At 40.2% G+C, this 143,438-nt stretch overlaps 5 protein-coding genes across 7 annotated transcripts in view; all 5 read left to right on the forward strand.

Moving 5' to 3' along the window:
* The first annotated feature begins 15,083 nt into the window (after positions 1 to 15,083).
* On the forward strand, positions 15,084 to 20,471 carry MPZL2 (myelin protein zero like 2). 2 transcript variants are annotated; one of them, XM_007494711.3, is made up of 5 exons: positions 15,084 to 15,449; positions 16,661 to 16,827; positions 17,123 to 17,333; positions 18,245 to 18,395; positions 19,106 to 20,471. In XM_007494711.3, exons 1-5 carry the CDS (start codon positions 15,395 to 15,397, stop codon positions 19,107 to 19,109), a joined length of 588 nt encoding a protein of 195 aa, XP_007494773.1. In that variant the 5' UTR covers positions 15,084 to 15,394; the 3' UTR covers positions 19,110 to 20,471. The 2 variants fall into 2 exon arrangements, with proteins under 2 accessions (XP_007494773.1, XP_003341348.1); XM_003341300.4 differs by having other exon boundaries at positions 15,086 to 15,449; positions 18,245 to 18,405.
* A 1,166-nt stretch (positions 20,472 to 21,637) lies between these two features.
* Positions 21,638 to 53,437, forward strand: MPZL3 (myelin protein zero like 3). Its single transcript, XM_007494712.3, has 6 exons — positions 21,638 to 21,821; positions 30,549 to 30,715; positions 36,913 to 37,123; positions 39,031 to 39,196; positions 48,446 to 48,509; positions 50,138 to 53,437. Exons 1-6 carry the CDS (start codon positions 21,749 to 21,751, stop codon positions 50,162 to 50,164), a joined length of 708 nt encoding a protein of 235 aa, XP_007494774.2. The 5' UTR covers positions 21,638 to 21,748; the 3' UTR covers positions 50,165 to 53,437.
* Positions 53,438 to 53,576: 139 nt separating this feature from the next.
* Positions 53,577 to 89,035, forward strand: JAML (junction adhesion molecule like). Of its 2 annotated transcripts, XM_007494713.3 has the most exons (8): positions 53,577 to 54,608; positions 61,378 to 61,439; positions 69,137 to 69,291; positions 72,333 to 72,558; positions 74,065 to 74,203; positions 83,299 to 83,347; positions 84,580 to 84,660; positions 86,547 to 89,035. In XM_007494713.3, the coding sequence occupies exons 2-8, from the start codon at positions 61,397 to 61,399 to the stop codon at positions 86,676 to 86,678; spliced, it is 825 nt and encodes a 274-aa protein (XP_007494775.1). In that variant the 5' UTR covers positions 53,577 to 54,608; positions 61,378 to 61,396; the 3' UTR covers positions 86,679 to 89,035. The 2 variants fall into 2 exon arrangements, with proteins under 2 accessions (XP_007494775.1, XP_056650299.1); XM_056794321.1 differs by lacking the exons at positions 53,577 to 54,608; positions 61,378 to 61,439 and having other exon boundaries at positions 68,059 to 69,291.
* Positions 89,036 to 104,725: 15,690 nt separating this feature from the next.
* On the forward strand, positions 104,726 to 120,226 carry SCN2B (sodium voltage-gated channel beta subunit 2). Its single transcript, XM_001370688.4, has 4 exons — positions 104,726 to 105,010; positions 112,143 to 112,309; positions 112,658 to 112,868; positions 113,245 to 120,226. The coding sequence occupies exons 1-4, from the start codon at positions 104,941 to 104,943 to the stop codon at positions 113,442 to 113,444; spliced, it is 648 nt and encodes a 215-aa protein (XP_001370725.1). The 5' UTR covers positions 104,726 to 104,940; the 3' UTR covers positions 113,445 to 120,226.
* Positions 120,227 to 132,050: 11,824 nt separating this feature from the next.
* The window catches only part of SCN4B (sodium voltage-gated channel beta subunit 4), a 38,320-nt gene continuing 26,932 nt past the window's right edge, over positions 132,051 to 143,438 (forward strand). The window contains exon 1 of the mRNA XM_007494715.3: positions 132,051 to 132,710. Coding sequence (XP_007494777.1) covers positions 132,650 to 132,710 — 61 coding nt within the window. The 5' untranslated portion in view covers positions 132,051 to 132,649. The remainder of the gene's footprint in view (positions 132,711 to 143,438) is intronic.

The following is a 143,438-nucleotide window of genomic DNA, read 5'->3' on the forward strand; positions in this document are numbered from 1 at the left end:
GACTTGTCACATAGCTAGTAAGTGTCTGAGATCAAATTTGAACTCAGGTTTTCTTGACCCAGTCACTAATCTTGCTCTGCTGAGCCTTAGGTTACCCCCACCAACTGCTGCTTTTACTTGAACTCACATGCTACTGAATGAAACTAGAGAAAATCATAAGACTATGCTAACTAGATCCACCATAAATTTGTTAGATAATCTGGACTAGATCCCCATTGTGGCAAGGCCATCCTTTTATATCTCCCTGATTAACTCACTATTTCATTCATGACGGTAGCTCTTCCAAACTGTTTTTGTCCCTCTTCAAATTTTCCGTAGCTCCTTGCCTTTACTTCACTGAGGCCATTTGCTGAGAGCTCTTTTCTTCCCTCCTCTTCATATCACACTATTCAGATGCCTTTTGTAACCATAGTCCTTTCCTCCTGTATCATGTGGCTCTCCTCTTTGCCAATGCAAACCTCTCTGCATTCACAAATGATTCCATTCCTTCCCAGATTTTTTCAGCAAGTTGCTCCCATTATCATCTGATTCTCTCACTTATCTTGACTCTCTATTGACTGCTTCTCTATTGCCTATAAACATGCTCATGTCTCTCTCATCCTCAAAAAACTCTTATTTGATCCTTCTGGATAGTTATCATTTCATATCTCACCTTCCTTTTGTGGCTAAACTCCATGAGAAGACCATCTATAATTAACGCCTCCATTTTCTTTCTTCTCACTGTCTTTATAATTCTGACTACTTATAGCTATTTGCACGTTGTCTTCCTTATTAGACCATGACCTTGAGAACAGGGACTTTATATTTTCTGTACTCAGTATAGTACCTAGAAGATAGCAGGCACTTAATACTTGTTTTTAAAGCCTTACCTTCCTTTTAGAGTTAATACTATGTATTGGTTCCAAGGCAGAAGAGTGGCAAGGGCTAGGCAAGGGGGATTAAGTGACTTGCCTAGGGTCACACAGCTGGGAAATGTCTGAGGCCAGATTTGAACCCAGGACCTCTCATCTCTGGCTCTCAATCCACTGAGCCACCCAGCTGCCCCTGGCACTTAATATTTTTTAACTGTCTTCTTCTCAAATACTTCCTAGCACATTGCTTGTGCCTTTCATTTACACTTAGTACTACCTGAATACTATTTGAATCATAGCTATCTATGTTGTCCCAGCCTTAGATTTAGAAATTCCTTTGGAATATAATCTGTATCACATCTATTCTTGCATTCCCAGTCCCTAGCACAGTCCCTAGCACAAAGAAGATTCTTAATAAATAACTCCTGAACTGAATTGAGTTATCATTAAAAACCTTTGGATGCCACTGTACTTCAGATTTCATTTTTTTTTCACAATCTGCTGCAGGTTGGTAGCTTCCTGCCAGGGCTCAGAGAGGAGAACTAGAATTCTTTCAGGGTCATTTTTGTAAATTGGGAGGAACTGGGTGTTGTTGGGTGCGGAGCCAGGAGTATGAACCCTGCTGAGGAATGGAAAAGAGCTGGCAGGAAGCCCATGGACAGCAGGCTACCTAGGGAGATGATCCTGGACTCAGTTTTTAACAACAGGCAGTTTGTTCTCTTTCCCCTGCCTGGTTTCCTTCCCTGCTGGCTTTCATTCTAGCTTCCCTGTGTTCTTTGGTAATTCTACCTCTTTCAACAAATTTTTCAACTTACAACAGAAATCAAAATTCCTGTATATACTGTTTTCTATAAAACTGCATTTTAGTATGGTTTAGAAAGCCAAGATACAATTTCTTAAGCCCCTCCCTTCCTAACCCTTTGGAGTGAAATTCTCCTGACCTACATACTAAAATGGCTATTTTATCTTCAATTCACTTTTTATCAAGGTCTTCCCCTAAAAGGATGGCCTCTGACCTAGGATCTAAGAACAACCTTTATGGAAAGAGGATAGCAACCTTTCTCCAGAAATACCTACATTGAGGCAAAGAAAATATACCTGGGGAAGTAAGAATTTTCTTGTGAGTTATTCCTCTATTTACCTTGATCCTAATAGCTTTCTGGAAGGTTTTTGGGGAAAAAAGTATTCTTCTTTTGAAATGTCATTCCCAAGTTTTCAGATTTCCTTTCTTTACCATTCCTCTTCTTCCTTTTCTTCTCCCTTGTAGTTTCTTTGTCTCTTCCTGGATCATTTCTCATTCGTTTCTCTTTCATCTGTTTCAAATTCTTGACTTGCTTCTTTCTCATTTCCCTAAATAATCGTCTGTTTCATTGTTCAGGCAGGAGATATTATGAAACACTACAGAGTTTCTAGTTTATTAGTCACCAGGAGATTTGATAATCTCAGGATTTGGAGATTACTGTTTTTGATATCAGAGGTGGATCTCTAATCGAATTTACCTCTTAGCAACCCAGTGATCTCTTTGGTCTTCCTCCCATTGTTGTTCTTATGTTCACTCATTTACTTATTATAAAGTTTCAGACTCATTTCCTTCTTTTAAAGAAATTATTTATGTTTTCTGTTTCTCACATCACCATATTATCCCATGTATTCTCTCCCCCCATCTCTGAAGGCCATTGCATATGACAAATAATGAGTGTTTTTTTAGAGAGGAAATAAGAAATCTGCATAACAATGATACACTGAGACCAAGTTCAAAAACATGTGCAATGTGTAACATTTGTGGACTTCCCACTTCTATGAAGAGGTAGGTTGGGGGTTGTCTTCTTACATCTCTTCATTTGAGTTTATTTTATCTTAGTGATTTTGTTACATTTACTCTTGATTTTTGATGTGTCTTTCCATTTACATTGTAGTAGTTACCCTACAAAACTTAACTCCCTTAACTTCCATCTTAGAATCATTACTGTGTATTGATTTCGAAGTAGAAGAGGTGAAAGGGGTAGACAATGGGGGTTAAATGATTTGCTTAGGGTCATACAGCTAAGAAGGGTCTAAGGCCAAATTCAAATCCAGGATCTCTTCTCTCTAGTCCTGGTTCGAGATCCACTGAGTCACCTATTTCCCCCCTTCTTGGATTTGCTTACTTCACTGTGTAACAGGCTTTGGATTCATCATACACATAATTTCTTACAGTGCAGTAGTATTTCATTACATTAATGTACTACAATTTACTTAGCCAATCAATGGGCATCTATTTTGTTTCCAATTCTTAGTTATCACAAAAAGTGCTTATGTAAATACTTAAATATGTAAATATATAGGGATTTTTTTATCAATTGTTTTTTTGGGGGGTGTAAGTCCAGTAATAGAATCTCCAGTTCAAAGGGTGTAGATATTTTAGTCATTTTATTTGAATAATTCCAAATTGCTTTTTAAAATTATTGTACCATTTTAGAGCTCCATAAACAATGTATTAATGTGCCTATTTTGCCATAACCCTTCCAACATTGTTGACACTTTTTGTCATTTTTGACAATTAGTTGCATATGAGGTGAAACCTCAGAGTTGTTTTGATATAATGATTACCTAATTATATAATACAATTATATATTAATTAATACATATTTTTATTTGTCTTCTTATTAGTAATTTGGAGTATTTTTTCATGTGGCTGTGAATATTTTGTAGTTCTTTTGAGAACATTTGTTCCTATTCTTTGACCATTCTCTATTGAGGAGTAGCTATTAGTCTTATATTTATTAATCTTGGATACCAAACCCTTATCTGAGAAATTTGATAAAAAGATTTTTTTCTCATTTGACTACTTCCTTTCTTATCCCAGATGCATTAAAGCTGTCTGTATAGAAACTTTTCAGTTGTGAGCAATTGAAGTTCTCTATTTTCTTTTGCAATTACTTCTATCTTTTGTTTGGTTAAGAATATTGTGTCAAGGGAACCCTTTCCTCCCAGGGTCATGAACTTTCTGCTCATCCAAGCCAGTCCATTAGAGTGGCTGGAACACTCCAAGCAGGGGCCACAGATTAACAACCCTAGGATCATGACCTGGAACTAAGGGTTATGGGTTCAAGTGAGAGAGACTTTGATTGGTTTCTGAGATGTGATAGACCAGTGTACAGGGAAAGTAAGTGATAGGGATAAAGAGGACTATTAAAAAAATGAGACCATAGAGGAGATCAGGTTCTTTTCTGGAGGTCTTTGGCTGGAGGTCTTTCTGTGATTTGGGGTTGGTAGCTTGGGTGTCTCATGGGCTGGTAAGATTCGGGTGGAAGGCTAGGAAATATTTTTCTATTTTCTTTCCTCATTTCTTTCTTAGATTATATTAATATTAAAATTAAATTGTTAAAAGCTACTAACATCCTTATGACTTAAGGTTTAATTATTTTACAAATGGCGACCACAACAATCTTTTTTTTTTAACTAATATTATATTTCCAAACCAATTTCAAAATATTACATTTGGCATAATATTAATTTTCAATATTACATCTCTTACCCATATCTGTGAGTATATATTTTTCTTTTTTTAATAATATGAACTTTAGTATTAAGGTATATTGGTGAATATCCATTTAGAATGTATTGCAAAGCGTGATATGTGTTGGTCTAACTTTAATTTCTGCTGGACTGCTTCTCAGTTTTCCTAGCACTTTTTATCAAATAGGGAGTTTTTCCCTGGGTAATTTATGTTTTCCACTTTATCAAATATTGGATTATTGAGTTCTATTGTTTCTGGAATCTCCTTTGTCTAGTCTGCTCCATTGATCTATTTTTTTAACCATTACCAAATGTTTTTAATGAATGCTGCTTTATGCTATAGTTTCAAGTCTGGAAGTGCTTCTTTTAGTCATTTCTCTTGATATTCTAGATTTTTTGTTTTTTCCAAAATTTACTATTATTATGTTAAGCTCTGTAATATCCTCTTGGTAATTTGACTGGAATAGTGTCAAAAATGTAAATTAATTTTGGTAGCATAATGATTTTTATTATATTGGTATGACCTTGCCACAAGTACTGACTATACTTCTAGCTATTTAGATTGTTTAAAAATTTTTTTTCAAGGAGTGCTTTGTAATTGAATCTATAAAAGTCTTTTGTGTGCTTTGGGAAGCTGATCCCCAGATATATATGTACATTTTAAACCCTTATCTTCTGTCTTGGAATCAATACTGTGTATTGGTTCTAAGATAGAAGAGTGGAAAGGGGTAGGCAATGGGAGTTAATTGACTTGTCCAGGGTCACACAGCTAGGATATGTCTGAGGCTTGGCTTTCAATCCACAAGGCTGCCCACCTGCCCCCAGAAATGCTATTGATTTTTGAGAATTTATTTCGTAGGCTTCATCTTTGCTGAAGCTATTATCTGAATTATTATCCTTGCTGATTCCCTGGGTATTTCTTAGATAGTTTCTATATCATCAGAAGTCAGAGATAGTTTTATTTCCTTGTTGCCTATCTTTATTCCTTTAATTCCTTTCTCTTGTCTCATTCTTATTACTAACATTTCTAGTACTGTATCAGATAATTGTGAGGAGAATGATCATTTTTGCTTTATTCTTGTGTTTACTGGTAAAAGTTCTAGTATATTCCCATTGTATTAGATTCTTGCTTTGAGTTTTAGATAGATGGCTTTCATATTTTAGAAAGGTTTTCTTTGCTCTTATTTTATCAGTGAATTTTTAGCATAAAATAGTGTTGTACTTTGTCAAAGGCCTTTTCTGCATTTATTGAGATGATCTGATCATGTGGTTTGGGGTATTTTGAAATTTTGATGTAATTATATTGATTACATTCCTAATGTTGAACTGTCTTTGAATCTTTGGTATAAATCCCACTTGATCAGTTGCTGAAATCTATTTGATGGGATCATGTTTTTAAAAACTGAGTTAATATTCATTAATTATAATGCCCTATAGTTTTCTTTTTACATTTGATCTTTTCTTGGTTTTAGTATAAGGACTACATTTGTCTCATAAAAGGAATATAGTGGCATTCTTTCTCAGTTTTTGAGAATAACTTGCAAAATATAAACAATAACTTTTCTTTAAAAGTCTGTCACATCCAGGGTACCATCCCTCCAACCCCCCTTCCCTTTGGTAGTTCCTTTATAAATAGATCTTTTTCCTTTTCTGAGATTGGGTTGTTTAAACTCTCTATCTGGTCTTCTGATAGTTTGGATATATTTTGAAGATATTCTTAGTTTTGTTAACAGATGATTGTGCAGAACATATTCTAAATATTCTTTTTTATTCTGGTTTTGCTGTGATTTCACCTTATTCATTTGTTATTTTATTGATTTTCTGTTCCCTTCTTTTTAATAAGATTAGCTAATGGTTTATCAATTTTATTAGTCTTTTAAAAAACTTTTAGTTTTACTTATCATTTCAATGGTTTCTTGTTTCCAATCTATCTATTTCTGTTCCAATTTTCACTATGTCCTTTTTTTGTGTTTATTTTGCACTTACTTATCCTTTAGGGGTGTATGGGGTGCTCAGGGAGGGGTAGTATCTCTGGTATGGAGGGCTTGTCATGCCCTCCTAGGGCAGCTCTTCCAGCCTCTGACCCCCACCTGACACCCAGCTCTCACTTGTGGCTCCCAGTAGCTGCTAGCATGTGGCAGCGGCCACACCCCGGGCAACGGCTTCGACAGGCCGGCCAAACCTTGTGAGGGTAGCCATCGGGTCATCGACCCATGGTGAACCAGGGCTTTGCTCACCCAGCATGTGAAGACTGCTTCAGCTGAACAGACGGAAGAAACCAATAAGAAGGTTCAACGGCTGAGAGGGCGATGCAGCAAAGCACTGTGGAGTGCTTAGGGCGTGTTGGAGCACAAAGGACAACATGGCCATCCAATGCAGCTGAGGAAGTCTCCAGACATAACAATTTTTTGTAACACTGGACCCAGGCTTCCAACGCCAAGAGAGTGGGACTGTCTCTGTGCATCGTCTTTTCCACTTAAATCTCTTTCACGCACAAGTATCTTTGTGCATACTCATCTATCCTAACCCTGTCCACCCTCTTCAAGACCTGTGGCGATGGGGGAGTGGCGACGCAACAGGTGGAGGTGACCACTGGCAGTTGTAGTCACGATCCTGCACGTAGGCGGCCCACGGACCAGTGGTCGCTTGGCCCTGTGGGCAGCAGGGACATTCGGCAGCATCCTGGGCGACTGAGCAGCCCTCTCTAGGACAGCACTGCTCACCCTCCTGCCCTACAAACACCCGGTCAGCACACCGCGGCTGGCGGGTCATCCCTTTAAGCGGTTGAAATCAAAGAAAAAATACAAAGAAACTCCTACTAGGAGGATGGAACATGAGGACATTACTTGATAGAGAGAATACCCCAAGACCTGAGAGAAGAACAGCTCTAATCGGTAAAGAACTGGCGCGATATAACATTGACATCGCAGCCCTTAAGCAAAACACGTTTACCAGAAGAGGGATCACTCAGTGAACCCACCACTGGATACACCTTCTTCTGGAAAGGTAGAGCCTCAAATGAAGGCAGAATTCATGGTGTTGGCCTGGCCATCGAGACCAGTTTGCTCAAACAGCTGCCAGACTTGCCTGTGGGCATCAGCGAGGGGCTCATGAAGATCTGTTTGCCTCTCAGCAAAGACCGGTACACCACAATCATCAGCACATATGCCCCAACACTGACCAGCACAGAAGAGACCATCGAGCAGTTCTACTCTGACCTGAGTGCCTTCCTGCACTCAGTGCCCACAAATGACAAGCTGATACTACTGGGAGACTCCAACGCCTGCGTTGGACAGGACCATGAAAGATGGAAAGGAGTACTTGGCAAACACGGCGTGGGCAAAATGAACAACAACAGCCTACTGCTACTCAGCAAATGCTCAGAGTTCGAACTCACCATCACGAACACTGTGTTCAGAATGGCAAACAAATATAAAACAACGTGGATGCACCCAAGATCAAAACCGTGGCATCTCATTAACTACATCATTGTACGCCGGCGAGACATCAAGGATGTAAAGATCACCAGAGCCATGAGAGGAGCTGAATGCTGGACAGACCACCGATTGGTTAGAGCGACTCTTCAAATGCGCATTGTGCCTCGCCATCCAAAATGCGCCCAGACAGTTCGCGCATTTTACAACGTGAGTCGTCTTAGAGATCCATCTTATTTGCAAACATTCCAGTCCTGCCTGGACGACAAGCTGTCTGCCAAGGAACCACTCACTGGAAGCTCAACCGAGAAATGGAACCAGTTCAGAGACGCAGTGAAGGAAACATCAAAGGCAGTCCTAGGCCCAAAACAACGCAACCACCAGGACTGGTTCGATGAGAACAACACTGCTATTGAAGACCTATTGAGCAAGAAGAACAAAGCCTTTATGGAGTGGCAAAATAACCCAAACTTTGCTCCTAAAAAGGACAGATTCAAGTCTCTCCAAGCCACAGCACAGCGTGAGATCAGGAAGATGCAAGACCGATGGTGGGAAAAAAGGCAGAAGAAATCCAGTGGTTTGCTGATATAAAAAACTACAAACAATTTTTCAGTGCCCTCAAGACTGTCTATGGGCCATTAAAACCCACCACCACTCCCTTGCTATCCTCTGACGGTGACACTCTCATAAAAGATAAAAAAGGCATCAGCAACAGGTGGAAAGAACACTTCAGTCAACTTCTCAACCGACCCTCTTCAGTCGACCATAGTGCCCTTGACCAGATCCCCCAAAACCACACCATTGAACAACTTGATGTCCCTCCTTCAATAGAGGAAGTCCAAAAAGCCATTAAACAAATGAGTGCAGGCAAGCACCCGGTAAAGACGGGATCCCAACCGAGGTGTACAAGGCCTTAAATGGAAAGGCGCTCCAGGCATTCCACATAGTGCTGACCAGCATATGGGAAGAGGAAGACATGCCCCCAGAACTCAGAGATGCCTCCATCGTAGCCCTATACAAGAACAAAGGCTCACAAGCAGCCTGTGACAACTACAGAGGCATCTCACTACTCTCCACTGCTGGAAAGATCCTCGCCCGTGTTATACTCAACAGACTCCTGTCATCTGTTTCAGAGCAGAACCTGCCTGAATCACAATGTGGCTTCCGACCAGATCGCAGCACCATCGACATGGTCTTCACGGTGAGGCAAATGCAGGAAAAATGCCTTGAGCAGAACCTGAGTCTCTACATTGTCTTCATAGACCTGACAAAGGCGTTCGACACAGTGAACAGGGACGCATTGTGGGTGATCCTCAGCAAGCTCAGCTGCCCAGAAAAATTTGTCAAACTGATCCAGCTCTTTCATGTCGACATGACAGGGGAAGTCCTATCTGGTGGAGAGACTTCCAATCACTTCAATATCTCCAATGGCAAGAAACAAGGCTGTGTCCTCGCTCCGGTACTATTCAACCTATTTTTCACCCAAGTATTATGACATGCTGTGATGGATCTAGACCTGGGTGTCTACATCAAATACCGACTGGATGGCTCACTATTTGACCTTCGCCGCCTGACTGCAAAAACAAAGACAACAGAGAGACTCATCCTGGAAGCTCTCTTCGCAGATGACTGTGCTCTCATGGCCCACCAAGAAAATCATCTCCAAACCATTGTGGATAGGTTCTCCACTGCAACAAAACTGTTTGGCCTGACAATCAGCCTCAGCAAAACAGAGGTGCTGTTCCAACCTGCACCAGGGAGGCCAATGAACCAGCTGTGCATTACAATCAGTGGCACGCAGCTCTCTAACGTCAACACTTTCAAGAACCTGGGCAGCACCATCGCCAACGACGGGTCCCTAGACCACGAGATTAATGCCAGGATCCAAAAGGCCAGCCAGGCACTTGGGCGGCTGCGCTGCAAAGTCCTTCAACACAGAGGTGTAAGCACTGCGACGAAGCTCAAAGTGTATAACGCAGTGGTCCTCAGCTCGCTCCTGTACGGTTGTGAGACATGGACACTGTACTGGAAGCACATGAAACAGCTGGAGCAATTCCACCAACGCTCTCTCCGGTCAATCATGAGGATCCGATGGCAGGACCGAGTCACCAGCCAGGAAGTCCTCGACAGAGCTAACTCCACCAGCATTGAAGTCCTGGTCCTCAAAACCCAGCTACAATGGTCTGGACACGTCATCCACATGGACCCACAGCGAATACCAAGGCAGGTATTCTATGGTGAACTGTCAGCTGGACTCAGGAAACAAGGCCGACCAAAGAAAAGATTCAAGGATCAGCTAAAGTCCAACTTGAAGTGGGCTGGCATGACACCAAAGCACCTAGAACTCGCTGCCTCTGACAGAAGCAGCTGGTGAACCCACATTAACCATGTCGCCACCACCTTTGAAGATGAGCGACGTTGACGTCTTGCCACTGTGCATGAACGCCGCACCTCCTGTAACAACTGGAGTCCCATGCCCCATGTGCCACAAGCTGTGCGCCTCAGCCTTTGGACTCCAAAGCCACATGAGGCTACACCATAGATGAAACTGCACAAAGACAATAGTCATACTCAATCACCGAGAGACTACCACTAATTATCCTTTAATTTTAAAAAATGCATATTCAGTTTATTTTTTCTTGTTTAAAATGTATGATTTCAAGGATATGATTTTTCCCTAAGGATTGTTTTAGCTGCATCTCAGAAATTTTGATATGTTACTTCATCATTGTTATTTTTCTTTACCATAGGTATTGTTTATGTGATTTGATTTTTAGCCCATTCATTTTTTAAGATCTCATTGTTAAATTCTGTGTAGGTCTATATCATTTGATTGTGGACCCTGAACCAATTTCTATTTTCATTGCATTATTGTCTATTAAGGATGTATTGATTAGCTCTGATCTTTTATCTCTGTGTCCTAGATCATGGTCAATCTTTATAAAATTTCCATATGGTATAGAGAAAGATGTATATTCTTTGTTGTTGTTCAGTCATGTCCAACTCTTAGTGATTCTATTTGAAGTTTTCTTGGCAAAGATACTGGAGTGGTTTGCCATTTTCTTATTCAGTCCATTTTTTATAGATGAGGAACTGAGGCAAATAGGGTTAAGTGACTTGCCCAGAATCACATATCTAGTAAATGTCTGAGGCCAGATTTGAAATCATGAAGATGGGTCTTCTTGACACTAGCCTCAACCCTCTATTCATTGTGCTACCTAGTTGCCTGCATTCTTTAGTTGCCCCATTTAGAAGAAACTATAAGTTTTTAAACTTGTTTTTTTCTGTTAAGACTTTTCTCAAGCTGATAGACTGATATTGAGGTCTCCTTTCACTAGTTTGTTACTATTTATGACTTCTTGGAGCTCAGATATTTTCTTTATGAATTTGGATGTTAAGACATTTGGAGTAGTACTGATATTGATTTGTTGTCTAGGAATTCTTTCAGCATAATATAGTTTCCTTGTTTATCCTTTAAAATTTTTGAATGTTTGTTTTTGTTTTTGATTTGTCTGATAGGATGATGGCAACTCCTGCTTTTTTTTTTTATTTACTTGATGCAGAGTAAATTTGTTTCCATCCCCTTGAGTTTATTTTGTGTCTTAAAAAAATTTTTTTTGGGTAAGCAACAGATTATAAGGTTTTATTTTCTTATTCAGTTTGTCATTCTAATCTACCCATTCACATTCAAAGTTATAATAGTTAAGTTTATGGTTCCCTCTATGTATCTCTAAAATATTTTTCCCCAAGTTATGATTTCCCTCCCTTCAGCCTTAAACACAGTTACTTTCATTTTTTTTTAAAGGTGTCCCTATTCCCACTGGTTCTTTTCTCCTTACTCCTGATACTTTCTTCTCATTACTCGCTTTCCCATTAGGGCTTTTTTATTCCTCTTTTCTGCTTTTATGTGGTTATATATTTCTACCCACTCCTTTTTCCTTTCTTTTAGTTAAGTAGGTCCCCCTTTTCTCTTTCCCTCAGTCAGTCTTGTTCATTAATTTCATTTTTTGCACCCCTTTTGAAAAATGATTTTATTCCCTTCATTATCCATCTTCTTTGTTCTAAACTCATTCTCTGATTCATGAACCCTGTATCACCGGATCTCTTTCTTTTCTCTATGTTCTTCATATAACCAAAGATTCCAAGGAATTTATTCTAGGCTCTGCCTTCCAGGTGCTTTCTAACACAGACTTGTAGATCTTGTCCTATGGATTCTTCTTTTCTAGTGCTTCACTTTCAAAACAATGCCAATTATTGTAGTGTTGCAGGTGTTAAAGAAGACATTGCCCCATGGTAAGACACCTCCTCCTCTATTCTTGTCTTTAGATTTGGCTGGAAATCTCTCTGGGATCATGCTTTCTTTGTACCTTAGAAGCTTCTCCCATTGTGCCTCGTCCCCCTTTCAAGGATAGAACTCAGGACCTTCAGCTTATGAGACTGATGGGCTGCCTATGAAGTGGGGCACTTTGTAAAGTGAGTCTGGACACTCAGAAGTTCAATTAATGGAACCAATATTATTTATTAGTAATATATACCTAACTGGCCAGGGCAACCTTCCTAGTGAAAGTTGCACCGGTCTGAAATTACAATGTAGTTTTTATAGGGTGTAAAATACAAAGCAAACAATGTTCATTATGAGATATAACCTTGTTGGAGCAAGCAGCCTTATCATCTAGAAGCTATATTGGTCAGTGGCATGGGGTGCAAGTCATTCCATACATATCTCATCCCAGCTGCCTGCACTAAGGGAGTTATTTTCTCATGGATTCTAACTATTCTGAGCTGGCTGACCTTCACAGGAAAGCTCAGTTCTGATTTCTACTTTCCCAGGGGAAAATGAGATTCTTCTGGTCAATGACTTAGTTTATCTCACTTCTCCTACTGTGCTAAGAAGGCACTCAGCTTTTGCTTAGCCCCACCTAACTAGGATTGTCATTTACCTTAGGGTCCATTATTCAGTCTGAAACTGCTAGCTTGAGATTCCCTTCAGGGTAGATTCTCATGGGAACAGGGAACCAGTAAATGCTTTGGGGTCTCCAGCTTATCAGCTAGTCCTAAAACTTGGGGTTCATCAAATCTTTCTAGACTACAAGTTTGGGGTTTCTAGATTCCATGTTGACAATGTCATGTCCCTGGGTCTGCTTATTCAGACTCCCATTAGTGTGAGAAGTTGGGGAGGGTGGTAAGTGAAGTTAGTATCAGTTGCTAGTTTTTTTTTAACCTTCTTTTGGATTCTTGGTGTCCTAGACCAGTGATGGCAAATCTTTTAGAGAAAGAGTGCCTGTCCCCCTGCCCCCCCCCCCCACACAGGGGAGGGAGGAAGTGCTCCCATTGGACTTCTGGGCAGAGGGGTGGGTGAAGTCAGGAATGTCCTATTCCATTACCCAAGGGGATACCGTTTAGAATTTCTGGGGTTCAAGGTACCTACTTTTCTAGTGCACTGTTCTTTCTTCCACCTTCACCCCTATTCCCAATCTCAACTGAATTCCCCTAACTGCCATTATTCCTAGTTGGAATCCTGTTTACATCTATAACCCTCCTAGAGCCCTAGAAGTGGGCAGATGATAATCAAGTGGCTAAAATGACAGTATTATTAACCTCTTAAGATTCTAGTGTCTATTTGTGATTATAAAAGGAAATGAACAGGAAACATTCTGCTTTTATGTTTCATATAGAGATAAGGAAGACTTGGCTCAAAAGCAGTTCATGTGAAGAATTGGGGCTTTTAGCAAACTGCAAGCTCTAAGTAAGGCAGTTAAAGCTAATGTGGTCTCAGGCTGAATAGTGGAAAAAGTGACAAATTTGGAAATCAGAAGTTTAGCACTTACTGTGTGACATTAGACAAGTCACTTTATATTTCTGGGTCTCAATTTCTTCGTCTGTAAAATGAGGATCTTGGACTAAATAACTTCCAATATTCCTTCCAGCTCAGCTCAAGCACAACCTTTTATGTGAACACTTTCTTGATCTCTACTAGCTTCTAGTGTTCATTCCTTTCCTTCCACAAATATACTTAAATAGGTATATGTTGCATCCTTTATTAGAATGTAGGCTTCTGAGGGCAAGCACTTTTCATTTTTTATATCAAATACTTAATATCCCTTGGCAGACAGTAGATACTTCATAAATGTTTGTTTATGGGTTGATTATATCTTATGACCTTAGGAAAAAGTACTAGAAACCATCCATAAAAAGATCATTGAAGGAAATGGAACTGTTGTTTTGGAGAAAAGAAGACTCAGGGGCACATGATAGCGGTCTTTAAATATTTTAGGTATCAAAGTATAAGATTGTTAAAGGTCTTCCTAACCATTAGAAGCTCTTAAAAAATGGAATGATCTTCCCTGGGATCAGTAGGAGGTAGCTACTTGGGAATGTAACAGATATACTTTAGTATTGGTTCTAAGGCTTTTAGAGAAGTAGCAAAGGCTTGACAACTGGGGTCAAGTGCCTTGCCCAGTCACACATCTAGTAGGTGTCTGAGGTCAGATTTCAACCTAGAACCTCCTATATAAAGCCCTTTTTCTCTACCTGCTGAACCACCTACCTTAGATAATTTAATTGTGTGCTTTTTGGTTCTGCTACCAGTGAGAATTTAAATCTTTTCTTGTGAATCTAATTTGCTATGTCCAAGATGCAATTGAAGTGGAACTAGAGATCAGGAAAAGAGAATAAATGTGGAAAGATCTGGGAATCATTTGTATTGAGATACTAATTGAATTTGTAGGAACTGATAAGATTACCAAATAAGGTAATATAGTTGCAAAAGAGAAGAGCACTCAGGACCAAGTCTTGGGGAAAAGGACAGTTAGTGGGCCTGACCCAGATGATTGAACACTGGAAACTGAAGTAATTTGACAGATCTGAGAACTGGAAGTGAGGAATGTTATGAAAATCAGCAAATAAAGCTAAGGGACAATCTCATTTTAAACCATGCAGTCAATATTGGATTGGGGCTTATGTCCAAGCAGGAAATATTTTGGGCCTGAGGAACTCTTAAACTATCTGAAATAATAGTCCGATTTTTTTTTTTTGGAGGGGGATGCAGTGGGGGTGGATTTGAACCCATTCCCAAAGTGTATTTGGCTTTAGGCAGTATATGCTGTTTTGTGCTTTAGGAAGCGGAATAACTGCAAGGTAGCGTTCAGGAATTATTTCAACATTTGCTTCCCAGGCACACCCAAAACCTGTTTTAAATAGTATGATGTGCATTAAATACGAGAAAGGTTGGGACATATTTCCCTTTACTTGACTCCACCTCTATTTCTGAGGCTATCCAGGGGCCAGAGCTGGGCTAGATTATGTGAAAAGCTAAGAGAGGATCAGCACAGCTTGGGTCCTTTAAGCAGGCTGGGAGGGAGGAAAAGAGGGAAGTGTTTCAGAGGCCCCACCTTTCATTCCAGCAGAGTGGACAGCCAGAACTAGCATGAGTCAGAGGCACCAAAGCTTGGATTCCCAGAGGTGAAGAGGATCATAAAGAATTTTCTCTGCAGTCAGAATCTACTCTTTTTGGACACACTGCTCCTCTCATACTTTTGGTGCAACCTCTGAAGGGTCTGGGCTCCCTCAGTCTGCCCTTTTTGGTATCGGGGTGAGGGCTGGGTTTCCCTGATGTATGGTAAGAGCCCGACATGTGCTGTACTTCTTTTTTGCATACAACTCGCAGGTAAGGAGCTTTTATTCTGGCTGTGCCTTTCTCTCATGCCGTCTTCCGGCCATTTAGTTGGTGAGTTTAAGAATCCCTAGGAATTTATGTCAGTGAGGCTGAACCAGAGTTTTCTTTGGTTTGTCTCCACTGAAACCCAAATTAGTGGGTTGCTTTTTGGGAACTGCCTTTGGACAAACGGGTTTAGGTGTGTTCTGGTTGCCAGTGATTCAGATACACTGAGTGCTTTCTGATCTCAGGTTACACATTATTTTCTTCTTGACTATTATCAGACTATAGCCCCAGAAAAGATTTGATTCAGTGGGTTGCAGGTAAATGTGTCCTCGGTTTTGCTGTTACAGACACATGAAGCGCTGTGGTTTTGAAACTATCTGGTTTTGAACAAGCACACAGCCATTTGTGAATACATATTCCTGAGAAGCACATGAGAAGCAGTAGGGTATAGTAGAAAGGAAGTGGATTTGAAGTTAGAGGAAATGAGTTTGAATATTTGCTTCCTATGTGATTGTGGGCAAGTTACTTTAACCTTCTGGGCTTTGATTTCCTTAACTGAAAAAAGGAGGGCACTAGATTAGATGATATCGAAAATGCCTTCCAGCTCTAGATCTTTTGATGGCAAAAAATATTAGTGGTATAGTAGCTCCAAGTAAATATATTCCAGAATACTTTAGTGTTTATTTTTGGAACTCCTGTAGTATTAGGAACTACATAGAATATGTAAGAAAATTTCTCTCTTGTGAAGGCAATATTAATGACTTGTAAAACAAATACAATATCCATAACCAAATATCACAAAACTTAGGTTTTTTTTCGGTCTTGTTTTCACTCTCCAATATTTCTAATTTGATAAAAAAAATTTCTACCTGGGAAGTGAGTGTACAGCATGCCAGGCTGCTTTATAATAATGTATGACTGGCATTTTTTTTTTAACCTTTAACTTATCATAGGGCATAGAAGTGTTCTGAATTCCAGGAATGTAAATTTGGTCAAAGGGACATCCCAGTTTTGACTGCTTAACCTATCTGGCCTGTTATGTTGGGAGCACTTCAGAATTCCATGAAGACCCACTTACAGAATTGGGAGGAAAGTGCTTTATTGAGCACCATATCAATATATTCTATTACTATTAGCAGAACAATGTGGTTAGGAAGGTTTTTTTTTTTCCATAATGCATCTTTTTTCTTGAATCTTCTCCATTCCATTCTTTGCAGTTGTTTGGCACATAGCAGCTGTGGAAGTTTATACCTCCCGAGTAGTAGAGGCTGTTAATGGGACAGACCTTCGGCTAAAATGCACTTTCTCCAGTTTCTCCCCTGTGGGTAATGCCCTAACGGTAACCTGGAATTTCCGTCCCCGAGATGGGGGTGCTGAGGAGTTTGTAAGTAGATAATCATTTTCCAAGGAGTTCTGGGTGGAATAATTTATGGCAAGTTCCTCTTGTTCTTTTTGTAATTACTCTTGGGGACCAGAGAGTGAAAATTCCCAAGAGGACAGCCTGAGAAGAATTAAAGGCAGGTAAACAAGAATTTAATAGCTTCTTAAGGAACAGTACACTTAGCAGAAAAGATGAAGCATTGACTAGGCTTAGTGGCATTCTCTTCGAATTCCTACTATCCAGCCATGTAGGACCAAATAGAAAATGAAAAAGCTTCTCTGCAATTCCCTCGTTCTAGGTGTTTTACTTCCATGAACAGCCCTACCCACCAACTGCTGGACGTTTTAAAAATAGGGTGGTCTGGGACGGAAATGTAAACCGGAATGATGTCTCCATCATCATCTGGAAACTACAATTTAACGACAATGGGACATTTACCTGTCAGGTGAAGAATCCACCAGATGTTGATGGGGTGATAGGGGAGACTCGACTCAGTGTTGTACAGACAGGTAAGTGAACTGAGGGATTAAAGTGGGAGATTTTTTGGAAGAGAGGATTCCATGATGGCTGCTAGAAAGACTGGAGGGAAGGGAGGGGGGAAAAGACCTTATTCTATAGAATTAAGTGATAGAGAGGTAGAATGAAGAACTCTGAGGCAAAAATAAACATTTGAGCTCAGATTTGAAAAGAAATAAAAGTAGATGAGTCAAAGGGATTTAGGAAAATTATTACAAAACTGTTTAGGTGGGGGGCAGCTGGGTAGCTCAGTGGATTGAGAGCCAGGCCTAGAGATGGGAGTTTCTGGGCCTCACATACTTCCTAGTTATGTGACCCTGGACAAGTCACTTAACCCCCATTGCTTAGCCCTTACCACTCTTCTGTCTTGGAACCAATAAACATTATTGATTCTAAGGTGGAAGATAAGGGTTTAAAAAACAGCATCAACAACAAAAAAACCTGTTTAGGTAGAGGGGGAGAATATATGGAAAGAAGAGAAAAGAAATATAAAATTTATAATATTACCTTATGGGGGGGATAGACCAGAAGATAGTAATGAATAAAAAAAGTGAATAGAAAGCAATGAGATTTGTGAAAAGGTATATTTCCTCTTTTCACACAAAACCTAGTTTAAAATGTGCCCTTAAAATAAATTGGATAGGAAAGTGAGATAGGTTATGGGAAGAGAGAAAAACTAAAGGAAAGAAGGGGTACATGTTGATCTGAAGTAGTTTTCTTGCAGTTTTGGGCACTAATCTAGCCCATGCCTCTTTTGAATCATTCTGGAAAGGCTTAACCCTTGGTAGTAAAAGCATTTTGCATGTAAATTGGGGAAGATTTATGATGCTGAAAATTCAGCTCTCTGTATCTTGGAGAATTTCCATGATCTGTATTCTTAATATATCCTTTTTCCTTTGTGCAGTACGTTTCTCTGAGATCTATTTCCTGGCTCTGGCCATTGGCTCTGCCTGTGCACTGATGGTATTAATAGTAATTGTGGTGGTCCTCTTCCAGCACTCCCGTAAAAGACGGTGGGCCCATAGAGGCCATGTGGCAGTGGAGACAGAATCAACGTAAGACTGGGTAATTCTGGAAAAATTTCTAACACCCTTTCATGGTGACTCTCATAGTGTTGCCATACATAAAGACCTTACTTTATTTATTAAAAAAAATTTTTTTTAAACCCTTACCTTCTGCCTTAGAATCAATACTGAATATTGGTTCTAAGACAGTATAGTGGTAAGAGCTAGGCAATGGGGATTAAATGACTTGCCCAGGGTCACAAAGCTGGGAATGTCTAAGGTCACATTTGAACCCAGGACTTCCCATCTCTAGGCCTGGCTCTCAATCCACTGAGCTACCCAGCTGCTCCTTTATCTTACTTTAATCAAGCAAAAAAAGTAAAAATTGATAATAAGAAATTAAATAGAAAAGTTTTTGCTTAATTTGGAAGCTGTAAATTAAAACTCTAAGTGTTCATGAAATAGAAGGTGAAGAAAAATAACTGGAAAATAAAATGTAGTAATCAGTCTTGACCCAGTATAGGTATGTCTCTATAAAGCCGAGAGAAACCCACTAGTGGTTTTGTAACATTTTCCTTCTCAAGAATGGAGAACATATATGATGATGACAGCATGGATCCAAGGCACAATGTCCTGCTATACTGTGTTATACTGTGTCACTACTCATTGCAGAATATACTTTGGTATTGATAAGTTTTTGATTAATGTTAGTAGGCAGAAGCAAATATATTTTTCATTTTAGTTTTTGCTTTGTATCTCAGGTAATTGAACAAGAAGCTCTAAGATATGTTGGGATTCATGGAAACTTTCCTTCAGCTACTCCAGTAAAGATCTATTCGAACCAACTCTGCTAATTCACATCCATCCTGATATGCTGCCTTAGGCCCTCATGTGCCAGTGCAAGACTCTTCTTGAGGAAACATTGCCAAAATGTTCTCATTTTGCCTTTATCAAGATTTTATTTAAATCCCGTGCCATCAAGCAGAATGAAAATGAAACACCATATTTCCTTCTGAAGATGAGGAGACAAAATTCTTGTATTAAATCTGATATATGGGTTCTCTATTCTCTCATGTCCTTAATCAAACAGTTAGATAAATCTCACAGTTGTTTCTGTGTTTCACCAGAAGTAATATGAAACTTCAAACTGTTGGTTTGAAAAGAATAATGATGTGCTGAGAAATTGCTGACTGCTTAGTTTAATGTGATTTTGCAACTGAAAGGCTCATATTGAGGCATAAAGCAAGTTATCACTGGAATTCAGAAGATGAGCATCACAACTCTGGGATAAGGGATAGAAGATTGTAAAAAGGACCCAAAAGTGGTGGAAATTTTATTTAGTATTATGTACAGCTCTGAAAAAGTAGGTACATTGCTAAAGAGAAAGAACTTTTTTTGGTTTGATTTTTTGTTTTGAGTGTGGAATAAAAGGGAATTCTAAATCTAGGTTTCATTATGGTTGATCCAGAGTGATGATGAAAGATATTTCTTTTATGAATTAGTACATCAGTAGTTTAAAACTAACTTTGAAAGTAGGCCTCATTTTCAAGGAGAGTACCTCTTAAAAAATGTCCAGTTTTCAGTTTTCTTTCACTTGTAAGTCACAGTAACATTTAATGTGTAGATGTGGAAGTTTAAATACAAGTGGACAATACAGTTTGATTGTTGGCACGACTTCATCTTTAGTTAGCAGACATATTTCTTTTAACAAATGAAATTGGTCTAGGGAGACTATTTCCTAGGACTTCCAAATATCCTACTTTAAGCTATATTTAAAGACAACTTCCAAGATTTTTATAGAAGATTATTTGGGTTTAGGTTTCTATTACTTTTAACCCACATTTTATTTTAAAAAATTAAATATCTTAAAGTATTATTATTAGTTTTCTGCAGATAGATGGTTTGGATAGTATTGTATAAATGAAAAATTATATTTTTAAAAAATAACTTACCTTAGTCTTGATTCCAGAAAAACTGGTAGCTTGCTTGTGTCTTGGTTAAAACATACAAAGAGAAAATTTTGATTTCTTATTTGGATAGCTATCCTACTGGCCCTTTTTGTATTGTAATTTATTTTTTATTAAGCTATATATACTCATTTGAATAAACACTACCTTTAGTAATAAAGCATCTTTCATTATTTTCATATAGAAAAATAAGAGTTTAAAGAATATTAAAAAAAGTCAGATGGGATGGGAGGAAATGAAGCTCTTAATTGAAATAAAGTAAAAATTGTCTTAAGAAAAATCACTGAAGGTGGATATTACTAGATGAATAAATTAGGTTTGATTTCCATCTCTGCTCTTTGCTAGTCTACAAAGGACAATGACACTTAGCTTCTTGACTGTTTAGAGGTTAAGGAAATATGTTGTCTGTTCTCCACCAATATTTTTAAATTAATCTAAAAGCATTAGGCAAAGTTACTAGTTCCTATGCCTCTAATGAAGCAGGGTAAGTCTGAAAATAGGAAGCATCTTAAAACTTAAGGGATGTAATGGAAGAGTTAATAGTCAGAAAATCCTTATTTTAGTACTGGTTCTACCACTTATTTGCCATATGACAATGAGAAGTGACTTCTGTTTCTTAATTTCTTCTTATATAAAACAGGGGAGTTGGCCAAGATAGTCTCTGAAACCCCAGCTTTATCATTCTGTTCTCTAGATGCTAAAACATATTTTTGCTTTCATCTCACTTTCTTCAATAGAAGGCCTGGAATCAATAAAAATCTGAACAGTGTTTGACATAAGGTACATTCCCCCCCCCCCCTTGAAAGTCCTGTCATCATCCTTCTTTTATATACTTCAAGCCTAGAGATAAATGGAATGACTGCCTTATTGCTACAAGGTAAAGGTAAATTCCACTTTCTTTTCTAAGATGATATTCCCTCAATAGCATAAATATTTATTGGTTCCTGCCCTGGAAGGGCACTGATGTCTGCTATGCATGTACAGATTCTCAAGGGAGGCAGGGGGAGTGGTGGCCCTTAGGCCAAGGCAGCAGCTCTGTCAGGCCCCTTCCAAATGTGACAAATACACTGGGAGTCTGTTCCCAACAGGTAGTTCTGGTTCCCCGACTAACATCCACCTAAGGCCAATAAAGGCCTTTCCGCTCAAGGCCATGAGCCAATGCCGCGGAACTCCCTTTCCCCAGGCATTCAAAGTAGACTGCTTCATTCTCCGATAGATGAAGAATGTGCCTGCCCACTTCGAGATGGATGTTAGGCATTTTACAGAGTGCTCAGGTGAGTAAGGTTGCAGAACCACAACGCGTTCCCATGACAACCCCGGCGGCCATCTTGGTTTCCATTGGCGTCCGCCCTTCCTATCCGTCACTTCCGGTATCACCTGTGTAGGTCGAGAGAGCCGTAAACCAAGGTTCTCGTAGGTATCGGCAGCGGTGCCGGGATGCGGCCCATCGGCTTAGCTGGAGGCTGCTGCCGTGCTTTCTCCCGGCTGCTGAGTTTTCTGCTCTTTCAAGGTAAGTTCCTGGGTTGCTTGCGCCCTACTTCCGGGTGTGTGTGTGTTTTTTAGTGGGGGGTAGGAAGATGGTCACTCTTCCGCTTCCGGGTGGGGGGTCCCCAGAGGAGGCAGGTCCTCTTATGGTTCTGGGTGTTTGGGAAGTTTAAAGATTAGCATCACGGATTAGGGATGGGGAGGAAATTCGGTCGGGTTCTTGGCGCGGGTCTAAATGACAGGGTTGCTACTGTTGGGCATCCAAGTCCCAGCCTCTGCCATCGTATCGTGCTTGTCGTCGGATGGCAGTACACAGGGTCAAAACTTTATTAATAACAGTTTTAAGTCATTAAATATAGTAGCGACATAGAAACAATGTGAAGTCCTCAGTATTTTTAGGTGTCAAAGAATCTTGAGACCTAAACAGTTTAGGAACCACAGATTTATTCTCGTTTTACAGATGAGGAAACTGAAGCCCACAGAGGTGGGGAAATAATCTGGATAATTTTGTAGGCAACAGACACAATGTGGCAGAAGCAGGATTCGAACCCAGTTGCCCCATTTATAATCCTTCAGAGTTTTGGGTCTATGTAAGAAACCTAAGAATGTCCCCGTGAAAATGTGTAAAATGTTAGAGAATTCAGCTTTGAAATAGTGTAGCAAAAATTATATCTGCATATAAATATCAGATATGTATACATATTGCATATGTATATAAAATAGTGTATAGAAATAAAGTTCCCATCTCAACATTTTATGGCATATTAGTAAGCCTTGATATTTAAAAGACTGAAAATATGCACCCTATGTTCTAAATTCCTTTCTAACCAAAGGGAAGGGATTGGTAGCGTCACTAATCAAAAATAAAATTTCTTGACTTTAATTTTTATTTGCTAAAGAAAGTGATGTAGAATGTGCTTTTGAATAGAACGTTGCAACTGTGTCCCAATTTCTTAAGCCTTGAGAAGTTTAGAGAAGTTTAAAAATACAAAATTAACTAGAGAGTGAATGAAATACCCAACTGCCATTCCTCTGCAGTTGGCAGTGGGGTGGTGCTGGCAGGGTTGGGGGGGGGGGGGAGGGCCTTTGTAGTTAATACCTGGAAGGATATCAATGGGTTTTCTGATAATCCATATTGTAGTAATACCTTCTATTATGATATAGTCATAGGTAGTTACTAGTTCCTGTAAACTAAACAGCCAGAAGATTTTCCTCTTCAAGGAAATTTCTGAAAAGCGACCCTTAATCCAAAGATGTTGGTGTCTTAGGTCTTAGGAGTTTAAGGTGGAGAAAATTTTAATCTGGTGACTAATATTTATGTTTCCTGCATACTCCCTGACCCCTCCCAGGCGGGTGCCTCTGTCATCATAAATGTCCAGTTTTTCAACTAAGCTCTTTTGCAATAAAGTATTTGGGGTTGTCTGTCCCATTTCCAAATTCATAAGGAAACCCATCTCCACTTCACAACAGAAAATGTTTAACAAATGTAAATTTAGTAAATGTTTACAGTATGTGTAGATCTCTCAGTGTTCAGTTATATTCAAATGTGAATATTAAGAAAGGAAGTGGAGGTTAACAAATAAATTATAGGTAGTTTATTAAATTTAAACTAAATTTCTAAAAGGACACATTTGTATTTCAAGGTTGTTTTTAACTCCCAACTGATATATAGGAATCTGCCTTTCTCTTAATCTCTCAGCTGAAGCCATTCATTGAGAACTTCTCCCTTCCTCATCTCACATCTCCCAAATGCCTTCTGCCTCTATATCCTATATTCCCATCTCGCATGATGAGGTCGTTCTTTTCTTTGCCAATGCAAACCTGTCTATATGCATGTCAAAAATGATTCCTTTGTTTCCTGTCTTCCTAAGCAGATTGTCCCATCTATCATTCTTAATATCTTACTTTATCTTCAATCTTCTTTGACTTTTCAACCATACTCTAGGAAGCTCACTGAGAAGACCACATCATCCTTTAAGATTCCCTCCTGGTTCTCTGCTTCTTCTTCTTCTTCTTCTTCTCCTTCTTCTTCTTCTTTTTTTTTTAAATCCTTACCTTCCATCTTGGAGTCAATACTGTGTATTGGCTTCAAGGCAGAAGAGTGGTAAGGGCTAGGCAATGGGGGTCAAGTGACTTGCCCAGGGTCACACAGCTGGGAAGTTCTCTGCTTTTTTAGCACTGATTGGAAGGCAGAACTGTAAATTCCCCAAACCTCCATTTAAGTAGGGATCCCAGGTTAGATCATTTTATTTCTTACCTGGCTGCACTATGGGACTTCTGACTTTTTGATCATGCCCCTGTATTGAGTACCTCCTGGCAGCACCTTTTTTCTCTTGCTTTTCATCTTCCTATTGTGTGTTGGCTTTCCCTATTAGATTGTAAGCTTTTTGAAGACAGGGAGTCCTCATATATATATATATATATATATATATAATATTTATATATATATATATATATATAAAATATTTATATATATATATATATAAATATAATGTTTATTGAGGGATTGACATTCTCTTGACATTCTCTCCCTGGCTACTGGCTGCTTCCCTACTGCTTACAAACTTACAAACCTATATTTCCCTTATCCACAAAAACCCTTCACTTGATCCTTCCATCCCACTAACAATCATCCTTTATCTTTCCTTTTGTGGCTGAAGCCCTTGAGGAGGCTATGCATGATATAGGTGATTCTACTTTGCTTTCACTCTCCTTTTTTTTTCTTCCTTTCATTCCCTTCTTAACAATTCTGGCTTCATACCTCATTATTTCATGGAAACTTGTCTCTTCAGAGTTTTCATTGATCTCTTTATTGTCACTTCCAAAGTCTTTTCTTAATCTTCATCTTTTTTGATCTGTCTGCAGTCTTCAATATTGTCAATCATTCTCTTTTTGATATTCTTCCAAATTCCCTGGCTTCTGTCAAATCCCAGCTAAAACCTCACTTTCACCAAGTAATCTTTTCTAGCCCCCCTTAATCCTAGGTCTTTCTTCTCTTGATTATTCCCTATTCATCCTATAAGTAGCTTGTTTCTTATAAGTGTCTCCTCCATTAACTGTGAGCTTCTCCAGGGCAGGGATTGTCCTTTACCTTTCTTTCTATTTTCTGCACTTAGCAATGTGCCTGGGACACTGCAGGCACTTGAGAAATGTTTATTCACTGACTGTTGACTAGAAATCTAGATTTTTGGACTCTCGAGGAGGATTTATTAAAGAACAAGGGATGAGGAGGTTGTGAATGAGTGGATGTATTATTAGGGAGTGCTGATATTGGATCACTGTGAGCCATAGGATCAACAGATCCATTTTAGATAAAAGTTGATAATTGACTAGTAGAGCTTTTGTCTTTTTATTTCCTAGGTAGACTTTGGAACAGCACTACTCTTTATTTGGTTTTCCTTTTCACTGTTGAAAATAAGACTGGTTCAATTATTACCCCATTTGGCCTTTTCTTAACTCGAGTATTATCTTTTATAAATTTTTAAAAATAAAATTTTCTTTATATCTTGTTTTTATATCATTTATATTTCCCACTGTTTTCTTTTTTTCCCCCATCCTAGGGAACAGTCCCTTATATTAAAGCATGAAAAAGGAAGAAGGGGAAAAAAATCTGGGAATGCTAAATAACATGTCAAATAAACCTGACATTAATATGTAGTAAACCACATGCATAGTCCTTGCTTCTACAAGACTGGAGGAAGATGTCTTCACATATCTGTTCTTTAGGGTTAAGTTTTCTTAAAATTTCAGAGCATTCAGTTTAAATTGCTGTTCCTCTTTCCACTTACATCATCAGGATCATTGTATATATTTTCTTTTTTCTGCTTACTTTGTTTTGTATTTGTTGAGTTTGTTATTTTTTCCAGCATAGTAATTCTGCTGTATTCATTTATATGATTTGTTTACCCACCTCCCCAGTTTATAGATATCTTCTTTGTTTCTAGGTCTTTGCTACCACAAAAAGTGCTTGCTATAAATATTTTGGTATATATGTGACCTTTCTTTTTGTCATTGTCAACAATGGAATCACCAAGTCAAAGGGTATGGACATTTAAGTAATTGTCTGAATAATTTTAGAACCAGAATGATTGTATCTATTCATAATCTCACAGACAGGACAGCAGTCTGAAGTTGGGGGTTCTTTGACTGGATGTGGCAGTGTTGGCAGATAAATGAATGGGACACAGCTTTCGTTTTCAACCTGCAGCACAGGCCTAACAGAAAAACTGCTCCACCTGGCTTCAAGTTTGGCTTTATTTTATACCTTCATGGTTACACAGTTTCATTTTCAACATACATGCTTCCTTGCAGATAATTGGATAAGTCATAACTTTTAACAAATTGTTTGATTAACATTCTATTATTATTCTACATACTATGTTGCTATAGATTCTGACAACAAATGTGAAGCTTTTCTAAAGATAAATGTTTTCTTTTCACAGGCAGGATAGCCAGAGGTCAGTTCTTGTTAACCTGTGAGGCTCAGACATGCGGTTAAGTTTAAGAATAATTATTTGTTACTTTTAATCAACTTACATAATCAATTAGACTTCTAAGGAGATAGTCAACAAAAGCACTGCTGCTAAGTGGGGGGGTCAGAGGATAGGAAAAACATAACCCAGTTTTAGGTATTTTTTAATATCAGGTTTCCAGGACGTATTGCAAAACAAATCAGTGAAGTATAATGTACTTGTCTGTCTGAGAGGCAATTAATATACCTGTCGTCTCTGTCTTGTAGTGGGGCTGGAGAATATAAATGCAGTTTTATTAGAGGTTTTAAACCTAGGAAAGGGGGTTCCCATCTAAGTGGGTACACAGGAATTTTTAGGTTTAATTTTGTAAGTAGAATCTCTTGGTGATATTCTAGGGGATAGGGTGGAACATTTGTATTAACCTTGCAGGCATGTTGCTCTCATTTATTTTCTCTGGGGCTAAGTAAGAATAATAATCATAGCAATTCCAATAATAAGGGAATGTAATAAAAGAAGTCACACGGGTGTGTTTCCATCCCTCCTGGGGGCCGCTTTGCAGCCTCCGGTTTCCATGTGTGACCATGTCAAAAAGTGTGGTCTTGATGGCTCTTGGCACAAATCCCAAAACATATACCCAAATAAAGAATTAATAAATCATATGCTTTAATTTTCATTCCTACTTCTAACAGTTCTTTCTCTGGAGGTGGATAGCATTCTTTTTCATAAGTCTCAGAATTATTCTGAATCATTGTATTGCTGTTATGTGAACCTTAAAAAATTTTCAGACCCTACTTCATAGGGTTAGGATTGTAAACCTTAAAACTTCCCCATTGGGACCATTCACCATTTGGGCAGTGAAAGTAACTTAGATCAGGAATATGAGAACTCTACTTAGATCAGGAATGTGAGAACTCTACTTCACCATACTTAAGCATGCCTTAGGGGAAGATAAAGTTGTAAACTCCTTTCTGAACAATGAAAAGTACTTAAACCCATACTTATAGTGGGACAAAAAGTTCTTAGGCCATGCCTATTTTAGGACTAATACAAAAGGGTGATAAGTACCTATAAAGGTCAAGCAACTTGTGAATTTACAAGGAACAAAGAGGTGAGAAACTTACTCAGAGCTTTCCTGGTGTGAATTACTCAAAAATTTACACCTTCTTAGGTGTGAACTAAAAATGGTCTGTCCTTGGAAAAACATCTACTGTGATTGGTAGATATAAGGACTTAGGGGAGGTGACATAGGAGAAAATTCCCTTTAAATAGGAGCTCAGATTCATTCAGATGTCATTCAGATTCAGGCATTGAGCTGGTGGAGTCAGCTGAGATGAAGCTGGCCTGGTGTCACTAGAATCCTTGCTTGGACAAATCTTGTGGTGAGTGATTAAGGACTGACTGATCTTTCTCTTAAGGGCTTAGGCCTGGGTTGGCCAGGGCTGCCCTGGGCTGGCCTATCCTTTTCTCATTATTCCCCCTTTTCTCTCTTTCTCTCCTTTTCTTTAATTCCTCATTTGTATTAATTAAAATCGCTATAAAACCCAGCTGACTTGGGTATATTTGAATAACTGGGACTATTTCCCTGGCGACCACCTTATATTTGATTTAAAAACAAAACACTGTAGTGAAAACATATTTCCTGTGGTCACAACTTACTCATCCACTCTTATATCTACTACAATTTATATCTCCCACTATTTTAATCACTATAGTTTATGGCCTCAACTATTTTAACTCTTACAGTTAGTAGCTAAATATATCACATTTGATGTTCCACAATATTGCAGTTACTGTGTATGATGTTTTCCTGGTTCTATTTATTTCACTCTGCATCAGTTCATGTAGGTCTTTCTAGCTCTTTCTGAAATCATCCTGTTCATTATTCTTTGTACTTTTTCCTTTTTATGCAAGGTACTGTTTTTGCTTTTTTTCTTTATTTCCCTAGTGTTTTAGCATGGTTCCTGGCATATAGTAAGTGTTTAATAGCGGTATCTGAGACAATATGGCTTAAAGAAATAGAGACTGTTTAAGTGAACAGAAGCAAGGCTTAATCTTTCTCATGAAAAGGGGTCAGCATTTTATAGATTCCTGACACAAACCACCACCCACTCTGTTGGATACCCATGGTCTGGGGATGAACTTATAATCTAGTCACCTAATCAGCAAGCACAAAGTTACATAGCATGAACATCTCCCCCCACCTCCCCCAACATGAGTCCTATCATGAGTTCTATCAGGTGAGGTTAGGGGGGGAGGGGAGGCTATGAAGAGGTAGCTATGTCTTCAGGAGTGACTCTTCTGACTTCTAAAGGTCAGAGGAGAGGATAGCCTAATGGTTTGCTTTCTTTGAGAGAAGAGATATCTCAACCCACTGGACCTATGGCAATAACAAAATGTCTTTGAGATATTATTCTGAACTCCTAAACAGGGTTTCCTCTCTAATGGAATCTCTGAGAAGAACAAATTGATTATTTTCTCTCCACACAGAAGGCAGTTGAATAGCTCAGTGGAATGAGAGTCAGACCTAGAGAAAGGAGGTCCTAAGTTCAAATATAGCCTCAGACACTTACCATTTCCTAGCCCTTACTGTTCTTCTGCCTTGGAACCAATACACAGTATTGATTCTAAGATGGAGGGTAAGGGTTTAAAAAAATAAAATACTTGTTTATAATTGATTAATTATAGGAACATTAAATTGGCATTATTCTACAGGTTGAATTGGAGATTCATACAGATTCCAATTATTTGTTTCCATCCCCTCACAGTGCTTTACAAAGTGGGATGTTGCTATAAATGCAAAAACATTATACTTGTCAATGGTCAGATTTGTATTAGTTGTAGATTAAAAAATTAATATCCAGTACTCCAAGTAATATATTTTATAGGATTTATTAAATATCACTTGATAGTAGAAAAGAAAAAAAAAACCTTCAGTAAAGAGAGGTTTTCCCAGACTGAACACACGAGAGAAGAGGCAAGAGAGAGAGGAGTCACCAAAACTTATACACAATCATGAACACACAGTATGGTGGAGAAGGGAAAGGGATGCTGGGAGATGAAAAAGAATTCTTTGAGATAGAGTCCAAAGGTACAAGATTTTTTCTAATTACCCATAGTCAAATCTCAGTATCTTTCTTTAAAAAGGAAGGTGAACAAATGGGATTGTTTAGAGAGAGACATACAAATTTTTAAATTTATATTTAATGAACTGTAAATGAAATGACGTTTGTGTGACTTACTATTGTGTTCAGAGTATGTGAAGAGTTAACTAATAGGAGAATAGGAGGAAGGAATTCAGGGGAGAAAAAGGCATCAGGAGACAGAGATGGGGAAGTGCTCAGGGCAGGGCATGAGGATCAGAAAGAATAAAGAGCAGTTTATCTTCTTTTATAAATAGAAGGCTCCCTAGTGGAAGATGGATCTCTACTAGCTGTTTCTGAAGTCAAAGATTAGAAGGCAGTGCCAATTTTATTTTTTTGAGAAAGAAGAGGAATAAAATGTAAATATTAGGTAAGCTTAGAAGGAATGAGATTGTAGATGGTTTAAAAAGATATAAAGAATCCATTTCATTTTAGGATTCCATTCAGAATTATAGTTTTTTCCCAATACTTATTTTATAACTGTGACTTATTAACCATCTAATAAAGAGCAGTCAGAATAAATTGTCTGTGTGAAATTTTGAAAAGATTTTCTGTTTTTAGCCAGTATTTTCATATGACAATATAATTGTATTACATTTGGATGCAAATCTTTTCTTCTGTAAAATATGACACACTCTGGTATTCTCTTTTGAGTCCAGATTATGTGGATGTTTGTTTTTGCCCAATTTAGCTACAAGTCTATACACTACACATACCCAGGCTTTGGATTTTTAGTTAAGCATTTGCTTCATTGTTTAAACCTACAGTAGTGATAAAGTATATTAACGGATTAAAATATCAGCTTCCTCCTGTTGGTGTTACCCCCCCCCCCCCCATCTTATTTCATGAGTGGTCAAGTCCATGGCTTCAGGTTTTTATCAAGAACTCTAATAAATAGATCATAGACTTTGAACTGGAAAATAGCTTGGAAGTCTAATCTAATTAAACCATTTCATTTTATATTTAAAGAGGTACAGAGAGGTCAAGTAATTGCCCCTGAGTTATAAGGTTATAGGTGGCAGAATGAAGTTACATTTTTTTCTTTATTGCATTTATAATAGGAGCCTTTCTTCATATCTGTTTTCTCTTTCCAAATAAATAATAAATAAGTTTTTAAGTATTTTGGCTTCCTTTATTTAGGTCTATATGCAGTCCTTTCAATGGAGATTAAAGCAGATGCCCATGTTCGAGGTTATATTGGAGAAAGTATCAAGCTGAAATGCACCTTCAGGTCGTCTTCTCCTGTTTCTGACAAGCTTACAATAGATTGGACTTATCGACAGCCTACCAGCAGTCGCATAGAGCCAGTAAGTTGTTTTTGGACCTTCCAGCTGAGGTTAAACAAAATAGATAGATCTCAAACTTCCTCCTTTTGGTCATCCTTCTCCTTCTGGTCTGATTTTCTTTGGAGGTCATCTTTCATCCTCTTTGCCTCATCTCTCATCTCCTTTGCCTCATTTTCAAGCTGGGTGATTTTGGCTTTCAAGACACTATTTTCTGTTTCCAGATGACTTATCTTAGTTTTTAAGTTCTTTTCCCAATTGTCTTCAGCCTCTCTTAATTGTGTTTTGAATTACATTTTGAGTTCTTCCAAAGCCTGTATCCAATTCACTGGGATTGTTGATTTATCCTTTGATGATCCCTCCTCCTCTGTTCCATTTGCTCTTTGTTCATTGCCTGTATAGAAGCTGTCTATTGTAATTTCTTTCTTCTTTTTCTGTTGTTTGTTCATATTTTCCCCTTCTTTACTCCCTGTATTTGTCTGTGCTCTTGCTTCTCTCAGTTTTTTGGTTTTGGGGTTTTCTATAAGTCTCCCCTCTTGGAGCTTTGACAGAACATCTCTCGGTGCAATCTGTGGGGGAGGGGTGTTAGATTCTGAGCTTCCCTGTCCTCTGGAGGCTTTTGATTGAATTAAGTTCAACTGGGTTGGGCTGGATGTGCTCTGAGGCCAAAACCTCCTGGAAGGCTGGAGCAATATGGAGGGTCTCCGCCTCTGTGGCCAGGCTGCCTGCTCTTCGCTCCCTCTCCAGCTCCTTCCCCTGTGTTTGACACTGAGCCTGGCACAGCCCTGTCCATAAGGTACACCCTCCAGACAAGCACCTTTGCCTGCCCAGAGGTTCATGCTGCCGCTGGAGGCTTAGCGCTCTAGGTGGGGGAGCAGGTCCTGGGACCTTCCTTCTGCCTTCCCCTTAAACCTGAGTGTTCTTGAATTCCAGCTTTTTGGGGGTGTACCTTTTGGATTGAGTCCAGCAGGAGGGTTCCTTGGCTCTGTCTTGTTGTTAGGTTTGATTTTCAGTCCCCTAGGAGTATTGTTTGTAATTGGTAAGGAAGGGCATTCAGAGGTCTGAACTTTTGCTGCTTCTATGCCGCCATCTTGACTCTGCTGGACCTTTTCTCCTTTTGGAATGAGTATATTACTAAGAATGTAGCTACATAATCTATTTAGGGGGATAAGATATGTTTTCATATGCCTTTCACCTTATTTTCTAAAGGAGTCTTGCTATTAAGTTATTAGAGACTCAAGAAATGCAAGATTCCCTTTTCTTGCTAGTTATTTCATGACTTCATAAATTCACTTTCAGATTTAATATTCTTAAAGGGTGCTATCTGGGTTGTTATATATAAATATAAATTAACTCTATGCTCCACTCTCAGGCCATGAAAACTATACTCTTTCTGTTATCTTTAGTTGTCTTATGGTGCAGATCTGTTTGTATAACTCTTAAATGTGCGCTTTGGTCCTTGTCCTGTAGGTTGATATTTGCACATTTTCCTATAAAGCATTTACATTGATTTACACATTCTCCTTCAAAGAAAATGGTGGCAACATATGTATAGCTCAGTTTGGTAGGTGTTGTCAGTGGCAGATGGTTTTGTAATTTGGACTGTTTGTAATTTACATATATTTTTGAATCCTGTTGTAAATGTCCAGTTGAAAATAGTAATGCCATAAAACTTCCTCGTTGTATTTTTAGCAATATCCTTAGCCCAGGATAAGCAGGAATTTTAATCCTGCAGCTTTATGTAAAACAATTCTTTAAAAAAAGTCTCATATTTACTCATCCTCCTTTCTTTACTATCAAAACTTTCACTCCAACTTTTGCTTAAAACTGAGTTTCAAAGAGTTAGTCTAGGAGTCATGCCTGGCTGCCACATGAAATAGAGGTAGGAAGGAAAGAGATTCAGTGAAGAAGGTTGGGTAAAATTCATTATCTCTTTTTATTCAAACTTCAGATAATTCAGAATGATAAAATTTCTCACACCCACTGATCAGCAAGTTGTGAAGGATTTTATTTGGTTCTACCTCCTTGACCAAAAGTGAGGTATCAGTGGGGAACTCCTTGGGATCAGAAATCTTTTTTTGTTTTTAAGCATTTAATTAAAAATTTTTTTCCTCAGTTATATGTAAACAAAAATTAGCATTCATTGAACAATTTTTTGTCTTTCATATTTTTTCCTTCCTCCTCCCTCAAGAAGGTAGGAAATTTGATATGGATTATAAATGTGCAATTGTGTAAAACATTTCCATGTTAGCCATATTACAAAAAACAAAAAATACAGGCCAAAAAATCCAAGAATAATTAAGAAAGTTTAAAAAGTATACTTAAATCTGCATTTAGACTCAGTTCTTTCTTTGGAAGTAGAGAGCATTTTTCATCATAAATCCTTTGGAATTGTCTTGGATTATTGTATTGCTGAGAATAGCTAAATTGATCATTGTATAATATTGTTATTACTGTGTACAGTGTTCTGGTTCTGCTTATTTCACCTTGCATCAGTTTATGTAAGTCTTCTCAGGTTTTTCTAAAACTATCATTTCTTTTAGCACATTAGTATTCTATCATAATCATAACTACAACTTAGCCATTTCCCAATTAATGGGCATCTCCTCAATTTCCAATTCTTTGCCATCACAAAAAGAGCTGCTATGTTTTTTTATTGATAGTTTCATTTCATTTTTCTTGGATATTTTTGTTGTACAGATCAAGTAGTGGTATTGCTGGGTCAAAGAGTATGCAGTTTTATTGCCCTTTGGTCATAGTTCCAAATTGTTCTCTGGAATGGTTGGACTAGTTTACAACTCCACCAACAGTGTATTGGTGTCCCTGTTTTTCCATATTACCTCTAACACATGTCATTTTCCGTTAGTGTCATTTTAGCCATTCTAATGGTGCCTCAGAGTTGTTTTAATTAACATTTCTCTAATCAGTTGTGACAGTGCATTTTTTCATGTGAGAATAGATGGCTTTGATTTCTTCTGGAAACTGCTTGTTCATATCATTGACCATTTATCAATTGGAGAATGATTCACATTTTTATATGAGAAATGAGGCCTTGAGCAGAGAAACTTGCTGTAAAATGTTTTCCCCAATTTTCTTCTTTTTTTTCCTTTTTCTTTTTTTAAAATAATAAGTCCTTGCCTTCTGTCTTAGGATTCATACAAAGTGTCAGTTACAAGGCAGAAGAGTGGCAAGGGCTAGGCAATGGGTGTGAAGTGACTTGCCCAATGTCACACAACTAGGAAGTATCTGAGGTCAGATTTGAATCCTGGGTCTCCCATGTCTAGGACTGTCTCTGTCTCCACTGGACCACCTAACTGCTCCTCTTGTTGTGGGAAAAACACACCCAAGTTTGTAGCAGAGTCTCACCCCAAGAATAGGAGGTTCAAATTCCTTTCAATACCGAAGTAAGTGTTAAATTCAAATTGTGGTTGAGACTAAAATATATTAATTAGGTGGTTGCCAGGGATTTAATTTCTAAATCCCAAAATGAATTACTAAAGTAAATGGAATTTATGGTAGTTTATTTACAATAGAGGGAAGATATTAAGGAAGAGAGAAAAGATCTATATCTATATCTATAATCTATCTGGCTTCTTCTGATATCAGTTAGAATTTCTAAGCCCCAGCCAGGGGAAAAATGTCTCAAGATGAGGGACCTTTCTTGGAGGCACTAAGTCAGCCTTTCACTCACCAATGGTGACCATCTAAAATGAAAGTAGTGTCTCCTGCATGAGTTCCTCCAGGAGTCCAGTTCCTCCAGTCCAACTCCTAGCCAGAGATCTCCTTGAACCGAATCCAAATCTCTTCTGGCCTTTCATCCTCTTTTTTAAAGATCTTTTTCTCTTGTGTCATCTCCCCTAAATTTCACTTCTACCAATCACAGCAGACGCTTTTCTCCAGGACTGTCCACTCTTTAGTTCATACCTTCTTTGTTTAGATTATACCTTTTTTGGTTACTTAACACCTTTTTTTGGTTAGTTCATCTTTTGTAGTTACTTAACACCTTTTTGTAGTTACAATGGGTAGATCTACTTAAAATACTGAGTTATCACCTTTTGGGGATTAAAATCTAAAAATATATTGTGGATTACAATTCAATCTTCCCAATAAAGGAAGAGCTAAGTACCTTCATTGTTACAATCAGGGGATTACAATTTAGTCTTCACAATAAAGGAAAAACTAAGTATCTTCATTGTTACAATCAGGAGATAGCTAAATCCAGTCTTCACATAAGAAAATAATTTTATTTGAATAAGATGTTTTAAAGATGGTATAATAGCCTAATAGTTGATAGAATAACCTGGGGGATAACCATATAGCCTTAGGACTGATGGAGTAGACCAATAGCCCAAGAGCTGGTGGAGTAGTAGCTCTCCAGGTGTGGAGTAGTAGCTCCTCTGTGTGGATCAAGGTTTGCATATTCCTTGAGGGTCTGAGGACTTGTTGCTTTCCATTCCAGGGAAGTCTTCACCTTTTCTCAGAATAGTCCACCCCTGGGCATTTTGGGTATTACAGGTGTGGTGTTGGGTCTAACATAGCATAGGTGACTTTGAGGATACCAGAAAGGGAATAAGGAGCATGTTCAGGTTTGGGGAATTCCCCTGGACTACCAGAGCTCTTAGTGCACGTGTCTCATGTTCCCCATATTGTCCCACTTGTCATCATTTGTCAGTATAGGAGAGGTACCAGAAGCTACTCTTCTGGAATGTCTTCCTTCAAGAGAACATAGGGAAGGGATAGATAGTACAGTAGATGACCACTGTAGGTAATTAATAATGTCTAAGGGTTCAGAACTAAGGTAAATACTAAACAATATGAACAATTAATAATATAAAATAGCACAAAGCTGGTAACAGTACAGCCTAACAGTTCACAAAGCTGGTGCATAGAATAGTACAGAACTATTATGAGTGATTAGTAATACAGAATGGTTATACATTAATAATAATACAGATTTTGTAATTTAAGCTTGACATGCTGAAACTACAAATTTTGCAGTTTATGTTAATGTTAATGGGTGAGAAATAGTAGATTTCAGAGTATGAAGGTCCTGTTTCTATGTCTGATCCTCACTGCCCATTGTCCACCTCCGTCACTCCCGTTTTCCTTCTAATCTTGACTTCATTGGTTCTGTTTGTGCAAAACCTTTTCAATTTGATGTAATCAAATCAATGTAATCAAAGTTTTACCCACTTACATCTCATAATGCTTTCTATCTCATTTGGTCATAAATTCTTCCCTTATCCAGAGGTGAGAAATGTTAAACAAAACAACACACCTCATGTAATGCTGTTCTTCAAAGAGAGTTTAAGTTGTAATGTAATGGGCTTTTAAAATTTGAAAAAGAGGTGGTGGCTAAATTACTTGAGTGATACTGAAGTAGTAATGTTTTGTTACTTAGGATTAAGTGAGACTGATCATTGAGCAAAGTATTGAGATCTATCTGTCACCTCACCTCAGAGGTTACATGAACTTCAAAGACTCGGTATTCTGGTGAAACATAGAGTAAGACACTATGCTGAAAATCTTCAAGAGGTTGGCCTCAGCAAGAATCTCTGATTTCCATGTGTACTGTTTGACTGAGTGATCTCACCCAGGAAGTTGCTTTCCTCTTGAAAATTTGATAATTGAAGACTGCTAGGAATTTTGAGTGGGAAGGTAACTTGACATCAGATAGACAAATGAAGAATAAATGTGTATTTTGTACAAGAGAGCAGTCATTGCATGAATAATATTTGCCCAGCCGAACACCATATATAAATAGGTGCTTTATGGTGGTGTTTCTGTATGGAGAGTCTGAAGCAATAAGGGTTTAGTTAAGAAAGTATTTATTAAATATTAGCTGGGCATTTATATTAATTTCCAAACCAGATAATTTGGAAGGATTGTTACATATTATCATACCTACTAGCTAATTCTGTCAATTCCGACAGGAGAGAAATCAAGATCTATAAAATTGCCTATTTTAGGATTTCAGGGAAAGTTGTTGAGGGAGTAGTGATGTAGAATTCTTAGATGCTTTTCCTGATTCTTTTAATGCCTTGGTATGGTCAGTTTCCTTGGTCCTCTTTCCTTATCTATAATAAAGTAATGTTTACATTTAAAGGATTTCGAAATCCCCATGGGATGGGGGGAAGTCAACAACTATCCTGCATTTTTTCTTTTTAATTTATTTAGCATTTTTAAAATTAACTTTTTTCTCATCATTTTCCTTTTTTTAGATTTTTCATTATCAATCTTTCCAGTACCCAACCACGGCAGGCACATTCCGTGACAGAATTTCTTGGGTAGGGGATGTGTACCGAGGAGATGCATCTATTAGCATAAGCAACCCAACAATGAGGGACAATGGAACATTCAGCTGCTCTGTGAAGAATCCTCCAGATGTCCATCACAATATTCCCATGACAGAACTGGTAGTCACTGAAAGGGGTAAGAGAGTTGCAAAAAACTTTTGCTCTTTCCACTGAACTGGTACCTGCTTTTCTGGATCACAGGTGGTTAGAAGTCTTTTTTGTGAATCCATTGAGCAATTGAGTAATTTTTGGTTAAAATCAGTTTCTTTTTCTTCAGATCTATTTGCTGGAATTTGCATTTTAAATTTATAAGCAGAATCACCCTTTCAGCTTCTTTTAATAGCTTTTTTTTTTAACTGAACCCACGATTTTGTCTGCGTGGGCCTATATATCTAGAGTAATTCTATCAATGCAGGTCTAGACCTACTCTGCTATATATAGACTTAGTGACTTTTTTTTTTTAAACCCTTACCTTCCGTCTTGGAGTCAATACTGTGTATTGGTTCCAAAGCAGAAGAGGGTAAGGGCTAGGCAATGGAGGTTAAGTGACTTGCCCAGGGTCACACAGCTGGGAAGTAGCTGAGGCCATATTTGGACCTAGGACCTCTAGGCCTGGCTCTCAATCCATTGAGCTACCCGGCTGCCCCCTAACTTAGTGACTTCTAAGAGGTTAAATGATTTGCTCAGGTTCAGGTTCACACAGCTACTGATGTGTCCTGTAGAAGCAGGATTAGAATTCATGTCTTCCTGAAGCGAGGACTACTATCTACCCACCACATCATCCTACCTCACCCTCCTTTCAAATTGAAATGAACATAAGTTGTGGAATGGGACTGGCTTCATCTTTCATGACTGGATGTTTTTTGTGGTATGGTAAAGAGACCAATACCTACCTCCTAGGGTTCTGAGGAAAGCACTCTGCAAACTTTACAGCATTATGTAAACAAGTAAATGCTGAAAAGATCTGTGATGAAGGAAAGGGTATGGCAAGCAGCTCTGACTTAGTAAGTCCTAAAGATTTGCCCAAGGTACAAGTTGGAATTAGTTTAGGTTAGTTGCCTTGAGTAGACTCACATAGCTTTCTGACTCCAAGCTGCATCTTCTATATAAGTATATAAATGTTAACTCTTATCGGTTCTAGTCAGGCCAGCCTCCCCATTGTGTTCTTCCTGCCAAATAGTGTTCTTTGTCTTTGAAAAGAGGTAAAGTTTGCAACTGCTTTGAATGTGGAAGTCATTTTTTCTTAGTGGCAAGCAAGGATTTATTTTATTTATTTAATTTGGAGAAAAAAAGAACACAAAAAGCACTTGATAATATGAACCTGAATAGCTGAAGAATTGACACCTTTTTTTTTTTGGTGAGAAAAGTGCTTTGTAAACCTCAAAGTGCTATATAAATAATAATATTGCTATGACCTTACTTTCCATTTGTTTTCATATTATGATCCATAGTGAATTTGAACTGTAATAACTAAATTAAACTCCTCTTCCTTAATATCCATACAGTTTATTAATATTTACTTGAACTGGAGAAGGCAGTCAGATAAAGAGAAAGGAAACCTATTCTAACTAGCCATATTGGTGCTCTCCACATGGCTTCCTCAGCCACCTTCCTTCTGCCATGTGCCTGAGAGAATACAGAGAACCTCACTTCCTACATCCCCCACTTTATATTCTCCCTTTACTCCTGGATCAATTTCCTCACCATTTCCGGATCAAGTGCCCCATGACACATGCTGGAGCACAGGGATGCAGGTAAGGCCCCTGGAAGGGGATTCCCTTCACACAGAACCCAGTACAGGGTTGCTGTGTGCCTCCTTAAAGGAAAGTAAATTAAAGAACATTTTATGAATGACTAAAAAGCATTTAGTAGTGTTTACTGTGTGCCAGACAATTTGCTAGGAATATAAATACGAAGGTGGCCAACCTTAGAACCTTACATCTTATTTTATTTTTTAAAAAACTAGCTGCCTTAAATGTATTTTATTCTTAAAGATGTACTTCCTTGTGGTCCTTTTCTCTTGTTTTCTTCCCTTTTGCTCAGGTTTTGCTATACAACTCTCATCTGCGGCACTGCTGTCCATTCTGGTCTTCATTCCTTCAGCTGTGGTGGTCACCCTGCTCTTGGTGAGAATGGGGAGGAAGTCTGCTGGGCTAAAGAAGAAGAGCAAATCTGGCTACAAAAAGTCATCTATAGAAGTTTCAGATGAGTAAGTTTTGGCTGGAGTCGAGATCCATTTCCTTTTATTAGTCTTTTTTTGGTGGGAAATACTCAGTAAATCATATCTGAAGCATCTCATTTCTTCCAGACTTTGTTCACTTCTGCTAGTCAAGCTTCATCTTAAAGCTTTTTTTATTCTGGTGCTGAGAGTATTGTTATAAAGCTTTTCTTGGAGATGGTTAAAAATGAAACGTATGTCTCCTGGTTTGGTTTTGTTCCCTTGGAAAATAGAATTTGAAGTGGTTAGGGTATTTCCTGAAGTGCAAGTGTGACCTTTGACATTCAAAGCCCTTCATGATCTTATTCCTTCCTGCCTATCCAGTGTTCTTTCAACTTACTCCCAGCTACATACTCCTTGATACAATAACATTGGCCTCCAGGATGTTCCACAAGTAAAAGTATTATATCAAATTGTTCCTCATGCCAGGAATGTTTTTCCTCTTCACTCTGGTTGTTGACTTCCCTGCTTGTTTCCTTTAAGTTTCATCTTTAACAGGAAGCTTTTCTTTCTAACCCCTCTTAATTCTAGTGCATATTCTCTGTTAATTATTTCCCATTTATCCTCTACATAGTCTGCTTTGTTTGTATCTGTATGCTGCCTCACCTATTAGATGGTAAAACTCCTCGAGGGCAGGGACTGTCTTTTGCCTCTTTTGTATTCCCAGTGTTTAGCCACATTATAGATGCTTAGACTGAGGCAAACAAAGATTAAAAGACTTCCCTAAGGTCACACAACTAATAAATGTCTAATATTTGATTTGATCTGAGATTTTCCTGGCTAAATAAATGTCGACTGATTTACTGAGCAGAGTTGGGAACACTTTTAGAAAGTATGGATAGAAATGTTTTTTTCTCATTCTTCTGTTTTGGTAACCAAATTGCACAAAAGACAAGCTATTGACTCTGAAGTCTAAATTAGAAAACCCAAACTATTAAAAACCAACTGAATAAAATGATTCATTTAATAACTGGAAGATCACCTGATATAACTCTTTTTCCTCTTGAAACTATTCAAATGTTTGACATCTAGTTAAAAAAATATAGTGAGAAGAGAGAATCTATTTTCCTAAGAGCCTCATTATTCTTCTCTTTTACCCCCCCCCCCCCTGCACCCTTCCCCTGCTTCTGTAAGTTACAGGGTTATAGGGTGTCCCCCATCTATCTTCTCTCTGCTAACACCATCACCATTCTAGTTGAGCTCCTCATCACCTTCTGACTCAGCTTTTATTGTACTATTCCCCTCAGGAGGCACCCTCAGGTACTCTGTAGTTTAGCTAACTTGACCTCTTTGCTGTTTCCGGTCCATAGTGTCCCAGGCCTCTCTCTGTACCTTTGCCAAGGTTTTCTCTTCTTCCTGGAGTAATCTCTCCCCAGCTCCACACCTTAGAAATTTTGCTTCTCTTCAAGAATTAGCTCATCCATCATCTGCTTCAAGAGGCCTTGCCTGATGCTCCCAGTTGTTACTGCTCATCCATCACTATGTTTTTTTTTATTAATATATTTTATTTGATCATTTCCAAGCATTATTCGTTAAAGACATAGATCATTTTCTTTTCCTCCCCCCCACCCCCCATAGCCGACGCGTAAGTCCACTGGGCATTAGATGTTTTCTTGATTTGAACCCATTGCTTTGTTGATAGTATTTGCATTAGAGTGTTCATTTAGAGTCTATCCTCTGTCATGTCCCCTCAACCTCTGTAGACAGGCAGTTGCTTTTTCTCGGTGTTTCCACTCCCATAGTTTATCTTTTGCTTATGAATGGTGTTTTTTTTCTCCTGGATCCCTGCAAGTTGTTCAGGGACATTACACCGCCACTAATGGAGAAGTCCATTACATTCGATTATACCACAGTGTGTCAGTCTCTGTGTACAATGTTCTCCTGGCTCTGCTCCTCTCGCTCTGCATCACTTCCTGGAGGTTGCTCCAGTCTCCATGGAACTCCTCCACTTTATTATTCCTTTGAGCACAATAGTATTCCATCACTATGTTTTTACTTTGTAATATGTTCCATGTTTACTTATGTGAACTTGTTGTATCTCTTTTGTAGAATGTAAGTTCCTTAAGGGCAAGGATTATTTCACTTTAATATTTGTCTCTCAAATGTCTAGTGTAATAATTAAAATGGGTTTGGCAAATATGAGAATTTAAAAAATTGTGGTCATCATTTATAATAATTATTAAGTCATGAGACTGTTATCTTTAGTAGCTTTATTACAGCAAGGTAGAGATAGTAAAGGGAGAAATGTAGAAGGAGATAGAAGGTACGGCCTAGCTAAATTAACTAAGTCCAGATCTGAGCGCCTCACGAAGAGAGTGCCCCCTTGAAGATAGGAGAAGAACCAAAAGACCAGTTTCTCCAGCCAGGGTCTCCTCAACCCAATCGAGTCACTGAAGCCGAACTCCTCAAGCCACCAACACAGAATTTCCTCCAATGCAAAGACATCCATGCAACAGAATCCCTCTTTTAGCAAGAGCCACCAACACAGCAGAATTCCAATGCAGAGACACCAATGCAGAAGTCTTCCCTCAGCAAGATCCACCAAGGCAGCAGAATGAATCAGAATGCCCTTGGTGGGCTTTTATATGCAGTTTTCTCCACTTTACTTCCTATCTCTCTGGTTTGTGTAAAAGTGTGAAAGGTGTGAAAGTTCTTGATTGATTAAGTTAAGATAAAAAAAATTCCCTTTCATTTTAGCAGTATTTAGTATCCAGTAGATATTAAATAAGAGTTGATTGATTTAACAGTTAAGGACAGAAGACTGGAATGGAATAAGCATTTATTGAATACCTACTATGTGCTAGGCACTGTGATAATATTGTTATTATTTAAAAACCCCTTACCTTTCATCTTAGAATCAATATTACATATAGGTTCCAATGCAGAAGAGTGGTAAGGGATAGGCCAGTAATGGCGAATCTTTTGGGGACCCCATGCCATGCCTCCTTCACCCTGCCCAGATTGCATACCCATCCCCCAGTGTATGCCATGCCCGGCTCCCAATTGCATGCCCTATCCCCTGACTGTGTTCAGTGCCCTATCCATCTCAATGTCTGGGGATGGGTCTGGGGGGCAGGGCCAAGCTCCTCAGGGAGGTTCTAGTGCTCCATACCCTCCCCTTGGGTTGGGCTGGCCATGCTCCTCAGGGCCATCATGCCCCTCAGGGCCAGCCTTGCTGCTTCAGGATGGCTGGGCCACTGGCTACTGGCTTGCTGCTTTGGGGTGGGTGGGAAGGGGCTGGCGTGCTCAGCCCCTGCAATGGTAGAGGGAGTTTAGAGTGCCCTACCCCCTGTATTTGGGGCCAGGGCCAGGCTCGCAATGGGCCAAACCAGGGGCCTGTGCATGTCCACAGAGAGGTTTCTGTATGTCATTGGTTTGCCATCACAGGGCTGGGCAATTGGTGTTAAGTGACTTGCCCAGAGTCACAAGGCTAGGAAGTGTCTTGAGGCCAGATTTGAACCCTGGATTTCCCATCTCTAGGCCTTGCTTTCTATCCGTTGAGCCACCTAGCTGCCCCTTGCTAATGTTATTTTACAAATAGTATCACAGATTTATAAATATTATCTCATTTGTTCCTTATAACTCTTGAGAGGTAGGTATTATTATTCTCATTTTAGAGTTAAGGAAACTGAAGCAGATAGAGATTAAATGACTTGCCCAAGATCATATTGCAAGGAAGTACCTGATTCTAGGCCCACTACTTTATCTACTATGCCACATAGTTCTCATAAAAATTATTTTAATAAGCGTTTATTAAACAATAGTGCCCAGCACTGTGCTAAGCACACTTACTACAAATATTAACTTTTTCGATTCTCACAACTCTTGTGATATTGATGCTATTGATGCTATTATTATCTCCATTTTTCAGTTGAGGAAACTGAGGCAAACAAAAGTTAAAGACTTTCCCAAGGCCACAGTGTCTGAGGCCCATTTGCTTCAGATGGTGCACAATAAATTCTGTTTCAGCCCCTTACCCTTACCTTTACTCTGTATCTTCCTGCTGCAAATGTGTTTTCTTGTAAACACCATATTATAGGATTCTGATTTTTAATACACTCTGCTATCCACTTCAACTATGGGTGAGTTTATCCCATTAATAATATTCACAGTTATGATTACCAGCTGTGTATTCTCCTCCCATCTTATTTTCCCCTTTTGTCTGCTCTTTCTCTTTTCACTCTGTCCTTCCTCACAAGTATTTTGCTTTTAATCACCACCCCTACTTTCCCCTCCTTTCTATTACCCCCACCCCCCACTCCCCCTTGTCTTATTCCTTTCCTACTTCTCTAGGATAAGGTAGAATTCTATACCCAAATGAGTGTGGTTGTTATTCCCTCTCTGAACCAATTATGATGTAAGATTTAAGCATTACCCTTTATCACCCTTATCCTCCCCTCCATTGTAATCGTTTTTTGCACTTCTTTAGGTGAAGTAATATACCCATTCCATTTCTCCCTGTTTCTCTTAGTGAAGTCTTCTTTTTCACCCCTTGAATTTTTTTTGCATATCATATCCTAATCAGCTTATTCCCATATCCTGTATATGTATACTCCTTTGATAAAAATATTAAGAATTACAAATATTAACTTTCTATGTAGGAATATAAACAGTTTGACTATTGAATCCCTTGATTTTTCTCTTATTTACCTTTTTATGTTTTTCTTTATTCTTGTATTTGAACATCACATTTTCTCTTTAGGTCTGGTCTTTTCATTAGGAATGCTTGGAAAGCTTCCATTTTATGAAATGACCATTTTTTTCCCCCTGAAAGAATATACTTAGTTTTGCTGGGTAGGTGATCCTGGGTTGTAAACTTAGTTCTTTTGCCCTTGGGTATATAATTTTCCAAGCCTTGGGATCCTTTACTGTAGAGACTGCTAAGTCCTATGTAATGCTGACTGTAACTCCATGGTTTTTGAATTGTTTCTTTCTGGCTGCTTATAGTATTTTTCTCTTTGGCTTTGGGTCTCTTGAATTTAGTTATAATATTCATGGAAATTGTCATTTTGGAATTTATTTTAGGAGATGACCTGTGAATTCTTTCAATTTCTATTTTACCCTCTTGTTCAAAAATATCAGGACAATTTTCTTTGGTAATATCTTGTAATATGTCTAGGCATTTTTTTAAAATCATGGCTTTCATGTAGTCTAATAATTATTAAAATTGTCTCCCCTGGGTTTATTTTCTAGGTTAGTTTTTTTTCCAATAAGATATTTCATGTTTTCTTCTGTTTTTTTTTCTTCATTCTTCATTCTTTTGATTTTGTTTATTGTTTCTTGATGTTTTGTGAAGTCATTAGCTTCCAGTTGCCCAATTCTAATTTTTAAAGAATGATTTTCTTCTGTGAGGTTTTGAACTTCTTTTTCCATTTGGTCAATTCTGCTTTTTAAGGTATTATATTCTTCTAGTATTGCTTTCATTTCTCTTCCCCGTTTTTCCTCTGCCTCTCTTACTTGATTTTTGAAATGTTTTTGGGCTCTTTCAGAGCCTGAGATCAATTTGTATTTTTATTTGAGCTTTTGCATGTAGCTTCTTTGTTTTCATTGCCCCTTCTGAATCTGTGTTTTTGCTCTTCATTTTCTCCATAAAAATTTTCTATGGTTAAATTTATTTATTTTTTTTTTTGATGTTTGTTTCCCCAGCCTTTTTCTTGACTTTTACTTTTCTTAAAGGTGGGCTCTGGCCTTTTTTTTTTTTGAAAATTTTATCTAATTAATATATATTTTTCCATGATTAGAAGATTCATGTTCTTTCCCTGCCCTCCCCCAACCACCTTCCAATAGCTGACGTGCAATTCCTCTGGGTTTTTTATGTGTCATTGACCAAGACTCATTTCTATGCCATTAATATTTGCACTAGTGTGATCATTTAGAATCTATATCCCCAATCATATCCCCAATGACCCTTGTGATCGAGCAGTTATTTTTCTTCTGTGTTTCTATTTCCACAGTTCTTCCTCTGACTGTAGATAGCATTCTCATAAGTCCCTCTGAATTGTCCTTGATCATTGCATTGCTTCTAGTAGAGAAGTCCATTACATTGGATTATATATATATCACAGTGTATCAGTCTTTATGTACATTGTTCTCCTGGTTCTGCTCCTTTCACTCTGCATCAATTCCTAGAGGTCGTTTTAGTTCACAGGACTCTGTTCTTAATGTATAGGGGACACCCTCTTAAACTTCAGTTTTTCTTTGTGGTTGTCTTTAGCTCTGTTTTTGGGTTCCACCTCCCACTTCTGATTCAGTCACTCCCTGGGACTACTGAAGGTTTACAAAACTCAGAGCATGGTGAACTACCCTGTGTTGAAGGTCAGACTCTAGACCAGTGATAGAGAACCTTTTAGAGACAGAGTGCTGGGCCCCACCCTCACCCTACCCCCCTGGACCAAATGCTGTGTTCCTCCTCCCTTACCCCACATAGGGAAGAGAGGAAGTGCTCCCTTTGGGCTGCTTTGTGGAGGGGTGAGTTAAATGAAGAATGCCCTCAGTGAGTGTAGAGAGAGATAAGTAGCCTGGGCACTCTGCTCCCCTCCAGCTGTGCCGCCTGTGAGCTGCCCACCTTAACCTGTGTGAGCTCCCATTGGCCTGCTAGGCAGAGGGGTGAAGGATGTGAAAAAAATGTCAGGAATGGTGGAGAGGGGGAGGGGAGCAGCTCCTCCTGAGTCCCTCTGCCTTTCTAGGAATCAACAGGGGGTAGTGGTGGTGGTGACTGCATGCACACAGAGAGTGCTCTGCTTGCCATCTTTGGTACTCATCCCATAGGTTTGTCATTATTGGTCTATACTCAGGCCTTGGGCCTCACTCTGGCTTGATCAGGTCAAGCTCATTGTAGCCTTGCCCTGGGGTTTTTAACTTTGCCTTGAACTTGGCTAGGGGCTGTGAGCCTTGCTTTGGACTTAGACCAGGTGTTGGGGACTGCCTTCCTCTGGGGCTACAGGACTCTGCTGCAAGCTTAGGCAAGGGGTCTGGGCCTCCCCTTGGGCTCCCATCTGCTACACACCTTGCTGACTGCCTTGCTCTGGGACTTGGAACCTCTGTTTGGGCTTGGGCAGAGGCTTAGAGCCTCTTTCTGCCCTGCACCAGCTAGTCATACCATGTATTGTCCTGTACTAGGGCTTGGGGCCTTTTTGTAGGCTTTGACTAGGGCTTGGGACTTTGAGGGGTATGCATGGGGTTGCATTGCTGTTGGTTTAGACAGAATCTCAGGGTCTTGATGTTGACTTGTACCCAAGTTCAGAACCTGGAACCATAGATATGGGGTGGTGGTGGGGCTGGCTATTGGCCTGCAGTGGTATTCCTTGATGGGACCTTGCTGCTGGCTGCTCTCCCCTCTCCCCTCAGTGAACCAGACCACCTCTGCTTATCTTTCATGTTGTTTCCACTCTGTCCCCTTGTTAGTTCTGTCACTCCAATATTTATTTTGAAGCATTATTTTAAGGTTGGTTAGAGAATTCAAGAGGTTGGAGCTTTCCCTGCTTCTACTCTGTCATCTTGGCTTTCCTGAGACCCATTTGAATTCAGGTTTTCCTGAGTTCCATTGTGTCATCTAGCTGCTTCAGAAGAGCTGATGTAGATGTCCATCAGGTCAGTGAACAAATATTTATTATGTACCTGTTTATGGGCCAGGCATTGTGCTAAATACTGAGGGAATAAAGAAAGGAAAAAAAAACCAAACCCTGTTCTCAAGCTGCTCACAGTCTAGTGGAGGAGGTAACATGCAAACAGCTATGTATGGACAAGATAAATACAGGTTAAACTGGAGATACTCTGTAGAGAGAAGGTGCTAAAATTAAAAGGGATCAGAAAAAGCTTCTTGTAGAAGATTGCATTTTAACTGAGTCTTGAAGGAAACCAGGGAGTCCAGGAGACACAGATGAGGAAGGAGTGAATTCCAGATGTGGGAAACAGCCAATGACAGTTCCCATATTTGTGAGGTTGGAGAGAGTAAAGAGATGAGGACAACACCTCAGCTGTGAAACTAGGTGACTGAGAGGATATTGATCTTTTCAACATTGATAGGAAAGTTAGGACAAGGGGAAGACTTTGGGGATAAAGAGAATGAGTGCAGTTTTGGACATGTTGAATTTAAATGTCTAAGACATCTACTTAGAGATGTCTAATTGGCTGTTGGAAATTCTAGACTAGAGGTTAGGAGAGAGGCCAGCTAGATAAGGAGATTTGAGAATCACCAGCAAAGAGGTGATAACAGTTCATGGGAACTATTGAGATCATCTAAATAGCAGATAGGGAGAAGAAAAGAAGGTCTAGACCAGTATCTTAGAGGACACCTATGGTTGGCAGGTGTGATCTGGATGAAGATTCAGCAAAGAACTCTAGAGAAGGAACAATTATATTAGTAAGAGGAGAACCAGGAGAGAGCACTGCCACTAAAAATAGAGAGAGAAGAGGGTAGCAAGGAGGTGATTGATGGTATGAAAGGCTGCAGAGAGATTAAGAAGGGCAGATTGAGAAAAGGCCATTGGTCTTGTGAAGAGATCCTATTTCTAATCAGATGCTCTCATGTAGTGGCATTAGGATGTAGTTATATTGTCATTATAATTAGATCATATTATAGTATTCTTAAATTGGCGTAGTGCTTTACTGAACAGTGTAAATAAATAGATAAATAAATAAATAGGCCCTTGACTTGAGGCATGTAGGTGGCACAGCGAAGAGCTTTGCACATGAGTCAAGAAGATCTGAGTTCAGATTTAACTTCAAGAATGTACTATCTGTGAGACATCGGGCAAACTACTTTTTCTCTGTCTACCTCAGTTTCCTCATCTTTAAAATGGGGATAATAATAGCACACCTCTCAGGGTGGTTTCAAGGATAAAATGAAAGAATATTTTCAAAACTCTTTGCAAACCTTTGTGTTATATAAAATGCTAGCTATTACTGTTGTTCAGGGTAGGCATATGGTGTGGATAGGGGGGTCCCCCTTACCCTACCTCCCTGGTCTGGAGTCAGAAAGCTCTGAATTAAAATCTGGCCTCAGACACTTATTCACTGTGTGACCCTAGGCAAGTCACTTAACCTTATTTGCCTCAGTTTCCTTATCTGTAAAATGAGCTGGAAAAGGAAATGGCAAACCGTTTTAGTATCTTTGCCAAAAAAAAACCCAATTAGTCATGGACGGTTGAATGTGACTGAACAAAAACAATTTTGTTGTTATTTCAGGAAGATTGGTAGTGGACAGTTTGACTAACTGCCGACTTTTTGTTTTTTAAACAGCACTGACCAGGGAGAGGATGAAGACTGCATGAGAAGATTTTGTACCCGTTGTGCTGAATGCCTGGTAAGCCATTCCACTTAACTATCTGTTGTTTAATTTTTCTACACTTTGAGGAAACCTATTTTACTGTGATATTTACTAAGATAATGCCAGTGGGGCTGGAGGGAGCATCAATCAGAATCTTTGAAAGCATTGTGGCTATAGGAAGCTCATATCAACCCTAACTACCCCAAATTCTACCTTTGTTCTGTGGACATAAAATGGCACTGGTGATATTTCTGTGGAGCATTTCCTGTTCACATTGAGGTAGCTCTTTATTCTTACAATGGCTTTACATATAGTATTTTATCTGATCCTTATAAGAGTCAGATGAATTGGATGATCCAAATATTATTTTTACTTCATAGAAGAGATTTCCCTTGTTAAGGTTAAGTAATTTGTTCAAGATGAAGATTAGTTAAATAGATTATTTAGGCCCTAGAATCCAAATAATCTGACTCCAAATTCAGTTTTCTGCCTACTACTTCTCTTTTATGCCTTCCAAACCACAGGAACTATGGAGAATTAAACATTTCTCCTTCCTGATGGCCAGTCATGCAAACCCTCAGTTAAGCCCCATTCTTTATAGCTGCTTGATCTCTTAGATTTGTCATATTTAGGATAGTAGGTTTTTGGAAAAAGGGTTCAATCCTATACTGACATTGGTGCTGCCTTTGACCTCTGCTGAGCCTCAATTCCTCCCACTTAGTTGATATCATGTGATCATTTAGGTGACATGGATACACTTTTAAAAATGTTTTATTGGGCCTTTTTTCCCATTACTGTTGTCATCTCCACCCCCAATTAACCAAGAGAAAGAAAATATGGGGTGGGGGGGGAAAGTTCATTAGAATTAACATTTAAATTTTCATTGGTAACTTTTTTTTTTAAACCCTTACCTTCTGTCTTGGAGTCAATACTGTGTATTGGCTCCAAGGCAGAAGAGTGGTAAGGGCTAGGCAATTGGGGTCAAGTGACTTGCCCAGTGTCACACAGCTGGGAAGTGTCTGAGGCCAGATTTGAACCCAGGACCTCCTGTCTCTAGGCCTGGCTCTCAATCCACTGAGCTACCCAGCTGCCCCTTCTTGCCAGAATTTTTTAAGCTATTAAAACTTTAAAAGTTCACTATGGGACAACCTTTATAAATATAAAAGCATCATTCTAGTCAGGAAAGAACAGTGTGTTTGTAATCAGATGACCTGATATACCTCTTTGAATTCTGCCTCTTAAGCCATCTTGGATAAGTCCTAAATCCTCTGGGACTTGGTTTTCTCATATGTAAAATAAAGGTTTGGATGAGGTGATTTAAAATTGCTTCAGAAGCAGGGGTCTATCTTCATTCACTAGCTAGTACCCTTTGACAGTTCATAAGCATGTGAAGGACAGAAAATATTTGGCCTGAAAATAGCTGAGAGATGGAGTGGGGAGGAGGGACTTTGAGACAGAAATGGAGATGACAGGTGTTTATTGCGTAGAGATTTGACTATTGGGAATTTTCATACATGCAAGTTGTGCAAGGTAATGATTAAGCCATATTCAAGGAAAAAATTTTGAATTTTTGACTTCATTTGCTGAGGTGCTTTCTCTGCTCCATAGTTTTTGACTACTCTGTTGTATCAGTACATATCACCTCCTGGTTTTTCTTTATTTAGGATTCGGACTATGAAGAAGCATATTGACGACAGGGTAAACACTGCCTAGTTTCAGAACTCCAGTCATCTGTTTGATCTGCACAAAAGTCCTGTCCTTTTATTTGTTGAAGTGTTGTGTATGATTGCAGTTGGCTTGGACTACCGTGTTGGGAAGCCGTGTTGGAGGAATCTGGAATTCAATAGTCAAGACTGTCCAGTAACTTTTTATTTATTGAAGAAATGTTCTTTTTATATTTATGAAATGTTTTAAGACCTTATAGAAGAGATGTATAATAGCTAAAGCTCCCAATTGCAATATTTTAATAAGTTATATTCTGGTTGGACTAAAGAATTATTTTCCTGAATAGGAAGATATACATAGTGTTTACCTATGTTGCATTCTAATGTGTTGTATGTTTTCTTCAATTCTTTGAGGGAGAATCATAAATACTTGTTCTTTACTAGCCACAGAGGATCTTTTCTTTCAAAGGAATGTCACCTGTAGCATCCTTTTCTTCTTAACTTTTAAGGTGAGAATAGTTGTGATAGTGTTGCTCAGTCAGTTTTTAGCTTGGAGTTACTAACGAAGAGTTATTTCTCTTATTTCTCTCCTTTTACTGAAACTTATAAAATTCCTTTGGGTATTATAATCTTAAAATAACTTGGATTGTATAAATTATAGTCATATAAGATTAGGAAAATTCTGCTTTGTTTCAGTAATATATTTTTTGATGTTAAATGAAACATTATTAATTTAGATTCAAGGAATGAAGTGTGGCAGAGGAACTAATTTTTTTCTGGCTTGCTAGACCAAAATTAGGTGGAGTTTGGGCTGGAGTTGGAATGGGAATCCTATTTTCACGTTTCTTATGCACTCAGCTGGCTATTCACTGTTTTGCCCCTTAACCTTTAGTTCAGAGACTGAAAAAACTCTTTGGAAGTTTTCTAGTTTGAAATTGTAGCCTACTGTAGCTTCTATTTAAATGCACTGTCTTCTAATCCTTCAGAGTTAATTTTCAAAGTGCACCAAATATGTACACATTCTTAATTGTTTCAGATATCACTGCAGAATATCTTGTGAGACAGGAGTGAGCACAGACTAGGGTGTCACAGAACCCAGATTTTCCCATTTGCTCTTCTTCCTTCATTGTGCTCTCTCTACTCTGACTTAATTCTCTAGTGCATGGCAAATAAACCAAACAAAATGCACATATTTTATGTACTGGAGGTTTTACATTTTTCCATATATAGTAAAATACATTTTAAATCTGCCTTAAGACTAAAAATTATGTGTGCCATATGAAGAAAAGTTGATAATATATCTCAGCAGTCTAGAGGTAGGTTGTTATCTCATTTTTTATATTCTAAAAAGCTCTTTCTATTTTTCCTCTTTTTGTTATAACTTACTTGGTGCTTTTGGTGTTTTCCAGATTCTGGCAGTCCACAAAAATGACATTAAAACCCACTGTTCTCTTTCTTCTTCTTTTTAGATTTTTTGCCCAGATAATTTTTTTTTTTAAATTAGAACATGAGTGAGCAATGTGGGCTGCCTCATTGGTTCATCCAACCCTTTTTGGTTAATGTTTTTTTTTTCAAATTAGAAAATGCTTAATTAACGGAGGTTGCCACTTATGAACCTTCTAGCAAATTCTGGAACTCGCAGCTTGGCTTTTATTTTTTAAACCCTTACCTTCTGTCTTAGAATTGATGCTACATATTAGTTCCAAAGCAGAAGGGTGGTAAGGGCTGGGTAGTTGGGGTCAAGTGATTTGCTATGAAGTATCTGAGACCAGATTTGAACCCAGGATCTCCTGTTTCCAGGCCTTGTTCTCTATTCACTGAGCAACCTAGCTACCCCTCTTGATTTTTTTTTTTCCTATGACTGCCTGTCCTTTTAGCCTCATAGTTTCTTGGACCATGTGATAACTGACTTTAGGCTGATCCAATGAAGATCTTTCTGACTTTTAAATAGAGAGAGAGAATTTAAGCAATAAGCTTAGCTTTTAAGTATTCCTAATCGTATTTTAGGCATTTTGTGATACCTCAGTTCCCTGAAAAGGGGGATAATGCTTCAGGATGACCCAGTTAAAGCCAAAATGAAAGCCCATTTTGACTAGGTCATCTTATACCTTCCTTGCAGGCCTGAGGATGAATTCAGTGAGATTCTTGGATGAACGGTGCTGTGTGAATGCTCAATAGTATTATTTTACAATCTTAATCATGATTTGGGACAAGGCCTCTCCTTTTAGAATGACTGAACAGTAGAGTCCTTCATGGTAAGGGGTAAATTGATAATTGAGGCTTTTCTGTCACATCACAGGGTATAAAGCTGCTATCGAATTCTTTCATTACTCTTGTGAGGTCTTTCTTATAGCCTCTCTCTTCTAAGAATTGTTACGAAGTATGTATTTGCCTTCTTTAGGGATGGATAAAAGATAAAGTTATTCTGCACTGTTTTTATACCTCCCAGGGTTCCATTTTAGTCTCTTTTATGCTGCTGCATGGATTCCTATCAGATCAGTCAGAGAGGAACTTTTTCTAGAAAGAGAATTCGCTACTGGTAAGCTTTATGTAGGGATTGCATTTCTAAAATAGCCTCTGCTTCATGGTATATTACCATCTTTGTTTTCTGAATTTCTGTTACCAAGTCATTGAGTTAGTGACTAAATATGTGCCTTAGTGTAAAATGCCTTGGTTTCCTGTATACTTGATTACATCAGGTAACTTGGGAAACAGCTCTTTCTTTACCAGTGCTGAGAATAGGCACAGGTGCTTCAAGAAAGTGAGTTATTTGTGTTTTTTTTTTAAACAAAAAGTCTAAAAGCCACCATTTGAATATTGGTGTAGAAGCCTTTTTCCTGAATATCCTCATGTATGATGTAGTCACTTGCAAGTGGTGAGCTTCACAAGGGTCAGAAGAAGTATTTATACAACCAGAAGGGACCATAGAGATTGTTAAGTCCAAACCCTTAATTTACAGATAAGAAAACTAGGGCACAGAGAGGTTAAGTGATCTATCCTGGGCCATACAACTTGTAAGTGTCTGAGGTGGGATTTGAATTGAAGTCTTCCTGATTCCATGTTCTGCACTCTGTTGACTTAACATTTTCCCTTCACATTGACATTAAAGAAAAACCATTTAATTGTTTCTTTTCCCTTTGGAAAGGGGAAGTTCTGTTTACAAAGCCCTTTACTGTTCTTGTGCAACTGTCTGCCTGTGGTTTTGCATGTTGAAATGGCGCTGCTGAGCCTCTGTCTATAAGACACTATCTGTTGGTCTTGTTTGCCATGATGTGGTCAATAAATTCGTTTTCACTCTTCCAGGCTGTGGTTTATTTGTTTTGTGAAATTAGGATCAGAATTATATATGAAAGAGTTGGTGGCTAGTGGTTTTGAAAGTTATGGTCTTCTGTTAACTACCCAGCAAAGACGTAACGCCTCGATTTTGAGAAGGGCAAAGGTTTCTTCAATAGCAAGAGAGTATGCAAAAGGCCAGTCTACACTTTGCCTAGATGAAGCAGACTGCTTTCCTTTGAGTTGACTACAAAAGTTGACTTCACTTCTGAGGAAAACAGAGGTTGGACTCATGACTTTTTCCACTAGCATTAATTCTAACTTACCCAGGATGTTCCGTCAAGATATACAATGATGGAACTCTTTTGGGGATCCACATTCAGTTAATGATGATCTTGTGTTGCCTGGACAAGTCACTTAACCCTGCTCGCTCAGTTTCTTCCTCTGTAAAATGGACTGGAGAAGGAAATGGCAAACCCCTCCAGTACCTTCGTCAAGAGAGTCCCAAATGGGGTCAAGAAGAGTTGGACAACAACTGGACAACAACGCATTGCCATAGAAACTTGATCGTGAAATTCTGAAGTCCAGGTAGTAAGCCAAGGGCCTGCCTGGGAGATGCCTCTTTCTTTGGGGAAGGTAGCACTGCTAAGTGGACTACCTCACAATATTTTAAGAAAGGAAATAAAACTAATTACTATGACTCAAACCATAGAGCAAATGATTTCTTTCCTCTTAAGTTGGAAGGTTCTTCTTTCTGTGGCTTGCTTTGTTTGCTTGAGGCCTCATTTGTTGAATATTCAACAGATATTTACTGATTGGTTATCATGTGTAAGCCACTATGGTAAGTACTCTGAGGAACAAAAGATAGATTAGACATTACCTAATTTCAAAGAGTTCACAATCTAGTGTGGGAGATGACATACATAAATACAAGATTTGATTGGGACTCTCAGTAAGTCAACCTCTAAGCCTTTTTTAAAAAAAAAATAAAAGCATTGGGGTCATACTGTGGGTTCAGAGACTGAAACAAGAACTTGATTGCTTAGTGGTTCCTGTATTTCTCCTCATCTGCTTCAAGATGCACAGATCTGATTTGCTTTGATGCTTCTAGAATCCACTTCAATCAGACCGAGGGGAATCCAGTAACATCTAGGGAGTTACACTTGTAGTGTCTCTCCTGGTGTCTCATCACTTTTAGGTAAGCATTTTCCTTTAATTTTCTAAATAGTTATCTTAGCCTTTTCTTATTCAGAAGAAGGATGTTTCTGAGGTGTTTTTTTTAACTAACCTAGTTGTTGTATCATAAAGCTCTGATTCTATGTAATGCTGTTAGTTTTAGCTGGGGAATTAGAATGAGATGTCTTAGCTAGTTATGACCTGACCTGATTAGATAGGTCCAGTCTTTTTTTTTTTAAATAAGGAAGAATAGCTTCTCCCATTTGATTTTTTGTTCATTGGTTGATCAAGAAAGCTCCAGGGCCATTGTCCATGCACAAATGCATTCCTCAGTCTTTCTTTACATGACTATTAGCCAGGACCAGGAAGGCAGTAGGTACAAGTTAGTTACATTTTCTTTTTTTTTCCCTTTTTTTAAAACCTTACCTTCCATCTTGGAGTCAATACTGTATTGGTTCCAAGGCAGAAGAGTGGTGAGGGCTAGGCAATGGGAGTTAAGTGACTTGTCCAGGGCCATACAGCTGGGAAGTAACTGAGGCCAGATTTGAACCTAAGATCTCCCTTCTCTAGGCCTGGCTCTTAGTCCATTGCTTCCCTCAGTTACACTTTCTGTGTTTACCTATTTGAAAGAGGGTTTGTGATAAATTGCTTTGTGACTGAAGAAAAATAAGGAGTACTTTTAGTAGGAGATCAAAAATAAGTCAATGAAAAATGTCTATTACCTTAGGTAGAGCTTTGCCTAGCTGTGCTTGAAGCTGGGGGAAGACCATATGCCTTTATTGCCACTGCTTTTCACACTAGTCAAGATCTTCTACCAAGAAGCTCCTGAAACTTTTTGAGCAGGAGATGACATTGTCAGACCTTGCTTTATGGATATCTATTTAGTGGCTGTGTAGAGAAAGATTGGAGAGAGGAAAGATTGGTTTCAAGGAAACCAGTATCAGGGGTATTTTAATAGTTTTGGGGAGAGGTGAGGAAAATATGAATTAGGGATGCAGTTCAGGACTCTAAAAGTGATGAGGTTCTGTGGTGGCTGAAATCAACAAAATTTGGCAACTGAAAGGAAATATGGAGTGAGTGAGAGGGAAGAATTAAGCATGACTCCTGGGATATGACCCAGAGAGTTGAAAAGTTTAGTGATGAAATTGGGAAGTAAGAACAGGGGTGGGTTTGGTGGGAGTCAGCCATTTGCCGGACATTTTGAGTTTGAGATGAATATGGGACATGTATATGGAAGTGTTCATTGGGCACTTGGTGATATTGGGCAGGAGCTCACAAGAAAGGTGAAGATTGGCTAGGTAGATTTGTGACTCATTTCTATTGAGCTGAAAATTGATTCTGTGGGAGCTACTGAGATCACCAAGTGAGTGTAGAGAGACATGGTGGCCCAGGAAAAGTCCTATAGACTCCTACACATAGGTGGAATATTGAGACTGAGGAAGACTACTAAAACAGGCCGAAAAGAGAATGAAGGGGGATGAGGGAGAGCATGGAAGCTAAAGGGTGAGAGGGAGTGTCCATTATGAGGAACTAGTTGTAAGTGTTAGAAGTTTCTGAAAAGTCAGAGAGGATTGAGAAAAAGTTAGTAGTTGAGATTGTGAATAAACTTGGAGAGCAGCTTGAGTCGAGGGATGGTGTCATACATATGGTAAGGGATTGAGAGATGAATGGGATATAAGAAAGTGGAAGATATTGGTGCAGACAGATTCTTTCTAAAAGTTTGCCTGTGAAAAAGGGGCATAAAGGATGAATGTTTGAGGGGATTATAGGATCAGATGAAGGGTTTTTAGGATGGGGAAGACCTGGCTGTGTTTTTAGGCTGAAGAGAAAGAACCAGTGTTAAAAATAATAGGTAGGATCACTAGGATTAGAGGAATGCTATAGATAGAGAATTGAAGGCATAGAAAAATGTAACTCAGACAGTTTAGGTGATTGTGAAACTAGCTAAATGGCTAGACCTAAAGAGTAGGCTGCAGTGCTCTGAGGTCAACTTGGAAATTTTCAGAGGAGTGCCTCCACCAGGGACCTTTGCTATTTAAATAACATTTTTATCACTGACTTGGATAAAACAGATAGATATGCTTATTATAATTGTAAATGACAGATCTGTGATAACTAGATTTAATATAACAGTCAAGAATCAAAAAGATCTTGACAAGATACAACATTGAATAAAATATAATAAGATGAAATTTAATAGTAAAATCTTATATTTGGAATTTTATTTATTTTTAAAAACTCTGATTTAGGGTTTTTACTTACTGAGACACTTAAGGTACCCTATACTTGGAATTAAAAAAAATCAATCTCATAGGTACATGATTGAGGAAGCATGGATAGAAGAAGTTCATCTGAAAAAAATCTGGGATTTTGTAGTTCCCAGACTCAGCATGATTCAATAATTTAATCTAGTAACTAAGAAAGCTAATATGATGATCTTAGGCTGCTTTAAGAGAGAAATAAAGGGACAGCTTGGGAGCTTAGTGGATAGAGCACGAGACCCAGAGTCAGGAGGACTTGAGTTTAAATTTTATCTCAGACATTTCCTAGCTGGATGACCCTGGGCAAGTCACTTAACCCCACTTGCCTGTCCCTTTGCCTTGGAACAGATACTTAATATCTATTCTTAGGTAGAAAAAAGGTCTTGATAATAAGATAAGGTAAGGATTTGAGAGAGAATGTACTAGATGAGACAGATGGCAGTTCTGTTTTCCCTGGCTTTGGCCGGGGGACATCTTGACTATTTTGTTCAGTTTTAAGTGACACATTTTAGGAAACACAAGCAATCTAGAGTGTGTAAAGAAGGAGGTTATTAGAATGGTAAGGGTAGGTCATATGAGGATCAATTGCAGGGCCTGGAGATTTTAGGTAAAAGATGGCTTTGGGGGGGAGGGGTGCACATACTTGTACTCTTCAAGGGCTATTGAATGGAAGAGTAAATGGATTGGAGTTGTTCTACCCAGAGACCAATACTGGAACCAGTGGATGGAAGTGAAGGACACAAATTTAGAGTCAATTTAAGGAAAAACTTCTAAATGATGAAGAGAATACTAAAATAGAATGGAGTGTTTTGAGAGATTGTGGATTCACATTTACTGGAGATTTTCAAGCAAAGACTCAATGACCATTTGAATATTTTGTAGGGGGCTTCTTATTCAGAACTAGATGAGATGGTTTCTAAGGCCAAGTGATGTGATTCTATGAATTTATGTTTTTGTCTTTTTAAGTCAGTCATTAAAAAAAAAAGTCATACCCGTGATTTTATTCATATAGGGAACTGAGTGTGGAAACTTCTATTGATGCACATTAGCAATTCTATCTTATAGGACTTAAAGAAAGTAGGACACTTAGTTTTCTGAAGATTTTGTATGTGTATTAGATTCTGATAAAGGACTACTTCCTCCTTTCATGGAATTTGAGTTTGACTAAGTAACATAGGATTGGCAGCTAGATTCGGGTTGTTGGTTTCCTTTTGAAACAGTGGTAAGAGTTGGAAGAAGTGTCTACATTGATGGTTTCAGTTTAAGATCTTATATCTAGATTAGTCATCATTAGCTCAAGTATTACAAATAATGATATTTAAGATTCTATCTGATGAATAGTATAGGAGTATCTCTTTATAAAACTGACATCCACCTTAGATGCATGTACTTAGAATTTTGGGGAATTTAACATGACTCTTGGGCAGCTAGGTGGCATAGTGTAGGGAGTGCCAGGCTTGAAGTCAGTAAGACTCATTTTCCCAAGTTCAAATCTGGCCACAGGGCACATAGAGGCAAATCACTTAGTCATTAGTTATGTTATAAAGTTTCTACTACCCCCATTTTCAGATTCTCATGTTCACTGCAATTCATCCTACTCTACCCCTACCATTCATTCCCTTCCTAAAATTTAGAAACAGAAATCTGACCATTTTCCCTTCCAGTCCATAAGACTTCTGTATGCTACTGATGATGACCATATGAATCCAACCTAAAGACACCTATGCAAATAAACTGCTTTCCTCTTGTCTTTTGTGCCATCATCGTAATGGGTTTCTATCATTATCATTTTTGTGGTACTTTGTAGTTCACTTTAGAAATATTTTTATTAATAAGTTTAAACTTCCATTAATCAGTATAATGACAAATATAGAAACGATAACAAGAGAAGAAAAGATAAAATAAATGAAAACAATTAAACAAAACAGAAAAAGAGGGGCACTAATGATTGTACATATAACTGTACACTTCTGTTATTTACTGATTGATTATTAAATAAAAGCTTACCAAAGTAGTCTGTGCAATGCCTTTTTAAAATGAAATAAACTCACAAAAGAAATAAAGTGAAAATTAGTATGTTTTAATCTGTATTCAGTATTTGGCAGTTCCTTCTGTGGCTGTGGGTAGCATCTTTCATTATGAGTCCCTTGGGGTTTTCTTGGAACCTTGTCTTGCTAACAGTTTAGTCCTTCACAGTTTATCATTGTACAATATTTGTATTACTGTATTGGTTCTGCTCATTTCGTTTTTGTGCAATGTCTTTATTTCTATAGGTGTAATCAGTTTGAGGTATACTTGGTATAGTGGCTAGAGGGACTGCCCTTAAGCCAGGAAGTCAGGAAATCAGGAAGAATGAGGTTCAAGTCCTGCCTTGGAAACATATTAGCTCTGTGACTCTTGGCAAGGCACTTAACCTTTCAATGCCCCAAACAATTTTCTAAGACCATAAAAAGTGGCAGATGAGTTGCTCTTCTGCTTTATTGATAGGAGTTCCTGTATAGTGTAATTCCCTACCAATGAGATCACAAGTTCAAATCAGATGCAAAACAAGTTTATGTATATTTATGTATAAATTATTCTTTTGATTCTGCTTTCTTCATTAATTTGTATGAATTCTCAGTTTTCTTTGGATTCTTAATAATCATCATTGCTTAAAGCACAGTGCTATTTCATTATATGCTTATGTTGCTGTTTTTCAGTTGTTTCAGTCATGTTTAATTCTTTGCGACCCCATTTTGTTTTTTTTGGCAAAGATACTGGAATGGTTTGCCATTTCCTTCTCCAGTTCATTTTATAGATGGGGAACTGAGGCAAACAGTAAATATCTGAGGTCAAATTTGAACTCAGGAAGTTTCCAGGTTCGAGCCTTGCACTCTCTCCAGAGTCATCTAGCCACCTTATATCTTTATACCACAATTTATTCAATCATTCCCCAATTGCTGGACCCATTGCTTCCAGTATTTTGCTATTCTCTTGTACTTTGTAGTAGTTTACAGAGTGGTAGTAGATGATGCTATTACATCATCTCATCTTCCTATGAGGAAGACAACAGTTATTATTCTCTGCTCACTCTTCTCCTCCTCCCAGTTTTACAGGTGATGAAATTGAATGTCTGTCAGAGAGGTGACTGGGGCAGTGTCCCACAAGGGGTAATAGCATAGCCAAGACCAGGACCTTTTTGTTTTCTGACACTGAGACCAGGGTTCTTTTCAGCACTCCATAATGCCTCCCTTAATAGGTTACATTTTTTTATTTTTGTATGGCCTCCTGGTGTAGTTTGTTGACTTTTCTTGATGAAAGGAATTAAAAATTAGAAAACAAAACTGGAAACTTTCAGGTGATCCTTCCTTGCTCAGATGTGGATTATAAATAAAGCCAAACATGATAAAAGAGAGACAGTTACTAGAACAAAGATAAGCAATAGGTCTGATATCTTCATAAAGCCCTTTCCTATAATACAGTCTCCTTCTGCTGGCAGGGAGGAGATTATCCCCTTGCCATTCGAAGGAACAGAAAATTGACCTGACTGAGACCAGTAGCTTCCTATGTGAAAGTGAATGAAAGCTAGGCTACAGAGGAATCATCCTTTTAGGACCCAGGCTCCTCCTGAGGAGCTAGTGGGTAGGCTGAGGCTTGGACTGCATTGCTGATTTGAACATTCTGGACTTTCTTTATCTTTTCTCTGTTCCCTGACTAATATCCTCTCTTCCATCCCCAGTCCCTTGTAACAAATTGCCCCAGCCGTCCTGTATAGCTGCACTGTTATGTGGATGGAGTTAAGTGAATCCTGTAGCTGAATTAGAACTTTTATCCTATATCTATCTCCTACTCTGTTCACACATCCTACCCATCTTTCTTTGACTTTGGCAAGGGGGGATGGGAGGAGAAGAAGATCTAGTAATTTCGTAAATGTGGGGTACAACTTCTTTTATTTTAAACCCATACCTTCTATCTTAGTATCAATTCTTTTTTTTTTTCAAACCCTTACCTATTATCTTAGAATCAATACTAAGTATCAGTTCCAAGGCAGAATTGGGGTGAAGACCAGGCAATTGGGGTTGTGACTTCCCCAGGGTCACATAGCTAGGATATATCTAAAGCCAAATTTGAACTCAGGTCCTCCCAACTCCAGGCCTGGCACTCTGTCCAAAGTACCACCTATCTGCCCTGTAGAGGGAACTCCTAATATGGCAACTCTTCTGTTTCTGTAGATTGGCAACTCATTTGTGACCAACTGACTTGTTCATGGTCACACAGCAGTGTGCTAATGGCAGAGCTTGAGCCTCAGTCTTCCTGATTCCAAAGTTGGCACTGGCTCTCACCTTTGCATGATGCTTAAATAAAATTTCTAGTTCAGTTGAGAAGAGAGATGAGCATTTCAAGGTTGTGTAATCAGTGCTTTTGAATGTGAAATTGTTAAGACAGCATTGGATTACATTTATAGTTGTCTTAATGTCTGTGTACAGTCAATTGCTGTACATTCTCTTGAAACTGACTTTAAACTTTTCTATCCTTGTTTTTATCTTGAAGGTTGAAAAAAGGCCGTGGAATGTTTTCTCCATTGGAACTCAAACTGCTACCTGTGTTGCTGGGTAGGTAGAGACAAAGAGTATAAATGCGATACTTCATTTCTCGTAAATCTCTTCACTTCCTTCTAGTCAACCTTTGTTTTCAGTTTTCTTGTTTTGAGAGAGAACCAACAATTCCGCTTTTTGTAATTTTGTTGAAAAATTTGTCTTAAAATCTGTTGAATAAGGGCAGCTGGGTGGCTCAGTGGATTGAGATCCAGGCCTAGAGGTGGGAGGTCCTGGGTTCAGATTTGACCTCAGATACTTTCTGGCTATGTGACCCTGGGCAAGTCACTTAATCTCCATTGCCCAGCCCTTATTGCCCTTCTGTATTAGAACCAATATACAATATTGATTCTAAGATGTAAAGTAAGGGTTTAATTAAAAAAAAAATCCATTGAGCAAGTTTTTTCTTGGCTTGATGATTCAGTCTCTATTCTCCTGAGAAGAGTATAGTGTTCTGCTTCTTACTGGCTATTTTAGGCTCTGATTATATTATATTATCTTGATAATATTCAGAGATATTATGGTATTCAGTGAGAAATAGGCTGGCCTTGGTGTCAGCAGACCTAGATTTGAATACTTTCCTAAATTTAAACCTTTTTCTTCTTTCTTAGAAGCAATACTAAGTATGGGTTCCAAAGCAGAAGAGTGGTAATGGGTAGGCAATTGGGGTTAAATGACATACTCAGGGTCATCCAGCTAGGAAGTGTCTGAGGCCAGTTGAACCCAGGTCTTCTTGTTTCTAGGTCTGGCTCTCAATCCACTGAACCACCTCACTGTCCCATTCTTGCTTTTTAAAGGGCTAATTTTTAAGCAGTAGCAGTCCAAGTTTTTCAAAAGTGTAAGCCAAATAAGAGACCGAAGTTGATATCTTACTTCTGATCTCTAAAAATAGTTTTACAGATGGTGTGGGTGAGGGACCTTGGATCCCATTCATCTTAATCTTTTTTTTTCTCTTTTCCTATTTGTTTCATGGCTTTTCAGGAAAGAGAATACCTTTGTTTTATATCTTCAGCCTTTGATGGCTAGTTGTGTGTGTGTGTGTTTGTGTGAGACAGAGAGAGAGAGAGACAGAGACAGAGAGAGAGAGAGAGAGAGAGAGATCAACTCTCCTTTATGTAGACTAATAGTGTTGGGCTCCTGTGTGTGTGTGAGAGAGAGAGAGAGACAGAGAGAGAGACAGAGACAGAGAGAGAGAGACAGAGAGAGACAGAGAGAGAGACAGAGACAGAGAGAGAGAGACAGAGAGAGACAGAGAGAGAGAGAGAGAATACGTGAATGCCATTATCTGACTTAGTGTGTTACTCACTGCAGATACTTTCACCTTTTGATGAGAAGTACAGCCACATCTATACACAAAGACTGTGCCTTGGAAAATTTGTATGCCAGGGAAACAGGTCTAGGACTATCTTAAGGCATGCATAAGTGGTCTGGGATAATCGGAAGTTTGGGTACTATTTTGATTGGGGATAGAGGGAGGAATAGTGATCTGAACTCCAGGAAATTCTGCCCAGTGTCCTACTTTTGCTTAGCTTTCGTTTGAGGAAATTGCCCCCATCCAGTGTGAGAAGTATATTTTTCTCCATAGGTACTTAGTTTTCTCCGTATAAGTTTATATCCTTCTGTCTTAAGTTTTGCCTCTGCCTTTTCTCCTACCTCTGTTAAACTTTGGCAGTTCTTCAATTAAATTCTTTACATAGTAAGTCATTCTTTAAGAGGGCCAAGTGGGAGGAAGCAGCAAAGCAGCTCTCTTACAACCCCTGCAGCAAGGAAGAGAGAGGGAGGAGGGGAGAGGAATGTTTAAGAAATGTGTGGAGAACTTCAATAAGTTCATTTTGCCAGTCCAGGTCTGCATAAAGAAACAGGCAGTAACCTTTGGGATCTAAGGGAGGAATCCATATAGAAAAGCTCAGCCTAGCAGTAAAGTGCCCTGAAGCTTTTCAGTTCCCAGACAAGAGGTGAGCCTAGAAAATATAAGGCAGTGATGGTAAACCTTTTAGAGATGGAGTGTGGGCTGCTGTGCAAAGGGGCAGAAGTAAGGAATGTCCTCTGAAAGTATAGAGAGGGGGAGGGTAGTGGCCCGAACACTCTGCTCTCCTCCAACTCTGCCCTCTGTAAGCCACCCACCTTACCTCCTGTGTGATCCTTTCTAGTAATGAACTCAGGGGTGGTAGTGGGGTGGAGTTGGGGGGAGGGCAACTGGGTGCCCACCGAGGCACCCATGCCATACATAGGTTTGCCATCACCAACCTAGGGCCCCATGTTTTCTGTGCTATGGACCTGTACCAGAACTAACCTAAGAAGCCTGGAGCCTGCAACTATGTTACTTTGACCCCAAACCAGGGCTCAGAAGCCTGCTGGACTAGCCTGGGGAGGGTAACTATCAGAGTATGTGCTGGATCAGACCACCCTGGTACTTAAGAGGCCCCTTTACCACACTGTCCATTATGTAGACACTGGAAAGTACATGTCAGTACCAAAGAAGGCCTTGCCATCTCATCCAGAAGTCCAAAGAGGCTAATATTCATTCAAAGCCCTTTTTTAGGAAGTAAGGCTGGAGAAATTAATAAACACGGAAATAAGGAGATGTGATGGAGTGAGAGACACTCAAACAAACCCAGAAGAAGAAAAGAACTATATTGTCTACAAGCAAAGCCTGAAAGAAATTACAAGATGTGCTACAAGCTATGCTGAAATTCCTAGGAGAAATTAAACAAAAGAATTAAAAAGTGATACTGTAAATGAGATGAGAGTACTACAGAACAGACAACATAATATAGGAGGAAAAAGACATAAATATTATAGACTATAGGTATTAAACATGCAGCCCTTGGGCCATGTGAGGACTAAATCAGATTAAAAAGTAATTGAGAAATAGTTAACAAAATAAAAATATATATTAAAAAAAATAAAAATACCCCCCCCAAAAGCAAACAACCCATGGATGATATTACTTTAAAACTAACTCAGTATACAGCATACAGGGATCCTTATGTATAATTTAGAGGCCTCTATTTCTGTTTGAATTCGACACCATAGCTATTGACCATTTCCTTAAAAAAAAAGATTGAAAATCAGTTTCTTAGATGTTTGCTTTAGAAGTAGCTAAGCTTGTATTTGCTCTTCTCAAACCTGTTCCAAATGTTAACCAACTGGTTGGCTTAAAGGGAGATGCCTTCTCTGCTGGTATTCTTTGGAGATATTTGATTCCTTTAAAAATAATTCCTTCTATCATGTTTAGATTTCAGGGTCTCTACTGCTGGGCAGGAAGTTAAATCTCTCCTCTCAGGGAAAGAGCCTCTATAAAAAGATTGACATAATTTTGTTTATTCTCATGTGGCTTTGTTTGACTTCTCTTTCAACTGAGCAGGATATATAACTATATCTAGTTATAACCCATTCTGTGTCTTTTTGCCCATGTTACCCCTATCCCTCATTTCCCTCTATTGCATTTCTTCTCTGAAATTTCTTCTCTTTTTGCAGAAAAATGTGACATCTGAAATACCTATCTCTCTAATTGGGTTCTCTGTCATTAACTTTGAAATGATTTGTGCAGTTTATGATACACATAGGGAGAAGACAGTAGGTGGTTGGAAGGGTCCATGAGCTGGGAAATCAGTGGCTGAGTGAGGGAAGGAGAGAGGAAGAAGAGGGTAAACAAAAGACTGATCCAGGAAGGAGGATGTATGCTTGGCCAAGTACAAGGAGTCCCATGATCTGTCCTGAAGCTAGAATCAGCCAGCAAGTCTTAACTTTTTAAAAGAATAGAGATTTTAAAAAAAAGAAAAAGAAAAGAAAGAAAAGGAAAAACCCCGTGATTTGAGTTTGGCTTTTTAGATTAGGGAACCAGTGGCTTTTTGACCAAGAAAAAGAGTTGTAATTTTCCACTTCCTGTTTATTAGATGTGGCCACACAGTAGGTATTGAGAAAGTTGGGCTTCCCCTGTTTCTTATAGCATGCACAATAGATAGGACAGAGTGTTTATAGGGCAGCAGCTAGCATTTTTATTATGTAAATCCAGCAGTTAGCATTTTTGTTATTTATCCAAGATTACCAAGTCTCTTTTAAATATGTACTGTATGCAGAGCATTGTGCTAGGCACTGTGGAAGAGAGAAATTATAAAGCATGCAAAAGGACAGAAGCAGTGGCTGATAGGTGACCTGACTGTCAATCAAATGAAGATTCTGATTTGGAAAATCAAATATACGCCCTCAATATTATCTATTACAGCATGGGGATGCCATTATTAACTAGAACCTGTAACCTGCCTTTATGAAGCTTGTAGGGTTATAGACCATAGATATTAGTAATGCACAAGTACCTATGAGAGGCATAAGTACAGTGTTTGCATGAATATAATGGCACATTTCTCACAATCCAAATTGGATGACCTTCTTTGAAAAGCATTTCCCAATCCTTTTTATCCTTATACATATAGTTTGTTTATACTTAGTTATTTGCATATCACCTCCCATTAGATTTTTTATTTGACCTTAAATTTTTAAAAAATGTTTTTATTGATAATTGTTTCTTATATCTCCATAGTATCCCATATATTCCTTTTTTTAAGAGAGAAATATGAAAAATTGCTTTTTTTTTTAAAGAAAAAAAAGTGAGCACAATTGATTTACACATTGAAAAAATCCAAAAACATATGTAGTGTGTGACATCTGTAACCTTCCCACCTCCACAAATGGATAAGTTAGGTGTTTCTTCTCGTATCTCTTTTTGGGTTCCATTTGATCTTTATAATTTTATTCATTTACCTTTGATTTTTTTGGTGTGTCCTTGTTCTTTCCATTTACATTGCTATAATTAACTATTTTAACCTTTGGAGTTACTATATTTTCTTAACTGTTTTCTTCACTCTTTATCAGCTCATATAGATCTTTCCCCATGCTTCTCTGTATTCATCACATACATTATTTCTTACAACATAGTAATATTCTATGACATTCTTGTACTACAATTTGTTGTTCTTTGATTGATGGACATCTACTTTATAATTCTTTGCTATCACAAAAAAAGCTGCTGTAAATATTTTTGAGCATATGAAGACTTTTTTTCCTTATTGATGGCTTTAGAAAAACCTAGTAATGGAATCTTTGGCTCAAATGGTATGAACATTTTGATCACTTTATTTGTATAATTCCAAATTACTTCCCAAAATGGCTATACCATTTCATAATTCCACCAACAATGTATTAGTATGCCTATCTTCCCACAATCTCTCCAGCATTGATGATTAACCATTTTTGGTCATTTTTTGCCATTATGCTGGGTGTGAAGTGAAACCTCAAGGTTTTGATTTACATTTCTCTTATTAGTTATTTGGAATATTTTTTCAATTGGTTGTATAGTTCTTTTAAGATTTTTGGGTTTTGTTCATGTTGTTTTTTAAAAAAATAATATTTTATTCACCCTCAATTACATGTAAGAACAACTTTTTTAAACAGTCTTTTGTTTTGAGTTCCAAATTCTCTCCCTCCTTTCCACCTTCCTTCCCACCCTTCCTTCTACCCCTCCAGTTTCCTTGAGACAGTAAGCCGTCTGATATAGATTTTACATGTTCAGTCATATAAAACATTTTTCCATATTAGTAATTTTGTAAAAGAGGTTTCAAGTAAAAAGAATCAGTAAAAAGAAAATGAAATATAGTATTATTCAAAATATGTATTTAAACTCTTATCAGTTCTTTCTCAGAGGGCAGATGGCATTTTTCATCATGAGTCTCTGGGATTGTCTTGGGTCCCTGCATTGCTGAGAATCACTAGGTCATGCATACTTGTTCATCAAAAAATATTGCTGTCACTGTGTACAATGTTCTTCTGGTTATGCTTACTTCACTTTTCATCAGTTCATATCTTTCTAGGTTTTTCCAAAATCATCCTGCTTGTTATTTTTTATAACCTAATATCATTCCATCATTGTCATATACGACAACTTGTTCAACCATCTCCAATTGATGGATAACCCTTTAATTTCCAATTCTTTGCTACCACAAAAGTGGTATATATAATATATATAATAAAAAAATTTTTTTTAACAAATATAGATCCTTTTCTCTTTTAAAAAAAAATCTCTTTGGGATACAGACCTAGTAATGGTATTGATGGATCAAAGGTTATACACAGTTTTAGAGTCCATTGAGTATAGTTCAAAATTGCTCTCCAGAATGATTGGATCATATCATATCTTCACCAATGGTGTATTAGTGTGTCGATTTCCCTCACATCCTCTCCCAATATTTGCCATTTACTTTTCTGTTATAATAACTGACCTAATAGGTGTGAAGTGGTATCTCAGAAATGTTTTAATTTGCATTTCTATAATCAAGAGTGACTTAGAGCATTTTTTCATATGACTATAGATGCCTTTTATTTCTTCATCTGAAAACTATCTGTTCATATCCTTTGATCATTTACCAATTGGTAAATGACTTTTATTTTTATAAATTTGTTTTATTTCTCTCTATATTTGAGGAATTAGATCTTTATCAGAGATACTTGTTTTAAAGTTATTTTTATCCAGTTTTCTCTTTTCTTTTAATCTTGGTTGCATTTGCTTTGTTTGTACAAAATCTTTTAAATTTAATTTAACCAAAATTATTCATTTTACATTTTATAATGCTCTCAATCTCTTGTTTGGTCATAAATTCTTCCTGAAATTCTTCTTTTGAGAATGGTTTGTTTATGTTCTTTGATCTGCTGGGGAATGGCTGTTAGTCATAAGTATTATTTATTAATTGTTTATTTTTCTTGGAGACCAAACTCTTGCCAGAGAAATTTGATAGAAAGATTTTTTCCTATTTGATTACTCTTCTTATCCTTGTTGCACTAATATTGTCTGTGTGGACTCTTTTCAGTTTTAAGTGATCACAGTTAACTATTTTATCTTTTGAAATTGCCTGTCTTTTGTTTGATTAAGACTTCATGCCTACCCATAGGTATGTGAGATATGATCTTTTTCTGTTTTACATTTTTTATAGTATGATCTTTCATATTAAGTCTGGATATCCATTTAGGAGGTACCATGAAGTATGACATAAGATTTTGGTTTGAGCCTGTACTCTGCCAGACTGCTTTCCAGTTTTCCTAGCATTTATAATCAAGTAAGGAATTTTACCCCGAGGTAACTTCCACCTATCAAACATTGATGTTTGGAATCTCTGTTATCTAGTCTGTTCCATTGATGTCCCTATTCTTTATCCAATAGTAGATGATTTTTCTTCTCCCCCATTAGATTTTCAATTTCTTGAGAGCAGGGGGGAAGGAAAAGGAATGAACATTTATATAGCACCTACTCTGTGCCAGGCATTGTGGTACATGCTTTACAAAAATTATTTCACTGTATAGTTTCACAACAACCCTATAAGATAGGTTCTATTACTATCCTCATTTTGTTGTTGAGAAAACTGAGACAAACAGAAGAAAAGACTTGCCAGAGATTACAATAATTCCAGGCTCCAGCCTCCTCACACTTAGCTATGTTTCTTTGATTCTCCAGGGCATAGCATATTACGTGGCACGTAGTAGGCGTATAACAAATGTTTATTGACTATTGGGAAAGTATTTCCCTTAACCTTATTGGCTCCGTTTTAATTTTGAGTGAGAGAGTTCTTCTTGGGAGGAAAGAATAATGTACTTGGTGGCAAACTTTAACTTTTCCTTGTTAGGGTGTCTATCTAAACTTTTTTCCTTGCCTTTGAATTTTTTAGGTTGTATCTTGGGTCTAGGTGACCTGGTTGTTTCTTCCTCTGAAGTGATAGCACACGTGGGTGATTCAATCCTACTGAGATGTGTTTTCCAGAGCACTATGATGAAACAAGTGACTAAAGTGGACTGGAGGTTCTCAGCAAGGGAGCATGCACAGGTAATGAGAAGTAGTACCTGATAGAGATTCCTCTGGCTGATGATTACAGAGCACTGGAAGTTCCAGAGATAAGTTGCTTGGGAGAGTTGCTCCCAATTTTGCAACTTTCTGGAAAACAAAACCTGTGTGCCACATTTTGAGAGTGGCATGGGCTTACTGCTAGGAAAGAGAAAGTCATTGTAGTCTGATGGATAGAATAGCCTTTCCAGGTGGATATAGTCCTGGAAGTGTATAGTGCGGGAAGACTTGACTTTTAAAAGTTTAAATCTGGCAACAGACTTAGTTTCTTCAACTGTAAAATGAAGATAATAATAACACCCACCTTCCAGGTAGTTGTGAAGATGAAGTGAGATAATATTTGCAAAGCACTTAGCGTAGTGCCTGACTCATAGTAGGTGCTGAATAAATCTTTGTTGCCTTCCCTTGTCCCATGGGATACTTTTGGTATTTAAATTTATTGGCAGAAGCTATTACTGCAGACTTTCCTAATTCAGTTAATAAACACTATGGGGGCAGAGTATGAATTATTAGTATATGAATTTATAGCATAGGAAAGGGACTTGTTATATAGGCATAGGGGAGGGGGGAAAAGAGGGACAGAGAGGGAGGGAGAGAAGGAGGGAGAGAGAGAGGGAGAGAATGAGGGAGAGGGAGGGAGGGAGAGGGAGAGAGACAGAGAGAGAGAGAGAGAGAGAGAGAGAGAGAGAGACAGAGACAGAGACAGAGACAGAGATAGAGACAGAGACAGAGACAGAGAAAGAGAGAGAGAGAGAGAGAGAGAATGAGAATGTATGTGTCTGTTTGTTGTGAGCTATATAAGGCTGTGTTTGTGGATATTAGGCAGGGCAGATGTTGGGGTGGTATATGTGCCTAAGGCCCCTGTGTAGCATCCCAAGCATATTCACATCTATGAAATATAAATGACTGTATGGCTACTGTGTCTCCAAGCATAAGGTTATACCAATGAGGCTTGTGAATGTAACCTTGAGCTGGCCATGCGGCCCTTGGCTAAGACAAACTCATTAACATGCTCAGACTCAATTCCCCAGGAAAGCCGGTTTGCAATCTACACGCCCAAAGGTGTTCCCTCTACCTTGCCACCCAATCTTAATTGTCTATACTTTGTGATGTGGTTACTACGTGCTTGGGAGTAAGGCCCAAGCAGGACAGGATTAAATTCAGAGGCAAACCCATGAACTTCCTCTTGGCTCTTGGCTTTTCTCCCCTTCCATGGAGCTTCACTGGGCTCCTCAATGACTATGTCTCTCTCCTCTTAACCTTCTCCTTCCCCGAGGCTGTAACCATCTCGGCCTGCATTTCCTATCTTAATCTCCTCCTCCACCTTTGTACTCATACTCTCCTATCAAAGGGAGTATCATAGGGATTGCCTGCCCTATCCAACCACTGACTTGTCCCTGTCTTCCTTATCCACCCTGGTTCTCAGTTCCTACCTCTCCTCGGGTCCCATCACAAAGGTGAGCCCCTTCCCTTGTGGGACCCTGCTGGTCAGGGAAGTCCATTAAGGAAAACCCCCCACCCCTGCAGATCTGTGATGAGAGTTAAAAGTGAAAAAGGGAATCCTGGAGCTTGATAATATGCAGCTTCCCTTCTGGTAAGAAGACCCCTTAGGAGGAACAATATTTCCTATTAGATATCTCATTAGCACAGACATTTTTGTGGGTGTGTTATTCTTAATCTGAGAAATACCAGTAAATATAAACATTTCATATATAAAAAGAATAGAGACTGTGGTATAGTGCATAAGACAGTGGATTTGAAGTCAGGAAAACCTGGGTTCAAATCCTGCCCCAGATACTTATTTGCTGTGTGACTTGGGGAAAAGTCTGTATCTCAGTTTTCTCATCTGTAAAATGAGGGGATTGGACTCCGTGGCGATATAATTGTATATGAAACCTTTGATTTCTATTATTTATAGCTTTAAAAAAGTATATAATAAATGAATTCTACTACTTTCAAAACTATTTTGCTTGTCCATGTCTTCCTCTAACTGCTTTCTGTTTTCTTCTTTGTGTATTTAAAAGTATTAGGTCAGCTATGTGGCTCAGTGGATAGAGAGAGAGACCTGAACATGGGAGGTCTTTGATCTCATACACTTCCTAGCAGTGTGACCCTGGGAAGTCACTTAACTCAAATTGCCTAACCCTTACCACTCTTCTAATACTTAGTAGATGGTAGGAGTAAAAAAAATAAATAAATAAAAAGAATACTTCATTGACTCTTGTTTCTTCTTTGTTTTGGCATCACTGTCACTAGACCCAATCTTCTCAATACTTCACAACAACAAAATTTTCAAACCCTCTCTTATAACAAATAACAAATGGGTTCATACTTTGGCCTTGTCCAAAAACTCATTTCTTATTTTGCCCCTCTAGTCCACCAGCTCTCTCTCCAGAGTTGGGAATCATGTTTCATTCCCATTTGGTCCTCTAATGATAACATGGACATTTTCTCACAGAATCACTCTGGGCACTTTGCCTAGAGGACTCGGGGTTTTGTGGAAACATAGTTGGGAAAACAATTCAGCCGAGTAGGAATCAGCTTTAGGATGGCTTGATAATAATCAGGGGTCCTGAATTCTATTCATTGTGTTCTTTCTGTGCCTCAGTTTCTCATCCAAAAGCAGAGTAATCTAACTCAACTGCTAGAGGACCATAGGATTATAAGACACAAAGTGGGGTGGGGATATTTTAGGGAATATTTGGGGAAAGTTCTCTAGCATGGAGAACTGCATTTTAGGTTTGCAAAGCTGGAGCTAGCATTGCAGTGGTTATGAGTTAGTTATGAAAGAATGTCATATATGGTCTTACATTGTAGGCAACTGATGGGCAAGGGCAGAGATATATGTAGCAGAAATCTATTTTTTCAGCACCAGATTCTGAACAGAGTCATGTATAACTAGGTGTATAATAAAGCCTTTTTGATGATAATGATTATTAACAGTAACAGACATCTGTGCCTACAAAATCCCAGACCTGGCACAGCTCATCTTTTGACTTTTCTTACTCTGTATCATCTTCTAGGAAGAACTCGTGCTCTACTATTATGCTAACCTCAGTGTGCCTTTGGGGCAGTTCACTGACCGTGTTCATTTTGTGGGGAAAATCTCAGACAACGATGGCTCCATCTGCCTGCAGGATGTGAGAGAGGCTGACCAAGGAGTCTACACCTGTGAGATCCAGATCTACCAAGAGAGCTTTGTTTTTAAGAAGAAAACTATACTGCAAGTGGTCCCAGCTAAGCCCACAAGTATATGAATGCTTGGTCGTGGAGAGAGCTTATATCAAGGGACACTAGGGATAAGGGATAATATTTGGCTAGTCAGCCACACTGATGCAATGTCTGCTATGTATTATACAGAATGGGGGGGGGGGAGGGGAATTGAGGTGAGCCATTGAGCTGCAGGGGGAAAGGATAGGAAAGATTGGATGATGTAGGATCTCTTTTGGAAATCTCCTTGATTTTATAATGGTTGACATTTATGTAAAAATGAAGACTAACAAAGTACTTTGTATGTGCTACTTTATTTGATCTTCACGACCACCCTGTAAGCTATTATTGCAAATAAGAAACACGAGATTCAAGAAAGATTAACTTCGTGTAAGTACAGGATGGCAGAGACACATGACTAGATCTCAGTTTGAAGAAATTTTGGGGACCTTAGAGGATGACAAGCTCAATATGAGGCATTGGTGTGACATGACAGCCAAACAAGTTAGTATGATCTCAAGCTATACTGAAAGAAGCATAGAGTCTAGGACTAGAGAGTCAGTAATCCTTCTCTACCTTGGGAAAAAAATACATTTTAAGAAGGCTGTCTGGGGGCAGCTGGGTATCTCAGTGGATTGAGAGCCAGGCCTAGAGAAGGGAGGTTCTAGGTTCAAATGTGACTTAAGACACTTCCTAGCCGTGTGACCCTGGGCAAGTCACTTAACCCCCATTGCCTAGCCCTTACTGCGCTTTTGCCTTAGAACCAATACACAGTATTGATTCTAAGATGGGAAGTAAGGGTTTAAAAAAAAAGAAGGTTGTCTGATAAGTTGAAGAATGCCTTGGAAGCACCAGTGTTTGAACTGGCAGGGAGCAAAGAGTGTAATTCTTGAGGAAGAGAAAGCCTTTTCTTTTTTTGTCCATTATTTTTAAAACATTATTTATTTTTTCCTTTTTTTATTATTTTGCAAAACACAATTTCATATTGGTCATTGTTGTAAGAGCAAAGTCACACATAACCTAATCCCCAAAATAAACCAAAATACACTGATGTCAAAGGTAGCATGCTTTGATCTGCATCCATCCAACTCCAACAGTTCTTTCTCTGGAGTTGGATAGCATTCCCCCTCATAAGTCTGTCAGGATTGTCCCAGATCATTACATGACTGAGAGCAGCTAAACATCTCTTTAATTTACTGTGTGTCTGCCATTCATACACATTAGGGAATCCACAGTGGTCAAGGCACTTAAATACATTTTATCTTTTTTTTTTTTAATCCTTACCTATTGGTATACAATACTATGCATTGGTTCCAAGACAGAAGTAAGAATTCCAAGTAAGGATTAGGCAATGGGGGTTAAGTGACTTGCCCAGGGTCACCCAGCTAGGAAGTATTTGAGTCTAGGTTTGAACTTAGGACCTATCTCTAGGCCTGGCTCTCTATCCACTGAGCCACTTAGCTTCCCTAGAGGAAGAGAAAGTCTTAATAAGTGTCTAACTCTAGCTCTCTTTACTATTTGTGTCTGTTTATCTCTTTTTCCAAGCACTGAAACCCACAGAAGCCTTCAGAACTGATGTGCTGAGTAGCTATCAGCATGTGATCATCGTGGGGATTGTTTGCTTTACCATCATACTGCTTGCTGCCCTGGGAGTGTCCATGAGGAGGAGTCAGCGCCACCACAGGTATCAGAGCTGTCAGGTCAGGCACTGAGGTAGTGGCAGAGGGATGGGTGCTAAACCTGTCTTGGGTCTTCCTTCTGAATTCTTGGATAAAAAGCTTCTTTTAATAGCAGTTCTTTCTACTATTGATCAAACACACATAGGAAAGAATGACAGGGCCCTGAAAGTATCACCTTCTATTGGATGGACCATTTATATTTGCCATCTCTTGATTGGCTGAATTTGAATTCTCTGACTGGTAATCATTATTACCTTTGTAAACTCTTACTCTTGATGCTTCAACATGGAAGGAAGGCTACCTGAAGTTCTTACAGCTGCCTTTGAGTCTGAGCTATGGCAGGTTCTGGTGTGGTAAAGAGGCTTATTAAAGGCCCAGTGACAGACTGAGCTTCTTTCCAAAAACCAGTTAAATTAAATACAGAGCATTTTATTACCAGGAGGCTAAAAACAACTAAGATAATTCTCTTTATGATCTTTTGATTATTGTCAAGGGAAATTTAAAAGAGGAAGGCATATGCTTCTCCAAGGCATTCTTCCTTATATTATAGGAAGATGCTTTTCTTTCTTTAAAAACAAAACAAAACAAAAAGAATCAACAAAATCTGTCTTCTCTCCCTCCCACTTCCTCCTCCTGTCAACCACCACTGAGAAAAAAGGAAAAATAAAACCCCTATTATAAACACGCATAGTCAGGCAAAACAAGTATCTGCATTGGCCATGTCTAAAAAAACCATCTCATTTGAAGTCTTCAGTCTTTTACCTTTCTGTCAGGAGGTGGGTAATATGTTTCTTTATTAGTCCTCCATAATTGTGGTTGGTCAATATTGGATCAGAATTCCAAAGTCTTTTAAAGTCGTTTGCCTTTACAATATTATTGTTCTCTCATTTCTGCTCACTCCACTCTGTATTAGTTCATACAAGTCTTCCCAGATCAATATTTGAAACCATCCCCTTCTTAATTTATTGATAGCACAATAGTATTCTTTCATATTCACATAACATACCCAGTACACACATTTTATAAATACAGCATACATGTGCACATACCTGTATGAATAAAACACATGTATATATCACTCTATACATATATTCATGTGTGCATGCATCATTGTGTACATATATTCATAAATACACAGTTGCTAAAATTATGTATGATCCTAGCTGTAGCTCCTTTGTACCTGAAATTTTTCTTTCCGGTTTCTTGCAATATTTTAAATTTGACTTGGAATCTCTAGATTTTGGCTATAATTTTCCTTTCATTTTGGTTCCTTTCAGGAGATAACCAATGAATTCTCTTTCCACTTGGTTCTCTGGTTCTAGAGGCAGCTAGGTAGTGCAATAGTTATAGGGTCAGGCTTAGACTCAGGAAGACCGAAGTTCGAATCCATACTTCCTGGTTGTATGACTCAGGGCAACTTACTTATTAACATCTGTTTGCCTTAGTTTGTTCATTTATAAAATGGGAATAATAGTAATGAGATAAGATTTGTAAAGCACTTTGAAAACCTTAAAGTGCTAAATAAAACCTATCAATGAGATGAAGAAGAGAGGAAATCAGAGGAAGAGATGATGATAATGATGATGATGTGGGCAGTTTTCTTTCATGATTTATTGAAGTGTGATTTCAAAGCTTTTTTTTTTTGGTCATAACTTTCAGGTATTACAATGATTCTTTTTTTTTTTTTAAACCCTTTCTTTCTGATACTATGTATTGATTCTAAGGCAAAAAAGTGGTAAGGACAAGGTAATTGTGCTTAAGTGACTTGTCCAGTGTCACATAGCCAGGTAGAGTCTGAGTCCAGTTTTGATCCAAGGACCCCTCTCCAGGCCTGGCTCTCTAATCCACTGTGCTATTTGCCCCTTAATTAGTCCAGCGATTCTTAAATCACTTCTTGCTTATTTCAGGACAGTTTTGCTATGATATACCTTAGATTTCTTTCTGGTTCTTTTTCTTGTTCTTTTGACTTACTTTTCTTTCTTACTGTCTCATAGAAGCATTAGGTTCTATGTAATCCATTCTTGTTTTCAGAGAGTTTGTTTATTGGATATAGGTTTATTCCTCTTGTGCTAAGCTGTTAATTGTCTTTCCAGTTCTTTCCTTTGTAACTTTTCTTAATTTCCCCCTCTAATTCTTTCATTTGGTTATTTTATTAAAAAACCATTGCTGGGGGCATCTGGGTGGCTCAGTGGATTGAGAATCAGGCCTAGAGACAAGAGGTCCTAGGTTCAAATCTGGCCTCAGACACTTCCTAGCTGTGTGGCCCTGGGCAAGTCACTTGACCTCCATTGACTAGCCCTTACCATTCTTCTGCTTTGGAACTGTATTGGTTCCAAGATGGAAGGTAAGGGTTTATTAAAAAAAAACAAAAACAAACAAACAAAAACCATTGCTAAGCTTAAAAAAAAAAAAACAATCCAAACTCTTAATTTGTCTCTTCCCAGAATTCTAGTTTAATTTCTGCCCAAACTATGTTTTTTCTTTGAGGTTTTGCTTGTGGATTTTTTGGAGTCATTTTCTCTAGGTCTATATTCGAGTATCTTTGTCACCATAATACAGTAGCTTTCTATGGTAGGATTACTTTTTTTGTTTGCTTGTTTGTTTTTCCAGCATACTGCCTGACTTTGGACTTTACATTTATTAAGCTGTGCATACTTGTGTAAGGAATTTCTGGGCTTGTCTTCATGGTGCTTTCTTGGGGTAATAAATGTTGTCTTATTCCAGGGATAAGTCAGGTTGGGGACCTGCAACCTTTTGGTTCTCCCAAAGTGGGCTTATCCAGGGCAGAGTCTGATTGTTATTCCCCATGATCTCAGCTCTGCAAGTTCCTAACCTGAGTTTGAGTATGAATTGTGGCTTGTGGACTTGCTGCTTTTGGAATTTTGTAGATTACTATTAGACTTGGCAAAAATCAGCCATCCAGAAAACTCTTGTTAATACACAATGACAGAAGTATAGTTTTCCTCTTGGTCTGGGTTTCCTGCCCTTGTTATTTTACCACAGACTTTATACTGGGCTAAAAGCTGAAACTGAGATTCCATTCTGCTCCTGGAGTCCATACTACATAGCTGCTGCTTGCTTCAGGCTCTTTGACCAGGACCCAACTGAAGGCCCTTGTCCACTCTTCTCTAGGTACCGGTCCCTGTCTCAATTTGTCCTGGATCTATGATTCAGAACTGAGTCATACTGGAGATGCCAGTTGGCACCTCTTCTTGTACCTTACACAAGCTTAGGCCCCTACTTGCTGGATCTAGGACCCTAGTGCATAGATTTACCCTGTTCTGGGATGCTCTATGTAGTATATCCTTCTCCAGACCCCATTTCCAATGTCCAAAGAGCACTCTGTCTACTTGTTTCAACCTGGGCTGCAAAAATGACTTGGTGTGCCTTTTTTTTTCTTGGATTTCCTGATCATTATTCATTCTGGTGTATTTTCTGGAACTGTTTGGAGAAATTGTAGGGGTGAGTTGACTGTGGGGTGTGGGGAGTAGAACTCACTGTACTTTTCCCTACTATTCTACCATCTTGGCTCAGAGGATGCTTTTCTTTTTTCTTTGAAGTTTTTTTCTTCAGTAATGTTTTGTTTTTTCCCCAATTACATGTAAAAACTTTTTTAGCATTTGCTTTTGAACATTTCTTCCCTCCCCTCATCCCTTTTTGGGATGATAATTTATAATTGGTTATATAAAACATATTTCTGCTTTGTCAGATTGTGGAAGAAGACAATTAAAAACAAAGAAAATGAAAAATGCTTTGATCTACATTCAGGCTCCATCATTTCTTTCTCCAAAGGTGGATGGCATTTTTCATCATAAGTCCTTTGAGATTGTCTTGGATCATTGTATTGTTGAGCATAGCTAAATCATTCTGAGTTGCTGCTCATTGCATAGTATTTCTGTTACTGTGTACTATATTCTTCTGGTTCTATTCATTTCACTCTGCATCAATTCAGTTTTTCCTCCTATTTATCATTTCTTATAGCACGGTTGTATTTCATTTCAACATCATATACCATAATTTACTCAACTATTCCCCAATTGGTGGGCATCTCCTCAGTTTCTAATTCTTTGGTATCACAAAAAGAGCTATTATACATATTTTTGTACAGCTAGGTTTGTTTCCCTTTTTCTTTTTTAATCTCTATGAGTACAGACCTAGTGGTATTGCATAGTTCCAAATTGCACTCCAGAATTGTTGGATCAATTCACAGTTCTACCAATAGTGCATTAGTGTCCCCATTTTCTGACATCTCCAAGAGGATGCTTCCTTCCTTCCTTCCTTCTTTATCTCCTCCCTTCTTCCTTTTTAACTTTCCTCCCTTTCTTCTTTCTTTCCCCTTACATTCTTTCGCAGCACCAATGCTGTGTATTGGTTTCAAGGCAGGAGAGTGGTAAGGGATAGGCAATTGGTGTTAAGTGACTTGTTCAGGGTCACACAACTAGGAAGTGTCTGAGACAGATTTGAACCAAGGACCTCTTATTCACACCTAGCTCTATCTTTTGAACCACCTATAGGCCCCACAAGAGGATGCTTTTTAGAATTCAGATGGTACATGCTTCTGTTTGTTGATGCTTTTTGTTCTGCTTGTTGCTGTTTTTATCAAGCTGTAGACCAATTGGGGTCCTTATATGAGACATAGGATTACTCAGAAGAAATGGGCCTGCCTGTCATATAAGAAAAACCAAATGGATTAAAACTATATTTATTATTCAGACCAGGTTATACAGCTGGAAGGCTAATTTATTGAGATATTCCTTAAGTACATATATCTGTGACATGTACTGCAGATGGATATTAAGTTGGACCTAGAATTGACCAGGAGGAAGAGAGAGAACTGACTTGCTTTTGGGAAATTGCAGGGGAATTAATAATACAAAGCTACTTCCTAGCACAAAAAAACTTTTTTTTAAATATGCTGTCTTGGTTTTTATGTTTGATTACAAATCTTAGAATATCATCTTCTCTTAAGGATCAAAGTTGTTGGCAACCTAAAGATAGTGAAGAGATATATGGTAACTGTAAGTAGGTTGTGAACTTACTGATGGTTTACATGCAAGAAAGGATGTAAGAGATATGTATTCAAGACAAATGCATTTGTAAAAGAGAGTCAACCAGTTGCAGTGAGAGCAAGGGATAAGAGATGGATAACCTCAGAAGGACTTTAGTAGATGAACAAAAATCATACAGGATAAGGTGTGGATGGACTGTGATCTGCGTTGATGGAGACCCACATGAAATCACAGATCCATTGAAGTAGTGAAGTAATTATTAATATTTATTATATTTTGATTTATACTAATTAATTATTAATGCCCGATTCACTTTGTCCTGACATTTGCCACACTTGTAAGATGTGTTCCCCCATCTCTAATTTGGTGAGTTTTATATAGGGAAGTAATTCCCTTCTAATCTCCAGTCTGCATAATTCCTATCATGACTTGGATGTTCCAGTGACAATCTTAAATCCAACTGAGCTCATTGTCTTTGCCTATAAACTAACTTTAAAAAAAAAAATTCTGATTTTGGCTCTACTATTCCTTTTGTTTTCCATATTTTAAGTCTGGGGTTATCTTTTGCTTTTACTTCTATTTTAATTATTTTTTATATCTACACAGTTATCAAGTCCTTTCAGAGGCATTAGTTGGCTTCTAGAGTGCTGAACCTGGAATCAACAAGACTTAAAATCCTGCCTCAGATATTAGCTTTGTGACCCTGGACAAGTCACTTAATTTCTGTCTTCCCCATTTTTCTCATTTGGAAAGTGGGTATATTATTAACACCTGCTTATCAAGGCTCTCATGAGGATAAAATGAGATAAGATTTATAAAATACTTTGCAAACATTATGTGCTATATAAATGTTAGTGGGTATTGTTGTTATTAATTTCCTTCATGCACAATGTTGACCATGTTATTCCTAGATCCAAAAATCTTTAGTGACTCCCCAGTTGCCTATGAATGAAGTTCATATTCCTGTTTAGCATTTAGGGCCCCCATAAATTAGGAGTACCCTCCTTTGTCTCATTATATTCTCTTCTACATACTCACTTTGTTCTATCAAGCCTAGATTCTTGGAATTCACCAAACGTGCCTTGTCCTTGTTCACGTTGTCCCCTTTGCCTCTAACATTCTCCCTATTCCCTTTTTGCCTGTTGAAATATTACCCATCTTTTGAATTCCAATTCAAATGCCAGGAAGCTTTCTCTTATCTTTTCATTCTTAAATAGCAATTTGTTTTGCAAATCTGTAATGCACTTAGACATAGTGTATAATGTAGCTCTCAGTTTGTGTCTTCTCTCCTTATAGGATTACATTTTCTTTAAGGTCAAGGGCCATGTATTTAAATAACTTTAAATGTTTCCCAGTACCTTTCAGAATAGGCAATAAATGTTTAACTGAATGATTTTTAGTATTAGCTCAAGTCAAACACGGTTATATACATAAAGAAAAAATACTATAATCCAAAGCCAATTAGAAATGATTTTTTTACTTGTCTGCCTCATGACTGTTTTTCCATAAGCACAGATAATTGAGAGAGAAATGCTTTCACTCTTTTAAGATCCTTGAAAGTGACTTTTCATGTAAATTCCATTAAGACAGTTTCCATTTTTCATCATTCTGTCCCCAGTGATTTTCACATAAGAGGCAATTGGTAGAAGTTTATAAAAAATAAAAAGTTTGTCAAATTAATGATAGCTCTGTTTAAAACCAGTAAGTAGGGGGAAGCTGAGGAGCTTCAGTGGATTGAAAGCTAGGCCTAGAGATGGGAGGTCTTGGGTTCAAATTTGGCTTCAGATACTTCCTAGCTGTGTGACCCTGGGCAAGTCACTTAACCCCCATTGCCACTAGGCAATACATAGTATTGATTCTAAGGTGGAAGATAAGGGTTTTAATAAAACCAGTAACATCTGTAAAAAGAATCTCCTTTGGTCAAAACTTCTTGTGCTTGTTATTATTATTATTATTATTGCTGAAGTCTTCCCAAGCTGCTGTATGAATTAGGATTTCAAATGCCTATGTCCCGAGGTGTTGGAAATGCCCTACTTTTAAAATTGGATGCTATTTAAAAAAAACCTTTACCTTCTGTCTTAGAATTGATACAAGTATTGGTTCCAAGGCGGAAAAACAGTAAGGGCTAGGCAGTTGGGGTTAAGTGACTTCTGGGGTCACACAGCTAGAATCACACAATCCCTATCAGTTTTTCCTAGAAAACAGTTTTCATAGGCAAAATGATATTATGCAAAGACAACTGAGTGGAATGTTCATGGACTTGTTTACTGGCTCTCATATTTACTTACTGAATGATTGATCTACAGCAAAGTTTTTAACCTCTCTGTCATTTAGGTTTTGTCCTGTGTAAAAGAGGATAGTAATTGTTATTACTTCCTTCACATGATTATTTTAAGGGAAATTTTTTGTTAACCATAGGCCTCTGCCTTAAAATGAGCTACTTTTATTATTGTTACTAGGAAAATAGTAAACTAGCCCTTGCATAAGGCCAAGATATATTTATTTTAGTGTCATCCTCTCGCTCCAGCCATATAAACACCAAAGAGAGCGCTGGACAAATATTTGTGTCAGCTGGATTTATGCTCCCATCTCTGCCACAATCCGTGCTTTGCAATGCTATCTATACCACTGGCAAATGACAGAGGTATGTTGCAGACCATCAGAGCCCAGGAGACAGATATAGAAGAGGCTTAGGAGTAACAGATAAGCCAACCTCTTGGTATGGGTATCTAAACAATTCTGGAAATAATTCTGAGAAGCGATGTGATATGAATGACTGGCCGTGTAGTAATAGATCCTTTCCTTGCTTTCAGCCTCATTTTCCTTCTCTATAAGTGAGGAGGTTGGACTCAGTGAGTTATTTGGCTCCTTCCAGGTCAAATGTTACATATGAGTTCTTCTGTCTGGGAATCTGGGAGCCCTAATGGCATTGCCTCTACTGTAATTCTGCTGCCCTCTGGTGGTTCATTTCCATGGGACTGGCCCATTTTCCCTCCTGTAGAGACAGGACTGAAAGATTAAAGGCTGAACCAGAGAACTGAAGGGGTGAAAGTAACTTGTAACGGTCATCTTTTTTAGTTCAGTAAGCTTTTATTGTCCTTATTATCAGGCAGAGTAGGTGTTTGTCTATATGGTAAGACTTTGGAAGATCGGAGAAGCACCCAATACTGTCTCTACTTGAAGCCCTTCAACAATGGAATAAACCTTCCATTATCATTTTAAGAAAAGTCTTAAATTTCAAATGTATGTATACCCGAGAGAAGCAAAATATTGACTAAAATAATTCATGCTAACGTAGGAGTGACTAGAGGGTAAATTCTAATCCACTGGATAGAAATTACTAGTCACTAAGAAAGGAGTACCACCATCAAAATGAAGTAAAGGAGGAGAGTATTAATGTAAACTATTTCTTGCTTCACAATTCTGCTTTGGAAGATGTGTTAACTTTCTCTGAGAAAGACATTCTCTTTTCTGTCTCTCTTTCTGTCTGTGTCTGTCTCTCTGTTTCTGTCTTTGTCTGTCTCTGGCTCTCCTTCCCTGGTAAAAAATCAGTGTATTGATCAGGCTAGCGATAATGAACAAGTGGCCTATTCTCTCATTGTAGAAGCTGTACATATTTGAAATAGGTGATAATTTGATCTAATATTCAAATACTGGTAAGAATGCATTAGGTTTATGGAATTCACCCTTAAGCTTGGTAAATAAAGCCTAAACAGTCAGGAAATCCTTCTTAAAGATTTCAAAGGAGATTCCACAGCCTTCCTCCTCTTCTGTTTGTAGCAATCTGTCTCCCTGAATTATTGGCTATGAAGCTGATCAAGTGACAGCTGAAGATGAGAAAAAGTATGTTTGAAACAGAAGAAAACAGAACTCCAGGGTTTGACATTTTGCATTCCACCATTTTGAACATTTAGTAGCTGTTCCAAGCTAGGCTGCTGGAGTAAAATATTTGTGATTAGCATCATGTATAGGAGTAGATAGGATGATCATTTCCCCTCTCCTCCAGGGTCCTCTTCTCCCCAAAAGTTCAATGGAGAAACAATGGCCTGTTGCTGCTTACCTATTAATGCCATGTTTTATTTGCTTTACAGATCAGGAAACCATCCTGAGAATACTATTAAGGCTAAGCCAGGGGTAGAGGTAAGTAGGCTTTCTTCTCAGATGACTTCTTGTTGCTTTGTCTTCTGAGCTATGTAAATGACAAAGAGTTCCAATATAAAGTATTTTATAAATCTGTGGTAGTGGTGCTATTCCTCTGTGGGCATGGTTGATGAGGAGGAAGGGAAGGATGAAGGGAACAGGATGTGACAGCAAGATTTGAGATTTTATATGTTTGTAAATGTGTGTATATATAATATATTTTTGTACATGTGCATATATATATAATATATAAATATACACAGGAGTATGTCAGGATAGATAGATAGGACTAATACTTCTCTTCCCTAAGATTCTCTTCTCCACAAAAATTCAATACAAAAAGTGTGTGCATGTGTGTGTGTATGTGTGTGTTTGAGTTTGGGTTGTGGCATAGAGTAAATGTAGCTAGATGACCTTTTCTTTTTAAACCCTTACCTTTTGCCTTAGAATCAATGTTAAGTATTATTTTCAAGGTAGAAGAGCAGTCATTGCTAGATAATTGGGGATAAATGAGTTGCCCAGAGTCAGTCATATAGCTAGGAAATATTTGAGGTCAAGTTTGAACCTAGGGCCTCCCATTTATAGGCCTGGCTCTATCTGCTGGGCCACCTAGTTGCCTCTGGATGAACTTTAAAAAAAGTTTCTCTGAGAACTAATTTTTCTCCATATTGTGTTATTTATATGTGGCCTTACATAGGGTTTCCCATGGACCCAGTATAAGGTCCCACAAGAGTCTGAAAATCTGTAGCTAGATGGCATTGCTTTGCTAAGCACAAAAAGAGAACTTGAATCTTAAAGTGCCTTTGATAACACTAATAGAGGATTTCACCCTCTAAGAGCTGTTCTTCTATGTATAATTCTCTGGAAGGAATCATTTATTGATTGATGCCACCCTGCCATTTAATGGTTCTAATTAAAAGAGATTACCTAAGGTGACAAGATGCTGGTCTCCTGCTGCTGTTTAAGTACCCATCTACTAAGTACCAAACACGTTTGGCTTTTGAAAAGAGTAGGTCTCGATCCTGAGATGATACTCTTCTTGACAACTTAATTTTCATGAAGAATGAATGAGTGACGTGGCTAACTCATTTGTTCCAGCTCTCATTGTTTCTTTGGCCCTTTCTGGTTGAGTGATGGGATGAAGAGTTGGGATTAGGGCTGCCCTAGGTATGGGGTAGGTACCTGAGAGATGCTTCATTTTTTAGAACTCTTTTCCAATGTGCCCCCTCTAGGCACATGTTTACTCCACAGTAACTACAGTGATTGAAGAAGAGGAGTCAAGCAGAGAGTCAGAGGCCACCTACATGAGCATGGTAAGGAATTAGATGAAATCATTGCTGTGTCATGTGCTAAGATTTGAGGAGGATGAAGACTTGGCTGTGCTCACACAGCCAGGGATTAGATGGGAATGAGGATGAGGGTGGGGGACAAGAAGACCTGTTCATTGAAGGAGACTGTTATTCTAATTTACAAAGAGATACAAATTACTGAAGTGAAATGGAATGGACACTATTGTTACATATGTTCTTGGAGCATGCTTAAGCTGTGAAGCCCATATGCCTAAGGGCCCATCCTAGGTCAGACCCAGGTTAGGCAATTCCCTACCTGACCGTGTCCATTAAGAATGTGATACTAGGCAAAACCACATTACAATGACAGTGTCATCTCTGAGTGGCCAGCCTGGAGTGGGTGGGGGTGTTGGTTCTGATGACATTATTAAGAAATAACTTGTTGATTTGTTTCTGGCATATGTCTGTATTAGCAGCTGGTCAGATAGGTGGCACAGTGGATAGAATTCTGGGCTTGGAATTAGGAAAACTCACCTTTTGAGTTCAAATTTAGCCTCAGACACTAGCTCTGTGACTCTGGGCCAGTCACTTCACCCTGCTTGCCTCAGTTTCCTCATCTGTAAAATGATCTGGAGAAGGAAATTGCAAACCACATCAGTATCTTTGCCAAGAAAATCCCAAATGGGATCATAAAGAATTAGAGATGATTGAAAAACAACAAATATTATGATGAGACTCTGAGAATAATATTTTACTGCAAGAGACTCACTTTCCTTTTGGATAAAATTATCCTCAGGGTTTATCAAACCTTATTGTTAGGGAGCAGCTTGGTAGATTGCACACTGACTCCTGTATACCAGTAGGGGGTTGATTCCAGTCATGTTGTTCCATTCTCCAGGGTGTACCACACCTAAGGCAGTCATATAGCGTTTCAGGGAAGAGGAGGAGTGGGGCTGAGGGTGAACAAGATGCTATTTGTAGAATAATTATAGTGAATTAAGTCTATTAAGGGAGCAGTATTTATTCCAGTATGGGTATGGCCTGCTCTTTGCTTCCTTTCCTTCCTGATGGGTTTTGTCCTTTCTCTTCATGACAACAAATGAGATGCATGACTTCTGGGTGAATTCAACTGGCACAGATTCTACCTGAGCAATGCTGAAATCAGCCAAGGGAACATTAATTCCACCTTGGAGTATTATCAGTTAGATCCAGTATTTTTCCCACTTCCTGTTAACTACCATTTCTGTGAAGCAGTACAGTGGCTACCAGGTCTCACCCTAAAGAAACCTACTAATGCAGCTGCATGTTGATGGTATCTGTGCTCTGCCAGCTTGAGTGATAGACAGGAAGTCTGAGATAAGTAACTGATATTGGCGATAACAACCATGATCCTCAAAGCTGACTTCACTGATTTCCTGTTGAGTGCTTTGTACAAAAAAGTACAGAATATAGGACATGCACTCATTGTCTTGTAGGAGATTGATTTCATAACCTGGAGTGTTTTTGAAAAGTGCCTTGGCTTCACCACTGATTGCATGGACCCTCTTTGAATATGTAGCTTTTACATGTATCTAATTTAACAGCCAGGTAACAAGGTAGATAGAGTCAAGAAGGGTCATTTTCTGAGTTCAAATATGACCCAGACATTTCTTAGCTGGGTGACCCTGAGCAAGTCATGTAACCCTGTTTGCCTCAGTTTCCTCATCTGTCAAATCAGCTAGAGAAGGAAATGACAAACCACTCCATTATCTCAGCCAAGAAACCCCCAAGCAAGGTCACAAAGATCTAGACACAACTGAAATGACCGAACAACAATAATTTGACACCAACGTCTGTCATCTACTCCTTGACAGGTATATTTTATGCTCTTGACAGGTATATTTTGTGTTTTTGTTTTCCTCACTCCACAGCAATCAGTTTGGCCTTCCCAGAGAGCAGAGAGGAATAAATCATCTGAGATAATGCCAGAAACAGAACAAAGTTTTGGAGGACCGAAGTTTATCCCAAGACCCCTAACAAAGGAAGATAACATCTTTCAGTAGCCATTGATTCCTCATTTTTCCTGAGCCAAGTTGCAGTTATGTCCTAAAGCTTTCCTATAGTCTTCTTCATGTGCTGCTTGGATTGAGGTTTGAAGATGGAGGCCTTCATTTGTGATGGAAAGAGACTTTTGGGGGGAAAGAATCCTTAGATGAGTAATGGGCCAGAGGCTTAATTCAGTAACAAATGCAGTGCAGTAAACTATTCTGAAGTATTTGCTGTGTGGAGAGGCCTCTATCAGGTTCTTGGAAGAAAAAAAATAAGGCTAAGACGAAGCCCTTGCCCTAATGGAGCTTATGTTATGTTGCCAGAACAAGTGTGGAATCCTTTTTGATTAGTACATCAGACTGTTAAAATGGTCATGTTCTTGAAGAATAAATTTTTATTGTGAAGAAGCTTAAAAAATATCATAAATATTTTGTTTTATGATGGCTAAAAATCCTCTGTAAATGAACATATGTATATAAAAGACCTTATCGTCCCCTTCTCCTCTCCCCATTTTCCCCCTTCTTTTTCTACTTTAGCTGAATATTAGTTAGGAAAAGAGGGTTTTGGTGAGGAGTCCATAGTAGATAACCTCTTCAGGAGCATTATATCCAGGAGGAAAGCTGTCTTGCAGCCTAGTGCGTTATAGGAATGAGAAATGTTATCTGACAGTAGGGGGAATGGAGCAAGAGAAAGATTTTGTCAACCTGAAAATAAAATATATTGAATTTGGTAGAGAATTAAGATTTAGAACTTCATCTCTGTGTTAAAATATTTAGGTCTCTAGTATTAATAATCTTTTATTTGTAATATGTTTTTTTAACCACCATAATTAAGCTTGTTCCAAGGCCAGGTCTTCCTGGCTGTACATGGAAGTGTGGATTATATTTCAAGTTCCAGAATTTTTCTGTTCCCTCACATCTGCATTGCCACATTCCAAGCCAAGCTTTCCCTGAACTCCCCTGACTGCTGAGGGTATTTAGCAATTTTACCTGGGCTTCTTCTTTCCATTCCTAGCTTAGGTAGAATATCCTTGACCTGATCCAGTGATGGTGAACCTTTTAGAGATCACTTTTAGAGACACCCCCCCCCCCCAAGTTTGCATGTTGTGTGACCACAGAGAGGGCTCTGCATGCCCTCTTTGGCACATGTACTATAGGTTCACCATCATGGGTTTATTATGTTTGAGGACACTTACTAGCTGTGTGACTCTAGGTAAGTCACTTAATCTCTGTTTGCCTCAGTTTCCTTAACTATAAAATGGGGATAATAATAGCACCTACCTCCCAGGATTGTGGTGAGGCTAAATGAGATAATAATTGTAAACCACTTAGCACAGTGCCTGGCAAATAGGAAGCACTATATAAATGTTAGCTATTATTATTATTATAATTAACTCACCTGAATCTTTAAGCTTTATCTATTCTGTTCTCTTGCAAAGGACAATATTCACTTCATATCTTATTCAGTTGAGACTAAGAGACATTCAGCCTTTCCCTTTCACAGCAATTAGCCTTTATAAAGAACACAAACAAATAGTCCTTTAATAATGATATGTAGAATGCTATATCCTGATCACACTGTAAAAGTAGCCCATTCAGGCAAATAGAATGGTTTTGATTCTTTCTCTCTTTATGTGGAAGGAAAATATGGGTTTCATTTCTGGTCTGTAGATAATACTTTATAGAATTAATGGGTATTTCTCTTCCTTGAAGTAGCATATCCCTAAGATAATGGCATTAAGGATGCAGGGGCAAATGGATACACAAGTTCAAACTCCTTGTGTTGTTGTTCAAGGCTATCATTTTATCTTCTTAGCATTTTTGGAGGGTACCATTTCCTTTATGTACTGTGTTCTATCCACACTGGATTAATCTCCATCCCCTATATATTTCCTATACTTTCTTGCCTCAGAGACTTTGCCCAAGCTTTGTTCTGTGCATAGCATATATCCTACCCATTTTTAAAAACATTTTTATAAAAAAATTTGAGTTCCAAATTCTCCTTCCTGACCTCCCTCTCCCAGTCTCTCATACCCTGTCCTTTGAAGCAGTAAGCAATCTGATATAGATTTTTTATGTGCAATTGTAAAATACTTTTCCATATTAGTCATTTTGTAGAAGAGATCTCAAACAACAAAAAAAAAGAAGAAAGTGAAATATAGTATGTTTGGGGGGGTAGCCGGGTGGTTCAGTAGATTGAGAGCCAGGTCCTAGGTTCAAACTGGCCTCAGGAGACTTCCTTAGCTATGTGACTTTGGGCAAGTCACTTAACCCCCATTGCCTGGCCCTTACCACTCTTCTGCCTTGGAACCAATACACAGTATTGATTCCAAGATGGAAGGTAAGGGTTAAAAAAAAAAAAGATGTTTTGGTCTACAATCAGACTCTATCAATTCTGACTGAAGGGGGATGGTATTTTTCATCAGAAGTTTCTGAGATTGTTTTGGATCACTGTATTTCTGAGAATAATTGGGTCATTCACAGTTGTTCATAAAAAATATTGCTGTTAAAGAAAAATTTATGACTTATCACATGTTTGTATGATAGATAATTTAGGGTTTTGGTTCTATGATAAAAATGAATAATATGGAAATAGGTATCAAGTGATAACATTTGTACAACCCAGTGGAATTGCTTATCGGCTCTGGGAGGGAAGAGGGAAGAAAGGAGGGAAAGAAAATGAATCATGTCAACATGAAAAAATATTTTTTTAAATAAAGTTAAAATAAAAAATTTTGCTGGTGTGTATAATAGTTTTTCTGGTTCTGTCCACTTCATTTTTCATCAACTTGTGTAAGCCCAGGTTTTTCCAAAATCATCCTGCTCACCATTTCTTATAGCACAGTGGTACTCCATTATAATCACATACCCCTTGTTCAGCCATTTCTCAACGAATGCAGCTCCTCAATTTTTCAATTCTTTGCCACCACAAAAAGACCTGCAATAAATAATTTTGTACAATTAAGTCTTTTTTTTCAACCATTCCCCAATCAAGGAACAACTCCTCATTTTCCTATTTTTGGCCACCACAAAAAGTGCAGCTATAAATATTTTTGTGTGTCCTTTCCCAATTTTTTTTTATCTCTTTAGGATACAAACCTAATAATGGTATTGCTGGATCAAAGGGCATGCAGTCTTTTAAAGCCCTTTGGGCATAATTCCAAATTGCCTTCCAGAATGGTTGGATCAACTCATACCAGCAATGCATTAGTGTCCCAGTTTTGCCACATCCCCTCCAATATTTATTATTTTCCTTTACTGCAATAGTGGCCAATTGGCTAGGTGTGAGGTGATACCTCAGAGTTGTTTTGATTTGTATTTTTCTAATCAGGAGGGATCTAGAACACTTTTTCATATGATTACTGATAGTTTTGATTTCTTTATCTGAAAACTGCCTATTCATGCCCCTTGACCATTATCAATTGGAAAATGTCTTGATTTCTTGTAAATTTGACTTAGTTTCTTATGTGTTTGAGAAATTAGACCTTTATCAGAGAATTTTGTTATAAATACGTCTCCCTGTTTGTTGCTCCCTTTCTAATTTTGGTTGCATTGGCTTAGTTTGTACAAAACCTTTAAATTTAATGTAGTTAAAATTATTCATTTTACATCTTATAATGTTCTTTATCCTTTGCTTTTTCCCCATAGATCTCTCAGGTATACCATTCTAAACTCACCTAATTTAGTTATAATATCACTCTTTATATTTAAGTTACATACCCATTTTGAATTTATCTTGGAATAGAGTGTGAGATATTGATCTAAAACCAATTTTCTCCATACTGTTTTCCAATTTTCCCAGCAGTTTTTGTCAAATAGTTCTTATCCCCAAAGCTGGGATCTTAGGGTTTATCGAACACTAGATTGCTGAGGTCATTTCAAGAGGAAATCTTTAAATACACAATAATTCAATTCTAATACTGGAAAAATATGAACCAGGGATTTTAATGAATTTTAATCCAGTGATTTATATATATGTGAGTGGTAAAGTTCATCTCCAAGTTGATGAAGTAGGATGAGCAGGCTGCATGATTTTTAAGACTTGACTTCAAAGGTAACCACATTATTCACATCCTGATTTTTATTTATTCCTGTGAATGAAAGGAAATTGACTGTGTAGATACTTGGATTTGTAGATTTTTTTTTTTACTTAATAGAAATAGGTTGAGAACCTTGAGTATGCCTACTTAAAAAATGCATGAGCTTTCTTCCTGGCTGCTCAATATTTTTAGATGCTTATCACTATGCTGCTGTTTTTTTTTTTTTGACAGAATGCCTACATCAGCAATAAAAAACAAAAAAAACTAAAAAAAAAAGAGTGTGAGAGAGAGAACACTTGTGGGACATAGTGGAACTCATAAATTGTTAAAAGACTAAGAAGGCCTCTAGCACTTTGGAAAAAATCTCTATGGAGATAGATCCCACTTCTGTTTCCCTTGTGTGTGGCAACTTCCAAGGAATGTGGCTGGTTTTGGTCTCCTTTTTCAGGGCCAGTCCTAGATTCAGTCAGTTGCTTAGAGCTAATAAAATTAAAGTTGTGAATTTGAGCCCCTTACTACTGATTAGTAACTTGTTGCTGAGCAAAGGTACCAAGAGGTACAGAGGATAAATGTGGTATGTGGAACCATGGGAGGCAAAGTTGGATAGATTGGGGAGGCCAGGTTATAGTCTTGAATTCTAGGATAATAACATCCTGTATACCCTTCTTAGTCCATGTTGAAGTTTCTGGGAGTAGAGAGAAAAACTTAGGTCAGTTTGTACTTTACCTTTTGGTCAAAAGGGGGATGATTAGTCAACAACGTCATGGCTCAGTGGAACCGACTACCACCTTCAAAACCCATCAGCTGTGATTTAGTAACAACATTTTCACATATGAAAATGTGTGTGTGTTTGTTTTTGTAGGGTTTGGGGAGGGGAAGAATATTATCCAAGGAATATTTTGTAAGTTTTATTTTTTCATTTAATAACATTTATTTTCTCCTTACCTACTGCTTCTTCCTCATATTAAAAAAGAAAATAAAAAGAAACCCTTGTAGCAACAACAAAACATTCTCATATTAGCTACGGCCAAAAATATGTGCTCTGTTATGTATATTGAGTCCAGGAAGACCTGGGCACTATTATTCATCATCAATCCTTTGGAATTATGATTGATCATTGCCTTGAGCATAGGTCTAAAGTTATTCGTTTTTACAGTTATTGATATGATATAGATTGTTCTGATTCTTCTTTCTATTGTCTGCATCAGTTCATACAAGTCTTCCTGGATTTCCTTGAAATCATTCCCTTTGTCATTTCTTACTACACAATAATCTTCATTACATTGATATATCATAATTTTTTCATTCATTCCCCAGGTGATTGATACCCTTTTAGTTTCTAGTTCTTTGCTACTATAAAAAGAGAAGCTATAAATATTTTTGTATGTGTGACCTTTTCCTCTTTCTTTAATCTCTGGAATGTAGGCCTACTAAGGTTATTTCTGGATCAAAGGGTAAAATAGTTTAGTAATACTTTGACTTTAGTTCCAAGTTGTTTTCCAGAATGGTTACCAATTCATAGCTCTAACAACAGTGCATTAATGAGCCTATTTTGCAACATCTCTTCCAATATTTGTCATTTCCTTCCTTCCTCCCTCCCTCCCCCCCTTTGCCTTCCCCCCCCCCCCACCCAATCTGATAGGTTTGAGGTAGAATCTTATTTCTCTATTAGTGATTTGGAATTTTTTTTCATTTGGCTATCGATACCTTGGGTTTCTTCCATTAATTACTACGTGTTCATATCCTTTGAACATTTATCAATTGTGGAAAGATGTTTATAATTTTAAATCAGTTATATATATATACATGCATATATATAAAGATATATATATATATGAAATGAGACCTTCATCAGAAAAGTTTACTACAAAGATTTTTTCCCCCTCAGTTAATCCTTCCCTTCTAATCTTAACAGTTTTGAATTTGCTTGTGCAAAAACATTTAAATTCAGTGTAATCAGAATTGTCTACTTTATCTTCTATGAACGTTTATCTCTTGTTTGGTTATGAACTCTTCTCCCAGGGAGAGACTAATTTCTTCCTTGCTCCTATAATTTGCTTATGATGTGACCTTTTATATATAGGTCATGTATCCATTTTCCCTAGGACTAGCAATGGAGATTTTTGTGCTCATAGAAACTTCAATGGCTCCCTAATCCTCCATAGGGTTGCCAACATAACCTTCCTGTGGTATACTTATACAATTTTCCTCATCAAAATCATCAAGGGCTTTTTATAACCTTTTAAGATAAAATAGAAATTATTTAGCCTAGCATTTAAGTCTCTCAATAGTCTGGTTCCTTAAGTACCCACCTTTCTAGTCTTATACTACAATACTTAATGAATGAGCTATTATAATTTGGCTAACCTGGACTGCTAGCTGTTTCTTGAACCTTGCTCCCCATCTCCATCCTCACTTAATTCACACAGGTTTTCCCCCATGCCATCAGGACAATTCATTTTTATCTTTACCTCTCAGAATCTTTGACTTCCTCCTACATGCAGTTCAGGTATTACTTCCTCAGAGCAGTCTTTCCTTATTTCCTTTCCTTTTTCCCCACTTATTGTTCCAGTTAGTATCATGGTAGAGAGGGCTGCCCTTGAAGTTGAGAAGACCCAAGTTCACATATCCTGACTATGTGACAATGGTTAAGTTACTTATTAGTTCTTCAGAAAAACTTATTTGTGCACATGTTATATAACTGTCACATCCCTTACATTACTGCCCTTTTACTCCCAGTAAAATGTAAATTCTTTCAGAGCAGCGGCTAGTTAATCTTTGTAAAAAATGGTAGTTGATATTTATATAGTACTCAAAAATTTTCAAAGTCCTTTATATGTATTATTTCTTTTGATAACAATTCTGTTAACTAGGCACTACAGATATTTTTGTCCCCATTTTACAGATGAGAAATCAGAGGTCCAAAGAGATTATGACTTGCATTACAAGTTGAGCAAGTTTCAGAAGTAGGATTTGGAACTAGTTCTTTCCTGATTCTAAGATCACTGTTCTTTCCCCTTTAATACAAGATCTCTCTCATTCTTCCCTCCTCTCCACTTACACAGCCACTACTCTAGTTCAGGTAATAATTCCCTCTCTCATAGCATTTTACTTATAAAAATTAGCTTTTATTGATGTTATCTGTTCCTTATACCATGATAGTATCCCATATATTTTTCCTTCAACCGCTTCTGGAGAGCCATCCCATATGACAAATAGTATTTTTTTGGAGAGAAAAAAGAATCCAACTCTATTATCAATAAATGCAACAAATAAAAACAACACAATCAATAATTGAAAAAGTCCAAAGAATGCTGTGCAGTTGTTCATATCTTTGACTACCTATCTATTGGGGAATCACTATCAGTCTTATTTAGATTTATTAGTTGTTTATCAGGGAAATTTGATACAAAGATTTTTTCCCACTTGACTACTTCCCTTCTTATTCTAGATGCATTAATGTTGTCTGTGCAGAAGCATTTTAGTTTCAAGTAATCAAAGTTATCTATTTTATCTTATAATTGCCTCTATTTCTTGTTGGTTAAGAATACATATCCTTTGCTATCTCTTTTAGAAGACAGCATACATCTTTTAACTCTAGTTTCTCCAGAAATTTATTCAGTTCTATATTTTCCCCTTTAAAATCTTTGTTATACTTCTCCCAAACTGATAAAAACATATTAAAGAGTCCTGTCACTATTGTGTTACTGTATATAGCTTCTTGAAGTTGATATGTTTCCTTTATGAATTTGGATGCTAAGGCCTTTGGAGCATATACATTTAGTGCTGATACTGGTCTGTTGTCTATAGTTCCTTTCAACAAAATAGTTTCCTTGTGTATCACTTTATTTTTTGAATGTTTGCTTTTGCTTTGTCTGTTATGATGATGACTTTTGCTTTTTAGGATTCATTTGATACATAGCAAAATTTCTACCTTCCCTTCAGTCTTATTTTATGTGTTTGTTTATTGTATTTATTGTAAGCAACAGATAGTAGGATTGGTTTTCTTAAACAATGTCACTCTTTTTCTTTTTTTGTATTATTTAATCCATTTACATTTAAAGTTATTAGTGTTAGGTTTATATTTGCTTCCAACTCTAAAATTTTTTTAAAGTTATGACTTTTCCCCCTCTTTTGCTATAAGCATAGTATTATGCTCCTTTACTTACTTTAATTTTTTTTTAAGGTGGCCTTGTTACCCCTCCCTACTAATTCCCTTCTAATCTATTATCACTTTCCCATTAGGGTTTTACTTCTTAGTTTCTTTTCCTCTCCTGCTTTTATGTGGTTATATATTTCTCCTCTTCTATTTCCTCTCAGTTAGCCAAGGAGATTTCGCCTTCCCTGTCTTTCAGCTAATCTTGTTCATTAGTTTAAAAAAAAATTTATTCTTCTGTGCTCCTTTCCAAAGAGGATTTCTTTTAATCTATTATCCATCTTCTCTTTCTGTTTACTCATTATACTCTCATTTTCTGACTCATGACTGCTATAATTATCTGATCTCTCTTTTTTCTGAATTCTTTGTGTAATCAAAGCTTCCAAGATATCTATTCTAGGCTATCCCCTCTAGATACTTTCTTCCAGAGTCTTTTAAGGTTTATAGCTTTTTTGAGCCCCCTTTTCCATTGTGCCTCATTCTCAGGATAATGCTAATTATTGAAGGTGTCAGAAAAGACAGTGAAATGCAAAACAGCTCCATGACTGGGCCACTTCCCATTGTTGTGGGAGAACTTTAAGGTAAAACCCTGGATCTGGACAGGTGGCCCTTGTCAAGAATAATAGACTCCAATAGCTAGCTTAAAAATAAAAGAGATTTATTAATTTGAATGTAAGTCAAATGGAATGGCTGAGGGAGGCAGAGCAGATGGAATGCTGTCTCTGGTGGAAATGTGTTCTGGGCTTTATATACCTTTTGACAACAGGGCCTATGTGACTAGAGATGGGATGATGATGGCATGTTAGTGGGTCTGTGTAATCCCAGATGGGTCATGTGGTTGTGTCCTATTCCTCAAAGTCAAAAGGGGGTGAACTGTTCAGTTTAGAGGATAATCGGACATCTAGGTTATAAAATAGATACTTATCAGGAGTAAGCTGGGAGGTGCTCATCAAGAATGAGGGGAAAGCCCAGAGAGGATCTTCTTAGCTTAAAGTCACCTTTCCTAGCACTGCAGGAATGCAAGGAAAAATGAATCTTTTGTGTATTCCTTGCCTGGGTTACAATCTGGGGTTTTGGGGTGTCTAGGGGAAGCCTGGGCCCCTATATCACCACCACTGATCTAGATTCTCTCTTCTTGACTCCTTTTTTATACATTTGCCTGGAATTCTCCTGCTTGAGCCCATGCTCTCTCATTCCTCTAGGTGCCAGTTGCCCCAGGGATCCCAACCCCCCTTCCCAGGACAAGTAAACTTTTCAAGCATCAAATCCCCCAGTCTTTGTCCAATACAAGGTATTTGTCTCCCTTCACCAACCATCTATTGGTAGAATTCCCTTCCACCTTTAAAGCAAGATCTCCTTTTCTCCTAATTTTTTAATCTTTCAGTTCTCCTTACTCTCTTTTTGAGATCACAGAGGTCACATCATTATTAGCCTTGGATTTGACCCTGACCAATCACACACTTCTCACCATCCCCTTGCCACACACCCCCTCCATATACCTTCCCATGTTGTAATGCCATCCCGCAAAAGGAACATTCACCTGTAGGCTCATTGTCACCAGGTTCTACCCATAATGCCCTGTTCACCTCTTTGTTGTTACTAGATTCCTACCTTCACCTCTGTCTCCTCCTGTACCTTAGAATGAAGTCTCCTATTGGTCTTCTTGCTGTCACTGTTGCTTTTGCTGTACTCAATCTCATTTATTCACTCCTACATTTCTGTTGTTTGGGGTGTTCAAGATGCAAATAATCATTTCTAGTTTTTTTTTTCTAAAAATATTTAAAACTCTCCTTTATTATTGTTCTGTATGATTAAGCTTACTTTTGAAGGGTATGTAGCCTTGGGCTGTAGAATGAGCTCCAATGCTCTTCAGAATACATTCTCTCTTTTCTCTAGTAGGTGCTGAATAGTTCTGAATTATTTGAATGTCCTTTTCTTTGAATTTGAAGGTCCTATCCCTGATGACCTGTATAACATTTCTGAATTGAATTGTTAAATTTAACCACTATGTGTCTTGAAGTTTGCAGCCTTGACTTTTTTTTTCTTTTCTGGAGACAATCTGAATTCTTTCAATTTCAATTTCATTTTCTGTGTTAAGAAATTCTGGGCAAAAATGGTGAAGAAGGTGCTTAGACTCACCTGATGTCTACAAATTACCCTCTAAGCACCTGTGTTATAACACCCCAAAATGAATTCTGGCTCAGCATAACTCACAAAAAGATAGGTGAAATAAAATTTCAGTTTAAAACAAGACTACCACAAAAGATCTATGAGAGAGGTGGATGTGAAATGCAAAACAGCATGCCAAGGCAGGCAACATCATGGCAACAGACCTTATGGTGTCAGAATCAGCAGCAAAGGCTTTTGGAGCTCTCAGCCAGATGGTAAACTAGGGTCAGAGAACTCCTTAGAAGAAGATGCCCAATAGGAACATAGCACAATTTTAAGAGTTTTTTTTAAGTTAAGAAAAAAGAAAAGGGCTGGAAAATTAGCAAACAACAAAAAAAGAAACTACAAAGAAAGATATTTTGGTGACAGGGAAGACCAAAACAAACTTGGAAGAAGACAACAAAATCAATATTGCTATATCCAAAGCCTCCAAGAAAAATAATAATTTTCTCAATCCTGAAAAGAATTAATGGAGGAACTTAAAACGGATTTAAAAAACCAAATAAGAGAGGTAGAAGAAAAATTGGGAAAAGACATGAAAGTGATACAGAAAAATTTTGAAAAAAGAGTCAATAGCTTGGTAAAGGAGGCACAAAGAAATACTTAAGAAATTAATACCTTAAAAAACAGAATAGACCAATTAGCAAAAGACACACACACACACACACACACACACACACACACACACACACACACACACACACACAAACATTGAAGAGAAAAACTTCTTAAAATGGAAAAAGATATACAGAAATGCAATCAAGAGAAGTCCTAAAAGGCAGAACTGGTCATAAGGAGAAAGAGAACAATTTAGAACTATATCCAAAGGACTATAAAATTGTGCATACCCTTTGATTCACCACTACTCCTAGGCCTGTATCCCATAGAGATAAATAAAGGAGGGTGATGGGTGGGAGGAATCTAAGTGTACAAAAATATTTAAAGCAGCTTTTTTTGTGGGGGCAAAGAATTGGAAAGTGAAAAGATACTCATCAATTGGGGAATGGCTAAGTTATAGTATATAATTGTAGTGGAATACTATTGAACTGTAAAAAATGATGAGCAAGAGGAGCTCAGAAAAAACCTGGAAAGATATGAAGTAGAGTGAACATTTTTAAAAAATGTTCTCCCTTTCTCCCTCCCTTCCTCCGTCTTTCTTTCTTTCTTTCTTTCTTTCTTTCTTTCTTTCTTTCTTTCTTTCTTTCTTTCTTTCTTTCTTTCTTTCTTTCTTTCTTTCTTTCTTTCTTTCTTTCTTTCTTTCTACCTTTCTTTCTACCTTTCTTTCTACCTTTCTTTCTACCTTTCTTTCTACCTTTCTTTCTTTCTTTCTTTCTTTCTTTCTTTCTTTCTTTCTTTCTTTCTTTCTTTCTTTCTTTCTTTCTTTCTTTCTTTCTTTCTTTCTTTCTTTCTTTCTTTCTTTCTTTCTTTCTTTCTTTCTTTCTTTCTTTCTTTCTTTCTTTCTTTCTTTCTTTCTTTCTTTCTTTCTTTCTTTCTTTCTTTCTCTGTCTCTTTCTCCATTTCTCCCTTCCTCTCTTCCTTTCTCCTTTCCTCCCTCCCTCCCTCTCTCTCCTATCTCCCTCTCCCTCTCCCTCTCTCTCTCTTTCTTTCTTTTTTTGGTTTGAATTTCCTTCTACAAAGGATTAATAAGGGAAAATGTTTTACATGATTGTACATGTAAAATCTATATCGATTTGCTTACCATCTCAAGGGAGTGTGTGTGTGGGAGAGAATTAAAGACTCAATATTCTTTTTTAAATGTTGAAAACTGTATTTAATGTAATTAAGGAAATAATTTAATTTAATTTTAAAAATGGGCTGTTGGTCGAGCTATGAACTAGTCTAACCATCCTGGAAAGTAATTTGGAACTATGTCCCTAAATCTATAAAACCTTTTATGTAGCAAAACCAATACTGTGGCTATACTGGTTATACTCCCCAAAGATGTTAAAGAAAGAGAAAAGGGACCTATATGTACAAAAATATTTTTAGCAGATCTTTTTGAGGTAGCAAAGAACTGGAAATTGAGAGGATGTCCATCAGTTGGGGGAATGGCTAAAGAAGTTATGGTATATGAATGTGATGAAATACAAGTAAGCTATAAGAAATGATGCAGGGGATGATTTCAGAAAAACCTAGAAAGACTTATATGAACCAATACAAAGTGAAGTGAGCAGAACTGGAACAACAGTTAATGCTTTAGCAATTTGAAGAAAATAAGCTCTGAAAGACTTAGGAACTCTGATCAATACAATGACCAACCACAATTTCAAAGGACTCTTTTTTTGCCCCAAAAGACTCTTAATGAAACATGTTATCTACATCCAGTTAAAAAAACCTCAGAATGGTGATCAAAGCATATTTTCTTTTTGTGTTTTTGGATATGACTAATTTGTGCATTTGTTCTGCATGACTATTTGCAGTTGATTTTGGTTTTCTTGCCTTCTTAATGGATGGGGGAAGGGAAGGGAGAAGAGAGAGAATTTGGAACTGGAAATAGGACAAAATGGAATTTAAATTTTTTTCCAAATAAAAAATAGTTCTGGGTAGTTCTATTATTTCATTAATTATGCTTTTAAGATTTTTTTATCCTGTTATATTCTTTTGGGAGACCTGTGATCCTTAAGTTGTTTCTACACATCCTATATTCAAGATCAGTATATTTTCCTTGCATAATAAACATGTTTTCTTTTAATGTTATTATTATTTTTTGTTTTGCTTTTTTCTAGGTAGTCTTTCCTCACTCTAATTTTAGATTCCCAATCTATTCTTCTCTCTTTATGTTTCTTTGGTGAGGCATCAACATTTCTCTCTTCTGATTTCTAATAACTATGTCTGCTTGACACTAGATATTTTTCTAACCTGGATTGTTTTCTTCTTGCTTCATATATATTAAGTTTTATGGCACTATGAGGGGCTGTATCTTGTCGGTAGGAATCTTATTTTTTTATTCCCACATATAGCATTTGGTACAATGCTGGGTATATGATAAAGATTTAATAATTACTCATAGAATAGAATTATATTTTTAGGGGTGAGAGTAGAGTCTCTTGCATTAGAGATTGAGGGAGCTGGTAAGCTTCCAAGTTTAACCACACATTAACCATATATATTGATTTTCCACCTATTTCCCTAGCTGCAAAATGGAAGGAATAAGCCTTGCTTTAAAAAAAAAAAACAACCCTTAACTTTTGTCTTAGAATCAATACTGTGTATTGGTTCCAAGGCAGAAGAGCAGTAATGGATAGGCAATGGGGGTTAAGTGACTTGCCCAGGGTCACTTTGCCCAGGAAGTGTCTGAGGCTAGACCTGAACCCAGGGCCTTTCTTCTCTAGGTTTGGCTCTCAATCCACTGAGCCACCTAGCTTCCCGTTATCCTTGCCTTTTTGAAGATCTGAATAAGTGAATGATGTTGTCTTTACTGCATCTACTATAAGGATTCAACTCTTATTTAACCTTATATAAATTATAGCTCAGCAGGTACTAGAAAAAATTCTAAATGCAAATAGAAATTACACTTGTGTTATCAGTTACTTTGGTTTACCCATTAAGGCCGATAATTTGAAGTTGGTTAATAATAAGGTCTTGTGAGTTAATGGAATCAGAGTGTGTGGGATGAGATTCAATGTGTAATTCTCAGACTAGTGTTTGGCTTATAACCCCAGTTTTCAAGACCCCTTAGTATTCTATTCCTTAGATTAAAACTATGTGCCCCCCCAAAAAGTTTTAGTTTTCCTGAACTATTTTCAGAAGCCTTGAGAAGAGTTTATCTGAAGTCTGAGGAACTTGCCAGCTCTAGGAAGCAGAACAAGACAGGAAAGAACAGGGAGATTTGAAAGGTTTTTTTTTTTTTTGGTCCTAAGATGGGAATCCCATGACACTCACAGTTTTTTTTTTTTATCATGGGGGCTTTTAGGGGTACATAATACTGAAAATCACGAGCTTGAGAGTTGAAGCATCATAGCCCTTCCTTCTGTGGGATTGGACAGAGGAGAGGAAGAGAATCTTACATCAGGATTATTATAAAAGTCTGTGACTGTACCTAGAAGAGAGGACATTTTTGCCTGGAGCAAGCTGCTTGTGTGGGCAGAATCCCTTTTCCTTCCCGGCTCCCCCAACTTGCTGTCTGCTGTTTTCTCCGAATAAAGCAGCTTTACTCTGCCAGCATCTTATCGAGTCTCCTATCTGCTCATTAGAGTGATTTCCGGGGTGTGAGCCTCCCCAAAATTCCACTCCACACAATGGGAAGCTATGAAAGTTGTTGGCCTAAACTCAAAATATCCCATCTCGTATGTTTCTAGAAATAACTTAAAATTTTATAGTATTTTAAGATTCACATCTATTACCTCTATTACTTTTCACAGGAACCCAGTGAGATAGGTAGGACTAGTATTCTGTCCATCCAGCTCATAAGTTTCTATTCCTTTATCTTGAACAATTTTTTGGTAGTTCATAATCACAAAATAGAAAAGGACCTTAGAAGTTATTTAGCCACAGGAACTTAGAGTTTGGGGGTGGAATGAATCTTAGTGATCATCGGATTGTAAGAGACAGAGCTAAAAGGATGTTCAGAGATCATTTTATCCGGCTCTGCATTTGAACAAATGAGCAAAGGGGCCCAGAGAAATCAGCTACTTCCTCAGGTTCATTTTGCTAAATTCATCATCTTCTCCAGAACCCACGTGTCCTGGTCCACTCCAGTGTAGCCCCTTTGTTGGCTTTTAGAGAGAGTTTATTGCTGGGGAGGAAAAATAACATCTCAAAGAGTGCACGAGGATTCAGGAAGACTAAACTGTTTAACCCCTAGAGGGGATGCCGATATCTGTGACTCCTAAGAACTTTATCATTATTAGGGCAGGCAGCTGGAAGGCGTATACGTGGGCAGAGGGGAAGGATGGGATGGCGTCTAAAAACATCAACCTAGGGGCTGAGGAAGAGGAATGCCCTGGGAGAAGGGTTAAGGAAGAGCTGGGATTGGGCAAATTATCTCACCCAAGAGGCTTCCAAGAGCTTTTACAGCGGAGGAGGAGACGGGGCCCAGGGGGAGGGGAGGGTTGAACTGGCACAAAGAAGGATGACCACGGCCACTCAGTTGAGTATAGGAATTGATGGTACCCCAAATGCATGGAAAAGCTACGCAACAGCTCTCCTACTGTGTCCCCCAGTCAGAGCCTCTTAACTCCAGGGCTAGGGATGGTCCAGGTGGGAAGGGGCTGCTCCAGTGCCTGGATGCCCAATTGGTTTCCTACGGAATAGAAGAAATGTATTCCAGCATTGCCGAACCCAATTCCTTCCCAGTTTTGATGTGCTACAATTAAAAACAAAGTTTTCTGAATGTAGTAGAGCGGCCCCCTTGGTTACTGAGCTCCAGTTGAAAGCCCAGGCACCCTGTAGGAGGAAAAAGAAGGAAGCCGGCAACGACAACCTGAATATTTCCTGCACTCGGGAGGACATGTGCCTGCCTGATGCAGCTTCCTTGGGCTTGCTGCTGATGAAGAGAGAGTGATGGGACTAAAGGCCAGTAAGGAAGACGAGGGCCTGGTCCAAGCAGAGAGAGGGGGTGGGGGGAGAGCCCTCACACGTTCTGCCTGATAAGGCTAACCAAGCCTTATCTGATGGCTGGATGAGTTCTGCCCTCCTCTCACACGGGGCAGAACTCCCAGGCCACCAGCCACCAGAAAGAAGACCCCTTTTAGCCCCAGCTCGGTCATAGGTAGCAGTCTCCACCCTACGCCACTCCCCTGTGCTGCCCCGTTTTACAAGTAAGGAAACTGGCCCAGAGAGATTGTGACTCATCCGAGTTTACAAATAGAGGGCCTTTTACTTCCAATCCAACACTCACTGAACTGCCTGAAGCTGCCCTCTGAAATCAGGTGGCCTCATCAGCGATGCCAGCCAGGATTTTGCTGTCACAACATCTAGGGCACATTTGGACATCCTTCTTGGGCCCGGTGCATCTTCCAATGGCTCTGTAGCCAAAGAGCCCAGAGCGGTGTGGTGCTCCCCACCCCCATCCCATCATTGCAGCACACCTGGCAGGATGGCTACCCACAGAGAGCTCAGGATGAGAGCAGCCAAGGCTGCTTGAGAGCTCTCCAGCTTCTGCCCAATGAAAGCTTGAAAGTCCTTTCGCAGAGCACTAAGGTGTCTGATGAGAATCCATGCCACCTGAATCTCAGCGCCAGAGGATCTTACCCCCTTTGGGTGCTCTCTAGCCTTTCTTCCTTTTTCTTCCCTGGTACCAGAGTCCCTGGTTCTCTGTGCCCAGTGAAGAATCAAACCTATAGGTCCATGCTGAAGTTTAGAACTCTAGGGACAATCAAGTCATGAATCCCTTCCTTTATATGATGGGAATAGTGCTTCAGGAATCATCTTGTCCGTCTCTTCACTTTTAGACACAACTATCCCTAAGCTTGAGGGTATCCAGGTGTGGAGCCAGGAAGACCCAAGTTCAAATCCAGCTTTAGACTCTGTGGGACTCTGGGCTAGTCACTAACCCTTTTTGCCTCAGTTTCCTCATCTGTAGAGATGAGCTGGAAAAAGAAATGGCAAACTTCTCTAGTATCTCAAAAAAACCCAACAAACAAACCCTTACCTTCTTAGAATTGATACTAAGTATCAAAAAAAAGAAAAAAGTCTCAGCCCTCTAGTGTTCTGGACAGTTCTCCCAGATTGTAACTTAGTTTGTTGCTCATTGGTATTGGTGGAAGGTGTTTCCACACAAGGAGTTCCCTACCTTGATGAAATTGCAGGCCAAAAGGAGGGGGAATTTACCTGATAGCTGTGTGTTCTATGTTATCATCTTTAAACATCTTCACATAAAGGTGTTTGACAATTTCCCTCAATCACTTTTTTCATTGTCTCATGACCCTTAGGATCATGATACGTATTTTCCAATCCAAGCAAGTCACTCTGGTTATACCCATTTCAACTTGTCTGCTTTTCTGGTCATACTTCTGAGCACCTCTATACAGTTTATAAGGAAGAGTTAAAGGGGGAAGAAGTCAGTTTTTCCTTTAGTTTTTAAAAAGAGAGAGTTGTTGAGAATCCTTCACTCTTCACAGAAGTCAAATTGGCCTATTGGCTGTTCTTTATACAGGGATTCTCATTTCTTGGCCCTGTAATTTTGCAGAGGTTGTTCTGTGCATCTGGGATGCTCTCCTGCCTCAACTTTGACTCTTGGAATCTTTTTTTTTTAGAACCTTATTCTTTGTCTTAATATCAGTTCTAAGGCAGAAGAGTGGCAAGGGCTGGGCAATGGGGTTAAGTGACTTGCTCAGGGTCACACAGCTAGGAAGTATCTGAGGTCAGGTTTGAACTCAGGTGCCCTATCCACTGTGCTACCTAGCTGCCCCTGACTCTTGGAATCTTTAGCTTTCATTCAAAGATCAGCTTGAGTGCCTCTCCTTGAATGAAGCCTTCTGATCACTCCAACTTTGAGTGCTAGGTTACCATACCCAGAATTTACTTGCATTTCCTTAATATGTCTGCCCATCATTAATCCTTATTAGAATGTAAGCTACCTGAGGACAGGGACAGTTCATTTTTATACTTGTATCCTCATGTCTAGTACAGAGCCTCGAACACATCAAACATTTAATTGAATTGAACTTGCTGCTGTGTGAAACACTTTTTTTTGCCCTCCCACTTGCTTTGAAAAAATCCACCAACCATAAAACTTTTCCCATGTCCCTTTTTCTATCTTCCTTTCTTCCTTTTTTTTTTTAAAGCAGCAACAGACTAGCCAGCCATATTATAGAGGTGGAAATAAAGCTGCCCCAATATTATAAATGTCTTTGAAATAAATCCGTGCATTTTTTTCCTTTTAGCATCTAACCACTGCTCACCTTCCAGCCCTCAGTCCCCAGATCACCCCCTCCCAGCCCCTAACCAAACTACATCTCAGTCCTTGAAAATGCACAGAGACGCCTGGCTACCTCGCCCGTCCTTCTGTTTCACTGGGCTCAGTCTGTTTTTCTCTCTGGGTAAGTTAGACTGTCCATTTGCATGCTCCTGATGCGCAAAAACAGCCTCCAGAGCTAGGAGGGGATGTGGAAAGGGGGACTTTTGAGAGTGTGATCCCATGTCCTAGTGGGGGTGGGGGTGGGGGGTAGGGAGAAATGTTGCTCCAGAGCTAGGGATGCTCTTACTTGCTTCTGATAGAGAAATGTGGGGAGGGTTGTGGAATCTGTGTTACTCTCTTGTGAAAATTGTGAGCCACAAATGGCGAAAGACACAGTCCTGCCTTTAAGTTTTCCAGAAAAGGATGGGGTTAGATGGGTGGGGAGCCAGAGCGGAGGACAGATTGAATCTGTGGGATTTTCAGCTTGGGGCTGAAGCTGATGCCCTAGTTGGAGGGGTCTCTCTCCATCAGGGAGTTCTTATTCCTTGGTTTTGGGGGGTGGATTGGGGAGCTTTGGAGAGTGAACGGAGGCTAGTGGGGGCAGAGGGCTGAGCCTTGGGTCTTCTTTTTATGCCCTGCTTCACTAAGAATGTGGGCCATGATTATTTTACAAGTGTGTATGGGAGTAGGAAAGGAGAAGTCAGGTTGCTTTTTTAGAAAAAGACATCAGATAAAACCAAAACCAAAAACCTGAAGGTCTGAGGGCAAAGGAGAAGTCATAACTTAAGATGGAGGCTGATGAGAGCCAGAAGAAAAATAAGGGCGTGGATCGGGAGGCCTTGTGGATTTTAAAGGCTGGACTTCAGAGATGCCTAGTCAAGTCTTACAAATGAACCCATCGGCCCCTTTACCCGAGGTGGGCTTTGCCAGGTAAGGGGTTCAGAATGTCTGTGCGACTCATCTCACTACCTGCAGACTTCCTTTGGGTCAGTTTTGTCCACCTGCCAGGTGGTCTGGGAAGTTAATTTATGAGCCCAACTTAAATGTACTTTTGCATCTCCTTTGCTTCCTTAACTTAATGCACTGGGCAAAGGGAGCCCGAGAAGCGTAGTCCCTGTCTTCTGGAGCTTAGGTGGTGAGACCGATGCCTTCATTTGGACAGAGTTCAGGGCTTATTGACAGCTAAACGGAGAATGAACTACTGATGGGGTGATTTAGTGGAAACAGTACTGGAATTGGAGTCAGAGCCCTTGGGTTCAAAGCCCAGCTCTGGCACAAACTACTTGTTTGACCATGGGCAAGCTAAGGCCTCAGTTTCCTCATCTATCACACGAGAGATTGCATTGGATAACCTTTAAAGTTGTTCCTAGCTTTAAATCATTGATCCTCCAATACTCAAATATGGTAACTCATGATTCTATGAATAATTAAAAATTGATATTAATATAAGGAGCAAATAAAAGCAAACAAATAAAGGGGAATGAGCAAGTCAAATGTTTAGATGGGATAGCTTTGGGAGACTAGGCTCTATTGTCATTCAGTTGTTTCTCAGTCATGTCTGACTCTTTGGGACCCTATTTGGAGTTTTCTTGATAGAGATACTAGAGTGGTTGCCATTTCCTTCTCTGGCTCATTTGACAGATGAGCAAATTGAGGCAAAATGGGGTTAAGTGACTTATCCAAGGTCACATAGCTAGGAAATGTTTGAGCCAGATTTGAATGCAGGAGATGAGCCTTCCTGATTCCATGTCTGGCACTCTATCTACTATACCATTTAGCTGCCCCTGGAGAATAGGCTGTCTGACTTGTAATTAGGGAGCAAAAAATCCCAAACACTAAGGAATTGAGATTTCATGAATTTCTCAAGAAAAGGAAGGCTTGGAATCAGCATGGGGATGGGGGATTTTAGAGCTCTCAGCCCTTAGACCATCACATCATCTCCCAAGTCTACCTATAATTAGATAGGAAAAAATGAGCAAACAAAAAAAATCCCTAACTCTAAAGAATTTTTATGGTGACAAAGAGCAAGGTACAGACACAGAAGGGGACAGCAAAAGCAAAGGAAACACATGCAAAGTCCAAAAGAAAAGAAAGGCTTGGTGAGTTAGTAACTGGATTAGGGCAAGGAGACTTTCTGGGTAAAAAGTGTCACTTGGTTGATGAGAGTAGAAGAGATGGAAAATCTACTTGAAAGGAATCAAGTTGGTAGTAATAATAATAGCTAGCATTTATATAATGCATTAAAGTATGCAAAGCCCTTTACAAAGATTATCTCAATTAACTTTCACAACATCCATGGGAGATAGAGAGAATGGAGGCAGATAGAGGTTAAGTAACTTGTCCAGTATCACATAGCTAGTACAGTTTTTGAAGCAGAATTTGAATTTATGGCTTCCTGGCTAAGGACTAGTGTGCTGGTCACTGTACCACCTCACTGCTATGGGATAGAAGGGAGGATGAGAACGAGATAATATGGGAAGGCCTGATGAAAAGCTTTGCAATAATATTTTTGGAGAGGCCAAGGCAAGCTGGAGGAGATGGGTGAAAGGCAGGAAGGATCTTGCTCTTGATGCATATTGTGAGAAGAAGCCAAGGGGCAGCTAACTAAGTGGCTCAGAGGATAGAGTGCAAGGTCTGGAGATGGGGGTCTTGGGTTCAAATCTGGACTCAGACATGTTCTAGTTGTGTGACCCTAACTGGATCACTTAATCCCAAGTGTCTAGCCAGAACTGCTCTTTTGCCTTGAAATTGAGACTTGAAATTGATTTTAAAATAGAAGGGAAGGGGTTAAGGAAAAAAAGAGAGAAGAAGCCCCTAGGGGTCTGAAAACAAGGGGGTATAGAGTGAAGAAGGTGGCTTTGGTAGTGCCAGAGGATGGAGCAATACTTTGAGTGAAGCCCCTTCAGTAGGACACAACAGCAATTCAGGGCCTGCATCGTGGTGGGAGACTATGGAGACAGTAGGAGGGGAATTGGCAGGTTTGAGCAACTCAGTGGCTATGTGCCATGAGAAGCAATAGATGTTTCCTTTCTGGACCACATGTTTCCTTTCCATGGTTCCACTGGGATAAAACCAGAAAGGAAGCCAGTGATAACGGGTTTCCTAGAAACTCTGAATTTGAGTTTTCTGTTATCTTACTTTTTTTAAAGCCTTACCTTTTGTCCTAGTGACAACAAAAACAGAAGGTCAAGGGTTAGGCAATTGGGGACAAATAACTTGTTCAGGGTCACACAGCCAGAAATGTCCGAGGCTAGATTTGAACTTAGGTCCTTCCAACTCCAGGCCTTAGTATTCTATCTACTGTGCCACCTAGCTGCCGTTGAGGTTATGTTCTAAGTAAGCTTGGCAAGTGATGGTGAGAGATTTGTCTCAGTTCCATACGTACTTGAGATAACCCACTGGACTCTGGAGAATGGGAGGCTCCTTCAATTTTTGCTTCTCCTTTCTCCTTCTTCTGTTTAATGTCCAAATCAACGCAGGCAAGTAGATGATGTCCAAGAAGGCTGCGTAATCCTCTAGATTGGGAATAAGAGTTCCTCAGCTTTCTCTAATTTCTGTCACTCTATACATCACCAAATCTATTCCACCCCATAGCTAAACAGGATTCTTTTCTCTAGCATCCGTAAGAAATGGGTCATTCTGACTCCAAGTGTAAAGCTCTGAGGGGGAGGCAGTCCATTCCATCTTTGGATAGTACTAATTGTTAGGAGCTCCCTTTAACTTGCCCGCTAAATCTAGCGAGCTCTCTGCTTCTGGGTGACCTTGGCCAAAGACCTCAAGGGCTTAAGGAAGAGCCCAGGAAAAAGAAACAAAATGGACTCGAGTTGTTTTGTTTTTGCTACCAGAGACGTCTGGAGCCGGGGAGATGGACTGAACAGCAGCCTCAAGTTAACTTAAGCCTTCCCCCTCTTTTTTAAAGCGGCTCTGTCACTACCTCTGTGACCGTGAACATTTTCCCTTGCTGGACTTCAAACTTGAGGTCAAACTAGATGATCTTGAATGCCCTTTAAGGAGCTCAAGATTATGATCCTAAAGTTTTCAGAGGCTTCACTCCTGTCTCTGAGCTGGTAGCGTTAAGGTAGTAAGCTCTCCTCCCTCTAGATGGCTCACACACCCTGTTCAGGATCTACTGCAGTGGTACCCCTGCTGGAAGAAAAATGCCTGCAATGCACCGAACTCCGGCTTCAACTCTGTGAGATCATCAGATTTCAAGCCAGCAGGACCTTCTTAAGAGATTAGCATCTACTCTTCATATTTTACAAAGGAGGAAGGAGAGAGGGGAAATGACCGGCCTGTAGTCACTGAGTGAGCCCATGTCAGAGCTAAGATGCTCCTTCTCCCAGGCTCAACCCTTAGGAAAGGAGGAATTCAAGCAGAGGGCAGGGATGGCTAAAGGGAGAGAGCAAAGGCCACCTCCATTTTGAGCCCATCCAGACCTGAGTAGCTCTCCTCCCTAGTTCTCCGCCCATTCTCTTTGCTAGATGAAGCCTTGATATCTCCTGGGGAAGGTGGTGGGGACTGTGGAAGGTATATTAATATGAATTCCTTGGCCTTGCAGGGGAAGTCATCAAGTCCATCCACCTGCCTTGGGAACGAGGGTCTGGTACCACTCACTTCTTGGGATGGATCAGAACATCCTTTACCTTTAAGGCTCAAAAGGAGCTACTGGGACTAGAGTTGTTGTCGAGTCGTTTTAGTCATGCCTGACTTTTCGTGACCCATTTGAGTTCTTCCTCGCCAAGATACCCGAGTGGCTTGCAATTTCCTTCTCCAGATTAGGCCTGGAGATGTAGTTTTACACTCAAGTGACATACTTATTTGAAATTGTTAACATTAATCTTACTTGTACGGCAACGATCCTAGTCTTTGTTCTTCAAAAAGATTTGTTAAGTTGATTATAGATTCCCCTGAACAAAGAGATAGGGGGCCATAGGATATGACTGGGGTGGGGTGGGGTGGCTACAAGCTGCCCAGAGAGGATCCAGGTTTGAAATCCCCGATCCAGAAGGTCCCTTTCAGCTCTCAATAAAGCAAAAACGTCTGACTCTGACCTGCACAGCCTTTCCTGATGAGCCATTTCAGTATCCCGCTCGGTCGTTCAAGTTGTCCAGAAGTGCTCTGTCCTCCTTAATGAAGTCCACTGGGCTGAGCAGATGGAAGCCCCACGAGGGAAGTGAAGCCTGTCATTTGATGCTGCAGTGCAGCTGTTTTGTGGTGGAACCATTCAGCATAAAAATGTCACAAAGCAAGCTATTCTGGACAGAGAAGGGGACCCCTATGGCTCTGGAAGTGCCCATCAGGGAGAACTCCTGGAAACTGTCCTTGTCCTTCCCTTTTTTCACTGTAGAATTAAGTGAGAAGAGTTTCTAACTAGTAATTCTGCGCTAATCCATTGTCTCCACTACTTATTATACATATATGCTCAATCTTCTTGAAAGAAAATGAGCCAAGTGGAGAAGCTTCTGTTCTTTTGTCAGGTCTGATATTTAGGGTTCAGGTGCCATTGACTTCCTTGCCCTTGAAACTGCTACTGAGTAGAAAAGTAGTCACCATACAGTATCACAAAAGGAAACACCCAGAAGTTGAGAAATGCCCAAGCCATGGGAGGAGCAGGGTAGTGGGTGGTGTGGAAGCAAAAGCCGGAGATTTGGAGAGAGGAAGGCAGTGAAGCAGCCTCTTGCAAGAGAGAAAGGGGTGGCGAAGCTTCTCCTCCTCCAGGCTTTATGGTAAAGGAAGGGAGGGTGATGTGAATACTCAGTGAAAATGTGTGTGTAGGAGGGAGATGGAAAGGAGCCAGGGGGAGATGCCCCTGCTTCACCTTCAGTGTCTTTCCCTTGCTCACGATTGCTCTCTGCCACCCTTCCCCTTTAGTATCCCAGTGAGTTGGAATCAGAGAATCTTAAAATCATAAGATTTGGGGTCTTGGAATTGATCTGGAGCAGCCTCCCCCTTTTACAGAAAAGGAACCTGAGGCCCAGAGTTAGTGACTTGCCCAAGGTTACCTAGCTAGTATCTGATTGTACAGTACTCTAAGGTTTGCCATGAATACATTAGCTCATTTGAACTACAAGGACAGCTTTGAGGTAGTTGGTGTTTTTAATCCCAGTTTACAGATGAGGAATTGGAGACTTATTGAGAGTAAGTGATTTGCTTATGGCTACAAGCCAGCTAGGCAATACAGTGGATAGAGTGCTGGGCTGGAGTCAGGAGTTATCTTCCTGAGTTCAAATCTGGCTGCAGCCATTTATAAGCCGTGTGAACCTGGGTAAGTCCCTTGACCTCATTTGCCTCAAATTCTTTATCTGTAAAATGGACAGGAGAAGGAAATGGCAAACTACTCCAGCATCTTTGCTAAGAAAATCCCAAGTGAGGACCCCAAGAATCAAACATGACTGAAACAACTGATCAATAGTGGCTAATGTCAGAGGCAGAATTTGAATTCAGATCTTCCTGACTTAAAGTCCAGTGCTACCCCATGCTGTTTCTCCTAAGTGGCCTAAGTGAGGTCATATCATGAGAAACCTGACTCCAAATCCTTCAGTGACTGCCAGTTACTAGGATGATTCTCAGGAGTTGGAAGAGAAGATCAAAGATGACCAGGGGCTTCGTGCCCCCATATGAAAATTCCAGAGAGGATCCTATTGATAAATGTAAAGAACAGTTCCTTGGCTTTTCTTCAAAGAAGACAACAGGCACTTTTGGGGTGTTATTGTTTGAATTTGTGGCGTAATTCAAAGGATCTGCAGTTTGAGGGAAAGGAAGGAGGCAGAATATGGCCATTCTGTTGGACCTCCCTGTCCCCTCTCCTCTGCACGCCTGTCTTGTCCGCGCTCAGAACGTTTGAGCCTGAATACAGATAGGTGCCTTGATGCACTGGAGGAAGGCAGAAATGTCTGGGGAAGAGGACTGGAGGAGGATGTAGGGAAGGAGTCCCTAGAGAATGGCACCATGATGGGTTTGGTGCTTCCCCTATTGCACAACCCCCTTCTTTAACCGGATTTATCCCCCTTATTCTGTCTTCACTCTTCACATCCACCCACCTCAGATTTCCCTTTTTTGAATCTCTAAGGTCTCTCCCTCATCTTTTAGTTGTAGGTGTAGTCAGTCACCTGCCTTCTCCTGCCCAAATGACAGCTGCTCATGCTTTCCCCTTGTCTCATCACCTCCTTCATTGCCCTTATTCCTTTGCACCTCTAAGGGTGCAGGGCTGGGCTCTTCCCTTCCCTCCAGCTCCATTATCTCTGGTTCTCACAGGCTTCTGATTTTGTCCCTAGTGCCATCGGCATCGAGCATGGAGGTCACCGTTCCCCTGAATCTCAATGTCCTTAATGGCACTACTGTCCGCCTGGCCTGCACCTTTAACTCTTGCTACACAGTGAACAATAAACAATTCTCCCTGAACTGGACCTACCAAGAGTGCGGGAACTGCACTGAGGAGATGGTGAGCAGGGCTGGGAGATGGGAGCAGCTGAGTGCTGGGTAAGCCTCTTCCTTCTGGAGCACACACCGACTGCTGGGTCTAAAGTCCACCCGGCTGGGGTTTCGGCCAGCCCCTGGCTTTTGCCCAGATTTGGAGACTTCTTCAAGGAAGCTATGAGAGTGGAAGAGTAGAAGGACGAGAATGAGAGACATAGTTCTGTCCGTTATACTGGGGGCAAGGGGCAGGGAGGGTAGCCTTTGGGGAACAAGGTTCTGGGCCTGGGAGGGAAGTGAGAGCATGGTTAGTATATTTGTGGCAGCTCTAAAAACTCACCATTCTATGCTCGCTTTCTTTCTTCCTCATGATCAGTTTCTCCAATTCCGGATGAAAATCATTAACCTGAAACCAAACCGCTTTGGGGATCGAGTAGAATTCACAGGGAATCCCAGCAAGTATGATGTGTCTGTGACCCTGAATAATGTGCAGTTGGAAGATGAGGGCACTTACAACTGCTACGTCATGAACCCACCTGACCGTAACCGAGGTCAAGGCAAAATCTACCTACAGGTCCTAACACAAGGTAAGCACCAGGGCGGGAGTCAGCGGAGAGGGAAAATGAGTCCGGGCAACTCTAGTGAGCTCCTCTCCTCCCCTTCTCCCCAAAGATGAGCAAAAGCCGCCCTCAGAACTATTCACTAGGCAGGATAATTGGTGGCAGGTGAGTGGGAAAAGGTGGTAAAATGATTTACTTAATTTACTTCTTGAGCTGGCAAAGCATCTGGGTGAGTTTTTTTTTTCCCCTGTGGTGATGGGCAGGGCTCTAAAGTAGGACATGTAGATTCTGTTCCTGGCTCTGACCTGTCTCTAAGCTCTAGGAAGGGATAAGGCTTAGGAGGTAGTGTGGGGCTAGTGACCCTGTCTAGTCGCTGCCACCTGTCCTCCCTTCCTCCTCCCAGTGCCCCCTGAACGAGACTCAACGGTGGCTGTGATCGTGGGTGCCTCGGTAGGTGGTTTCTTGGCCGTTATCATCCTGGCACTGATGGTGGTCAAATGTGTGAGGAGGAAACAGGAGCAGAAGCTGAATGCGGATGACCTGAAGACAGAAGAGGAGTGTAAGACAGATGGGGAGGGCAACCCAGAAGATGGTACCAAGTAAGGGTGGATGGTCTCGTGGCCTTCCTCCTCTCAAGCCTACTTGTCTTCTTCTCATCCCCCACCCTATACAGTGTGCTCCTTGCCTACCCCTCTCAGTGTGCTCCTCTTAAGCCAGGATTCCAGCCCCCCCCCACTCTGTGCCTCCTACTCCCGGCCCTCCCTACCCTCTTGCCCTAAGAGTGACTCACCTCTTTTCTATCAGAGACACCCACCATTAAACCAACTGGGAACTGATGTTCAGATGGGGTGTAGGCAAATGAGGGGGCCTAGTAGGTACCACTGCTCATATAAATGCCCATCTTCCACAAGAGGAAGGTACAGTGGGGTCCTAGGCCAGCCATTCCTGTATAAAAGGTAGGAGGTTATCCCAGGAGCCTAAAGATGGGGATGGAGAGGTATCAAGAGAAGATGATGGAGGAAGAAATCAGTGCTCTCAGCCTGCCAGAACTCGAGTTGAATCTCTACGGCTTCACTATCTTTGGAGAGCGCCCTATTTAAGTGGCCATCCTGGGATTGATGGAGCTACCCTGCAGATAACCCCTTGTGCTGGTGTTTGCAGTTTGGGAGATGTGCTCCTAACAGCAAATTCCCTCAAAGTTCACCACATTTTGGGGGGAGGGGTGTCTGAAGGAGTTCCCATAGTTTCGGGGCCTTTGGTGGACTAAAATGAATTTCCTAGATATTGGAGGCTGAGAGAGCAAAGAGGAGCAGGTGCCTGGGTCTCAGCATTCTCTGGGTTGGCCCTGTTGTTCACCCCAGATCAGCTGCAGAGCTCTTCCATCCTAAGATTAACCTCATTATTCTATGACTAGGGGATTCGGGTTTTTAGGGTGAACTTACTGGGAGAAATGAGTCGCTTGATCTGGGCATGGGTGGATGGAGTGTGTAGTTCTAGCTAGGTAAGCCGACTGGGGGTGACTATTTTGACACTGGTTGCCTAGCAACAGGAAAGCCCCAGTTGCAAACCAGGTTGGTGGGGGAGACACCTTTTACTAGCAGTCTCTGTTAGCCGCCTTCTCAGACAAGATGCTCCCCAACTTATGCCTTAGGAACACTCAGAGTGTGTGTGTGTGTGTGTGTGTGTGTGTGTGTGTGTGTGTGTGTGTGTGTGTGTGTGTGTGTGTGTCACATTCTGAGGCTAAAGGATGGGGGTTGAATGTAAACTCAGAAGAATGGAGGTAGCTTCTCTCCAAGGTCTGATTTGAACAGACCATTTCCAGTCTGCCTCCACAGTGTGTCTGACTAGTCTACAATTTGCTGTCCAGATTAGAGAGCAGAGATGAGGTGGCATGAGAAGGAGGTATCTAGGATGGGGTTCCAAATCTCCTTTAGGCCTAGAGTACATTTCAATTCTGCTCACTTGTGGGGAAGGAAAAGACTCAGGATTAACCGAGAGGAGAGCTGATTTTCACTGCCATTTTACCAGCTGCCCCAAACCTGAGATGTAAGAATTGCCTCAACTTGGGCTTTCCTTAGCTTGTTCAGGAAGAAAGATGAAGTCTGGAGACACTCAGTCAGGAGACTGCAAATGATCTCTATCCCCTGAGGATTCTACCACTCTTCCCTGGTCCCTCTGTGTTCAAGAAGAGTCAGGCAGGATAACTGGTTCTCCAGGGAGAGGCCCTTTTTCCTCCCAGATATTTAAGAGGGAATGTATGGAATGCCCTCCTTCAGCTGTAGATGAAGGGGGAATTGCCCTGCCTTTCCTTATTGTAGCTCCTCACAAAAGGATTCTGCTGCTCTGCTCCAAGAAGATAGATATATTTGAAACAAAGGGAGTCAGAATAATGGGGGAAAGAGAGACTAAAGTCACTGGGAAATGCCTTTATAGGACAACCAATTAGCCCCACCTGTTCTCTTTTGCCCACCCCAGTATTGTACCTCCAGTGGCAAAATGTCAAAGGCAGGGCATGTAGGTGAAAGAAGAGGCATGAAGGGAAGGGACTGAGACAGTCTTCTGAGAGGACAATCTGCTCTAGTCCACCTGGCCTCTCAGGTTTCTGTGGCTCAAAAAGGCCTGGGTAAGGAGTTCTAAAACTCTGGGGATGCACAAGAAGCCATAATAGATAAGTGAACTACCAGCTCAGCTCCTAGTAGGACCAAGATTATAATAAAATTTTTTTCGTGCATCCAATTCCATCTCTATAGCGAAAGCCTGAGCCATTATTGCTGGGTTGGAGTTTGGGAAGAGATGAAGTAGCAAAGAGGGTGAAAGAAAATGAGAAGGGGAGAGGGGAGAGGGACTGGAAAGAGCAGCAGACAGGGATGCTCTAGGGCAGAGTGAAATCTGATGTTCCAAGTTTCTCCAAGGCCCCATCTAGTTCTTAACTGCCAAATCAACACTGCCAATGGGGCCAGGGTGGATTGAAATCCAGCCTGCTGGTTGTCTGGGATGGGTTGGTACTGCCTGCCCTAGAGCAGGGAAGGAAGAGCATGGGACTCTCACCTGCTTTTATTAATACTGGAGGAGGACGATTCACTTCTACTTATTCTTCTGAATGTACCTTCCGTCTGCCCTCTTATCACCTCTAAATTCTCAGCCCATTTTGATTTTGGACACACTATTCCTCCCAGGGTTTTGAGGGTTTCTGAGAAGAAGTTGATTTTCCCTTCTTCCAGCCATACTTTTCTCTCCAAGGACCAGAGGATCTCTTCAAGGCCAACTTCAATTCAATTAAAAAAACAAACATTGATTAAGTACCTGTTATGTGTCTTTGGGATAGAAAGACAAAAATGAAGCAAGGCCCTCTCCTATAGGAGCTTACATTCTTCCTGGGGGGAGGAATACTACACATACACAGTATATACGAGGTCATCTCAAGAGGGAAAAAGTAGAAGGTGGTAGTACCAGACCTGTGCTTTACAGAAAGCTTGGGGTTCAAGGAGCTAGAAATGAGAATGGAGAGCATTAGGGGGTGATGAGGGAAACCACCATTGCAAATTCATGGAAATAGGAGATGTAACAATTAGAGACCAGTGTGAAGGATTAGAATGCAAAGGATGGAGTAACTAGAAATGACAGAAAGGGAAGGTGGAAACCAGATTGCAGAGGACTTAAAATGCTTATTTTATCCTTGAAGCAATAGTGGGTCACTGGAAAATTTTGAGTTGGAGAGGGACATGATTAGATCTGTGCTTTTTTTTTTTTTTAAGCCAGACCTGTGATATCATTAGTATGGGAAATTTTCTCCGTCAATGCAGATTGACATCTCCTCTGAAACTTAGTCAACTGAGAGGTTAAGTGACAGATAACCAATATGTCTCAGAGGCAAGATTTGAACTGAGCCTTCCTGACTATGAGGCCAGCTCTCTCTCCATTATAACATGATAGTGAAAAATCTATACTTTAGAAATCTCAATTTGACATTTTTGTTTATGGAATGCATTAGATAGGAGGAGATAATGGAACGAAGGAAGACTAGTAAGGAGGTCATTATAATAGTCCAGGAAAGGAGAGATGAAGACCTTACCTATGGTGAACAGGGGACTCTGTGAGTGGAGAGAAAAGAATCATTGTAAGAGCCGTGAAGGTAGAACCAACAAGATTTGGTCAATAGTATCCAGAGATGAAGAGGAAGAGGGAAGAGTCAAGGATGACCTTTGTGACTGGTAGGATTGTGATGCTCTCAGAAGAAAATAAAGGAAATTTAGTGAAGTTATGGGTTTTGGAAGAAATACAAAGAGTTCTTTTGAACATGTTGAATGTGAGATGCTGACAAGATGGAATGTCTAGGTGAAGATTGTAGAGTTCACTGCCCAAATGGGGAATGGTCTTAATCCAATCTTATGAAGTAGGGTCTGGGAATTTTTAAGGTTCACAAGATGTGGGACTTCAAGAGACATAAAGGCCTAACATATAGATTGGGAAGTCATCTTCATAGGGAGAATAATCAAATCCACGGGAGTTGTTGAGGTCACTAAGGGAGTCTCTGTAGAAACAGAAGAGGATTGAGTATTAGGATATGCTCACATTTGATGGGTATGACGAGGATAATGAAACTAAGAAGTGTAGGAGGAGAACCAAAAGGAAGCCAAGGGAGAAGAACTTCCAGGGTAAACACATGGTTGGCAGTGTCAAAAGTGGCGGAGAGATAAAACAGAGTGAAAATTAAGGATAGGTCATTGGATTGCTGGTAACCTTAGGGAAAGTAGTTTCAGTCCAATTGGAGGGTAGAGAAGAGAATGGAAGGTGAGGAAATGGATGCATTAAGTGTAGAGGACTCTTTCTAGTTGTGAAATGGAGAAGAGACATGGAACAATTGGTTGAGGGAGGGCAGAATCAAGGGGAAGTTTTTAAAGATTGAGCATTTTTGTGAGTGACAGTGGGAAGAAGCCAGTAGAGAATGAAAGATGAAAGGCAAATGAGAAGATTTTCAGAGTGGTAAGTTCCTGGAGGGGAAGGGATGGAATCAAAAGTCAGAATGGAAGGGTTGGAAAGAAGAAAGAATTCTTGCTCATCAGTTTGAAGAAAAGGAGATAAAAATGAAGAATGAAGAAGAGGGATTTTGACGTGTGTTTGGGGAAAATAAATAGCTTGTGATGGATGTTCCCTATTAGTTAAAGTAAAAGAAGAGTTTGTCTATTGAGGGGAAGTGGGGAAAAGGTAATGTAGGTTTAAAACGAGGTTTAGAATGGCCACCATAGAGTGTCTAATAGACAGCTAATCAGGAAACAGTGAAAGGGTTGCTTTGCAGCACATTAGAGAAACATAAAATTGTAGTGAATCTCATCCACAGGATTGTGTTATTTTGGCTTGGATCATCCAACAAGAAAGAGGTCTGGCAAGAATTGACTGGTGACAGGATAAGGGAGCAAGGAATTCAAGAGTAGTTGATAACATACAGTTGATTGATTGATCAACATAGAATCAAGGCTATGAAGTGAGAGAAAAAAGGCTAGAAACGGGATAATTAAGTGGGGTGAGGGCAGGGACAACAAGGTTGAGGTCTTAAGGAGTTTAAATAACTTGCCTAGTGTCATACAAGTATGTTAGATATAGGATTTGAATCCAGGTCCTCTGACTGCACAGGCAGTCTGCACAGTCTTTCTACTGTACTACAATGAAACTTTCTCAAGAGATACCTTGGCTGGGGGCGCAGATACTCATTCCTTATCTAGAAACAATAACTTTCCCATATGACTGCCCCATCCCTATCCCTTTACTACCTCTGGTACCCTTACACTCAGGATCTGTGAAGGCCCCTCTGTTGTCCTTCCTGCCCCAAAACTGAAGGCTGAACTGAATGTGAGAACCAATGTTAGGTTCCTGGAGACTGAGTTAATCCCAAGCCCTTCCTCCATTTTGGAGGCTGATTTCAACCCAAATGGATACAAGGCATATCCAGGAGACAGCCTTGCTCAATCATGATCTCCTTCAATTCCAGCATCCTTTAGTGATGAGGTCATCTAGTTAAAAGAGATGCTACTGAGAATTCCCCTTTGTAGGAGAGGTAGGGATGAGTTGGTCCTAGGGCAAGTAGTTCTTTTATCAACACTGATGGCATTTTGAGAACTTATTTGCAAGGCCCTCTAAGTTTATTATTCCAAGATTTCCTGAAAGGAAATAAGGATTCCTGGGCCCTTTCCCCAGCTTTGAATCTATGGTAAAAAAAACTTGGGGACTCAGGTCCTTAACGATATAAAAAAATGGATTAGATACCAAGAGTGGCCAGGGGTGCCTCCTCTATGCATTCAACTCTGCTGACCCTAAGAATCTCTTTTCCTACATTGTTCCTCCCAAGCTGCTTCTTCTTCAAGAGATCCAGCCTATTTTGACTTGGGTAGCTGAGTAATTTTTCCCCTTTACCCTCAGGGTAGGCACTCCTGTTCACTAGCTTCATTTCTGTCCCTCTCCCCAATATTGTTCTGGGATTCTCATCTCTTCCTCTCCTGCTTTCCTCCTCAAGCCTCTTCCCAATATGTCACTGTGAAAGGAAATGGGCTGGCCAACCCTGGAAGCTGGGGTTTATGAATAAAGCACAAACATTCAGGACTGAAATGCCTTGGGATGCCTTGGATCCTGTCTTGTAAATAACCCCTTGCGCGCTCATCCCAAGTCACTATTTATATCAATGAGAAGAAAAAAGAAGCTAATCCCATTCAGACTCTTGTGCTGCCTAGGGAAGGGTGTGCCAGTGGTTATTTACAGGGGCAGGTCAATAAGTTGATGAGAGATACTGGCCAGGTCCAGAGCGATAAGCCTAGGTCACAAGGATGGCCTAGATCATTTGGAACGGGTAATGAGCAAGAGATTTTCCTTCCTATCTATGTCTTAATTGCCAGAAAACCCATGTCTTAAGTATTTCCTATCTCTTGCTGATGTCCTCCTTTAATTGCAACTTGTTGATGCCACTGTATATAGATGTACTCTATATGCTCATGTGCTCTACACGTACACATACTTCTGTGTGTATGTGTCTATTATCTATAGATTAAAAAAACATCTCGTTGCACTCACCACAAGCTTGTTATATTTGGGGGTGTCGTTTTCTCATTTCTTTGGAGGGGGGCTGATTTTATCAAGGCCAGACCACGGAATGTTTTATTGCTTTTTGTACCTTTGGAGGGAAAAAAATTCCCACAAGACTAAATGGACATTTAATAGTTCCCGTGTGTGTTAATTGAGGGGGGAGGGCACAGGGCAGAGATGCAAGAAAGAAATGAAAACAATCCTCCATCACTGCCACTATGCGGATCAGCACATTGGGGAAGAACAAGCTTCTCTTGAAGGAGTGTCATGGTTTGGATCTGTCTGCCACAATAAATGGGATGCCTCCACCCAAACCACCTGAGATTGTCCTTCTTTGGGAATGGGGAGAGAACGTGAATGGGCTGAAACATTGTTCTATGAGTACCTTCTTGTTTCCCTATGTTCTTGGTACCTTTCACCTAAGCATCTAAAAACTCCAAAATGCTAGAGCTGGAAAGAAACTCAAACTCATAGCAAGGATCTCACTTGTCTGAAGTCATACCTGTAGGAAATGGCAAAAATGGATCTTTTGAATTCATAGCCTCTGTTCCTCTGATTTGCCAGGCTTCCTCCCATTCCTTTAAAAACTTTTAATTATACTATTATTATTTGTATAAGCCTTATTTTCTGTCTTAGAATCAATACTGTGTATTGGTTCCAAGGCAGAAGAGTGGTAAGGGCTGGGAAATAGGGGTTAAGTGACTTGCCCAGGGTCACTTAGCTAGGAAGTATTTGAGATCAGATTTGAACCCAGGACCTTCTGTCTTCAGGCCTGTTTCTCAATCCACTGAGTTACTTAGCTACCCCCTTTCCTCCCATTCCTAAAGCCACTAAAGATGAGGTACTTTCCCCCTTTCTTCTTTCCCTTCAGTCCCTCCTTTCCCCTCAGTTCTCTTGTGGGCTAATGTTTTAACTCTTTGTCTATCCCTTCTCACCATGTTCTTAGGATGCTGTTGGACCATCCACCTAGATTGGAAAGAAGGAAGGAAAATAAGCATTTATTTTTTGAATTTTTATTTATAAAAACAAACAAACAAACAAAAACCTTTACCTTCTGCCTAAGAACTGATATTAAGTATCAATTCTAAGATAGAAGAGTGGTATGAGACAGGCAATGGGGTCAAGTGACTTGCCCAGGGTCCCATAGCTAGGAAATGTCTGAGGTCACATTTGAACCCAGGACCTCCTGTCTCTCTATCCACTGAGCCACTTACTTGCCTTGAAACAAGCACTTTTTAAATACCTTCTATGTATCAGGCACTGTGCTAAGCTTTTTATAACTATTACCTCATTTGATCTTCAGAACAACTCTGGGAGGTCCGTTCTGTTATTATTCCCCTTTCCTTCCTTCCTTCCTTCCTTCCTTCCTTCCTTCCTTCCTTCCTTCCTTCCTTCCTTCCTTCCTTCCTTCCTTCCTTCCTTCCTTCCTTCCTTCCTTCCTTCCTTCCTTCCTTCCTTCCTTCCTTCCTTCCTTCCTTCCTTCCTTCCTTCCTCTCCCTCTCCCTCTCTGTTTCTCTCTCTCTCTCTCTCTCTCTCTCTCTCTCTCTCTCTCTCTCTCTCTCTCTCTCTTACCTTCTGTCTTAGTATAAATTCTAAGACAGAAGATTGGCAAAGTCTAGAAATTTGGGGTTAAGGGACTTGCCCAGGGTCACTCAGATAGTATCTGAATCCAGATTTCCTTCTGACTCCAGGCCTGGCGAGCTATCCACAGTATTTATTACCTACTCAAAATTATATATTTTACAGTTGAAGAAACTGATGGAGGTAGACAGAAGTAAAGTGGCTTGCCCTGGACAAGCTTTTAAAAGTCTGAAGTTGGATTTAAACTCAAGTCTTCCTGACTCTAGGCTCAGCACTCTATCTACTGTACCATCAAGACTGGGACCTACTATGCAGAATGACTGCATCTCTATCCCATGCCCCTTGTCTTTGGTTTATCTTTTTTTGTTAATGATACCTATCTCTAGAATGAAAGATGGTGGCCATGGTGCTGACATTGCCTCCCCTACTCCTCCCTGCTGCTGGATGGCTTATTCCTCCTTTTTTTCATCCACCAGATGCTACCTGACATTCCTCCCACTGCTGTGAGTGCAGTGATGATGGAGAATAACTGATCAGTGACCTTGTGTAATATTCTCTTGTTGACTTCAAACATTTAGAAGTTTACACGAAGGAAGAGGGTATGATGATGGTGAGGGAGATCTAGGCTTCATGATGATAGCTTTCATTTGTATTGTATTTTCAGATTTTTAAGTCACTTTCCAGCATTCTTATCACTAACACACAGCCTCTTTGAACTGAGAATCTATTTCCCTGAAACTTTCAGAGTGTGGGATATGGGGTAAGGTCCATCAGAGGTGGGCCTTCCATTGTGCAGCTAGGTAAACTGAGTCATGAGTTTTTGCTACAGGCAAAGATAAAAGAAAAACCAGGAGTCCCGACCCTTGAAACATTCTGCTTGGCTTAACCTACTGAGATAGAGTCAGGAAGCAACGCAATGCAGGAAAAAACCTGGTGTTGTGCCAAGCGAGGCACCTTCCCTAACCCTGGGAAGAAGGGAGAAAGAGGGAATTGGGGTTTCTATAGGGGCTTCTCTCACCAGCACTCTTCAGGAAGAAGAAGCTTTGCCCCACTCCTACTGGGGTTGCCTTTGGCTTAGGCAGTCTCATTAATGACAATTTGTAGAATTGTCATTCGTCAGGGAAAGTGCCCCCACTTTGTGGGGGAAGGGTTTGTTCCACTTCTGGTGGCCAAGACAATTTTCAATGACCTATGCCAAGTTCTTGCCATGAAAGGGAAATATGACAAAAGTTGCTCTGTGTCACTTCACTGTATCACCACCCACTTCTACTCCTACTTGCATAGGGCAAATGTCATGGAGGAGAGGGAGAAACAAAGATAACAGTCATGTGGATTCTCAGACAAACCCAAATCAGAAATATAGAGCCAGAAGAGAAGGTGGGGGTGGTGGGGGATGGGGGTGGTGGGGGGGAGGAAATGTTTTGGCAGATCCTTTCTACAGAGATCCAATCTATATGAGCCTGGAGATTCACATTCTGCACCCTCTCCCAATCTCAGTTGATCCCTCTGTCTCTCCCTCATAGTGACCAGCTCTCCCTCACCCCACTCCCTAGTTCTTTGACTTCCACCTTTCTCCTCTCCATCTAACAAGGAGGAAACTGAGGAAGGAGACGTAAGAGCATCTCATCCTTTGATGAGAAGAGTGCTTTGAAATCTTCAAGTGAAGGAACCAAGATGCAGGGCCAGTGGGGCGGATTGGATAAAGCCCTGTGGTCTGATGCCTCTTTGCCACAGGAGATAGGAGAGTTGGAAGCATTTTCGGAAAGATGAAGGTCCCCTCTCACACTGGCTTTAGCTTTTCCTTCCCTTATAACCTGCCAGTCCTTTAACAGCTGGCAATGTGACCACTCAAAGGGTAGTGAACTTCAGATGGCCAAAGGGTCACCATGGCTTGGCAGCCTGCCTCTTCCATGCCCAATCCTCTTTGCTTGAAACTGCATCTCATCCAGGGCTCCAAAGGCACAGGGCTGCCAGCTGCTGTGAGTTTTCAAGGGCACCAATTATCTGTCTTAGCTTTGGCCTCCCTAAGAGCATGTGAGAGGGAACTTGGAAGGATAACATGGAAAGAAACTCATTTAGAAAGATCCTGGAATTCCAACCACAACGTATTAGAAAGAGGGGTGTTAGACCAGAAATCCCACAATTCTATAAAGGTTCACTAAAGAGTAACAGGGTTTTAGAAACTAGGCATCAGGAATAGTAGGAGTCAAAGGGAAGGAGGAGGGCCCCAAAGAGACAAGTTCATGTGAAGTACCTTCTCCACTTCTCCTAGTCAGACCTTGAGAATATATGAGGTGCTAGATGCACTGAGGGTAGGGTGGGAGAGGGAAGATAGTGCAAGTGTATCCAAGCTGGGCTGTTTGGAGTTTAATGGGAGGGTCTTTTCTTCCTTTACCAAAGCAAAATCACCTTCCTTTCCATCGCAGCTGTCTTTGCCTCTCAACAAGAATTCACTCTACCTTTTCACATCAAGGATTCACACATCAGGGCAGTGATGGTGAGCCTTTTAGAGATGCCGTGCCAGCCCCCTCCCAGACTGACCCCTCCATGTGCTGTGCCCCTTCTTACTCCACACAGGGGAGGGAGGAAGTGTTCCTATTGGGCTGCTGGGCATTGGGGTGGGTGATGAGAGGCATATGGAGAGGGGGAGAAGAATGGCTCAAGCACTCTGCTCCCTCCAGCTCTGCCACCTGTGAGCCACCCACTTTACCCTGTGTGCTCCCAGTGGGCTGCTGGGTGGAGGGGCAGGTGATGCTGTCAGACTGGTGGAGAGGAGAGGAGTAGCTCTGCCCAAGCCCCTATGCCTTTTTAGTAGTGTACTCTGGGAGTGGGTGGGGGTGGCTGAATGCCCATAGAGAGCACTCTGCATGCCATCTTTGTCATCCGTGCCATAGGCTCACCATCATTGCAATAGGGGCTGAGGGTGGGGTGCGGATTTGCCATGATCAGTCTGAGAATATGAAGAGGATGAGGGGACCTAGTTTTGGGAAGGAGTCTCTGATTCCAATTTTACCTTGTTTGAGTGTTCCAATCCTGGCTTTGGAACAGGGGGATAAGTGAGAGGATATGTCAGCAAATGGAAAAGAGGGATATTTAGTGATATTGTGGTACTAATGCTGGAGGGGAGAAAGGAGAGAAATAGGGACTCTAATGAAGAGAAAGAACCAAGACCAGAGCTGTTTGCACTAAGATGGGGAGTCAATGTGGTGTGTATAAAAAACACTTGGGACTTGAAGTCAGAAGATCTGGATGAGAATCTAGATCTACCACTTGGAATCATACATGTATAGAATTCAGTCTAACATTTACCTACTGGCAGCTTAGATTCCTTCTGGAACAGATAGTAAAAATGGCCATCCAGCTTTTTTATAATCCTTTCTTTTTTTCTTCTTTAGTTTTCCCATCAGTAAAATGGAAATAATAAATATTTGTACTAGTTTCCTCATGGGTTGATGTGAGGGTCAAATAAAATATCATAGTTGAAAATGTTTTGTACTCTCAAAATGTTACAAATGTAAGCCGGAATTATCTACTGCTGTCAAGGGAGAAGTCCTCTGGCCTGCTCTCCAAAGAACTGGGGTAGTAAGGGACCATAAACTGGGGGGGGGTGCCCTCAAAGATTGTTCTTTCACAGCCAAGCCAGCCTTGGTTTGCATTGCTCAGGAGAAGGTTGAACCCTTAATGGTTGTTACAAAAGTCACCTTTGACATGTAGAGAAGGACATGATCCTCATCTCCATCCTGACCTGCACCCCCTAACCTCACAGCTGTTAGGTGGTTCATAGAGTAATAGACTTAGAGCAGCCAGGCAGTACAGTAGATAGAAAGCCAGGCCTAGGATCAGGAAGATTCATTGTCCTAAGTTCAAATCCAGCCTCAGACCCTTCCTAGCTGTGTGACCCTGGGCAAGTTGATTAACCCCATTTGCCTCAGTTTCTTCATCTGTAGAATGAACTGGAGAAGGAAATGGCAAACTACTCTAGTATCAGTACCAAGGAAACCTCAGATGGGGTCACAAAGAAGCTGACATGAATGAAAATGACTGAGCAACAACAAAAGAATAATAGATTTAGAGCTGGAAAGTATCTTAAAGGATACCTGTGCTTCTTACTGAGAAACAGTCCAATCCCTTCATTTTATAGAGGTGTAAACTAAGGCTCAGAGAAATTAAGTGACATAACCAATACACAGAGAAATGGAAGAGCTGAAATTTGAATCCAAATTTTTTGTTTCCAAATTGAGCCAAGCCGCCTCAATATATATCAAGGACAACAGTCTAAGCAGGGCCCATTTTGCTGCCTAGAGATTACCAGAAGATCAGAGAGATAATCTAAGATCCTTTATTCCCCTCACCTACTACCCCACTGTTCTCTCCAGAGAAGGTCAGCCCCTCTCTGATCAGGTCCTCACTTCCATTTCCACAGTCACCCCCATCCTCCCCTCCCCCTACTTCTCTACATACTTTATCATGCTTACTCGCTTAAAAATATAGGATTCAAGGGTCAGTGGTTAGAGAGACAGACCTGGAGACCGGAGGTCCTGGTTTCAAATATGACCTTAGACACATTCTAGCTGTGTGACCCTGGATAAATCATCTAACTCCAATTGCCTAATCCTTACCACTCTTCTGCCTGCCATGGTATCAATGCACAGTATTGCTTCTAAGAGGGAAAGGAAGGGCTTAAAAAACAAAACAAAGTCAGATCTAGAGCTGTCTCTGGTGGTGGCAACAAGTAGTGTCCAATGATTCGCAAGTGTCTAGGTCTAATAGACATGAGATCAATGAAACCATTTCTTAACAACTACAGGGAAGCCTCCTCCCAAAAGCTTAGGCAGGGAGTTGAAGGTCTTGGGTGGGGAGTGTTTGTATGGAGAATGCCTACAAGATCTCCTAATTCCCTGCCAGTCAAAGACTCATCGTAGCACCTGCCCTACTTGAGCACAAAATTCTGCCTTCTTGACTTCCTGCTGCTTCTCTCATTTCTCTCCTCCAGCTTTAATGCTGCAAGTTTGAATTCTCTTCTCAAATTCGTCTCACTCTGAGTGCTTTCCTTCCCACTCCTTGCCTCTCTAAAGTTCTCTTAGTGTAATCCATAAAGTGATCCATAAATGTAAATTACCGTTGGGATTAGTTTCTTATTCTCTCTCCTCTCTCATCCCATTCACGCTCCCTTTTCACTCTCTCCTCTTTCTTTATCTCATTTTTGCCCTCTGTTTCCTCCAATCCTACCACTTAAACATCCCATTTTCCCTCTGTGCCATACTTTGCTTTCCATTCCCCTCTCCCCTCCCCATCCCCAAGTTTAAGTCCTTCCTGAACACTCACTTCTCTCAAGCAGCCTTCTATGGACTGTTGTCCTGAGAAGAGGAGGAAAATTGCTAATTCAGGGATCCCTGCTTAATATTCCCCAGCCTGCTCTGTCTTGTCAGTATATGTATTTCTGGTGCGACTGTTTCCATTCAGCCCCCACATTCCAAGGACAAGGTCCTTATCGAGGGATTCTGCTCAGATGGATGACTGACTGGCACTATTCCATTGATAAGACAACTGCAGGGGCAGCCAGAATACTGATGCTCTCTATCAGTCACAGCAAACCCCCGCTAGATTCTGCTGCTCCAGTCTTGCTCCCTATTCTCTACTGCCTCCCAGGACCACCCCTGAGCTAGATGGTGGGAAGGAGAGGAGGAAAATGGATTTTGATTTGAGAAGAGATGGAGGGAAGTTCATATAACTTGGAGTGAATGTGCCCCAGAATTCCAACTACTTAGCCTGATGTACCTCAAAAAAAAGATACTTAGGACTTACCCCCTATCCTGGCTGCAGATGGATTCTCTGGCATCTGCTTCTGGAAGTAGACACATTAGTCGTCTCTCCTGGTGTGTGGTTCTCAGATTTGGGACTGTCCTGTAGAGAGGATCTCTGACCACAAGATTTCAGCTTTCTCCTCCCCTTCTCACTCTCATGCCTCCTCTTTCTCCCTCCCTCCGTCCTTCTCTCCCTCTTCAAATGAGCTCACCAAGCTGAAAGGATTGGAGTGGGTTTTCCCTCCTTTGCTTGAAAGGCTGAGTGGACCAAATCTTGCAGTAAGCATGTAGGTGCCAAGAAATAAAGGAGGAGAGAGATGGCTGCATACCCAGTTCTCTAGCTGCAGACACATAACCTTCCTTTGAAACTGTGGATCCAGTGTCCTGCCTCTTTCTGGCTCCAGGGAATAGGGAACTAACTACTGGAGATCAAAGAGCTTTTAGGAGAAGTGGAGAGGAAGCAGGCAAACCCAACCTCCTCTCCATCCCTAGGCTTTCTTCCTAGGAGGAGGGTTGAGGGAGGCTATTTCCTTTCACAGAAACTCTCCCTTGGCTTTCCTTCTGAGCAGTCAGAGGCTCAGCATTTTGTCCCGAAGGTCTGAAGGGATAAGGTAGCCAACTGGAGTTAAAGGGATGTGGGGGAAGCAGGGCACAAAGTTGTGCTGCTCTAAGTTAGCCTTCTTGCCCGGCTGTCTGACAGCGACAAGCCATTCCTGGGGCTGCAGAGCCCAGATGGTGTACGCTGTTCTATTAACCCCTTTGCTGCTTGCTGGAGTTATTGGAAGCTGAGGTCCTGGACCGGAGGTGGGATAAAGGTAGATTTCTTGAGCAGAGTGAGATGGAAGTGAGTGCCAGAGGATCTTGGAGTACTTAGAAAGTGGACAAAGACAATATATAGATTTGAAATGAGGGGATTTGAGTGCATGTCCCAGCTACTGCTACTATGTGGTCCTGAACAAGTCACTTCTTCTGTCTCTGGGCCCTCATCTGGAAAAGGGTTGGACTAGATGGTTTTAAAGGTAAGTTGCAACTCTAATATTATGTAATTCAATACCTTCTCTGAGAAAGTGTTTTTAGGTTGGATCAATATACCCTAACTCAGCAAGAGAGAAATTTCTGTACATTTTGGCATTGAATAAACATATGAATGAGTTGTGAACTAGCTCAGAATCCGTTCTCTAGAGGTCAAAGGGGTAAGGTTCCTGTTTACCATTAGATTGCAGTGCAGGTAAGGAAAGAACAGCCACCGACCATGGTTTCAATTAGAGGTGAGACATGAGATGGTGGAGGCTCTCAGGGGATCCTGGTGTCCTGGGGCTAGATCTTGAGGCAGAATACTCAAGAAGGCAAAACTGTTCCTGGACTTCCACGTGAGACCTCAAGCTCTGTTCCCTTAAGGCCCTCCACTCAGAAGTCTGTGTATGTATTTGGAGGTGGGTAGGTGGAGAGAGGAGAAACATGGAGTGATAGGTGAGCAAAAGGGAGGCCCAAGAGGAGCCCCCTCCTTCCCACATATTCTCTATGGGATTCTTGGCCTCCTTGGCCTCATTTTCTTCCTCTGTAAAATGTGTCGGCTTGACGGGGAGATTCCCAAGATCTCTTATAGCTCTAAGTTCAATGATTTTATAAAAGGAGAGGAAATTATTTCTGCTGTACTCTCATGTTACTTATATGGAATGCCTTTCATAATGGCTCCATGGACATCAAAAATGCAAGATCTCTAACCGTTCACACCACCTATAAGTCCAGGGTCCTTGAAATTTTCTCCATGAATTGTTATAGAAATGAGTCCTCCAAGTTGCTGTCTATAGGTGACATCTCCCAAAGAGGACTAGACGTTTTAGCCTGAAGCTGAGCTGGTGCTAGAATGCTCTCTCTTCAGTTTTCCCCCCTCTCCCCTCCCCTATGTTTGTCTGGGGAGTCTCCAAGGCCAGCCAATGCCGGGAAGGATGGCCAGGCTCTTTTTCTGACTCCAAGCCCAGGTTTTGCTGCCTCTAAGCTCTAGCCCTGTTTTCAACTTTCCAGGTGGATTGAGGGTAGAGAGTTAGTTGAGGTTGAGAGAGGGGAGTCTGGTGACTGCCTAGGCTTGCTGAGGGCCATTTGGAATAACTGCCAAAGAACCCTTAACGAGTCCCCCAGGAAAAGCTTCCTTTATCATAAATCCAGGTCTTTTCTTATCCTGCCAAAGAAGGAATGCTCTCTGACAGTTGCTTGGCTCCTGGCCCAATCCATAGAGGTCTCTCTGAAAAGTTGTTCTGCAAGGTGTTCTCTGAACTGGGCCACCCAAAAGCTTGGCTATGAGTGCACTGTATCATCTCCAGGAATCAATCCCCACTAAGCAGAACAGGTTGTTGTGGCAGAAGACACCACCCCTCCCCTTAAGGAGCTTCCAAAAGAGGTTTGATGAGAGGAACAAATAGCCCTCTCGCTTCTATTTCATGTAGCACCATCCTCGCCTGTCTCCTTAGGGATGGTGCTTTTTTAGCTCCATTTTAGGTTAATGAAGATTCAACAACTCAACACAGGATTCCTAAAGGTGGATCTCAAAGGATAGCAAAGAAGGAACTCTGACTAGATCTCTGTCTCTGGGTATCTCTCTCTCCTGTTTTGTATTTCTTCCTTCTCTTTTTTCTTACCTTTCCTCTCTTTTTCCCTTCTCCTTACCTCCTCTTGAGGACCCCAGTGAATCAATAAGATAATGGTTGTGAAAAGACTTTGAGGGTTTTTTTTTTTGAGGAAAGTGCTGTATAAACACAATAATAAGGAATCATTATTATCGATCCATCTTCACACTAGTACCTTTCCTAAACATTCTTGCTGCTTAGCTGCCACAGCATTTCCTTTTTGGAAGAAGGTCTTGGGATTTCTGAAAATGTGGGGCAAGAGGAAGTCTGAGAGGGTGGGGGAGATGGCATTCTATCCTATTTGGCTCCTGCTGTCTGTTGTCAGCATCTAAAGATATCCATGGCCTCTGTCCTCCTCCCTGCCCCCTCATTTTACCTTCTGTGTGTGTATGTGTGTGTGTGGTCACTTTCCTTTCCTTGCCCTTGGCCCATCTCTTTTCACTTATGCTTCTTGCTCAGGGAAACATGACCCCTGTTATAAAAATAAAGGCCACAGTCTATGCTCTAGTTGCCACTCATGCCTGAGACCTTCTAGGGGTGCTCTTGATGATTCAGGGCCCTCTGTTCTCTAGAAGAAGTTTGAATTGGGGCTGCTGTATGCATGTTGGGTACTCTCAGATGGAATAATCATTTCTCCATGTTGGTTTAGTCCAACTTGACATTGCCCGGGCTAGAGGTCAGGAAAGAAGAAAGGCTGAATCTCTCTGGAGTATTAGGAGGGGGAAAGTTCAGAAGGGCAAGTAGACACTGGGACAATACAATTAGCAGCTATTATTTTTGAGCGTAGGGTCTTTAGTAATAGGGTATGCTTATTTGACCTTTTTAATCTGGTGCTCTCCTAGTTGGGATCCTTGCAAAAGAATGACCCCTTGATAGCCAGAAAGGTCCATCCAGGTAGAGGGATATCGATTTCTGACCAGGGAAGACCACCTTTGGAGGAGGGATTTGGAAGAAGGGAGAAGTTATTTTCAGGAGAGTAGGAGGACTGGGAGGGAGTCCTGGGGGAGGCAAGGAGGTGAATGGGGAGGAAACAAAGTGGGAAGAGTAAGGGTACATTAGAAAAGGGGAGAAAGGAAATTGGAGTGGAGAGACAGTCAGAGAAACAGAAACACAGACACAAAGACAGAGCCAGACAGGCAAAGAGCCCGAGCTAGGGCTATCCTGCCGCATCAGGGCTGAAGTGTTGAGGACAGGAGATTACTAACCTGATTCCCAACCAAAGAACCTCTGGGTAACCTTTAGAAGAAGGGAATGATGGCTGGAGCCAGTATCAGGGGGAAAGAGTTCTGGTCTATCATAAGGGATTCTAAGGTGCTATGGTGAAGGAATTTCAAGTTTTAGATTCATAGCATGTAGAGTCAGAAGAGATTTTAGAAGTCCTCTGTCCCAATCCTCTCATGTGACATGTGGAAACTGAGGCACAGAGTGAACAAGGGTGTTGCTTAAGATGACAGCTACTAAGGAGAAGATGGAGAAAATGAACCCAGTTCATTTGACTCAAAACGTCAGGTCCTAGGCAGCATCCTGGAGACCTGAATTAAAATCCTGTCCCTGCTGCTGACTAGCAGTGTGACCTTGGGCTTCTTGGCTTCTCAGGATCTCAGTTTCTCATTTCTGTAAAAAGGGGGAGGGGAGGTGCATTAGAACATCTCTTGGGTTTCTTCCTACGGTTCTGATTGCTATGAACATTCCAGTGTTTGGCAGCTGACCAGGGTTCTGCTCTCCATCTATTGGTGCAGCTTGTGAGGTGGGAGGGGGTAGAAATAAGGCAATGGTGCAGAAGCTGCAGCCCAGACAGGAGAGACTAGGAGCCCTAACAATTGCTTCGGTCTAGAAGTCCCTGTTGCAGTTTGCGGCTGGCCCAGCCGCAACTCAGCGCCCCTACTAGGCTGCAGGAGCTGGAGGCTTCAGGAACGTGCAAAGTGGGGGAGAGCGTATCCCTTTGCCCCAGTGAGGGGCAGGGGGAGAGAAGTCTGCGACTTCCTCACTGCACAATTCTCCCGGGTCACCCCCTCCAAAAACCTGTCTGCCCCTTATATAACCCGCAGCACAGGCCGGGATAGCCGCAGCCAGTGGCCGGGGAACGGAGGGTTGGGCTGCCCACGTGCTGGCTGGCACTGCAGTGCAGGGCTGGAGCGTGTTCCCTGTTGGCCCCTCACCGCCGCTACACAGCCCCTTGTCTCCTTCATCGGGAATAGGGTGAGGGGGGTACCTTTCTCTTCTCCTTCTCCCTCCTAGGACGGCTAGCCATTAGTGCCAAGGCCGAGGAGGGTATCTAGAGAGAGGCTTCCAGGACATTTGAATTTGTGTCCTGGAGTCGCCAGCTCTGGACTGGCAGATTCCTTCCTTCTTTCTTTTTCTCTTCTTTTCTCTTCCTCCTCCTCCTCTTCCTCTTCCAGCAGCATCTCTCGCGGCAGGCTCCAGGGGGCAGAAGGAAGCTCCCTTTTCTTTTCCTACCTACTCGCTCCCCGCCCCCTCCTTTCCCCTCCCCTCCTCTCTCTTCCCCTCCCTTTCTCTTCGCTCTCCTCTTCTCCGCGCTAACTTTGCCGAGCCGGGCCCGTGCCGAGCTCCGGTGGCGGACTGCAGACAGAGGGCTGAGCGGGAGGCTCTGTCCCCACCCCACTCAAAATTTTTTCACTTCCCCCTCCCCCCGGCTCCAACCCCAGTCCCGGTCCCAGCTCCGCGCCGCAGCCCTCGCTTAACAGCACTCCTCCGAGAAGACAGGACGATGCCCGAGGCTGGGTACCAAGTCCCAGCCGCGGCGAGATGGTTGGGCAGCGGGCTTTTGGGTAAGGTCGCTGGCGTTTGATCTCTTCCAGTTTCCTCATCAGGAGAGGGTGGTGGCACTTCGGGTCAGGGCGGCTCGACGTGGGGTGGGTTTGGGGAGGGCGGCGGTCCAGCTATCTCCAAAGCAGGAGCGCAGGATGGAAGCAGTTTCTCTGACCACCTTGTTCCGACGCCTGCCTTCTCTGCGGTCCGTGCCAGGGCAGGACCCGCAAACCTCTCCCCCTTTCCCCCCTCCCACCCCTCAGGCTTTCCACTTCCCACCTCATTTCATTGCAGCTTGCACACATCTATAGCCTAGCGGCGGACTCTGAACCTAGGAGGTGATGGGAAGGGGCTTTGGAGTGAGCACCGCTGGACGCCAGATTTCCACTGTCTTTGCGCAATGGGAGGGCAGAGGAGGGAAGGGCGTGTGTGTGTGTGTGTGTGTGTGTGTGTGTGTGTGTGTGTGTGTTGGAATTCTTATCACATCGCCAGCGCTGCTGGCAACTTTGTTTTCAGTTTGGTCTGTTGGGCTCCTCTCTGCACCAGCAAGGGGCTCCTCAAATCCCCCCACTCCCATTCTTTACTCTGGGACCTACAGTCTCTGCTTTCTAACGGCATCGTGCTCACCCTCAGCTTGTTCTTGTCCACTCTTGGTATTCGAGGTGGGATTGGGAAATAGGGCTGGGGGTGGAGGATGGGTGGTGAAGTGTTTCCCCGGAGCACACTGGAAGAGCTTGTCCTCTCCAAAGAGAGTCCATTTAAGATTCTACTTTTTTTGGGGGGGGAGGGGGAGGTGAGATTCTAATAATGAGAACTGATAGGTAAGACCAGAGGAATAAGAGCAAACATTTATTGGTATCTCACTGTACACCTATGTGTGGCATTTTTATGGGGGGGGGTGTCAAACTTTGAGTGATTATGGAATGTTATTTGGACGGAACTTAATATTCTCATAAATCAGAACAGGGCTTCAGAGTAAGCTGAGGCCTTTGCCAACTGACAGGGCTCTTCCTGTTGAGCCAATTCCAATTCTATTGGGGTAGGTGTTGCATCTAAAAACATTGGAGGTGGAAGCCTCAAAGGAAAGCAACCAGGCTCTCTGCAGAGATCTCCTGTACCTAGACTTGAGACTGGCCCTGGCCTGGAGCTTCTTCTGAGAGAGTGGGGCTGATGTACTGTTTCCTTAGTTTGGCCCCACTGCCTTGGTTCCATTATGTTTTCCCTGGCTAAATGGAAGAAATCTGGGGTTTTTTCCTTTGCTTTCCCCTCTTTTCTTTAGGTACTTTGTTTCACAAGCAAGTATATCAGGGTGAGCCCAGGGTCCCCCTTCCACTGCAGGGAGCCAGAGCTGTTTTTGAGAGGGCCAGTCTAGGGGGAGAGTGTGCATTCTTTATCGTCATCATTGCCGTCTTTATCCTACATCAGCCTCAGCATGTTGTGGTGGATCAAATACTGGATTTGGCATCAGGAAAATGGGTTTGCTTCCTGGCTCTGATATTTAATAGCTGCAAGGCCACTTACCCTCTGGAGCCTCATTTCCCGAATCTGTAAAATGGAGAAATGATACTTATGATACCTACTTCTTAGTATTATTGAGAGGATAAGATGATATCATATAGAGAAACTTCTTTTAAATTACCACATAAACGTCATTTCTTATTATCGTTCTAGTGAAAAGAAGGAAACTCTCCCAAAGTATGACTGCTTCTCAGGGGAAGCAATGGCTGAGGCAACTATATAATTCATAACCTGAGTTCTAAAGGCAGTTCTGCTGCTGACAAGCTATGTCATGTCGAGCAAGTCACTTAAATTCTCTTTTTCCTCATCTCTAAAATCAGGGCATCAGATACAGATGACCTCATAGTTCCTGTCCAGTTCTTAAATTTTGTGTTGCTCGGGGCAAAGCAAAATGTATTCATTAAGTACCAGCTATTCTACTCCATTTCTGAGGCAATAGAATGAAAGTTCCTTGAGGGCAGGGACTGCTTTTGATTTTGTATTTTCAGCACCTAGCCTAGTGCCTGGCACATAGTAGGTGCATAGTAATTGTTTTTCAAATAGAATTGAGTGGAAGGAGAATCATAGCACCTTTGTTCCAGTAGCCTCCCAGAAGTGGTGACTTCCCCCTGAAGTGGCTTGACAGTGAAGATTCTAGCCTCGTCCATTCTTTCTCAAGCTTTTATTTCCATCTGAGAGTGTGTATGTGGGAGGGAAGGGACAGGGACCCTACAGAGGCATGCAGCTCTTCATCTTACAGAGGCAGAAACTGAGATTCAAGGACTTAAAATTAATTAACTTAAAATTACTGGCCTCACACTATAACAGAAAGAAAGAGGCATAACTCAGATTTGACTCCAGGACCTCTGACCCCAAACCATCATTTTATGGTATTGCCCAAGTATGTGGTGGAGCGGAGCAGAGAAAGAATTCCAGGCATAGGGGACAATCTGAGAAAATGTCTGGAAGTCAGAAGATGGGGTGTTGTGTGAGAAGAACAGCAAGGAGGCCAGAGTCACTGGTTTCAGTCTCATCCATTTAAGCAGACTGAAGAGGTTCAGCCACAGCAGAGTGTGGGAATTCATCATTGCATCCCCAACAGCATTACCCTATTCTTTAACATCCATGCTGTTTAGGGAACTTAAATGGACTAAGGTATTATAGGCTTTAAAACTTTAAGAGATCTTTGTCTAACCTCCTCATTTTACAGAGGCCCAAAGAAATGAAGTGACTTGTCCTAGGTCATACAGATCATAAGGGGATTTATAATATCAAATACTGAAGCTCAGTGGAGAATAATTACACTGATAATTTGAAGTACAGATGAAAAAGGGAAAATGTTGGTGCTCATGGGAGGCCGAAATGGTTATATTGTAGGGAACCAACAAGGGAATTGGTTATAACAGGCAGAAGGGTGTCTGAATCTTATCTGGACAAAGGTTTGGGCATAGGTAGATATAGGTGTGATTTCAAAGTCATAGAAAACATTTACAGTGTGATAGAAAGATGACCTTGCAGGATTGAACTATGACCCTGGGAGAGTTCTTTTTCAAATCAAGTCAATAATCATTTATTAAAAAAAAAAATTAAAACCCTTCCTTTCTGTCTTAATATCAATTCTAAGACAGAAGAGTGCTAAAGACTAGGCAAATAGGCATAAATAACTTGTCTAGGATTGCACAGCTAGGAAATATCTGAAATCAGATTTGAACCCAGGTCCTCCCGACTCCAGGCCTGGCACTCTCTCCACTGTGCCACCTAGCTGCCCCCAGTAATCATTTATTAAATACCTCTAGTGCCAGGCACTGTGCTAAACAGTGAGGATACAAGGAAAGGCAAAAAAGCAGTCCCTGTTGTCAAAGAGCTCACAGTCTAATTGGGGAGACAACAGGCAAGCAAACAGGTACAAACAAGATATATACAAGATAAATTGGAGGTAATCCACAGAGGGAAGGCCCTAAGATGAAGGAGGCCCCGGGAAAGGCTTCTTACAGCAGCTAAGATTTGAAGGAAGTCAGGGAAGCCAAAAGGTGGAGCGGAGGAGAGAAAGAATTCCAGGCATAGGGGACAATCTGAGAAAATGTCTGGAAGTCAGAAGATGGGGTGTTGTGTGAGAAGAACAGCAAGGAGGCCAGAGTCACTGGTTTCAGTCTCATCCATTTAAGCAGACTGAAGAGGTTCAGCCACAGCAGAGTGTGGGAATTCATGATAAAAGTGATTTTGAATTTACTTCAAAAAACACTTATTAAGCGCTGACTAGGTGCAGATCCCTGGGCTGGGAGAGAGAGAGAGAGAGACTTTACACATTCCCCTCCTTCGTGGTTATTCATCTAGTTAGAGGAATTTCACTCAGACACAGTCAACTCTAACATAAAATAACACATCATAAGTGCATTCGAGATGTCCAAAGTAAGATCTTTTCTGAGGACTGAGGAAGAAAGCTCCTTGAGAGGGAATTTGGGTTACTCATGAAAGAGGCACATTTTCTCCACGGTTTTAGAGAATCTAGAGGGAATTTTGAAGGTCAAGAAAAGACCTACCAGATCCTAGCTGATCATGGGGAGTGGAAGAGAGAAGGAACCCTTTTAAAAAATGATTACTTAAAAAAAATCACGTTGATTTCTGAATTCTGTCCCCCTGTCCCAGGGGACCACTTTCTGTCCTCCCTACCTTTTAACAGCCTGAGGAGAGGCTGTTTATAAGGAGATTCGATCCCCTTCTAAAATATGGTGCTAGTAGTCATCTGTCCTGCCCAACCCTCCTCAAGATTCTCTGGCTCTTTTTCCTTGATATATTTAATTGCTATGATCTGTGTTTAATTATCACTTGCAAGGGTGTTATGTTGAATAAACCCCTTTCCCTTGGTATGTACTTATAAAGGATGAGCTTAATGAGGAGCCAATTAGGGAGAAAGTGAGTACTTCAAGGAAGGAAAGAGAGAGGGCTGCATCAGGAGAATGGGAAGAAGGTCCCCCAGCTAGAAACTGGAATTATTGATGTTTTATTTCTATTTTATAGGAGATTTGGGGCTGGGAGGACAGAGCCCCAACATCCATTTGAGGGTCACAGTTCTTCTCACAACCAAGCATCCACCTATGCATTGGAGGTGATGAAGAAAGCTAATGATAGTTAGAGAATGTTAGCCTTGCCCATCTTGTAGCCAGGGGGAGGGAGATCCAGTTGTTTGCCAAGCTTTGTTACACAGTGAGGGTGTCTCAAGGCTTGTTTATATCTAGGTAAAGCCCGTGGGGGCAGGCAGGAAGCAGGCAGGTTGCCTAGGGAGAGGCAGCAGAAGCCTTTCCGTTGTCTCTGGGTCCATTGGGGCCTTCCTTGGCCTAGCCCTGCTTCCCGGTGCCCCAAAGGTCCCTTCCTTGGGAGGGTTCCTGTCCCACTGTCCTCAGGCCCATTTTCTGGCTTCCAGAGACACATTCTGATCCTGCTAAGGCCAAAGTATATTAACCTCTCTATTAAAATCAAATATTCCTGAAATGTCATGAGAGTTTATTTCTAAACCTGGAATGGGAGGGGGTGGACCCTTTCTCCCTCTGAACACTCAATGCCCATATCCTCACCCTAGGGTGATTCCTCTGGGACTCTGGAACCAATAGCTGGGATTCCATTTGGTTCCCTTGATGGGCAAAGAAGAATGGGCTGAACTTAGGACTCAAAGCTTTTCCAAGCTTCCTGTGTAATATTCCTTGCCTGATTTAGAGAAGATGGTGGTAGTGGTAACATCAATATGGACATTAATATTAAGTAATGGTAGATTGCAATCGTGTGATGCTTTCTTCCCCCACAGAGCAGTGGAAAAATGGAAAACATTTGCCTACCCTCAAGCCAAATCATGGTGTGTCCCTACAGGAATGATACACAGTTCTAATCTTTGAGAATAGAATGAGATAAGAGAAGCTGGAAACTCCAACCTGATAGTCTTAGACATGGATTCCCAGACCTACCTTTTTACCTTGGGAGCAATATTTTACTTGTGAGGCCCAAACCCATTTCTTTTTCTTTTCTTTATTTTTTTTCTTAATCCTCACCTTCTGTTATAGAATTGATATTAAATATCCATTCCAAGGCAGAAAGGCAGGATAAGGGCCAGGCAATTGGACTTAAGTGACTTGCCCAGGGTCACACAGGTTGGAAGAGTCTGAGGACAAATTTGAACCCATGTCCTCCCATCTCCAAGCCTGGTGCTCTATCTACTGAACCACCTAGTTGTACCTCCCCCTTCCCCTCCCTTCTTGCCACCTAGCTGCTCCAGCCCAAATCCTTTCTTGCCAGGGTTCCACAACCTCCTGATCAAACAACTACAACTTTTCCCAGAGTTTTTTAAATGTCTAGGAGAAACGTTCCTCTTTCCCCTACTTGAGACTAGACTCGGTTCCATTAGGGACAGAAAAAGCTACTGCATACCATGTATGTGCCATGCCATGCTATACTGCGTCTGCCATGTCTTTGTGGACTGAAAGGACCATAGATTGAGAACTAGAAGGGACCTCAGAGATCCTCTAATTCAGATCCCTTACTTTATACCTGCAGAGGCTGAGGCCCAGAGAGATTAGGTGATTTATCCAAAGTCTCATAACCAGTAAGTGGCAGAACCAGAATTTGAACCCAGATCTACTGACTTGAAATCCAGTTCTCTTTCCTGTCATAGCATTTTACTACACTAAAGGTGAGGCAAAAGTATAACTGGACAGAAGAAAAATATGACGAAGCAAAGTAAGCTTAGATTCTCTATAGACATTCTCTCTTACTTGAGAAATCAATGAAATCTGGTCCATATTAAAATCACTTCCCCCTGCCCTTTTTGGGGTGCTTCTGCTCATTAACCATCAAATAGCTTGGGGGTTCTCACCTTTTCTTACTTTCTGGAGTTCAACAGTGTCATCCCTTTTGATGGTGGGCTGGGTTATGTTTTAGACCTGGGGCATTTAGTCTTTAGTTTTTGGTTTCTCTATTCCCTAAGAGATTCTGGAAATCAGCAAATCACTGCTGAGTCTACTAGAATAATCCCTGATCTGGTACCTAGTCATGATTCATTTTCTTCACTGGAGGCACAGAGAAAAGGCAATAAAATAATCAAGGTATGGGGGCTATTCAATGATAACAGACTAGACAACGGTCCAAAAAATTGAGACAAACATATATTGAGGGCTACTAAGTTCTGGACACGGAGGATGGAAAGACAAAAATGAAGTGGTCTCTCTTTTCAAAGAGCTTATATTCATTCTTTTTGGGGGAAGGAGAATTACAACATGCATTGCAAGAAAATACATGCAAAGTAATTACAAAAATAACTTTACTTTATTTTAAATGAATTACACATTTTTTGAGTTACTAATTATTTCCCTTCCTTTAACCCCTTCCCCACCTATTGAGAAGAGAAGCAATATGATATTAATTATGCATGTGAAGTCATGCAAAATATATTTCCATATTAGCCATGTTGCAAGAAAAATAAAATGGAAAAAAGTGTGCTTCAATCTTCATGTGGAATTCATCTGTTATCTTTCTAGAGGGGATGGCATTTTTCATCACAAGTCATTTGGAATCATCTTCCATCATTGTTTTATTCAGGGTAGTCAAGTCTTTCACACTTGATCATTGCTACAAGGTAATTTTGAGAGGGAAACAGTGATAAATAATGGGGAAGGAGGGAATCAGGAAAGGCCTGCTGGAGGAGATTTGTACTTAAGTTGTACTTTGCAAAAGCAAAGGAAAGAGATGGGATTAAGGAGAGAGTGCATTCTGGACATGGGCAAAAACTTGTGCAAAGGTATGGAGATGAGGGATGAATAATTCTCTATAGGGATGGAAAGTATGACTAGGATGAACCATTAATTATCTACCATATCCTAGAAAACCTGAACCATAGAAACTGAGAGTTGGAAGGAACTTCAGAGGTTATCTGGTCCCAGCCCATTCTTCTGATAAACCCTAGCAGCCATCCAATCTTTGCTTAAAGACTTTCAGTTCTAAGAAGCTTACTCACTCCCCCCTGGGAGCAGCATCCTAATCTACTTTTGGACTACTCTCATTGTTAGGAAGTTTTCTTTACCTCATGCCTAAACCTGTCTTGGAGGCAGAGAGGTAGCTCAGTGGATAGACCCTGGGCCAGTCACTTAACTGTTTTCCTTCATCCCCTGGAGAAGAAAATGGCAAAACACTTCAGTATCTTTGCCAAGAAAACTCCTTGAACAGTATCTTCTGTGGAGTCATGAAGTGTCAGGATGTGACTCAACAACAAACCTACCTATTCCTTACTTCCATCCAATGTTTTTACTTCTTTTTGTGGCTAAGCACCTTTTTTTTGATCCCTTACCTTGTGTCTTAGAATCAGTACTGTGTATTGGTTCCCAGGCAAAAGAGTGGTAAGGGCTAGACAATGGGGGTCAATTGACTTGCCCAGGGTCACACAGCTGGGAAGTGTCTGAGGCCAGATTTGAACCCAGGACCTCCCATCCCTAGGCCTGGCTCTCAATCCACTGAGCTACCCAGCTGCCCCCCAAAAGAGGTGGTCTTGATTATGCCAACATGCCTTTTCCTCCCCACCACAATACTGGGTCCCCATACTTCCCAATATGGTGGCTAGAGATTGCTGACTTCATCTAATCTCTCTAGTGGATCAGTGTCTACCCAGCCTTTAATCCTTTCCTCCTTTAAGATCTATACAAAAGAAGGGAGGTCCCAACCCAGACTTGGCCTGGAGGAGAAACTGTTTTATTCTGACGTTAAAATCAAACTATTCTTGGAGAGGGTGGGGTAGGGGGCTAAAAGGAAAATTATTTCACAATTCAATATTAATTTTCTACTAGTGACTTGTCCAGGATTGCACAGCTAGTAAGTGCCTGAAGCCAGATTTGAACTCAGGAAGATGAATCTTCCTGACTTCAAGTTCAGCAGTCTATCCACTTTGACACCTAGCTGTCATCAGGGTCATGGTGCCAGTCTGTGATGGTGAACCTTTTAGAGATGATGTGCCCAAACTGCATCCTCAAGCTGCTTATGGGTCTCCCCTCCCCCCATTATTCTAGACAGGGGAGGGAGGAAGTGCTTCCATTGTGATGCTGAGCAGAGAGGTAGGACAAGTAAAAAATGCCCTCAGGTGCTGTGGAGACAGGGAACAGAGCAGCAGGGAGGCATGTTTGCCATGGGTTTGCCAACACAGGTGCCAGTGTACGTCTGAGGCAGGACTTGAATTCAGGCCTTTCTGACTTCCACTATTCTATCCACTATTCCATATGACCTCTTCTTTTTGTCCAGGATAAATACTTTCACTTCCTTTAGTTCCTTTCAGTTGATTGCCAGAAATAATTTTTAAAAAATTAATTTAACATTATTCTAAATCACTGACAGTCTCCTTATGCCCTCATACATATCTCCCACACAAGACATTTGAAAGAGCATTTAAAGGAATCTTGAACAAGGAAAAATGACACATTACAGGGTTCACATTCTGCTTTATCATTCTTAGACAACAATATCTGCTTAAACGTTGTTCAGAATACCCTTGTGAGTCTCTAAAATCACTGAGTCCCTTTTTGACGACTATCCTCAGGGGCTCATCTCTCCTAGCTGATGACAGGTGACCAGAAATAATCAAAAAGTCTGCCTCCCTCAATTCAATACCTTAATCCCTTCAGGAAATGGGGAAAAAAAGAGTATTGGTTTTAGATGGGTCATAACTCTAATCCCTTTGGGGGATGGGGAAAGGCCAAATGACTGTAAGTAGATAGGAGTTATTTCTAGTTCTAAATTTGGTCACCAACCTTAATCCAATATCAGGAGCCTTAGCTTTGTTCTTGACCTTTTACACACTTTCCAAAGAGATAAGGGATAGGCTCAGGAAGAGAGGAAGAAAGGAGGGATGAAAGGAAAGAAAAAAGAAGGGAAGAATGAAGGGAAAGAGGGAAAGAGAAAAAAAAGAAAGGATGAAAGAGAAAGAAGGAAGGAGTGGAGAAAGGAAGAAAGGAATGGGGGAAAGAAAGATGAAAGGAAGGAAGGCAAGAAGACAGGATTAAAGTAAAGAGAAGGGAGGAGAAAAGGATTGAAAGAAGAGAAAGCTGAAAGGAGGGAAAGAAGGATAGAAGACAAGGAGAAAGTAAATAAAGAAGGAAGGAGGGAAGAAATGACATAAGGAAGGAGGGAAGAAAGGAGAGGAGTGGAGGAAGAATGGGAGGAGGAAGGGAAAGAAGGAAGGAAGAAAAGGGAGAAAGGGAAGAAAGGAAGGTGGGAGGAAGGAAGGAAAGAGGCAAGCATTTATTAAAAGGTTATTATGTGTCAAGTACTGTGCTAAACTCTGGGAATGGGAATGCAAGCAAAAAAAAAATAGCACTGGCTTTCAAGGAACTTACATTCTAACCGGGGGAAGCCAGATATAAGTGGGTGGGTTGGTTGATTTTGAAGTCTACAAGCCAGAAACAGGACTTAAGGACACTCTGGGATGCTCCAAAAAAATAGAGGTTTTTAGGAAGAAATCACCATTGGGAGAGTGGCATGAGCCTTACAACAGGATATTCCAGATTGAGAAAGTTCCAGGGTGTAATTGGATGTCTTAGAGTAGTACATTCTTTCCTTAGAAATTTTATTAGGTACTGATGAAGTTTCCTGCCTTCAAATTAGTCCAAAAGTTTTAGGATAATCTTAAAATATTTTCTTAATATTCTTAAGAGAAGAATCAGAGGGCTTTGTCTGGTTCCAAGACAGAGGCAGATCTTGGATCTAGGTCTTCCTGACTTGAAGACCTTATTGATTCCGCATAATCAATACTTTTCCTAAAATATAGATCCCAGAACAGAAAACAATACTCCATATGTAGTTTGACCAGGACAGAGGAGAGTGGGATTATCATCTCTCTAGTGGAGGCACTATGGGTCTTTTAATTCATCACATTAAGGTTGGTTTTTTTGTCATTGTTTTTGTTTTTTTTTGCCTACAGTATCATGCTGTTGACTCATATGGAGCTTGCAATCCACTAAAATCTCAGATCTTTACAGGCAAATTACTGTCTAGCCATATTTACCCTCTCTTATACTTGTAGATTAAAAAAAAATAAAATTAATTTAGTCAAATTTTCAAATTCCTTATTTAACAATCTACAATTATTCCTTTAATTCCCCCCTTACTGGGTTTGACCCAATGTTCTAGTCTGTCAAGAAATTCTTGTATTCTTACTCCACCATATAATATGTTAACAATCCCTCTCACCTTTAGATCAGTGGAAAATTTGATAAGCCTGCTATCGA

This window comes from Monodelphis domestica, chromosome 4 (assembly GCF_027887165.1).
Source record: "Monodelphis domestica isolate mMonDom1 chromosome 4, mMonDom1.pri, whole genome shotgun sequence".
Taxonomy (NCBI): Eukaryota; Metazoa; Chordata; class Mammalia; order Didelphimorphia; family Didelphidae; genus Monodelphis; species Monodelphis domestica.

Bases quoted from the DNA above. Each gene is read 5' to 3' on its own strand.
- MPZL2 (XM_007494711.3), top strand. From the start codon at position 15,395: ATGTATGGTAAGAGCCCGACATGTGCTGTACTTCTTTTTTGCATACAA. The intron at 15,450-16,660 runs GTAAGGAGCTTT...CATTCTTTGCAG, and splicing joins TTTTTGCATACAACTCGCAG to TTGTTTGGCACATAGCAGCT. The intron at 16,828-17,122 runs GTAAGTAGATAA...CCCTCGTTCTAG, and splicing joins ATGGGGGTGCTGAGGAGTTT to GTGTTTTACTTCCATGAACA.
- MPZL3 (XM_007494712.3), top strand. From the start codon at position 21,749: ATGCGGCCCATCGGCTTAGCTGGAGGCTGCTGCCGTGCTTTCTCCCGG. The intron at 30,716-36,912 runs GTAAGTTGTTTT...TCCTTTTTTTAG, and splicing joins CCAGCAGTCGCATAGAGCCA to ATTTTTCATTATCAATCTTT. The intron at 37,124-39,030 runs GTAAGAGAGTTG...CCTTTTGCTCAG, and splicing joins ACTGGTAGTCACTGAAAGGG to GTTTTGCTATACAACTCTCA.
- JAML (XM_056794321.1), top strand. From the start codon at position 69,058: ATGTACTTGGTGGCAAACTTTAACTTTTCCTTGTTAGGGTGTCTATCT. The intron at 74,204-83,298 runs GTATCAGAGCTG...TTTGCTTTACAG, and splicing joins AGGAGTCAGCGCCACCACAG to ATCAGGAAACCATCCTGAGA. The intron at 83,348-84,579 runs GTAAGTAGGCTT...TGCCCCCTCTAG, and splicing joins AGGCTAAGCCAGGGGTAGAG to GCACATGTTTACTCCACAGT.
- SCN2B (XM_001370688.4), top strand. From the start codon at position 104,941: ATGCACAGAGACGCCTGGCTACCTCGCCCGTCCTTCTGTTTCACTGGG. The intron at 112,310-112,657 runs GTGAGCAGGGCT...CCTCATGATCAG, and splicing joins GGAACTGCACTGAGGAGATG to TTTCTCCAATTCCGGATGAA. The intron at 112,869-113,244 runs GTAAGCACCAGG...TCCTCCTCCCAG, and splicing joins CCTACAGGTCCTAACACAAG to TGCCCCCTGAACGAGACTCA.